The sequence below is a fragment of the Gossypium raimondii genome, chromosome 1 (assembly GCF_025698545.1).
Source record: "Gossypium raimondii isolate GPD5lz chromosome 1, ASM2569854v1, whole genome shotgun sequence".
Taxonomy (NCBI): Eukaryota; Viridiplantae; Streptophyta; class Magnoliopsida; order Malvales; family Malvaceae; genus Gossypium; species Gossypium raimondii.
The window spans coordinates 1835078-1965821 of record NC_068565.1 but is presented as its reverse complement, the minus strand read 5'-3'; the positions used below and the strand labels follow the sequence as shown (position 1 = coordinate 1965821).

General features: G+C 32.2%; 8 protein-coding genes and 1 long non-coding RNA gene across 12 annotated transcripts; 3 read left to right on the top strand and 6 right to left on the bottom strand.

Annotated features, from left to right (window-relative positions):
- The first annotated feature begins 20051 nt into the window (after positions 1-20051).
- On the top strand, positions 20052-23543 carry LOC105774873 (CRIB domain-containing protein RIC7). The gene is made up of 5 exons (XM_012597443.2): positions 20052-20335; positions 21065-21224; positions 21385-21485; positions 22208-22286; positions 22927-23543. The coding sequence occupies exons 2-5, from the start codon at positions 21179-21181 to the stop codon at positions 23283-23285; spliced, it is 585 nt and encodes a 194-aa protein (XP_012452897.1). The 5' UTR covers positions 20052-20335; positions 21065-21178; the 3' UTR covers positions 23286-23543.
- Positions 23544-25491: 1948 nt separating this feature from the next.
- Positions 25492-29955, bottom strand: LOC105774861 (hypothetical protein). Its single transcript, XM_012597434.2, has 5 exons — positions 29137-29955; positions 28169-29053; positions 27112-27567; positions 26781-26967; positions 25492-26537 (listed from the first exon to the last, which is right to left on the bottom strand). The coding sequence occupies exons 1-5, from the start codon at positions 29755-29757 to the stop codon at positions 25567-25569; spliced, it is 3120 nt and encodes a 1039-aa protein (XP_012452888.1). The 5' UTR covers positions 29758-29955; the 3' UTR covers positions 25492-25566.
- A 14727-nt stretch (positions 29956-44682) lies between these two features.
- Positions 44683-45806, bottom strand: LOC128040529 (uncharacterized). Its single transcript, XR_008195098.1, has 2 exons — positions 45266-45806; positions 44683-44991 (listed from the first exon to the last, which is right to left on the bottom strand). It is a non-coding gene; the product is annotated as an uncharacterized LOC128040529 (long non-coding RNA).
- A 26487-nt stretch (positions 45807-72293) lies between these two features.
- Positions 72294-73208, bottom strand: LOC105774840 (uncharacterized). Of its 2 annotated transcripts, none has more exons than XM_012597411.2 (3): positions 72934-73208; positions 72519-72605; positions 72294-72367 (listed from the first exon to the last, which is right to left on the bottom strand). In XM_012597411.2, the coding sequence occupies exons 1-3, from the start codon at positions 73107-73109 to the stop codon at positions 72325-72327; spliced, it is 306 nt and encodes a 101-aa protein (XP_012452865.1). In that variant the 5' UTR covers positions 73110-73208; the 3' UTR covers positions 72294-72324. The 2 variants fall into 2 exon arrangements, with proteins under 2 accessions (XP_012452865.1, XP_012452880.1); XM_012597426.2 differs by having other exon boundaries at positions 72294-72372; positions 72934-73207.
- Positions 73209-76539: 3331 nt separating this feature from the next.
- On the top strand, positions 76540-85568 carry LOC105774824 (uncharacterized). The gene is made up of 25 exons (XM_012597397.2): positions 76540-76690; positions 76805-77003; positions 80216-80436; positions 80519-80624; positions 80708-80809; positions 80961-81017; positions 81107-81185; positions 81304-81451; positions 81606-81729; positions 81889-82057; positions 82311-82339; positions 82484-82656; positions 82760-82862; positions 82967-83062; positions 83152-83204; positions 83301-83424; positions 83654-83716; positions 83843-83902; positions 83991-84152; positions 84263-84336; positions 84419-84512; positions 84680-84816; positions 84904-84984; positions 85072-85177; positions 85264-85568. Exons 2-25 carry the CDS (start codon positions 76830-76832, stop codon positions 85348-85350), a joined length of 2622 nt encoding a protein of 873 aa, XP_012452851.1. The 5' UTR covers positions 76540-76690; positions 76805-76829; the 3' UTR covers positions 85351-85568.
- Positions 85569-86495: 927 nt separating this feature from the next.
- LOC105774814 (60S ribosomal protein L14-1) lies at positions 86496-88414 on the top strand. Its single transcript, XM_012597389.2, has 5 exons — positions 86496-86625; positions 86728-86829; positions 87721-87850; positions 87940-88052; positions 88170-88414. Exons 1-5 carry the CDS (start codon positions 86623-86625, stop codon positions 88224-88226), a joined length of 405 nt encoding a protein of 134 aa, XP_012452843.1. The 5' UTR covers positions 86496-86622; the 3' UTR covers positions 88227-88414.
- A 255-nt stretch (positions 88415-88669) lies between these two features.
- Positions 88670-94872, bottom strand: LOC105774803 (PH, RCC1 and FYVE domains-containing protein 1). The gene is made up of 9 exons (XM_012597379.2): positions 94376-94872; positions 93618-93704; positions 92927-93016; positions 92692-92778; positions 92500-92598; positions 90184-92226; positions 89921-90067; positions 89490-89818; positions 88670-89226 (listed from the first exon to the last, which is right to left on the bottom strand). The coding sequence occupies exons 1-9, from the start codon at positions 94421-94423 to the stop codon at positions 89043-89045; spliced, it is 3114 nt and encodes a 1037-aa protein (XP_012452833.1). The 5' UTR covers positions 94424-94872; the 3' UTR covers positions 88670-89042.
- A 1445-nt stretch (positions 94873-96317) lies between these two features.
- On the bottom strand, positions 96318-117687 carry LOC105774793 (uncharacterized). 3 transcript variants are annotated; one of them, XM_052629349.1, is made up of 8 exons: positions 117376-117687; positions 98853-98948; positions 98631-98714; positions 98299-98459; positions 97951-98068; positions 97638-97770; positions 97185-97363; positions 96318-96857 (listed from the first exon to the last, which is right to left on the bottom strand). In XM_052629349.1, the coding sequence occupies exons 1-8, from the start codon at positions 117625-117627 to the stop codon at positions 96618-96620; spliced, it is 1263 nt and encodes a 420-aa protein (XP_052485309.1). In that variant the 5' UTR covers positions 117628-117687; the 3' UTR covers positions 96318-96617. The 3 variants fall into 3 exon arrangements, with proteins under 3 accessions (XP_052485309.1, XP_012452824.1, XP_012452809.1); XM_012597370.2 differs by lacking the exon at positions 117376-117687 and adding an exon at positions 100181-100478; XM_012597355.2 differs by lacking the exons at positions 96318-96857; positions 97185-97363; positions 97638-97770; ... (2 more) ...; positions 98631-98714; positions 98853-98948 and adding exons at positions 113560-114062; positions 114419-114597; positions 114843-114975; ... (2 more) ...; positions 115836-115919; positions 116059-116154 and having other exon boundaries at positions 117376-117684.
- Positions 117688-124231: 6544 nt separating this feature from the next.
- On the bottom strand, positions 124232-125135 carry LOC105787147 (transcriptional regulator SUPERMAN). Its single transcript, XM_012613591.2, has 2 exons — positions 124954-125135; positions 124232-124861 (listed from the first exon to the last, which is right to left on the bottom strand). Exon 2 carries the CDS (start codon positions 124854-124856, stop codon positions 124236-124238), a length of 621 nt encoding a protein of 206 aa, XP_012469045.1. The 5' UTR covers positions 124857-124861; positions 124954-125135; the 3' UTR covers positions 124232-124235.
- Between the last annotated feature and the right edge of the window lie 5609 nt (positions 125136-130744).

The window sequence follows — 130744 nt, the reverse complement described above, 5'->3', positions numbered from 1 at the left end:
TTACTCTAGTTTTTTTTATTTTGTTAAAGATTTTGAATATTGCCATTGATGAATATATATTATTTTAGTTATTAAATGATGAATTTGAGATGTTTTTTGATATTTAAAAGTATTTTATTAAGTAATTTTGATGAAATTTTTGATTAGGGACTAATTTGTTGAAATAATAAAAATACAAGAGTTTGTTGTGAAATTATTAAAAAATTGGCTGTATTGAATGCCATGAATATTTAGGTAGCATGGGTTTGCATTAAAAATGGGTAATTTGCATGATTTCGGCTCAAGGACTAAATTGAATAAAAGTAAAATTTTAGCGGCAATTTTGTAAAAATGTCAAAATGACCAAATTGTATGAAATGAATTGTTTTATTATTTAAATTAATAAATTGAATGAAATATTAATTTAGATCAAGATCGGGTGGAAAATCAAGGAAAATGGAAAATTACCAAAATGCCCATGTATCTTGGTATTTCTGCAATTTAACCTAGTAAGTTTGTTTGAACTATTTTCTGTATAATTTTGATTAAAGTGAATGTTATTTGGTGATGGATATTATATATATGTGTGTTTTATTTTTAGAATTGAATTATTATTGGAAATATATTATCGAATTTAATACTCAGTTTGGATTGAACGCGGTATTGAGTACAATCGTTCTATGCCAAATGATGAATTGACGGATAAGACCATAACTGGGTTATGGCACTATGAACGTAATACCATGGTTGGACCATGGCCGTGTTTATATGTAAGACCATAGTTGGGCTATGGCATTCTAATCATAAGACCATAACTAGGTTATGGCACTATAAACGTACGACTATGGTTGGACCATGGTAGTGTTTATATGTAAGACCATAGCTGGGCTATGGCATTCTGATGATAAGACCATAACTGGGTTATGGCACTACGAATGTAAATGATGAATTGACGGAAAATGTAAAGGATAAATTGACGACAAATTACCCAAGTAAACCGAGGTTCAGCATTTGTTGCGAAATTTCGTGTTTACTTTCTGTTTAGCTCTCATTAGCTTCTATTCAGCCTTCGGGCTTCTAAAAATGATATACTCATATCCGTAAGTCGTTCTTCGACTGGTAAAATATTAGGAGTTATTTTTGGATGATATATGTATATAAAGAAACAATAAGAGAATGATATGTGTCATGATATGTATATATATCAATATCTTAATATGTTGATACATGGAAATTATGTAAGTTGTGATGAGTAATAAACTCAAGTGTGATATGTTGATAAAATAAGTTTATCAACGTTGAATTTATATGAAATATGTTCAAGCATGCTAACAAGTGTTGTTGTTGATGCTTAGACAAGTGCCAAGTTACTGGTTAAATGGTAATATGTTTATTATATAATGCATTGAAAGAGTAAGTGCTCAAATGAAAATATACTTGTGCTCATGAAAGAGTGGTAAGTTTTTAGTTATGCAGTTTATTATAAAATGAGTTATCGTGTGATTAATTGGAAAAATGTCTATGTTTAAATGCACTAGCTTGTATCTATGGTTGAATGATATGCTTATGACTGGTGTGTTATGCATATGGAATGAGTGTGGAAAGTAAAGAAATGCAAATGAAAATAAAGAAAATTTGGAAGAGTTAAAGTTGTTCAAAATCCTACTATGCTAGGAATATTATGTATAAGTGATACTGTAGATTTATTCACTTAGTGAGTTGTTAAATATAACTTTATGAGTATTGTGGTAGCAACATTAGATTATTCTTGATAAGTATAAGTTTTATATTTGAAAAGGAAGTATTATGATTAAAGTTTATACGAGCTTACTAAGTATTCATTGCTTATGTATTTGTTTTCTTCTACTTTTCAGATTATCGAAAGCTCGATTGGGTTGGAAGCTTGTCGGAGATATATCACACTATCATTTGGTTTTATCGGTATTTTCGAATGTTTTGATTTTGGTTATAATGGCATGTATAGGTATTTTATTTAATGATGGCTTTTATGTAATGTGTTGAGCTTAGCCACTTATTTTGGCTTGTTTTGAATGTCTAATTATGGCTTATTGATATATGTAATGTTGATTTTAGATAGACATAAAATTGGGTGAGAAATATGGCTTGTAAAATGGCTTATTTTCGTTCACAGGGCAGAGACACGGGCATGTGTCACCTACTTCTAAGAAAAGTTTTGAAATTTTGGGAAAAATTCCCTGAGTACCCGATTTAGTTCCAATTCACTTCTAAGGTGAATATTGGGCCTCGAAGGTCCATCTAAGGGACAATATGAGTGTTATATAATTTATTCTTAATATGTGTAACAAAAGTTGGAAAATGTTCGTATTTAATTTGTAAAGTTCGGTAATGCTTCGTAACCCTGTTCTGATAACGGTTGAGGGTTAGGGGTGTTACAGAGGAAATTAATATCGGACAAGGAATTTGTGAAACAATATCACTTAGTTCGTCAGTATTTCATTCCAAAAATGAAAATCTAATGAAAGGATATAAAAGTTAAAAAAAAATCTATTCTAGATGCTTTGTGACTTTCTTGACTTACTTTTTACCTAAAATCTATTCTAGATTCCACTTAATAACAAATATTTGGACAAGTGCAAAACATCTTGTATATAAAGTTCCTACCACGTGGGTTGCCATACCAGTATCGTTAAAAATTAATATTTTAATTAACATTTCTTTTAAAAGAAAAATAATTTTACTCTTTTAAAAATTAAATTAATAAAAATATATAAATATTTAAAGTTAAATTTATCATTATATATACTTAAAATCTATCATTAAATATATCAAAGAAAAATAAAATCTAGAATTCCAACAGAGTTAAATATATGAAATTTGCAGATTGGGATTTTTCCCATTTACGAGAAATTTAAATGAAAATATCTACTTGCAATTTTGTTCATTAAATTCTCTTACTTTTGTCCAAATAATACATACAACGCGATTCATGTGGCATGTGTTTTTTTTCACTTTTTCTTTTTTTTGGTAGGGAACAACAATACAAAGCAAATATATAAATCAGTTTGACACATTATGACCAGCAAGCAGGTCCGGCTTGAGGGTTGTTCGGAGGTGTGGTCACTCAGGGCTCGAGGTTAAAAGGGATTTAAAATAATATTTTTCAGTTTTTAAGGGGTTAATTTTTTTTTTACTTCTAAAAGTAAAAAAAAAAACCAACTTTTAAGGGCTCAAATTTTTTTTAGCTTTTAAGGGTCCAAAATTTTTTTTTACCAACTTTTGAGAGACTTAAAATAAAATTTCTTCAACTTTTAAGGAACCTAAAACCTCATTTTATTGTTTAGCCTGTTAATAAGCAATAAATCTTACACCAAAATTTGGAATTCTTCAAATAACTGTAAACTTAAATTTTCGATTACAACATATTTAATCATATGACCGATAACCCCATTATGATTCCTCAGTATACGACGAATTCTTACTTACTTTTTTTTCATCCAACGAAATAAATTATAGTAAATAGCACGTGAACTATGATTTTCTTCCCAAAAGGAGGATATTATATTCTAGATCTTATGATTCTAAAACCCAAGATGGCATAGTGAGAAATAAATTTAATATTACTTTTTACTTGTCAAAAAACATAAAATATAGCATACATGTCAATTTGATTTTAAAATACAATTGATTGAGAAATTTTGAGGTCTAATTAATTGATTATGAAAAAACCCTCCAAATCTTTTAGGTTAGATTGAGGTCTAATTATGCTTCCAATTTCTGTAATCTTTGGATATTTAGATTTTAGTCCCTCTATTTGTTTAATTTAAAATTTAAAGTCTAATTGATATCACTGTTAATTGATTTCTGTTAAAATTAAATACGTGTTATCAATTTGACTTTAATTTCTTATTTTACCCAAAACCCATACAAAACGTTTAGTATGAATGTACCAAAACCCATTTAAAGGGTACAAAGTCCAAAGGTATAATTAAACTTTAGATCGGCAAAATAATCCAATTGATATGATACGACTCAGTTGAGTTATTCTAAAATTTGAGGTTAATTTAAAATGTAGATAACAATTTTAGGTAGGATTGAACAATAAAAATCGATTCGAGTTGAAGTGTTTAGATGGTTTTGAAAGAAAAGTTAAAAACTGCAATTATTCGAACTAAACCAAATTCTATTTTTACTTAATTCAGAATTAATTTTATTTGTTACGATGTAAAATAAATAATTTTATTTAAAATAGTGAAATAAACTTAAATTTTATGTAAAAAGTTATGTAAGAGTTAGTGATTTTTTCTATTTACTTGAAAATTTATTTTCTACGAAAAATTTATTAAAAGACTTTAAAATTTTACTAAATAATGTTCAAAGGTTATAAAATAAAAATATTTTTAAAAAATACAAAAGCGAACAAATCAATGAATAGCCCAAAAACTTAAAAGAAAAAATTGATCAAATCAAATTGAACTCACCTCTAAAATAGTGATATAAAATGCAATTTTCCTCTATAAAAAAATATATAACGAAATTATCCCTATGATTGTTTGAACCGGTTGGGGTATCGGTTCAGAAAAAGGCATTAAACCAGTTGACACTAGAGCCGTTATGCAATATTTTTAGAACAAAGCTGGTGGTCGAACTAATCTAGCCATTGGTTTATCAGTTCAACTGGTTCGGCCCACACCGATTCGTGATTTGACCGGTCTGATAGCATTCTCCAGACCGATATCCTAACAAATTCTCGATCCGACCGATTAATCCAGCTTAATTCAAATATTATTGTTAGAATATAAAAATCGATTCGTTTCAATATTTTTATTAGTTGAATCACTATTTATCCAGTTCTGAAATCATACTTGAAAAGGAAATTTCACGGGTATGCATCGGTAAGTGAGCAACAAAGAAGGGGACCAAAACGACACGTCTTTGGGGAACAACTTCATTGAAAACGAGGGACCGAGGAACTGTTGAATCTTATTGAAGTTTGAAGAGAAATTTGTCATTTAGCAATTTATTATGAAAATTAATTTTTTAAAATATTAAATATCTTCAACCACAAATGAATCAAGATTTTGTGGGTTTTCGATATCACATTGGGACCAAAATAAAATGCATTCTACAATGGTCAAATTGTGGTATTAGTCCTTATGCTATGTGAAAATTATGGGTTTAGTTTCTGTATCATTTTTAATCTACATGCATTTCGAATTCATGGCTTAAATGATAGCTGTTAAATTTTGTTATTTTCAAAATCTTATGTGACAAACATATTATCCCGCCTGCTTGCTATCTTCTCATAATATTCGTAAAAAGAAAAAGCTAAACCATTTTAGTCAATTGATTTAATGGTTATCGGATTGAAAATTCAAAAATTTAAAAAGGTATAGATTTTAAAATAGATCAAATTATAAAACAACGAGTAAATTCACAACTTACTCACAATACAAAATTAATAGCAGCATTTGGTCTAATGGATTTAACTATTTTAGATTACATCTGGACTTCGGTTCTAAAATTTCAAAAGTTAAATCTATTATTTACACATAAATCAATTACATGTGTCCGATATAACTCAAGTTGCAACTTAGCCTGCATTTCAGGGTAACTTGTTATATTTTGTTGGTATCTTTTGATCAGAACTATTGGATTCTTTTATTTTTAAAGATTTTTAGTAGCACTTTAATGAAATCAAAACGAGAAGAAAATCAAGTTTAAAAAGAATATTTTTGAAGACTTTCAATGTCATTGAGTTTCTTTATTTGAAGAGATTTATTTTTCGAAGAAGTTTAAGCTGAAAAGATCACTGATTATATGGTTATTTAAGAGAAGACTTGTTATAGTGATGAGGCTGGAACTTGGTAAATGAGTTGAATTGAAATTACGTCTTATATAAGGAGATGTAAAGTGGATTACTCTTTGAATAAGATCTCGTAAATATAGGAAGTTTTCAACTTGTGTAACCAAACTTCTATGTCCATCTCTTATTTTTTGGTTAATAAATATGGAGGTAACTAAACTTAGCAACTTATTCTTACTTGGCACCTAAACTTTTTTTTTTGGACCTAACTAATTTCTAAACTTAGAAACTGTAAACCAACTTGGTAATTTTTTTAGGTGCCTGATTAATATTGTTAAAATACGCAGCAACCCTACATTTTAATGTCAAAATATAAGGCTACCACGTGTCACCGTGATATTGGTCGTTAGTCCCACATCAATGTATTTTAAAAGTGTTAGTCAAGTACCTAAAAAAAGTACCAAGTTGATTTACGGTTTTCAAGTTTAGATACTAATTAGGTCCAAAAATATATATTTAAATACCAAATAAGTATAAATTGTCAAACACAGATACATCTATATATATTAACCCCTTATTTTTTATACTATCAATAAGTCCAATTATAATTGAATCATACATTAAAATATAAAATCAACCAATTCTCAAATTTAATTAATTCTTATCAAAACTTAATGTGAAGAATGCAATCAAGATTCAAAATCATAGAAAATTTTCAACCCAAGGTGGCCTTGTCTAGGGTAGCATTAGGGATGAAACTAGAAAAATTTTTTAGGGGTGAAATTAAATTGTAATTTTTACGATATTAAAAAATGCAATTTCACTATTTTAATAATCTATATCTTTATAATTTTTAAAGGATTAAATCAAAATTTTATATTTTTTGGGGGGCCAAGGTACAATTTTACCTTTACTAATTTAAAATCTTAAAAAATTTAAAGAGCCTAAATGGAAAAAATTCAGTTTTAGGGGGGCCAAGGCCCTTGCCAGCCCCCTAATTTCCCCTTTGGGTAGCATATAGCCTCACGGTAATAATTTCATTATAGGTTTTAATAATATCTATTTTTTTACACAATGCCTAAAACTACCGATAGCTCCTCTCCAAACCATAAATAGGAGGATAATGCACTTCAGTGTACTCGAATCCACGTCCTCTTATATTGACAATAATGTTCATACCAATGGAGCTAATACTAAATTATTTAAAGTAGGCATAAGTTTAATGTGAATGATTATTTCTGTTTTTAGTAAGAAAAGACAATACTTTGCAATGAAAAGTCACACTTGTTTATTGCAATCTCTGCAAGTATATATACCTTTCAACATCTTCAACTTCTTCTTTTTCCCTGTGAATAGGACGAGACATGCAGTTGTCATGGGTCAAAGTTCAAAGCCTGTGACCATCGCACCAAATGGAGGTCTATTGTTTAGATGGGGATCATTTGGCCCGTAAGAACTGGCTCGATTCAGTAAGCTGTTGGAGAAGCCTGTCAAATTGATGTCTGGTTGGCCCGATGATGAAGAAATGGCAACTTAGGCTATCTTGATAAGTATGGGAACTAATATTTAAAGATTGATAGGGAATCATATCTTGTAAAGATTAGATTTGATATGATTTGATGTAACATTGTAAATCCCTAAAATCAAGGGATATGCTAATCTCGTTCGTCGATGTAATTTAATCTTGACCGTAGGTTTTGGGGAGCTCAATTATAAATAGAGAATATTGAGAGAATTTACTCAAGCACCTATTGTGCGTTCTTTCTGTTGTTCTTTTGTGGATTTTTTTGGCTTAGTTTGCTTCCGCTACACAAATTGGTGCCTTGGAGGAGTTCTAAAGGAATCCTCACTTGATTAAAGTTTTACTTAGGCGAGTTTGGAACGAACAGATCACCTAAGGCTGCATAGATTGCGAGACGAAAGATTTAACCCTGTGACAAGTGGTATCCGAGCTATTGGTTGTGAAGGCACCTTTGGGATATCGAAAGAAGAGTTCGAACAAAGGTAAGCTAGAAAATCTCTGGGGGAGATGTTATCAGCAGTAGAGAAATGTGTGGAGAAATTCAAGGATCCCATGGAAGACGCAAAAGAGTCACATAATGCGCTTGAGGAAAGCATAGATAACTTGAGGGAGAAGTCCATAGACTTTGTGATCATGTGTCTCACTTCCAATATGGATAATGTGTAAGAGTTGTTAGATTCCAAAGGAAAAAGCTGACAGAGAGGAACGATGCTCTCGAAGCCATGGTGTTGGCTTTGAAGGAGGAAACAATGGCCACAACAATGGATTTGAGCATAAGAATAGATAGAGGAGCTCGAGGGAGAGCTAGCCTTGTGTCAAGAAGCCGTGGGGGAAAGAGTGTCAAGTGCAGCATTCAGTTACGAGGATGTTCCGAAGCTGAAAGAGTTTGTGGGGACAATGTCTGCATACGATGTGGATAATTTCTTGTGGAGGATGGAAAACTACTTTCGTGCCAAATGCATCATGGATGATGTGGTTAAGGTAAACACTGCTTCAATGTTTTTTACTGATATTGCGCTTTTATGGTGGTGAGGCAGGTCTACAGATAAAAGGCAAAGTGAGTTTGAAACGTGGCAAGAGTTCCAATGTGAATTGAAGTGACAATTTTACCTAGAATTTGTCGAGGAAGAAGTTCGGGCAAAGTTATGATGGTTAACATAACAAGGCATAGTGGGGGAGTATGTTCGAGAGTTCAAGGAATTCATGCTCCAAGTTTCAGATGTGACCGAGAAAGAAGTATTGCTTGCTTTTCAGAATGGATTGAAGTCGTGGGTTAGATAGGCGGTAGCAGAATTTGTGGTTAAGCTTGGTCTAAGAAAAGACAAGCTTGGATCTTCCAAGTCCGAGGAAAGGGGCGTATGTGAAAAGGATCACAAGGAAGATATTGATAGTAATGACATCAGTGACAATGGTGGTAATGGGAAACCACAAGTTCGGAAGAAGAAACCCAACAAAAAAAAGGGATAAGTTGAAATATTTTCTTTGTGATGTCCCACACGTTAAAGAAATGTCCGAAGAAATCTGCACTTTTCAAGGAGAAACCAGTAGGTAAGGCCTTGGGATTTGGTTCGAACGTAATGGGTGTCAAAGCCAATGAGGCCAAAAGCGAGAAGAAGCTAGTGGACTGCTTCTTATATCATGGTCCACATAGGTTGCGAGAAAGTTTGAGGAAGTTTGTAATCGAAGGGGACGATAGAGCAGACAAGGAGCCCAAGAAGCTTGGTTCGAGCAAGGGAAAAGTCGAAGCCAAGAGGCAAAGAGGAGCAAAAAGAAGCGAGTAAAGTACTTTTTGTGTCTTGGTTTGCATAAGTTGTGGAACTATCCAAAGCAATCCAAGTCAGTTGTGGTCAAAGAAAAGGCAACATCGGAGCTTGTTGAGTCATCAGAGGGGCTTCTATTCGAGGAAGATGTGAGTTTGTCATCGAACTTAAGGGGAAAAGTTACAATGAAAACAGTAAAGCTGGGGCCAAAGAGGCTCAATTCGAGTAAAGCGATAGAGTTGGCCGAGTCGTCGGTGAGGCTTTCACCTATAGAAGAGGTGAGTTTGGCATCGAATTCTAAGGAAGAAGTCGCGATGCAAACTGTGAAGCTAGGATCAATGAGGCTCATTTCTGTTGACACATTGGAGAAACTACTACCTATGAGAAATGTGGGGTGTGCATCAAGTTTTGGGAAAGTTGTAATACAAGTTGGACAGTTGACCTGAGTAAATGCGACGAGTAAGGTCCATTCTGAACACTCTGAAAGTGTTTTGCATTCTAACTTGTTGGCTTGGCAAAAGCATAGGGTCCATTTCGAAGTTCTTAAGCAAGGAGGCCGAGGGACTGTGGGCAAATCGAAGCTAAGTATTGTGAATCAAGAGGATTTTGTTCGAGGCAAGTTAGAATGTGGGCAAGAAAGTGACATAACTTCTTGCCATCGAAATGTACAAACAAGTGGGATGGTTCAAGTTAAGAAGCGACGTAAGTCGAGGAAAAAGTTTTGAAGGAAAGAAAAAACTAAGGCGTCGGGATGAGACCGAGACGAATCAAGTCAGAGCCATTCTAAAGTTGCAACGGGCATGTTGCGAGAATGGATGGGGGAGAATGTCACGGGTCAAAGTTTAAATCCCGTGATCATCACACCAAATGCATCCAATAGAGGTCTATTGTTTAGATGGGGATCATTTGGCCCGCAGGAATTGGCCCGATTCGATAAGCTATTGGAGAACCCTGTCAGATTGATGCCTGGTTGGTCCGATGATGAAGAGATGACAACTTAGGCTATATTGATAAGTATGAGAACTAATCTTTAAAGATTGATAGGGAATCATATCTTGTAAAGATTAGATTTGATATGATTTGATGTAATCTTGTAAACCCCTAAAATTAAGGGATAGGCTAATCTCGTCCGTTGATGTAATTTAATCTTGACCGTCGGTTTTGGGGGAGCTCAACTATAATTAGAGAGCCTCCTCCTGATTTGTACTCTCTCCATTCATTGTTTCATTATTCTTTGTGAATAAGAGAATATTGGGAGCATTTACTCAAACACCTCTCGTGCGTTCTTTCTATTGTTTTTTGTGGCTTCTTTTGGCCTAGTTTGCTTTCGTTATATAAATTGGTGCCTTGGAGGAGTTCTAAAGGAATCCTCACTTGAGTAAAGGCTGACTTAGGCGAGTTTGGAACGAACGGATCGCGAAACAAAAGATCTAGCCCCGTGACACAGTGACATTCATACATGGTGTATGTATATTTACATTGTTATGAATAAGACAGGACATACATTCATAAGTGGTCTACATTACTCAATATGTTTACTTTTTATCTTGTAAAAATTTACTCAAATTTAAAGCATATATGAAGGTTTTCTTATTACATGATTATGAGAGAATATTTTTATTTTAATCTCGATGTTTATATTTTTTGTCAATTTAATTTTAATATTAATTTTTGCCCATTAAGTTATAGTTCGATTAGAATTGGTATTATTGTCAATACAGGAGGATGTGAATTCTAGTGCGTTAAAGTGCATTATCCTCCTATTCATGGGTTGGGAATAGGCTATAGGTAGTTCTAGGCATTGTATAAAAAAACAGATATTATCAGACCCTATAATAAGATTATTAAAAAATTTTAATATTAGATTTTTTGAGTTAAATTTAGTTATTAATTTTTCAAAAAGAGTCAAAATGTTTTTAAAAAAAAATTGAAATACAAACTAAAACGTTATTTTTTTAAATGATTTTAGAATGATAACTTGTGTCGCGTGGTAGCCCATGTGTACTTCATATTTATGTGTCATTATTTTGTTTTATATCTCACGTCGACAAATGATTTAAATTTTTTTTGTGAATAGTCAAGGGCATGACATGTTTAAAAGTTAACGTTTTAGTCAATATATCTGTTAAAAATAACGATTCGACACTTTTTAAAAGTTAATAATCAAATTAAACTTTACTAATAGGATTTTGCATTAAAGAATATTGTATTAATTTTGGCTTTACTTTTGAACTTTCTAACAATTGTGGGTGTGATAACAGCAACTAGAACAATACTTTGGTGGTTTAGTATAGGTATAATAATAAATTTTGTTTTTAATGATTATATTTTTGTCAATTTGGTCCTTAGTTTTTTTAGTTAAATTTGATCTTAATCTTTAAAAAATAGTTAAATTTAATCATCAACATTTTAGAAAAAGCAAAATTGATTTTTAATAGAAACACGGACTAAAATGTTAAAATTTTAAAATATTTATGGACGTGATATATAAGACAAATAGTATCATAACGGTATGAAGTGTATGTGGATTGTCACGCTAACTTCATTAAAAAATTAATGTTTTAGTTTGTATTTTATTAAAAAAGAAAATTGACACTTTTAAAAATTAATGGTTAAATATAACTAAAAAGAATTAAATTGACAGAAAATATGAACATCGAAAGCTAAATTTATTTTTATGTATATATAAATGTATTGACATGAAAATTTTCTTTCTGAAAATTTAATTAATTTTTATCAAAACTTAATGACAAAATAATAAGTGAACATACATGTATAAGAATGCAAGCAACATTCAAAATCATAGAAAATTTTCAACCCAAAGCCGCCTTCGGGTAGCATAGCCTCACATAAGAACTTAATATTTGGACAATGTGGTAGATTGAGTCTTAGTTCAATTGGCATTAATATTATTGTCAGTATAAAATGACGTGAGTTCGCATGCGTTGAAATGCATTATCTTCCTATTTAAAAATTAAGAAGAGACTATAAGTAATTACAGATATTATATCAAAAATTATAAAAAAATATTTTTATTAGTAAAAATAGCTAAAGAGTAGTTGAACAATGTGAACGCAACCTAGATATTGTAACAAATATAGCCAAAAGATATCTTATCAATGTGAACCCAAGGTGGGAAATAGTTGAAAGTAGGTATGAGTTTAGTGTGACACATTATTGTGAATAAGACGGGACACACATTCATAGATGCTCTACTTTTACATTATTGTTGCTCGCTACAGCTTGGAAATCGTTTTAAGTGCTTTTTTCTTTAAATGGAAATGTAAATTAAAACATTATATTTTTAAATGATTTTAAAATGAAAAATCACGTCGCGTGATAGTTTATGTATACTTTATACTGACGTAATATTATTTTGTTTTATATATCACGTCAATAAATGATTTAAAATTTTTAAAATTTCAAAATTCAAAAATTAGCATAAAGTACATGTGAATAATTAAGGGTACGTCATGTTTAAAATTAACGTTTTAACCAGTATTTTCGTTAAAAATAACAATTTAACACTTTTTAAATAACAATTCAACACGTTTTAATCAGTATTTTAATTTTACTTTTTAACTTTCTAACAATTGCGGATGTGATAACAACAACTACAACAATACTTTGGTGGTTTAGCATAAGCATAACAATAAATTTATATTTCGTCATTTTGATCCTTATTTTTTAATATAACATTAGAATAAGTGACCCAAATCCTTATTTAAATAAAATACTGTGGTAAAATAAAATAAAAGTAAAATCCTATAGAATTATACTTCTTTTATTTTATTTTAGAATAATGTTTTTTAAACCTTATTAAACTCCATCTATTTGATATTATTTGAATAAGGAGTTTCACTCCTATTAGAATAAGGTTTACAAGCCTATAAATAGGCATAGTCTACTCCTATTGTAATTAATTTTGAATTCGACATAGTGAATTTTCTTCTCCTCTGCCCGTGGTTTTTCCCCGAAAGGGTTTTCACGTAAAATCTGTGTGTTCTTTATTTTTCCTATTTCTATTTTTCTTTGCGATATATTGTCATTACCGGTATTATATTTTTCACAAATTGGTATCAGAGCATCCGGGTTGTTCATCTCAATCACGTAATGACGTCTTTGAAGTATGAAATTCTGTTGTTGGATCGCAACACCAGATTCGCATTGTGGCAGATAAAGATGCAAGCAGTTCTTGCACAGATGGACTTAGAGGAAGCCCTACTAGGGGTAGATAAGATGCCTTCAACATTGACGAAGGAAGAGAAGAAGCGCAAGGATCGAAAGGCGTTAACACAGTTACATCTACATTTGTCTAACGAAATTTTGCAGGATGTGATGAAGGAAAAGACTGCCGCTAGATTATGGAAGAGGTTAGAACAGATTTGTATGTCGAAAACTCTAACTAGCAAGCTACATATGAAGCAGCGTCTTTATGCTCATCGTTTCGAGGAAGGGGCATCTGTGCACGAACACTTAACAGTGTTCAAAGAAATTCTCTCAAACTTGGAGGCCATGGAGGTTCAGTATGATAAGGAAGATCTATGGTTGATTCTACTTTGTTCATTGCCCCCGTCTTATTCAACCTTTAGAGATACGATTCTATATAGCCGTGAGTTTCTCACAGTTGATTAGGTTTATGATTCTTTAACCTCGTATGATAAGATGAAGCATCTTGTGGTTAAAACTGACTCTCAAGGAGATGGTCTTATTGTTCACGGGAGACAAGATCGGAATGATGATGACGATCGTGGAAGGACACAGGAACGAAATCCTCGCAGTAAATCTAAGGGTAGATCGAAGTCTTCAAACAGAGGTAAAACTTGTAACTTTTGCAAAAAGAAAGGGCACATTAAATCTGAGTGCTATAAGCTACAGAACAAGATCAAAAGGGAGGCTGCGAATCAAAATGGAAAACAACTAGAAAATTCTGGTAAAGCTGATGTTGTAGAAGATTACAGCGATGGTGAACTTCTAGTCGCTTTTGTCAACAATTCCAAAACAAGCGAGGAATGGATCATTGATTCGGGTTACACCTTCTACATGAGTCCCAATCGGGATTGGTTTACAACTTACGAAACAGTGTCTGAAGGTATTGTGTTGGTGGGAAATAATGCTTCATGTAGAATTGCAGATGTTGGAACAATTAGAGTTAAGATGTTTGATGGAGTTGTCAGAACACTCAGTGACGTACGACATGTTCCAGAATTAAAGAGAAATTTAATTTCATTGAGTCCTCTTGATTCAAAAGGGTACAAATACACAACTGAAAGTGGAGTTTTGAAGATTTCCAAAGGTTCCCTCATTGTGATGAAAGGGCAGAGAAAGACTGCCAAGTTATATGTTTTGCAGGGTTCTAGTGTTACTGGTGATGTAGCTGTGTCATCCTCTTCCTTGTCAGATGATGATATTACTAAACTTTGGCATATGCGCCTAGGGCATATGAGTGAGAATGACATGGCAGAATTGAGCAAAAGAGGACTTCTTAATGGGCAAGGAATTTGCAAACTGAAGTTCTGTGAGCATTGCATTTTTGGGAAGCAAAAGAGAGTTCGATTCACCAGAGAAATCCATAACACGAAGGGAACGTTAGAGTATATTCATTCTGATCTGTGGGGGCCATCTAGAATACCTTTGAGAGGTGTAGCTAATTATATGCTAACTTTTATTGATGATTTTTCTAGAAAAGTGTGGGCTTTCTTCTTGAAGCAAAAAAGTGATGTGTTTTCCGCATTTAAGTCTTGGAAAACGATGATTGAAAAACAGACGGGAAAGCAAATAAAATACCTCCGCACAGACAATGGCTTAGAGTTCTGTTCTGATGAATTTAATAAACTGTGCAAGTCAGAAGGGATCGTGAGGCACTTGACAATTCGTCATACTCCACAGCAAAACGGCGTTGCAGAACGAATGAACAGAACGATCATGAAGAAGGTTCGATGTATGTTGTCAAATGCCAACTTATCAAAGTCATTTTGGGCAGAAGCAGCCTCTACTGCATGTTTTTTGATCAACCTATCTCCATCCGATGCCATTGAGAAAAAGACTCCACAAGAGGTATGGTCTGGTTATAAAGCTGGTGTAAAAGGGTATAAGTTATGGTGTCCTGAAAATAGAAAAGTTGTGATTAGCAGAGATGTTATTTTTGATGAAACTGCTATGCTAGCTAACTTATCTCTTAAAGACTCTTCCAATAAAGAAAATCAAAAGCAAGTGGAGCATCAGATTAATCTAGAATCTACAACAGAGTCAACTGCTAAAGCCAGTACAAAAATTCAAAATAGGGTTGCTTCTTCACCACAATACTCTATCGCCAAAAACAGAACTAGAAGAGAAATTAAACCTCCAAAGAAGTATGCCGAGGCTGATCTAGTTGCTTATGCTTTAAATGTGGCTGAAGATATAGATGCAAACCAAGAGCCATCTAATTATTCTGAGGCGGTTAGTTGTGAAGACTCAGAAAAGTGGATGTTTGCTATGCAAGAGGAGATGGAATCACTACACAAAAATTAAACATGGGATCTTGTGAAACTTCCTAAAGGTAAAAAGTTTGTTCGTTGTAAATGGGTGTTTAAGAAGAAAGAGAGGACTCCAATAGTTGAAGAACCCAGATATAAAGCAAGGCTTGTTGCAAAGGGTTATAGTCAAATTCCAGGAGTGGACTTCACAGATGTTTTCTCTCCAGTTGTGAAGCATAGTTCCATTCGAGCTTTGCTTGGTATTGTAGCCATGCATGATTTGGAGCTTGAGCAGTTAGATGTAAAAACTGCATTTTTGCATGGAGAACTTGAGGAGGATATTTACATGCAACAACCAGAGGGTTTTACAGTCTCAGAAAAAGAGGACTATGTTTGCTTGCTGAAAAAGTCCCTTTATAGTTTGAAACAGTCACCAAGACAGTGGTATAAGAGGTTTGATTCCTTTATGACTTCTCATAATTTTAAAAGAAGTAACTTTGATAGTTGTGTTTACTTTAAGAAAAGCAGTGATGGTTCTTTTGTGTATCTACTCATTTATGTTGATGACATGTTGATAGCAGCGAAAGATAAAGGAGAGATAAGAAAGGTCAAAGCCCAACTAAGTGAAGAATTTGAGATGAAAGGCTTAGGACCAGCAAAGAAGATACTTTGTATGGAGATTCTCAGAGATAGAAAAGCAAGTAAATTGTACCTAAGTCAGAAAGGGTACATTGAGAAAGTTCTTTGTAGATTCAATATGCAGAATGCTAAGCCTGTTAGTACTCCTTTAGCAGCCCATTTCAGACTTTCATCGGCTTAATCTCCACAATCAGATGATGAGATTGAATACATGTCACATGTTTCATACATGTCACATGTTTCATACTCTAGTGCAGTGGGATCTCTCATGTATGCCATGGTTTGTTCACGTCCAGATTTATCATATGCAGTTAGTGCAGTTAGCAGATACATGGCGAATCCCAATAAAGAACATTGGAAAGCAGTTCAGTGGGTTTTAAGATACTTACGAGGTACTACTGATGTTTGCTTACAGTTTGGAAAAACTAAAGATGGAGTCATTGGGTATGTTGATGCTGATTTTGCTGGAGACCTCGATAGAAGAAGATCTCTCACAAGTTATGTCTTTACAATCGAAGGTTGTGCAATTAGTTGGAAAGCCACTTTGCAAACTATAGTCGCTTTGTCTACCACTGAAGCTGAGTACATGGCGATTACTGAGGCTTGTAAAGAAGCTATTTGGTTGAAGGGACTCTTTAGTGAACTCAATGAAGACCTTCAAATCAATACAGTATTTTGTGATAGTCAAAGTGCCATCTTCCTTACAAAAGATCAAATGTTTCATGAGAGAACAAAACACATTGATGTTAGGTATCATTTTGTTCGTGATATTATTGCTCGTGGTGATATTGTTGTGAGCAAAATTAGTACTCATGACAATCCTGCAGATATGATGACTAAGTCACTTCCTATAACCAAGTTTGAGCATTGCTTAGACTTGGTTGGTGTTCATTGTTGAAGATAAACCCTTAAGGGGTTTTATGGAAGAGGTGGAGAAACTTGTTCGTTGAGAGTTCGTGATGAAGAACTTGTTCATTAAGAATTTGTGTCAAGGTGGAGATTGTTAGAATAAGTGACCCAAATCCTTATTTAAATAAAATACTGTGGTAAAATAAAATAAAAGTAAAATCTCTATAGAATTATACTTCTTTTATTTTATTTTAGAATAAGGTTTTTTAAACCTTATTAAACTCCATCTATTTGATATTATTTGAATAAGGAGTTTCACTCCTATTAGAATAAGGTTTACAAGCCTATAAATAGGCATAGTCTACTCCTCTTGTAATTAATTTTGAATTTGACATAGTGAATTTTCTTCTCCTCTGCCCGTGGTTTTCCCCCGAAAGGGTTTCCACGTAAAATCTGTGTGTTCTTTATTTTTCCTATTTTTATTTTTCTTTGCGATATATTGTCATTACCGACATTATATTTTTCACAATAACACATGCTAATGTCCCCCCTTTTCAAGAACTTTCAATATGTGCGGCAAGCAGTTGTCTCCTCAAACATCATTGCAGAGAAGCTAACAAAATCCATGATTCAATATAAAAAAATTCAACATGCGTTCTCCTTTTTCAGCTTAGCAAGTTCTTGCCTTATGACTCCAGACCTCTACGAAACCATATTAGAACTCGTTACGCTTTGATCGTAGTTTCGAGAAAAGAACAACATAGCTTCGAGAAAAGAACAACATAGCTTCGAGAAAACGACACTACAAATGCCCGTAAAAGTTGTCGTCGTTGTCCTTACCGGCTTTTTCAACACTATGAATGCTCTTCTCTTTTCTTTTTTTTTTGGTCTAATATGGTCTATATTTAGGGTTCGCAATTGCACCTCTCGATAATGTCATCTCCAAAATTTAAACTTACATTTACATAAACGCCTCTTAAATAATACTAATTAATAATACATCAACTTAAAAGATTGAATGATAATATATGTTAGCAAGGGCAGAACTAAGGAAAAAGGGCTTTAGTTCTCAGGGGTGTAGACAAAAATTTTATAGCGGGGGTTAAATTTTACAAAAGTTTAAAGGTCTAAAGAGGGAATTATACCAAATCAATGGGGGCCAAGTTAGAAAAATTACATAGGCAGAAAGAACAACATAAAGCTAAATTTACATAGGCAAACAATAAGTCTTGAGGTATTGGTTTGCTCAATAGGACCTATAATGCCTTAGATTTCCAATAAGCTAAATCTAGAATCCGTAGAAGCTTATAGACCCATTAGTCCTTGCAATGTCATCTACAAAATTATCGCTAAGACTTCAGTGAACAGGGTGGAACTAGTTTTAGGCAAACTCATTAATCCTTTACAAAATGCCTTTGTGAGCAATAGACATATCAGTGACAATATGTTAGTTAGTGTTGAAATCATTCAAGACATTAACAGTAAAAGTAAAGGCAAACGTGTCCTCAGCGTAGCTTATGATAGTATAAGTTGGACCTTCCTTCCTTCAATATGATCTCGAGATAATATGGTTCAACGATCATTGTATTAACCGCTGATCATGACATGAATCACCACAGTAAGCCACCGGATCCTTCTGAATAGAGAGCCAATAGAACCTTTCAATCTTACAGGAGGAGCTAGATAAGGTGATCTCTTGTCACCTTATTTGTTTATCTTATGCTAAAACATCCTTCTTGCATTCATGATGAGTGCTAATGGGAAAAAGGGAAATCCAAAGAACAAAGGTGGGACATATATAATAGCTTTGTTATACTTAATGTCAGGTCTTAGAATTAATTATGGTAAGTGTAACATTTACTTGAGCAAAAATTATTATCCAAGTTCAAAAGGCTGTTCAATAAAACCCTAAAGGTCAAAGCAACCAATAAACCTAGAAGCTGTCTCGGAATGGACCTTAGTAGCCCTACAAGAGAAAAAGGAAATGTTTCAACTTGTGGTGGACAAGATGGAAGCTAAATTTGCACATTGGAAGCTTAAGATACTAGCAACATAAGACAAATACATTATGATTAAGTCAATCCTTGCCAATGCCCCAAATTACATCTTCTCTTGTTTCAAAGCACCAAGGTCTTTTACTTAAGAGTCTTGATACAATCATTAGAAACTTTTAGTGAAAGTACAAGAATATTTTTTAAAAAACTATGCATTTTAAAGGATAGGATAATCTTTGTCAACCAAGATTAAAGTGTGAGCTCAAGTTGTGGTCTATTAATCAAGTGTTCACCTTCACTAAAAATAACATAAAAAATCTCAATATGAAAGGGTGGTCTTGGGTTCAGATATTATGAGCATATGAACCAAGCTTTACTTGCAAGGCAATGGAGGATGGTTAAAAAAGAGAGCAGGCTTTCTAGGGAGACCTCAGAATAGGGGTGAAAGCAAGTAACTCTTTAAAATTTTATGAAATTACATATTAGAATAATGGTAAACTACACTTTGTCCCCCAAAATTTATGATTTATCTCTGACCCCTTAAAACAATTTTTTGGTTTCACCCTTGCCTTAGCAAGAAAGTACTACTTTAAAGAAGGTTTCTGAGTAAAAAGAAATAAATCGAGACAAAAAAAATTGACAGTTTGAACCGGTTAAAAATTTTTTAAATTGGTATAAACAGTTCAGTGACTGATAACATTGACCTCAATCCTTAATATAGGATCTCTTACTTTTCCGTATATAATATGTAGATATATAGATTTAGATAAATAGATAGATAAAAGGCAAAGGTAGGTTATTGCCATTGATTTCCTTAATTGTATTTCCCTCATGGGAAATCATTAAAAAGCAAAAATAAAAAAAATTAGAAACCTCCCAAAAATAGGAGAAAGTTAAGTTAAACCTCCTCCTCTCATGGCTTTTTCACCTAAAAATGCGGTTTTATCATTGACCCCAACAATGGGAAAGCGTAGCTTTACTCTCTTCTTCCTCCTTTTCACTTTCATACTTTGAGAATTTCCCTTTCACCCACATTTCCCTCTCTTTTCTTGATTGTAAAAAAAAACCAAAAAAGGGAAACATCTTTGTTAATTACAATCAAGAATTGGAGGAGAGTTTTTAATTTTTTTCCTTTATTTTAAATTTTTTTCATCCCACTTGAGTTTTAGATTTTTTTCCTTCTGTTTTTTATTTTTTCGTACGAAAATTCATACCCTTGGAAAAAAATTTGGTTTTCCTTGAATGATTTATGATTATATTTTTTGTTGAAGAAAGAGATTCCAGAGTGGAAATGAATTCATTTTGATTGAGAATCGTTTCTTCATTAGCTCATGCAGCTTTCCTCGTAGGTACTTCCCTTCTATCTTTTAAGGGTTAATATAATTTTGGTATATGAACTCGGTTTTAATGTTTAATTTGATATCCGGGTTTTCTTTTTGTTTTTGTCCTAATTTGATAACTGAGTTTGGTTTTCATATTCAATTTGGTACTTAGATTAAACAGCATACTGTGACCCAATGAATGTTTGAAACAAGTGCTTTAGTAAAAAACAAACATTAAAAAATCTCAGGTGCCTAATTGAATATTGAAACCAAACTTATGTACTTAATTGAAACAAAGAGAATTCAAGCATCAAATTGAAAAAAAAAAAACTAGATAGGAATATTTTTAATTTAATTAGACGTAAATTGATTATCTGCTAAATCCAAATTAATAACACCATTAGTTGTTGTTTTTAAAAAGATTATGTGATTTCTTTCTCATGTAATCACAACGGCAACAATAATCAGTGTTATCAATTTAGATTTGTATCGTCAAATTATACTTAAATTAAAGGATTAAAATCAAAATTAGACCCTTTTTTTTGGAACAATTTCATTATAGGTTTTGGTCTTATGTGTTTTTTTTTACACAAAAATCTAGAGCTACTCATAGCCCCTCTCCAACCCGCACTCGAACTCACGTCCTCTTACATTGCTGCCAATCGAGCTAAGACTCAATCGGCAAAATTAGACCTTATTTCTTTATAGAAAACTTGTTCACTTATTTTATTTTTTTTATATTATAAAACCAAACAGATTGTGGGTTATTAGTTGCAGTCTGACTTTGACATCAACAAACCTTAGAGAAGAACATTTCATATTGACAAATTGCCAAAGGGAATTTTCCACCGTTGATCTTGACACCAAAATATGAAGGGTCTTCTAAAAGGTTTAAGATACATTTCCGATATATTTGGTAAGCAGACCCCCCAAATTTTTATTTTTCACTTTCAACTCCTTTTTCTTTTACGTAATTAAGCTTAACTCGGTTAATTCATGTATCGATGACTTGTATGCAAGTAAAAGAATTATATCGAATACCAAAAGATTTGACACTTTTTTATTTTATTCTGCAGAACAGGAAAAAGAACAAGAAATGCAAATAGGGAATCCTACAGATGTAAAACATGTTGCTCATATTGGTATGGATGGTCCTTCTGCCAATAAGCCTAGCTGGGTATGATTTCTTTTTTTCCTTTCATGTTATAGTTTCGAAATCCTTTTGTTGATGATATTTATTGTAATTGATACGTCATAATTAGACTTGTTCATGGACTGGGCTATCCCCAAGCCTGAAAGTCTATCCAAAATTTAGGAGGGTTTAGATAAAAATATTAGGCTCGAAAAATGAGTTTGGTCAAAAAAATTAGGCCCGTTTAAAATATGGGTCAGGCTTAGGCTTGAACATTCAAGGCCCGAGCCTAGCCCGACCTGTTTTAAAGTTTATAATATTTTATATTGTGTTATTTTTATATATTATGTAATTTAGAACACATTAAAAAAATAAACCTATACTAAATATATAATACTGCGCTAATGTAAACATTAAAATAATGTTAAGATTGAATATATAAAAAATTTCAATAAATAAAAATGTATAAAATTATTAAATAATAAAATAATATAATATAAATATTTAAAAAAATAAAAAATAATATGGGCGGACCTAAGATAGGTTTGAATTAGTTTTTGGAAAATATGAACGGATTTGGACAAAATTTTAAGCCCATATTTCGGACTGGGCCGAGCTTGAGCAAATATAAAGTATGTTAAAATCATACTTAGGCCTAGTTTGAACCTGACCCGTCCCGACCCATGAGCACCTCTAGTCGTAATTGTGAGTTATATATATTTAACTTATAATTTGTAAGTGATTTTAAAAAAAAAAAATTCATTTAGATGAACGAGTTTAATTCGGCTGAAGAGCTCTCATCGGATACATTAGCTAATAATCTACAAGAGACGCCTTCAGCTGCAGGTTTGTTCCTTATTTCTTGCTTCTTTAAAATAGGTCAATTTATGGTTTTAATCCTTATACTGTGTTTAACTTGGATAGTTTAGTCTCTGTACTGAATTAGACATTTTTTGTTCTCGTAGTGTCATTTTTAGTTCAAATTGCTAACTTTATTAAAAATTTCACTAATCCCTTATGTATAATTTTTTTTTGAAAAAAAATCGAAACCTAAAACCTGAAATTGAAATTATCATGTAAATAAAGTTCTATCTCAAGTCTCTTGATTTCAACGTTTTTTTTCGACAAATGATTTTTTAAATAGTATTACTTATTTGGATTAAGTTGAAGGATAAAATGATGTCAAGTTATAATAATTAATTCTCAAATAGAGTATAATACCAAGACGAAAACTATAATTTGACCTTAAAAATAATAGAAGAAATTGTTCATGTTAAGATTTGGATCTTGAATCACTTTTGTTAACTTTGTTAGATAAATTTGATGTAAAAGTCATTTCAATATGGCTCAGACATTTGTGTGAACTATTCGAAATTGGAAAAAGATTGACGATTAAATCGGTTTTTATAATTTTTAAAATTTTATGAATTATATAATTAATTATTTAATTATTGTTCAACCGGCTAATGATTTTTTTTTGGTGCAGGAGATCATGAGTCATTGCCGCCGACAAGCAATGAGAAGCCAAAGAAGACAAGGCGCAAAGCATCAATAGAAAATGGCACAGCCGTTGAGTCATCGAAAGTCAGCGAGAAAGGCTCGAGGGGCCACCGTTCATCCAACAACTCCATGGGTTCCCCCGCCCGAGAATCGTCTTCCCAAGGCAGGCGCCACTCCAATCGTAGCATCAACGGCAGTGACTCACCTTCACAAGACTTACCCGACATTCCAAAGAAATCTCGACGAAAGAAGTCGAAGGAATCATCAGGCGGATCCGACGGGTCTTCGATCTCGTCGAGAACGAAAGAAGGCTCTTTGCCAGATGTCACCGAGCTCGAATCTTAAAGAATTACGGAAGCTTTCAAAGAACCAAAAAAAAAAAGAGAGAGAGAGAGAGAGAGCAGAGGAGGATAACAACGTACGTGATAGTTCTTTGCATGGCTTACATGGCTTTCATGGCTTAAACGTCAACAGAAAACATTTTTTTTAAATAACGAAATTAAAATCTTGGGGAAATTTGTTGAAATTATTATTTTTTTTAAAAAAAGAGAGCATATACCATTGTATTGTATTGGCGATTGTTAGAGCTACTTAAAACATTCTTTTGAAACTTTAAAATAACAGTTGTCAACTATAGTAAAAACTAAGGTATTTTTTTTAGGCATTATAGATTCTGATCATATTTGTTCTTTTTGATACAATGCTTAAAACTATTCATAGCCCCTCACCAACCCATAAATAGAAGGATAATGCACTACAATGCACTCGAACTCATGTATTCTTGTATTGGTAACAATACTCATACCAGTTGAGGTAAGATTCAATCGGTTATAAAAGAGTAATTTTATGATGGAATCTTAGTAACTTTTTTTTCTCTTTTATTCTATATATTTATGGTTGATTTAATAAATTCAAAATTTATTGCTATATAGAACTTTTGCTTAATTGACATTGTTACTATTGTAATAATTAGGAAAACGTGAAGTTAAGCACTAGTGGGGATTTTGGCATTAAGGGTTTTTGGGTAACTAAAATTTTAAAAAATTTTGAAGGTTTTAATGATAATTTTTTTAAATTTGATAGGTCTAATTAGAACTTTCAAAAATTTTGGAGATTTAATGAAAATTTACAAAAAATTTTGAAGGGTTTAATTGATTTTTTTAAAAATTCAAAGATTTAATGTGAATTTTCAAAATTTTGGAGTCTAATTAAATTTTTAAAAACTTTGAGGTCAAGACTCCTAAGCACGGACGAGGATACTTAAGCTCAAATTTCTTGATTTAAGAGTTGGAGGTTACAAGTAGAAATCATTATATCAAAAATAATTTCAAATTCATTGGCACCAAATATATAGGAGGAAACTTTAGTTTTATTGTAAAAATTAGCAAAGAAAATTCTATCTTCTCTCAAAAATTTAAAAAATTCTAAAATTATTAAAATTTTCAAATGAAAATCTCATTGAAATATCTTACCCTAATTCAAATCCTAAAATAATTAGAAAGGTATGGATTTGGGTAAAAACAATTAAGCCTACTTAAAATATAACTCGTATTCAGATAATTAACCATGACTTTCATTTTTTATAATTTTTTTTTCTTATTTGTTAATATGCAATTAATTACATTCTATGATGAAATTAAAAGGGTAAACTATTAAAATAGTCATTTTTGTTTACTTCAGGTTACATTTTAGTCACTGGGTCGTTAATTGCCGTTAACGGTGTAATGGTAAGCTGAGGTGGTACATTAAATCATCATTTTAAACAAAAATTTTAGGTTAATTTATACAATTGGTCCCTATATTTTTTTTTATTTTGAGCAATTTATTTTTTTTCTTTTATGTTTTTTTTAACTTTCCTTTTTTTTTTCTTTATTTTCCATTCTCTTCTACTTCTCCATTTCTTTTAACGTAGTTTTTCTATGTTTTTCATTTGTTAAAACTAGTCCCCACACTTCTATTTTTTTTTTGAACAATTTAATTTTTTCAAGTGAGGCGAGCTTGTGGGCTAGTTTTAACAAATGGAAAACATAGAAAAACTACGTTAAAAGGAATGGAGAAAGGAGGGAAACAGAGAGAGGCAGAAGAGAATGGAAAATGAATAAAAAGGAAAGTTAAAGGAGCATAAAAGAAAAAAAGTAAATTGCTCACAATGAAAAAAATATAGGACCAATTGTAGAATTTAACCTAAAATTTTTGTTCGAAATGATGATTTAACGTGCCACATCAGCTTACCGTTACACTGTTAACGGCAATTAGCGACTTAGTGACTAAAATATTACAACACGATAATGTAAGTGACTAAAGCGTAACATTTCAAACATAAGTGAGTAAAATGCAACCCGAGGCAAACAAAAATGACTATTTTAATAGTTTACCCAATTAAAAATACCTAATGATTTTAATTAAAAAAAAAAACTAATGCTAGAAAACTAAAAATGAAACAAAAAAAATGTACATTTTCTCTCTCTAGCCCAACTAACAAGATCTTGATAATAACATTTTAAGTTAAACCATTGATTTCCTTTTAATTTTTTAGTATATTTTACATCTATGAAAAAATCAATGCTAGAAAAACTCATCTTCTTCATGTATATGCGATATCTATACAAATTTCATTTTCCCCCAATCAATTTCTTTTTGCCAATTGAAATGATTTCTTTAAAAAATTATTGGCTGCTCTATCATTCCTATGGCACAACACCCTTAGGATCGTGTTCGGGTCCGCTCTATTCCACCTACCCGTCGTCGGTGGCATTGGTAGCTTTTGGCCTCCACTGATGGAGCCAATGCCGCTGGCTTCGCATGTCACGATGCTGAAATCTTCAGTTAATTGTTCGGTGGTTTGTCCCATCAATGATATCACACCTTCAACTACTTCGGCCTCCCTTTGGACTATGTCTTCGGATAGCAACCCTTCTCCGCAAGTGCAAAAAACCCTTTTCAAGCTATCGAAATCGTCTTCTATCATCTCATGGTCAGACCGTTGGAATGTCCGAGACGGTCCCCCCGCGAGCAACACCATGAGAAACGCTTCGAACGATGCTTTCATCACTTCTTTCATTGCCAATGCTTGAGCGTGGTCCGTGAGTATAGCGGTAAGGAGTGCTAGGTTTTGCTTTAGGATCCGGATCGCAGGCCGTAGCCTTGAATTGGCTACATCACCCACGTACAGGGTCTCGTAAAATACGGGGCATGAATCGAGGAAAATGAGGCGGTAAGCGGCAACTTCCGACACGTGATCACACGCTGCTTGAATGGATGCGTTGACGTGTTCGAAGTAGGAAGACGAAGTGCAACCAACACCGAGGTGCATACTGAAACGGTTCCGTGTCGAGACCCTTGGCGAGAGGCTAAGAGTTTTGTCGAGTGAGTGTAGGTGGGAGGCTAGGTAGTGCAAGCTGTTGATACGAATGTAAAGGCGTTGCGTCCCACGACTCGTCGACGGGCGAGGATGTTGACCTTCCGTCTTCATGAATTGGGTTATCTCTGCCACTCTAGTGGTACAAGGATTTGCCTTTCTCCAAAGCTTGAAAAACTTCGAATCTCCGTTGCATCTTGTTAGAGGAGGAAGTGAAGGGAGATAACTCTGCTTTGACCCTGAAATTGCATTTAATGTAATGGTGAAATTGCATTTAATTCCTAAAAGTTTATAATTCAATCCTAGCCCTTAAATGGTGAAATATTTGTTTAATCCCTCCAAAAATTATAAATTCATAACTTAATAATTGAATTTTGCCCACTCCCACCTTAAGAAAAAGTTTTCGACTTCATTTATTCTCAGATAGATAACCCTACACTCAGACAGGTCTATAAAACACAATGCAAAGGTTATATACTCACCACATGAGGCTACAAACGTAGTGTATTCTTGGATGAGTTGCTCTAAGCCTTCAGCTAGATCAAGAACTGAATCATCTGTAATCCCAATGGGGATTTCAAAGAAACCATTCACCATTTCCTTGGCTATGCTCATTAGCTCCACAACTGATTGTGCGTACGGCTCGGATTTCGACTTCGGGTTCCATGTCTGCAACACATTAAAAACCCTAATCACTATAATGGTATATTTCATATTTGATGCGCTGATAGTAAATAATGCTATGCACTGTCAATAAATTAGATGATGTGCCATCATCTTGTTCACTGATAATGCACCATGTTTGCAACATACTTCGGTTTCTTTTACTCTACAAAGCAACTCTTTGGCTTGGTTCAACCTTTCATCTAGCCATTGCCTCAAAAGCTTCATTATGATTGAATCGACTTCATAGGGCATCATTTCCCTGACAATCCCTTTGCCTCCGTCTTCGCATTCTTCGGAATCCTCGACTACCATTTGGACCAACACCTTTTCTAGCTTTGCGGCACGTTGTAGTACCTCAACAATCTCGCTATTGAGTATGCTCGTCCCGGCTAAGTATTGCTTCAACACCGCACCATAGCATTGGTGCAGCGTTACCGCCGCGACCCCGGCCGCGGTCAGGTGCCACCGTTTCAATATGGGACTGAATAACTCCCTCTCCCTGACGGCCAAATCCTCGGTTTCTTTAGCCAATTGCAACAGAGCTTCGCTAACTTCCGCCCGTTCTCCAACCTTAGCGTTTTTCAAATTTTCATTTGCTATTATCTATCAAACGTTATGCAAACAAATGATGAGTTTATATTTGACGGTAAAATATAGTATTGTTTAGATTCTAAATTAGTATCAAAACTTTAAAATATTTTAAATGAGCCTTTAAATATTAATATTGTATTAAATAAGTCCTTCCTTCAACTTAGCTGTCTATTTAGACATTAAATGTCAGATTAGGCTTGATGCGAAGCATATCTAAAGCACGTGGATCAAACTAAAAAGATGAATGTACCTACCTTGTTGATGGTTTGGATTTGACGTGTTTAAAAATGCAACATGTGTTTAAAATAATCTAAAAATAAATATATATTAAATTTATCAAGTCAATCAGTTCGGGTATAAATTTTAAGATTCGATAACCGATCAACTTAATAATTCTAATAGAATCCTTAATCCATCACCAATTTAACCCAGACAAATTTAAATATGTCAGTTAAATTGGTTTTAATAAGCTTTTACTTATCCCTAAATCTAAGTTATGCTCAGTGTTAGAACCCAAGCTAATGGCAAGATTGACGGAAGAAACTGGTTGATATTAATACTACTACTTTAAGTATTCAATTAAAATATTTTAAAATTCAAAGCTAAAACTCACCTTGGCAAACGCATTTTTCAAAGAAGATCGAATGTAATGATCAACGCAATCACTAGTTGAATCCACAAGCATTGTGTCCCCTTTCTTGCTCCCTTCCCCTTCCTTTATTGTAACATCTTCACCTAATATTTTCATTGATGATAAGGCCAAAGGTAAAAGGTTTTCCATTCCACCAACTGTTGTTTTGTTGAAATACTCATGGTAGTGAAGTAACCTCATTTCCGCCCATTTTTGCATCGACACCAACATAGACATCAATAGTTTCACGTACGCCGCCTCTCGATCAATCTTCTTAGCGTCAATCGCCACCTCCGTCAACATATTATATGCGGCACAAAGAAGATCAGGCTCCATTTGATTCGTAGCAACGTATTGTTGGAACAACACCCAAGTGAAACAAACGTTGTGGATTGACCTATTGATCCCCAATGTAGACCAAGTCTTTTTCATCAACTCTAGCAATTCGTCGACTTCATCGAGGACTAATGTCTCATCTCGAATATCAAATATGGCTTGAAGGAGGGAGATGTATATGTGGATGTTGAGAGGGAACCCATCGGCCCAATGGCATGCATCGCTAGAAGTTTCGTTAGCACTTCGCCAAGACAAAGAAACGACGCAATTGCATAACGTTCTCATCGTGTCAGAGTTCTTGCAAGTGTCTATAGGCTTGGATTTGCTGGCTCGGATTATCTCTCGTAGACGTTTCGCTAAAGAATTCGATTTTTCGAGAGGGATCGACGGATGATTGAGGAGGCCTGCTTCTAGGATTTTGAGTTGACGCCTTTGCCAAAAATGGTAGTCGCTCATGTCGTTGAACTCCGATGGTTTTAATTGACGAAGAAGCTCAAGAGGGAGGATGATAGTCTCCGATCTCCTCCCCAGCTATTGAAAATAATAGGAGAAATTACAATCACAATCAATCATTACAATCATATACATATTGCATTGATATGCAGTATACTTACTTGGCCAACAAGGGTTCTCATGAGAGTTTTCCTAAGCCTATTATCACTTTGTTCGGTAACCCTCATTTGTTGCCTCATAATCTCGGCAGACGTCAAAGGTCGCCTTGGCCGTGTCGGCACCGTTGAAAACCCTCCGGAGCTATAAAATGAAACGGAATTACTGTGTCCATGATGAGAAATGGGTGACACCGACGGCGTGGAACCTCCACCATTAACTGACGACATCGACATCCGCCTAGAAGGCGATCTTTTCAACATCCTCAACCCTAAGGCTTTTTTAACCTTACTCGTAGGAGTCATCGTCACCACCGCGCTCACTCGCCCGCCCGACCCGTGCATTGATCCTCCATCCCCATTCCCATGATGATCTTGCGAAGAGTAAAATGATAAAGCATTCCGACCTCCGAACCCCGGCGATGAACGACAAGCCGTGAAGAATATTTCGTACGCCGCTTCACGGATGTCGTCGTGATCGAGATCTTCCAGCTTGCCAAAGGGCCATACAAGGTCCGTGTTATTGTTGTCATCAGATATGGAAGTACTAGTAGAGGTAGTGCTAATGGCGGTGGAAGCACCATGTACATGACCGGAGAAATATTCCCGGTGAGATTGCCGGCCCATGGCTACAAAAAAGGGAGTTGGGGATTGAGGAAAAGAGGAATTCAATAACAAACGGGAAAAATGGTGGGAGGATCCGACAGGATAGATAACGGATGGACAAAAGATTTTTTCATTTCTTTTTTTAAAGAGAGACAAAAATAAAATAAAAAAAGACAGATTTTGTTGGTTATGATGACAGCATTTTTGTGTTAAGAAAAAAAAAAGACAGAAAGAAAACGAACAAACAAAAACAAAAAACATTTGTTGGTGGTGGTGGTAAATGGTGGTTTAAGGTTTGCCAACATTGTAGTGTCCAAAAAACATGGAAATTTAAACCCAATTAATTTAATGGATTTCATTTTGCACACGTTTGGTTCCATCAAAATTAAATTAAACATATATTCTCATGGCATTTAAGACTCTTCCAAAAACCCTAGTAAAAAAAGCATGCTTTAGTCTTTATATTGACCGGTTATTAAAGGTGTCTTTGAATGGCCAGTGTGCTTCCCTCCGATAAGGTTAAGAACAATGGTGACGATGAGATTAGTTATTGTAGTTGTGAGGTAAAAGATTCCACTGCATCATACCAATCATCCGTCCAAAGGCATACTAAGTCTTATTAAGAGAGTTTGGGTTCGGTTCAGATTTCGCAACTCAAACATTGGTTGAGTCTCTTTTAGAAGTTTTAGTTGAATTATTACTTAATATAGATTGATCCCTCAACTCAATAAGAGAGGACAAGGCCTTTGCCTACATGCTAGATACACTATTGTATGTAGAGGTATACGTTTGAATGAAAAATTTTCGAATTAGACAAATTGGGTGAGTTTTACTTTATTGTCTTAACTTAATTTAAAAAAAATTTAAATTAAATTGAGAGAAATAAAATTCGAGTTGAAATGAATAAATTTATTTTATTTAGATTAAAATTAAATAGGTCAAATTAAAATTAAATAAGAGTAAACTTGTGGAAATGATGAAATGTCGGCTTAACAGGCCCTTTCTCTAAAGTAATACGTTGCTCATGTAAATGTGGAGGCAAGTACATGGTACGGTTGGTGATTGCTTCAAATCGAGAGCGATAATCACTCACTGTGGAAACCTGTTGAAGTTTAGCCAATAACTTCTCTACTTCTTTAAGATCACCAGATCGGAAACGCTTGACAAGAACATCGATAAAGGCAGTCCAACCTGGCAACTATTTGTTACAGTGTATCCAACCTTACCAATCAGCTGCAACATCGTCCAAATAGAAAGAAGAAACCGTCAAATGATCTTCCTCTTTGATTTTGTAAAATCAAAGTAACAAGGGAGAAGGGACTAAATTGAAAATATTTGAAAAGTTGAGAGAGACTCTTTTGTAATTTCCCTTTTTGATTTTTATATTATATATAGAGAGAGAGAGAGATGTAGATGTAGATACTCAAAAACTAATGGGTTAAAAGCCCAAAATTGATCCAATAGTAAAATAAAGAAAATGATCCAACTCAAAATAAAGGCCCATTATACACCTACTTTAAAATTCAAAAGATTCAAATCAAATTTCTCAAAATTACAAACAAGTCCAAAATTAAATTTTAATGCAAGTCCAGTAAAAAAAACTTAAATTTAAAAGTTTGAAAAACTTTATTAAGTTATTTCAAACGTAAATAATTCAATAAATCGGTGATTTTGCGGACTATTAAATTGAAAATTAAAATTAGATTAAATAAGACTTAATATTTGAGTCCGAACAAAATTCGATGTCTACAAAGAAAATTTAGAAAATAGATTATCTGAGCTATAAATGATAATAAAAATGAAAATAAAGCGCATAAAAGTATACTAATATTATATATTTTATAATTAAAATTAAATTAAAGTATATTTTATTAAATAATAATTCAAACCCAATCAATCTAAATTCAATATCTCAAACTAGATTTTTGAACACGTCTAACATATTAAAAGGAAAATAAAAAAAGAAAACATTATTTGCAGGGATCACCCCAAGGGATGGGTAAGGATCTTGTATCCCAAAGGGACAAAATATCATTTTAGTCCTTTAAATTTTTAAGTTAACGTAATAGTAACATTTTATTTTAGGCTTTCTAAGATGATAAAATATCATTTTAGTCCATTTAAATATTTTAAAAGATAAGTATATACAATGATAAAATTATACTTTGATCCCTTAAAATTCATAATTTAATTTCGACTCCTTAAAATAAATTTTTAGCTTCGACCTACCTTATTCGGGAAAATTAGAGAAAATATGGATACAAATATAGAGAGATTATTGATATAGATTTGTTAAATTTGTTCTTTAATATTTAAGATAAGAAAAATATTAAACTTATTTGAGTTAACTGCACCAAACATTTCTAAACTCTAAATTAAAATTTAAATTGGTTTTCAAACTTCAAAATATTTTAATTGAGTTCTTAGTGTCAATATCGTATCAATCAACTTCTTCTGTCAATCTAGCCATTAGCTTTGATGTTAAATGTTAACTCGAATATGAATTGGAGTATATTTAAAACCCGTTGATCAAATCTGAAACACATTTAAATCTATCACATGGACAATTTGGATCTAACGCGTTAAAAGGAAAAACAAAAGAAAAAGAAACATCCCTCGTAAATTTTAATGAACTGTTTGATTTTTAACACGTCATCTCTAAAATTGTCCATATAGTAAGACACAAGTATTAAAATTTTGATCAATATATTTTAAATATGCTTCATGTCATCTTTGATGTTATATTTAATGTCTAAGATTATGGGTAGGCCGATAGAAAAAGCTAATTGATACAATGTTGATACTTTGAAGATTCAATTTGAATATTTTAAAATTTGAGGACTAATTTAAATTTATTATCATAAATTGGAAACACTAAGTAGAATTAACCAACATATTTCTTACTAACTCAATTTGGATATCACATAATGAGATCTAAAACCTAATCTCCTTTTTCTTTTAACAACCATAAATGCCTAAAAGTATGTCCTTTTTATACAACAAGTAATGTAATACCTAAAACCCGGCTCAAAAGTTTCGATCAGATTCTAAAGTTCACTTTAGCCTCTAAAATGACCCAAAACAAAACTTGATCAATATTTTAAAATTTCTTTTTGAAAATAATTTCTCTAACAATTTAAATATCGCTTAACATTAATTTGAAACCAAAACCAAAAAAAAAAAAAAAATCTCACTTAGTGCACACTAGACTTGTCCATGGGTTTGGTAGGGTGGGTTCGGGCGGGCCCAAAAACTTTTTGCCCGCCTCCTAGGCCTGAACCCTACCCAAAATATGGGTCTGAAATTTTGCCCAGACCCGGCCCGGGAAAAATATCATAAGCCCGAGCCCGGCCCGGCCCATTTTTTAATAAACATTAAAAATTATTTTAAAATTAAAAAAATAAAAATATTTTAAAAGTATTTTAAAATTAAAAAATAAAAATAAAAAATATATATTTATTATATTCGGGCCGGGCCCGGGACAAAAAAGTGGTGCCCGAGGCCCGACCCGTTTTTAAACGGGCCTCTTTTTTTTGCCCAAGCCCATATTTCGGGCCTATATTTTTACCCGAACCCTCCCATATTTCGGGCGAGCCGTCGGGCCGGGCCGGGCCGCCCGACCCATGGACAGGTCTAGTGCACACAAGACCTAAGGGTAAGCTAAAGTTTTACCACTAAACTAGTAAACTCATTCTTTTCCTTAAACGCAAAAACTAACTTAACAGCCCAACCGAAGCACTGACCCAACCAACATGCCTTAATTCTTCTAGCCCCAATTTCGAGGTGTTACTAGTAATTAAATTGAAATGGACAAATTTGCAAGTATACATTTAGTTTTGGTCATAAATAGAAAAATCCCCAATATTCTTCAATACTTGCTTGTTTCAAAATGAACCTTTTTGTGGCAAAATTTATCAAAATTTAAAAAATAGCTCAAAATAAATAAAACTGATAGAAAAGAATAATATTCCCTTATTTTACTCTATTTTGAATGCCAAATTTGAGATAAAATGAGAGGAAAGGAATTTGACTAAATTTTATTTTTATCCTTTTGATACTTTGCTTAATTCAAATATTTTTTATTCATTTTAATTATTTCTAGACATAAATTCTATTGATTTTGACACTTTATTGATAATTTTCGATGTAAGTACGATATTATTCGATAAATTTAAAAACAAGTCAAGATGTGGACTACTATGAAAATTTTACATGAGAACTGAAGTGAAACAACATTAGGATTATTTTAATAATTACTTTTATTATTTTTATTTCTTTAAGAGTTTAATTAGGGACTAGTTTTATATATTTTAATTTTAGAGATTTATTCAATTTTTATTGCGTTCAATTTATTTTTATATTTAATTTTATTTAAATTTCAATTAATCATTTTATATTTAGGTTTAATTACCCTCCTTTATTTTCACATATGGACGTAAATTTTGTCATAGATATTTAATTTTCTTTATTTAAACTCGAATCTGGACATTCACAATCTTAATATCATAACTAGATTTTATCATACCCACGATATGAGTGAACGAAAATGTTTATATTAATTCAACATATGATAAGAGATTTCTAAAACACGAATTTATCGATACAGCGTTCAATTCACAAGTAATATTTTTAATTATTTTATTTAAAATTATATAAATATAAAAAGATAAAAATACCCTTATATAGTATTAACATAGATACTTCCAGTTCCAGAGCTTCCCTTACTTTTTTCCTTCTTCTTCTCTTTAGTGTTGGATTTCAACTTTGAATGTTATAAAAGGAAATGAAAAGGAGAATTGTGAATTAGTTTTTCCCCTCATAATTGATGTATAAATATACTTTTAGGTGTATCAAAACAAATGGGGAGATGATGTGACCAAAATATAAAGAAAATTTTATTAGTTCAAATTTTTCTCTTTATATATTATTCTTTTTGAAAAGATTATGTGTAATAAATGTAATTTCATTATTTTAATAGTCTATATTTTATAAATTTTAAAGAGTTAAATTAAAATTTTATCATTTTTGAAGGGCCAAAATATAATTTTACTGTTACTAATTTAAAATTTTATAAATTATAAAAGATCTAAATTGAAAATTTACCATTTTAAGGGTCATACCCGCCTCCACTTTTTAGGTGGATCAAGCCAAATGGAGTAGCTGATGTGACAAAAAGCTTAAAAAATATATATTAGTTCAAATTTTGTCTCTTTTTATATATTATTCTTTTCCTAAAAGATGATGAATAATAAATGTAATTTGGTCATTTTAATAGTCTATATTTTTATAATTTTAAAAGAGTTAAATCAAAATTTAATCATTTTTGAGAGGTCAAAATATAATTTTACCGTTACTAATTTAAAATTTTATAAATTATAAAATATCTAAATCTAAATTTTACCATTTTAAAGGTTGGGAAGATGATGTGACAAAAAATAAAAATAAAAGTGTTAGTTCAAAATTTGTTTCTTTGTATATTATTCTTTGTGGAAAAGATGATGTGTAATAAATGGGATATATTTTCAAAAGCACAATTGGAAGAAAAATAGTAAAATATAATAATGAGACAAAAAGTAATTATTTTGAAAGTGGATTTTGTCAAAGCATAAAACCTTTTTAGGGATGCTATAGAAAAATTACAATAACATAACTTAATTTTTAAAATATAATAAATCAATTTTATAAACTATTTTTTATTACAGACATAACAGAAAGTTGACCTGTCATTTCACTGTGTAAACGGCCTCAATTTAAAGCTCTAACTAGGTTGGGCACGTCAATTTCTGACTCTTAAAATCAACTTATTTCCTTAAATAATATAAATAATATAATTTTTTTAAAAAGCGACATTTTCACTAATTTTACCTCTCTTCCATACTATATTTGTCGATGACACGTATGTATAAATATATATAAAAAGAAAATTATATATTTAAATATGAAAAATTAAAAAATTCTTATTACACCTAACATTCCAACAAATATAAGAATCTATAGAATCCATATCATTCGGCCTTATCTTAAATTAACTTTTTTCTTTTTTGTCTCTTTTAATGAACATATTTAATTAAAATACACATAATCCAAAATCTATTTTGGGTAATGTACCACTCATTTTCTTTCATTAACAATTATTTATTGTTATATCTAGAAAAAGAACATAATTTTTAAATTTGGGTTTAGTTTTAAATTTCATTTTTTATTTAAGTTGTACTTAAAATTAGCATATGAGCATTATTGTCAATGTAGGAGAATGTGAGTTCGAGTGCGCTGAAACGCATTCTATTTTTACTTATGGGTTAGGGAGGGGCTATTGGTAGTTCTAGGCATTGTGTTAAAAATAGCAGATATGACCATAACCTATAATGAGATTATTCAAAAAAGAGAGCTTATAATTAAGTTTAGATTTTGAATTTTTTAGCATGAGTAAATTACTACCGACACATACTATATAGGTAACACTTTTGCAATTTAAACTTAAGTAATTCCTAAAGGAAGTAAATACCCGATTACTCGACCAATGGACCACAACTTAGGGTTCGGCTTAAAATTTGATTTTATGTTATATAAAATTTAAATTTTGATTAATATACTATTAATATCGTTATTTAAGGATTAGGATGGGAAAGTGTTATATGTATAATTATATCAAATAAAAATTTCTAAATCACCTTTTATATTAAAGGATTAATTACACCAAGCGCCAACAACGAGTCATCTTTTAAATTAGTCCTTGAACTTCAAAATATTTAATTGAGTCCTCAAAATATTAAAATCGTATCAATCTAGTCCTTCTGCCAATCTAGCCAATAAAGATAGGTATTAAATGTCAGCTAAGATCTAACACGGAGTATATTTAAAACACGCATATAAATTTTAAGCACATTTGTAGCTATCAATTAAAATATTTAATTTTGAAAAGATTAATAATTAAAACAAATAAATGAATAATTAAGTGACTAAAATAGAACAAACTAAATAGTTGGATGACTATTCTTATAATTTACTCTTAAATTAATAACATCCCTTGAATAATATTATACAAGTAGGTCCATCGGGTGGGTGTACATTGAATGTTGAATGTTGATTGTTAAGGTTCGTTTTCTAAGTTACAAGACTTTTGGAATTTATTTTCTTGGTCAACAATTTTCGGATAATATTCAAATTGTTAAGTCAATTTTTAATGTGAATAGTCTAGCATAAGACTATAATTAGTGGCGGACAGTAGTGGCCATGGTCCCCTAAAATGGTAAAATTTTAATTTAGTCCCTTTATAATTTATAAAAATTTTAAATTAGTAATGATAAAATTGCACTTTACCCTCCTAAAAATTGATAAAATTTTGATTTAACCTTTTAAAAATAATAAAGGTATAGACTATTAAAATGATGAAATTGTGTTTTTACTATCGTAAAAATATATAATTAGGCTTCGCCACTGACTATAACTCTCTCTATCTGCATATATATATATAAGAGGCGAATCTAGGGGGGCTGGCAAGGGCCTCGGCCCCCTAAAATAGAAAATTGCTATTTAGGCCCTTTAAAATTTTAAATTAGTGAAGGTAAAATTACACTTTGGCCCCCCTAAAATTATAAAAATTTGATTTAATCCTTTAAAAATTATAAAGATATAGACTATTAAAATTAAAATTTCATTCGCCCCTAAATTTTTTTTTTAGCTTAGCCTATATATATATATATATATATATATATATATATATCAATTTTTACTTTTAAAATAAAATGAAATATCTTTATTCTATTCAACTTGAACCAAACTTTAAAAATAAAAATAAAATTATTTGAATTCATATTCAATACAACTCGAGATATTATGCTTGCATGTGTTTACAATTTAATCCATGTGTTTTAAATATGGTCTATGTCATATTCGAACGGACATTTAACGTCTAAATTGATGGCTAGACTAACAAAAGGACTTGATTGATCTAATACTGATATAGCTCATAGTTTAAGGAAAAAAAATTAGCAATTTGGCTGGCAAATTGCTTGCTTGGTTTTGTTTGTTTGTTTTGGCTTAACTATAAATCGACCCCCCAAATTATATTATTTTTTCATTTAGGTATTTAAAGTTTGTTTGGTCAAAAGTGATACATAAACTATCAATTTTTTATTTTACCCAAAACCCATACAAAACGTTTAGTATGAATGTACCACGTGTCTCATTTTTATTAGATAAATGAGACGACATTAGTAGTTTAGTATTACTTTTGACCTGAAAAAACTTTAGGTACCTAAATGAAAAAAATGATATAGTTTGAAGGCGAATTTTATATTTAAATCTTTTTTTTCTCTAATTCACCACTTCACATCCGTTGGCTCTTCAATATTTAATGCTTGACGAGAGATTCTTTTCTTTCTGGGTTTCAATTAATACAATAATATATGGGTAAATTTTACAATTAGTCATTGAATTATGAGCAAATTTTTATTTTGGGTACTTAACTAAAAAATTACAATTTGATTACTAAAGTTTTGAAAAAAAATTTATTACCCAACTGTTAAGTGACACTTTTAGTTTGTATAATAATAAATTTATTCCTCCATTTTATACTTTTTTGTCAATTTGACGTTGGTTATATATAAAATGATAAAAACTGATTTTTAAAAAAATTATAAAATTTTAAATTTTAAATATTAAAATAAAAATAAAAGTAGATAAAAATTTCAAAATAAATAAAGTGAGAGGAAATGAGGGGAAATTATTTTTGAAAAGTGGATGTGGGGTGAGGCGGAGTGGATTTTTTCTTTTAGACGGTGAGTATGGAATGTTTATGGTAATTGCTTTCTCGCCCCGCTGTGCTATATAAAATTATCATTTTCTCTTTCTATTTGTTCTCCTAATATGATCCTATTTTATCTTATGTTAACCGCTACATAATCCTTAATGAAAAGTCAATTACTATTAAATAGTTATCACAAAGACAAACAACTCGTGGACACATTTACTTTCCATCTATCATGTAATGCCGATGAGAGGATATCATTTATCCATTAATTAGGCTACGAATTCCACTGTTGTGAATGATGCCACATACTGTAGAAGTCGTTTATCCAACACACTAGCTTTTAGTTTCTTATCTATTTGAACTCAAGCTTTTACTTATATCAAAGTATACCAGTCATGCATACCAATTATGCATACATAATCCATCATCCACTTAAGATTAATCTATGTCACACCATGAACATCACAAGTGAATAAATCTATAAATGGATCTAAGATCTATTCTACTTAGGTCTTGTCTGATATACTGTCAGTCTAGTCAATCCAATCATATCTACGTCTCTATCTTCTGGGAGTCATATTCTTCGATGCTTAAGACAAAAGCATCTTCCCAATTGGACTTGATAGACAACATATTAGTCTTTAAATCGGTTTGCTTATTTCCGATTAAACTAAGGACATGTTTAGGTTCTTCTACTAATACAAGTTGTATTTTCGTATTACGATCCAACCATGTAATATTGCTTAGTATTAGTTAAATGTTAGATAACCAATGAGTCAATATTTGCTTCTATTTTGCTTTGCATGCAAAAATAATGAGATCAATATAAAAAAGGCTTTTAATGTACTTAATGAATATTTTTATTAAATTAATTTGTTTGAAAAATACAAGTATACAAAACGAATATACTACACTTAGATCATTAGAGCCAATAGAAGTTAGATATGAGAAATTGATTGATTTTTTTTCGGTGTGAAATATTGAGGCATAGTCGAAAGTTATATGAAAATGAAGTGGATCTAGTGAGGAAGAAGGGTGAAAAGAAAAGGTATGATGTTAATATGACGGAAAATTTTATTAGTAGAAATAGGAGGGGAAACATTTAGTTGTTTACAATATCATTTTCTGTTACATGACTATCAAGTGAGGGGAAGTAAATAGTGAGGGAAAATATTGATACAAACTTTTAAGAATTGATAATACCATTAAATTTTTCTGTCAAATTTAGGTCTATTACAATATCAATTTTTGTTATATGGCTATTAAATGAGTATTTTTTTTAAACCTCAAAATATTATATTAGAGAATTTAATAGAATAATTTTAACAGTGTTAATAGTTGGATTAGAATTTTTAAATTGAAACGTAAAGAAACTAAATTCTTGAAAATAAAATTACAAAGAGTACAATAGCTTGAAACATATTGCAACCCTTTAATTTTTAGGGTAAACTATACCTAATGTCACAAAACTATTAGTAAGTTTATGCTTTGGTCCTCAACTTCAAAAAGTTACAAAATGGTCATTGACTATTCGAAAGTCACTACTGTATGGCCTTATGTTCACAATGCCTGCACCGATCGAAAGCTCTCCTTCCTCTTCTCTTTAATAATTCAGCCTTTTTCATGTAACAACTTTGAATGTCCTGAATCTGAGAACCAAAATCCAAACAGCTTTCTTTTTCAATCTCCTACATTGACAGTAAAATCAACTTGGATATAAGTATGTTTTTCTACTCATTGACGGGTATCGATCCACCATACTGATCATCAGATCGTCTCTTGGAGATCGATAATCAAACTTTTTAAAAGAAAAAAGTTTAATAGCCTAGCGGTTTAAATAAAAACTTTCGTATAATTGAATAATCATTTTATAATTTTCGAAGATGGTAGTTGGCATAATAAAAATACTTGTCAGAGTAACACCTACCTACATTTATATAATATTGAATGCTGGCATTAATTAATCACCACAATCAACTTGTTTTCTTTAGTTTTTGATTTCATTTATTATTTGATATTATTGCCATAATTTTGCAATTTGCACCAAAGTTTGTTTCACTTAACGTCCCAAAATTAAATTTAAATAACTCTGGCCGAATCGCCAAGGAATCGTGGACCTGTCCATGGGCCGGGCGGCCCGGCCTGACGGCTCGTCCGAAATATAGGAGGGTTCGGGTAAAAATATAGGCCCGAAATATGAGCTTGGGCAAAAAAATGAGGCCCGTTTAAAAAATGGGTCGGGCTCGGGCTCAACTTTTTTGGCCCGGGTCTGGCCCGGCCCGAATATAATAAATATATATTTTTTTATTTTTATTTTTTAATTTTAAAATACTTTAAAAATATTTTTATTTTTATTTTTATTTTTAATTTTTTTTTTTGTGTTTATTAAAAACCGGACCGGACCGGGCCGGGCCGGGCTTATTATTTTTTCCCGGGTCGGGCCTGGGCAAAATTTCAGGCCCATATTTTGGGCCGGGCCAAATTTTTTCCGGCCCGGCCCATGGACAGGTCTAATGAAATCGTGGACCTATTTCTTTTTTGGAATATTTATATGATTTAAATAATTTATATATGAATATCATTGAGCTGTTTGTGGGTCATCATTTGTTTTACTTGTATTTACTTTTTATTAGATATATTGATACTTATGGGTTAAAAAAAAAAAACTCAAATCTAGGTTGAATTCGATTATATAACGAATACGAACAAAAACCAACAAAATTGGACAAAAATATTTACGTGGAAATTTTTTTTCGAAGAGGATAAAAAATCATTAGTAAAGAAAACTTAATTAAAAACGATAAAATCCGAAAGGGGGTTACAAGATGGAAAAATAAACAAACTTGAACCTAAAATTACAAAGTTCTCTCGAAATTCCCATAAACTCTCTCTTAATTTTGTTGTTATTATTCTAACTATCTAGGATTGCTAAAAGGCTTATTTATAGGCTGAAATTCGTGTGAAAATATCACTAAAACATCCCTAGAATAATCAGAGTTAGATTGAGAAAAGATAACAGAGTTTAATTGGGAGAAGAAATCTGATTTATGTGCGGAACACGTCGCCACGTCGCAACGTCCCCATTCACGTCATCACGACGTCGTTCGTCGTTGCAACGTCGAGAAACTTCTCTTCGTGACATCACTATCTGTTCGACCAAAAATACGAGACACACCCCAAAAATTCTATTTAAGGTTTTCTCTTCAAGAATTTCACTTGAGTTTTCTTTTAAAAGAAGTTTTAACAATCTTTTAGATTATGGGAATCGTATTCAAGTTTTTTCTTGCCAATAACACTTTCTTAGAGGGAAAATTAGAGCCGTTTGGAGAGTTCGTTGATTCATCTTGTTTTTAAAGCTCCTTAAAACTTCTACCCGCCATCTTCATCTTCTTCCATCTTTCTTCTTTCTTTTCTTTAATTTTTCATTCGATTCTTGTTGTTTTTATTCTAATATTTGTTTAATTTATTTCCAGACCTTAATCAGCAAAGAAAAGACGTTCTCCCATCATTATACATCAAGAAACATTCAAAAACAGGACTTCTTTTCATAATTTTTCACTAATTTTACCTCTCTTCCAGATATGTCTGTCGATGACACGAATGTATAAATATATAAAAGAAAATCATATATTTAAATATGAAAATTAAAAAATTCCTATTACACCTAACATTCCAACAAATATAAGAATCTATAGAATCCATATCATTCGGCCTTATCTTAAATTAACTTTTTTTCTTTTTTGTCTCTTTTTAATGAACATATTTAATTAAAATACACAGAATCCAAAATCTATTTTGGGTAATATACCAGTCATTTTCTTTCATTAACAATTATTTATTGCTATATCTAGAAAAAGAACATAATTTTTAAATTTGGGTTTAGTTTTAAATTTCATTTTTTTTATTTCAATTGTACTTAAAATTAGCGCATGAGCATTATTGCCAATGCAGGAGAATGTGAATTCGAGTACGCTGGAGCGCATTCTCCTTTTACTTATGGGTTAGGGAGGGGCTATGAGTAATTCTAGGCATTGTGTTAAAAATAACAGATATGACCATAACATATAATGAGATTATTCAAAAAAAGGGTTTATAATTAAGCTTAGATTTTGAGTTTTTTAGCATGAGTAAATTACTACCGACACATACTATATAGGTAACACTTTTGCAATTTAAACTTAAGTAATTCCTAAAGAAAGTAAATACCCGATTACTCGACCAATGGACCACAACTTAGGGTTCGGCTTAAAATTTGATTTTATGTTATATAAAATTTTAATTTTGATTAATATACTATTAATATCGTTATTTAAGGATTAGGATGGGGAAGTGTTATATGTATAATTATATCAAATAAAAATTTCTAAATCACCTTTTATATTAAAGGATTAATTACACCAAGCGCCAACAACGAGTCATCTTTTAAATTAGTCCCTGAACTTCAAAATATTTTAATTGAGTCCTCAAAATATTAGAATCGTATCAATCTAGTCCTTCTGCCAATCTAGCCAATAAAGATAGGTATTAAATGTCAGCTAAGATCTAACACAGAGTATATTTAAAACACGCATATAAATTTTAAGCACATTTGTAGCTATCAATTAAAATATTTAATTTTGAAAAGATTAATAATTAAAACAAATAAATTAATAATTAAGTGACTAAATAGAACAAACTAAATAGTTGGATGACTATTCTTATAATTTACTCTTAAATTAATAACATCCCTTGAATAATATTATACAAGTAGGTCCATCGGGTGGGTGTACATTGAATGTTGAATGTTGATTGTTAAGGTTCATTTTCTAAGTTATAAGACATTTGGACTTGGTCAACAATTTTCTGATAATATTCAATTTGTTAAGTCAATTTTTAATAATTAGTGGCGGAGCGTAGTGGCCGTGGTCCCTTAAAAATGGTGAAATTTTAATTTAGTCCCTTTATAATTTATCAAAATTTTAAATTAGTAATGATAAAATTGCACTTTACCCTCCTAAAATTGATAAAATTTGATTTAACCTTTTAAAAATAATAAAGGTATAGACTATTAAAATGATGAAATTATATTTTTACTATCGTAAAAATATATAATTTAATTCCGGCCCTCCCAAAAAAAAATTAGGCTTCGCCACTGACTATAACTCTCTATATATGCATATATATATATATATATATATATATATATATATATATATATATATACATATATATATATAAGAGGCGAATCTAAGGGGGCTGGCAAGGGCCTCGGCACCCCTAAAATGGAAAATTACTATTTAGGCCCTTTAAAATTTTAAATTAGTAAAGTTAAAATTACACTTTGGCCCCCCTAAAATTATAAAAATTTGATTTAATCCTTTAAAAATTATAAAGATTAAAAATTATAAAGATATAGACTATTAAAAATTAAAATTTCATTCACCCCTAAAAATTATAAATATGGTTTATGTCATATTCGAACGGACATTTAACGTCTAAATTGATGGCTAGACTAACAAAAGGACTTGATTGATCTAATATTGATATAGCTCATAGTTTAAGGAAAAAAAATTTAGCAATTTGGTTGGCAAATTGCTTGCTTGGTTTTGTTTGTTTGTTTTGGCTTAACTATAAATCGACCCCCCAAATTATATTATTTTTTTCATTTAGGTATTTAAAGGTTGTTTGGTCAAAAGTGATACATAAACTATCAATTTCTTATTTTACCCAAAACCCACACAAAGCGTTTAGTATGAATGTATCATGTGTCACATTTTTATTAGATAAATGAGACGACATTAGTAGTTTAGTATTACTTTTGACCTGAAAAATCTTTAGGTACCTAAATGAAAAAAATGATATAGTTTGAAGGCGAATTTTATATTTAAATCTTTTTTTCTCTAATTCACCACTTGACATCCGTTGGCTCTTTCTGGGTTTCAATTAATACAACAATATATGGGTAAATTTTACAATTAGTCATTGAATTATGAGTAAATTTTTATTTTGGTACTTTACTAAAAAAATTACAATTTGATTACTAAAGTTTTGAAAAAAAATTTGTCACCCAACGATTAAGTGACACTTTTAGTTTGTATAATAATAAATTTATTCCTCCGTTTTTATACTTTTTTTCAATTTGACCTTGGTTATATATAAAATGATAAAAATTGATTTTAAAAAAATTAGAAAATTTTAAATTTTAAATATTAAAATAAAAAAAATAAAAGTAGATAAAAATTTCAAAATAAATAAAGTGAGAGGAAATGAGGGATTTACAGCCCAATTTCAGCCCGGGCCCATACCAGCAGAATAAACCAAAAATTATAGTCTAACTGGCCCAAAAAATCAAGCCCGATAAGCCCAAAGAGCTTAAAATTTTCAGAAACCCTAGGGTTTCCCTTCCCTTCTTGCGCCGCAGACTTCCCCATGAGCGCCCTCGGCGTGCACGACGCCCGATGACGACTCCTTCACCGAGGTTGCACCAAAATGGCAATGGTTTCTGCCCATTGACTCCTCATGACCTGCAAAATAGACGAAAACAGCAACCAATAGACAGAAACAGAGATAGCAGAAACAAACAGTAGCAAAAAAGATGTATTTGGCTATATAAGCCCAAAAACCAAACAAATGTAGCGTTTTTTTTCAGAAATAAAAAGAAAAAGAAATAAAAGAACAGAGATCGAATTCTGAGAAAGTTTTAAGGTCCGAATCTTTCATTTTTTTTTCAATATTTTGTTTTTATTTTTATTTTATATACGCATCTATAAATCGAAAAAAAAGAGGGGAAAGCCTTACCTGCGCCGTGCCAGAGGAGAAGCCGAACGGTTTCCCTTCTGTTCTAGGGTTCGTGGCCACTTTTCCAAGGATTCAACCTTGAATCCGGGTTCTAGGGGTGACGAGCTTTAAACAGGGCTAAGAAAGGGCCGATTTTGCACCTCCGGCCGCCGCTTGCGGCAGAGCTATGGTGTAGGTGCGCCGGAGCCCTCCATCGGAGACCTAGGCCGATCTAGGGGGAAGGCTGAGAGAGAATCACTCTCTAGTCGTTTTTTTTGAAATAAAAGGAGAAATGAGGATTCTTTAAAAAATTTTAGTTTTTATACTATTACAAAACGCCGCCGTTTCGTTCAGGGGTTTTTAGCGCTAAAACGGCGTCGTTCTGCGTGACCCGTGCACGACCCGACCCGTTTACCAGGAGGATTCGCGTGTTTTGTGACTAGGGTATAATTGCTACCCTAGTCCTTCCGCTTTTCTCTGTGTTTTCAAGTGAATATTCTTTACTTTAGCAATTTTACCCCGTTTTTTCTTTTCGTTTTCAATTCGGTCCCTTTTTGAACAATGTCGTTTTAGGGTAGAGGGAAAATTTCCATTTTGGTCCCTTTATGCTGCGTGCGTGTTTAGAGAGATCCCTTTTTATTTTGCGGATTCGTCCTAAAGTTCTGTTTTCAGTTCAAAATTAGTCTTTTATATTTTGCTATTTAATTAACTAATTTTAATAATGACGTCATTATTTTTCCTATTGTTATTTTTAATATTATTATTATGTTTAGCTATTCATATATACCCTTTCAATTTTAAATTTAATTATATATATATATGCATATCTTTGATTTATACACACATACATATATATCTTTTATATTTTATAGTTTTTTAAACACGTACATACACACATTTTATAATATATATGTATATATATATACATATATACATACATATTTTATAACTTATTTATATATAAGTATTTATACGCATGCTTATATTTTTATATATTTTATAATTTATACACATATCTATATACCTACATACATATGTTACTTTCATAAATATATATTCTTTATATTTTAAAATATACCCTTCTTTACATATATAGTTTTTATATTTTATAATTCGTATATACATACATATTTTTCGTATATTTTACAATGCATATATAGACATATATATATTCACATATATTTTTATACTTCATAATTTTAATACACACGTATATGTATACACATACTTTATATTTTTAAAAATTTGGTTCATTTCCTTTGTTTATTTATGTTTTATTATTATTTTGAAAGAATGTTTTATTTTATCTGCTTATATACTTGTTATTTTGTACAATATTGATTTGTCCTTTTATTTATTTCTGTTGCAATTGCTCGTATTATTTTTGTACCAACGTATTCAATATTGTTTTATACGCGTATTAACACCGAGTTTCATTTCTACCATTTCGAGTTAGACTCAATGCACAAATTACGATTTTGAATAAGCAAAATTTCGTATTTAGATTTGAGAAGGTCGTACCCTAACTTACTGGGTTTCGATTTTCACAATAAATCTAAATACACGAATCTTTTCAAATTCGAGTTTTAAACGATCTCGAGAATTAAAAAGATCGTGTCCTAACTTACTGGGCATGATCTCTTTTTTAAATTCGAGATAGCTAAATATCTTTTAAATAATTAAATTTTTGGCATCCATTCACGTATCGGGAATTCAAGACATTGTGTTCTAACTTACTGGATATAATTCTCTTTCTCGATTAACGTGAAATATGTCATTTTCCCGAAAATTTTCAATTTCAATAAAGGATCATATTCTAAATCTCTTAAAAGTTTTCAATCTTCGACACTAAGACATTAATTAATCAACTAGGTACCAATTTTGGGCGTTACGAGGGTGCTAATCCTTCCTCGTACGTAACCGACTCCCGAACCCGTTTTCTGAATTCCGTGGACCAAAATCGTTGTCTTAATAAAATCAAATTGTTTATTAAAAACTACCACTTTTCAAGGTGGCCCGATCACACCTTATTAAAAAGGATTGGTGGCGACTCTCATATTCGTTTTAATTTTTAAAATCTAAGTCGACCCCGTTTTTATAAAAAAAATGGTGTCAACAAGGGAAAATTAATTTTGAAAAGTGGATGTGGGGTGAGGCAGAGTGGATTTTTTCTTTTAGACGGTGGGTATGGAATGTTTATGGTAATTGCTTTCTCGCCCCGCTGTGCTATATAAAATTATCATTTTCTCTTTCTATTTGTTCTCCTAATATGATCCTATTTTATCTCATGTTAACTGTTACATAATCCTTAATGAAAAGTCAATTACTATTAAATAGTTATCACAAAGACAAACAACTCGTGGACACATTTACTTTCCATCTATCATGTAATGCCGATGAGAGGATATCATTTATCCATTAATTGGGCTATGAATTCCACTGTTGTGAATGATGCCACATATTGCAGAAGTCGTGTATCCAACACACTAGCTTTTAGTTTCTTATCTATTTGCACTTAGGCTTTTACTTAAATCAAAGTATACCAGTCATGCATACCAATCATGCATACATAATCCAACATCCACTTAAGATTAATGTATGTCACACCATGAACGTCACAAGTGAATAAATCTATAAATGGATCTAAGATCTATTCTACTTAGGTCTTGTCTAATATACTGTCAGTCTAGTGAGTCATACCTATGTCTCTATCTTCTGGGAGTCATATGCTTTGATGCTTAAGACAAAAGCATCTTCCCAATTAGACTTGATAGACAACATATTAGTCTTTAAATCGGTTTGCTCATTTCCAATTAAACTAATGACATGTTTAGGTTCTTCTACTAATACAAGTTGTCTTTTCGTATTACGATCCAGCCATATAATATTGCTTAGTATTAGTTAAATGGTAGATAACCAACGAGTCAATATTTGCTTCCATTTTGCTTTGCATACAAAAATAATGAGAACAATATAAAAAAGGCTTTAATGTACTTAATGAATATTTTTATTAAATCAATTTGTTTGAAAAATACAAGTATACAAAACAAATATACTACACTTAGATCATTAGAGCCAACAGAAGTCAGATATGAGAAATTGATTGATTTTGTTTTGGGTGTGGAAGATTGAGGCATAGTCGAAAGTTATATGAAAATGAAGTGGATCTAGTGAGGAAGAAGGGTGAAAAGAAAAGGTATGATTTTAATATGAAGGAAAATTTTATTAGTAGAAATAGGAGGGGAAACATTTAGTTGTTTACAATATCATTTTTTGTTACATGACTATCAAGTGAGGGGAAGCAAATAGTGAGGGAAAATATTGATGCAAACTTTTAAGAATTGATAATACCATTAAATTTTTCTGTCAAATTTAGGTCCATTACAATATCATTTTTTGTTATACGGCTATCAAGTGAGTATTTTTTAAACCTCAAAATATTATATTAGCGAATTTAATAGAATAATTTTAACAGTGTTAACAGTTGGATTAAAAATTTTAAATTTGAAACGTAAAGAAGCTACATTCTTGAAAATAAAAGTACAAAGAGTACAATAGCTTGAATCATATTGCTGCCTTTTAATTTTTAGGGTAAACTATACCCAATGTCAGCAAACTATTAGTAAGTTTATGCTTTGGTCCTCAACTTCAAAAAGTTAACAAAATGGTCACTGACTATTAGAAAGTCACTACTGTATGGCCTTATGTTCACAATGCCTGCACCGATCGAAAGCTCTCATTCCTCTTCTCTTTAATAATTCAGCCTTTTTCATGTAACAATTTTGAATGTCCTGAATCTGAGAACCAAAATCCAAATAGTTTTCTTTTTCAATCTCTTACATTGACCGTTAAATCAACTTATGTTTTTCTACTCATTAACGGGTATCGACCCACCATACTGATCATCAGATCCTCTCTTGGAGATCGGTAATCAAAGTTTTTAAAAGAAAAAAGCTTAATAGCTTATAATTTTCAAAGATGGTGGTGGCATAATAAAAATACTTAGTCCGAGTAACAACTAACTACATTTAATATCGAATGCTGGCATGAATTAATCACCACAATCAACTTGTTTTCTTTAGTTTCTTTAGTTCAATTTGTATGTATTATTTGATATTATTGCCACGTGGCTCCCTCATAATTAAATTTAAATCATTCTGGCCGAATCGCCATGGAATCATGGACCTATCTCCTTTTTGGAATCGTGAACTCTGAACAATTAAGCCAGTAGCTCATCCTTTTCATAATTTGAGTTCTTTTGTTACAAAGCAATTTTTATTTTACTTAATTCTTCATTCTAACAAATTGTTTCACTTCTTTTGTTTTAAATCTGATTGGAGACCTTTGTTTGGTTAAAGAACGATTTTCTCTCCCAAGAAACCCTATTTTACTCATTCTTGGACCCCAATTTCTTCCTTTGATCTTTGGTTTTCTTTTTCATTAAATTTTGTTTGATTACTTCAATTCGACAGCTTTTTTTTTAATAAAAAACAACCCAAATCACTCCAAATACTAAGTTCTCTATTGTTCTTGGTTGGCCAAATCTTCTTTGATATTCTTTTTCGATTTCATTCAGTTTTAATCATTATTCTTTCAAATTTATTCCGATCAATTGTTTTCTCCTAATTAGCAGTCTATTTACACTACACCAAAATAGGGATATAGCGGCGCTTTTAGCGGCATTTGGACAAAAAATGCCACTAATAATCGAGCATTAGCGGCATTTTACGAAAAACGCCGCAAAATATCGAGCATTAGCGGCGCTACATAAAAAAACGCCGCTAAAACCAAGCATTAGCAGCGTTTTACAAAAAGCGACGCAATAGAGTCACACAGAACGACGCCGTTTTTATATATTTGGGAACATTAGTGGCGGTTTTTCCCAAGCGCCGCTAAAACTCCGTTCTTCAGTGGCGTTTTATAAAAAGCGCCGCAATGGAGTAACACAGAACGACGACGTTTTCATATATTTGGGAACATTAGTGGCGGTTTTGCCCAAGCGCCGCTAATACTCCATTCTTCAGCGGCGTTTTACAAAAAGCGTCGCAAATAGAGTAACACAGAACAACGCCGTTTTCATATATTTGGGAACACTAGTGGCGGTTTTTGCCCAAACGCCGCTAATAATCCGTTCTTCAGCGGCGTTTGGCGTTAAGCGTCAGTAAAGTACCAGTATTTTAACCGCGTTTTTGCGTCTGCGCCGCTAATGGTCTTATCTTTAGCGGCGTTTTTCATAAACCGCCGCTGATGCTCCGCTCTAAAGCGGCGTTTATGGAGAATTGCCGCTAATGTTCCGGTCTATAGCGGCGTTCCTGGAGAAGCGCCGGTAACTCTTGGGTTTATAGCAGCGTTTGTGTAAAAACGCCGCTAATTAGAAATATTAGTTCATTCTTTTATATATTCTCAATTAATGTTTGAATTATATTATTATATTATAAGTTATATATTATGAAACATATATATATATATATATATATATATATATTAATATTGTGTTAGTTACGTATGTACATTTGTTTGTTAGCTTAAAATAGAGCATATATTGGGATCTAAATTAAAGTTGTTATACAATATTATATTAATTTGAATAATTTCAGTAAGTTATAAATTATAATGTTGGTTATATTTAAATTATACATACTGCATAAAATTGAAATAATTTTATAAATTCATATTAATGTATCAATTTAAAATAATGTCATAACAATTATCAAAAAAAATCTACTAAAAATCATTAAACCTATAAATAAAGACATAAATAAAATAAATTAAAAAATTAGCGGCGCTTATACAGAAAACGCCGCTGTAGAACAAGATTTGTGGCGTTTATTGCAAAAACGCCGCAAAATATGTAACCGAAACGACTTCGTTTTTATACTGTTTTACTGGTATTAGACAAAAAATGCCGCAAATGAAAGTTATGTATTTTAGGGTTTTGGGATTAATATTTAAGTTTTGTTGTATACGGTTTGGGGTTTTAGGGTTCGATACATAATGTTTATTAATTTAGGATTACAATTTTATGTTTAGGGTTTTGGGTTTAGGTTTACGGCTTGAGGAATAGGGTTTAGGGTTTGAGTTTACATGTTAGTTTTAATGCGAGGTTTACGGCTTATAAGATATATTAATGATCAAATTTATTGTTTTACGGCTTGATGTTTATGGTTTATGGTTTACCCTTATTGATTTGAATGTTACAATGCTTGGTTTTTGTGTTCGGATTTGCATGAAGAATATGAGGTAGCTAGGGTTTAGCCCTTTAATTTTAATGTTTACGGGTTATAGGGATTAATAGCTTCGGGTTTTAGGGTACAAAAGCAAAAAATTAAAATTAAAATTAGATGAACTTTTTACTTCTTATTATGTCACTAGTATATAGGATTATAAGAGATAGGGTTATATATATATATAATATGCCACGATATGCATATATATATGTTATATATTATACATATACTGCATAAAATTGAAATAATTTTATAAATTCATATTGATGTATCAATTTAAAATAATTTCATAACAATTATCAAAATAAAAATCTACTAAAAATCATTAGACTTATAAATAAAGACAAATAAAATAAATTGAAAAATTAGCGGCGTTTATCTGAAAAACGCTATAGAACAAGATTTGTAACCAAACGACTTCGTTTTTACATCATTTATTAGTATTAGCGGCGTTTTGTAAAAACGCATAAAATGAAAGTTATGTATTTTAGGGTTTTGGGATTAATATTTAAGTTTTGTTGCATACGGTTTGGGGTTTTAGGGTTTGATACATAATGTTTATTAATTTAGGATTATAATTTTATGTTTAGGGTTTTGGGTTTAGGTTTACGGCTTGAGGAATGGGGTTTAGGGTTTGAGTTTACATGTTAGTTTTAATGCGAGGTTTACGACTTATAAGATTTATTAATGATAAAATTCTTGTTTCTGACTTGATGTTTATGGTTTATGGTTCACACGTATTGATTTGAATGTTACAATGCTTGGTTTTGCCTTGGATTTGCATGAATTTTACTGAGTTAGCTAGGGTTTAGCCTTTAATTTTAATGTTTACGGGTTATAGGGATTAATAGCTTCGGGTTTTAGGGTACAAAACCAAAAAAAAAAAAATTAAAATTCTTTCTGCTTTTTACTTCTTATTATATATGTCACTAGTATATAAGATTATAAGTGACAGGGTTATATATATAATATATGCCACGATATATATCTATGCATATATATATGTTATATATTATATATATATAGTACTGCATAAAATTGAAATAATTTTATAAATGCATATTACTGTATCAATTTAAAATAATGTCATAACAATTATCAAAAAAAATCTATTAAAAATCATTAAACTTATAAATAAAGACAAATAAAATAAATTGAAAACATAGCGGCGCTTATACAGAAAACGCCGCTATAGAACAAGATTTGTGGTGTTTATTGCAAAAACGCCGCAAAATGTGTAACTGAAACGACTTCGTTTTTATACTGTTTATTGGTATTAGGGGCGTTTTTTGTAAAAACGCCGCAAATGAAAGTTTTGTAGAATGTTGTATTGGGATTAATATTTATAAATTTTAATGTTGTTAATGTTTAAATTAATCATACTGTATTAAATTAATTTTTTTTTATAAATTTTGTCAATTAAAAAAAGTATTAAGTAAGAAACTTATTAAAAATAATAATTATTGTTAAAAAGAAAAAAATATATATTATAACAACTGAATTATTAGTGGCGTTTTTATGAAAAACGCCATAAATATATTTAATTGAAACAATGTCGTTTAGTGAGAGATCGATTTGGGTATACCCCTCTCCAGTACAATTTCATTTTCCCTATTCTAAAATCCCTAAGTTCTAAAATCCCTAACTCATAAACGGTTTTGCTTTCTCCCATTTCTGAAAATCAATTCTGTATCTCTTTCAAATTTACTTGTTTTTCTGTTTCAATTTCTTGCAAAACTGATAAAAATCGGGTTCGTACATTCCATAGACACAGACAGTTGACGGAGAACGTCGAGGAGGATCGTCGGAATTGGTGGTCGGGGGAATAATTGTTCAAGGTTCGCTTTCCCATTCAGTTTCCGTATACATTGGGTTTTCCCCAATTTGTTAATTTTATTTTTCCTTCCACATTATTGTCTTTGAAACCGACATTAAAAAAATATACTGCTTTAATTATAGGGTTTTCGGTCTTCCTCTTCAATTTTTGTTCATCGTTTTGAAGGTAATGTAATGCTTCGAATGTTTATTTATTTTCTGAATGGTTTCATTGGTATTATTCTGATTTTATAGGGTTTGTGTTTAGGGTTTCATTCAATTCCATTTCGTTGCTTCCTTTTACATTTTCGCATCGTTTAGCGGTGAGGATTTAGGTACAATTTCTTTCGATTCATTCGTGCTATCTGATTAAGTTGAAAAGCATTGACGTGTGTCCTGTGCTAATATATTTTTACCATCATATTGCTAAGAAACTTAATTATTTTGGTTGTGTTGTGTGATTAACTGCTGCATCATGGCATGGACTCAACTTAGAAAGGGACGCTTCTGAATTAAATAATAGACCTGCTAGCTAACATTTACTTGCTCTTGTATGTTGCTTTGCCACATGTTTCATTCGATACTTTTATCTGGTAAATATTAGATTAAACGAAACCACCACATATCATCTAATTCGTACATTGATTTATTTTAACTATCAATGTAGTTAGTGATGAAAACCGTTAATTGGAAAGTTTAATTGAGTGCAAATTTAATATAAGGGTTAATCAATTTTTGCATTTTCTTAATGGTTTTCTTTACATATAAGCCTTTTATTTTTAAGAATTTAATTTCTCTATTTTAAAATTTAAAATTTAACTCCAATTGTTAACACCACTAAAATTTTTGTTAAATTTGTTTAAGTAACATTTAAATTTTTTTTAAATATCGATATGATAATCATGTAACAAGGCAATGAAGCATTGCAATGAACGTAAATTTAATAGATAATTTTATTTGTATTAACAATTTTAAAATTTTATTTGTATTAACAATTTTAAAATTTTTATTGTATTAACAATTTTAAAAATTACATTATTTTAATAAAAAACAATTTTAGTCACGTAGATTAAATATTTTGGTAACATTTTATAATCAATAAAATCCCAACCAAATTAACCATAAAAATATTTAGCAAAAATTTATTATGTATTTTGTCATATTCAGTATGTTCTAATTAGTTTATTACTTTTAATCAAAATAATAAGAAGAATCTTATTTAGTCGCTAACCTCTACCGATGCTAGAAAAGATTCCGTGAAGAAAGATAAATGTAATGGACATTATTTCTAGCATTTTGCTATAATGTAAGGTAGGGTTTGAAAATTAAAATTTCGAAAAAGATTACGGTGAATAAAGATAAATGCAATGGACATTATTATTGATACATTAATATGAATTGTTATGACACCAAATATATTTTAAACAATAAATTTTAAACATTAAAGTTTAATTTTAAACACCAAATAAATTTAAAGATTATTTGAGTAAATTGCAATTATATTTTAATTTAATTCATCAACAATTTCAAACATTAAATTTAAGCTTAAAATATGTTATTATTTTATCTATTTAATTAGGTAATATGTTATAAAGGTTAAAAGTATTAACTTATATGTCTCTATCTTTGCATATCGTATCAAATTAATTTCTAATATTTAGTTTATATCTAATTTTTTTGTTTTTTATTTAAATTGAGGTCTAATTAGATACAAATATAAAAATAATGATTTTCTTAAATATTGTTAAGAAAAACAAAAAAAAACCCATGTTCTCCATAATAACTACGAAGGAAAATAAATATATTGTATTTTTTGTTGAGTGTTGTTTAGTCTAGTTGTGTAGAGCATGCCTAATATTAACATATACCATTTTAAGGTCTCATTAACAGGTTATATAACTTACATAATACGACATAATACATAAATATATATCATATCTTAACTTACATAGTGAAATAATACTTATAAGTGAAAAACTTACCCTTGTAATATCTGCTGGAAAATCGACTTCCAAGAATTAAGAAATGGACCGGTCTTGGATGAATTTATCAAGGGTAAGCAACGAATATCGAAATGGAGTACAGACTTTTCTGAATTTTGCATTTCAATATTCAAGCCAAGAGAACATGATTCTTTGCCCCTGTAACAAGTGTGTCAACATAAACTGGCATTATCGTGAAGTTGTATACGAGCATTTAATTGTTGATGGGTTTGTTCGGGGTTATAAAAAATGGTTTTTCCATGGAGAATGTCCTCCTAGTACTTCCTCGTCAACAATGGATGTTTCTTATCCTGGTAGATCTTACCATCAGTCCGTTGGAGGGGATGACATGGAAGGTATGTTGCGGGATGCATTTAATATGCACAGTCATTGTTTGCATTCGTTCCCAGCCGACTTTGTGCCATCTGCTGATTGTAATGTTGGTCCAAGTACTTTTACTGAACCGGGAACAAGTGTACCTCCTGAAGAGCCGAATAGAGAAGCGGCGAAGTTCTAAACGTTACTTAATGACATGAACGAAGAACTATATGAGGGGTCAAAATTCTCCAAAATGGCTTTCTGCGTTCGTCTTTTCCAGTTAAAATGTTTGGGAGGGTGGACCGGAAACTCTTTGACAATGCTGCTAGAGTTTTTGAGAGAAATGTTTTCGTTTGCAAAAATCCCTCAGTCATGCAAAGATATGAAGAAAATGATAAAAGACTTAGGTCTTGGGTACAAAAAAATCCATAGTTACCGGAATGACTGCATGTTGTATTGGGGCGATCGAAGAAACCAACAGTGCTGTCATGTATGCGGCGAATCCCGTTGGATAAATAGAAACACAGAAGATGGGAACGACGACGAAAATGATGCACAACCAAGAACGAATCCGGTCAAGATTTTACGGTATTTTCCGCTGATACCAAGGCTTCAAAGGCTTTTCATGTCGTCGAAGACAGCGGAGTCAATGACGTGGCACCATGATGGACGAACCGATGATGGATTATTAAGGCATCCGTGATTTTTAGCTTGGAAATCATTCGACGATGAAATTTCCAACCTTTGCAAGCGATCCTAGGAGTGTGAGGCTTGGCCTAGCATCTGATGGATTTAATCCTTACAAGATCATAAGCACTGCGTACAGTACTTGGCCAGTAGTGCTTGTTCCTTACAATCTGCCTCCGTGGATTTGCATGAAGCAATCTTCCCTGATCTTATCTATGATTATCCCTGGAGAGAAAGGGCCCGGAAATGATATTGACGTTTATTTACAGCCACTTATTGAAGAGTTAAAACAATTATGGGCTGGTGTCGAGACATACGATGTGCTGAGAAAGGAGAACTTTAAATTATGTGCAACTTTGATGTGGACCATTAATGACTTCCCCGCTTATGCCAATTTATCCGGTTGGAGTACAAAGGGTCGTTATGCGTGTCCTTGTTGTGCTGCACAAACATGTTCACAATGGTTATACAATGGGAAAAAGTTCTCTTACATGGGGCATCGACGGTGGTTACCGGAAAATCATAGATTTAGATTCTAGAGTTCAGTATTTGACGGTACCGAAGAGTTCAGAGAAGCTCCTTCGCAGACAAGTGGATCTGATATCTTGTTCATGTTGAAAGATATAAATTTCAGTTATGGAAAGATGAACCACTCGGCAAACACGCAAATAAATAGAAGATCAAATGATGAAGCTGATGATGACTCCGATGAAGAGGATGATCCCAATGAGGCGGACTTGTGGAAAAAAAGAAGTATATTTTTTGAGTTGCCTTATTGGGAGCATCAGCTTTTACGACACAATCTTGATGTTATGCACATTGAGAAAAATGTCTGCGCGAACATTGTGGGTACAATTTTGAATGTAGATGGAAAATCAAAAGACAATCTTCAGAGTCGACTTGATTTAGTTCAAATGGGAATTCGACCTGATCTTCATCCGAATCCACTTCCTAATGGGAAATATCGGTTGCCGCCTTCAATTTTTTTTATGTTGAGGACAGAGAAAGAATTGTTCTATACGGTGTTGAAGGATATAAAGGTTCCAGATGCGTATGCATCAAATATATCTCGATGTGTTAGTGTTAAAGATCGAAGACTGTATTCGCTAAAATCACATGACTGTCACATCTTGATGCAAGATTTACTGCCAGTTGCTCTACGATGTTGTATGTCGAAGAAGGTGACGTCTTGTATAATTGAACTATCCAATATAATGAAAGCCATTTGTGGCAAAGTTTTGGATGTTCAAGAACTTTAGAAGGTACAGGATAGAGCCGCATTGACTTTATGCAACATGGAGAAAATCTTCCCACCTTCCTTCTTCACTATTATGGTTCACTTGATAATCCATCTCCCGGGAGAAGCAATTCTTGGCGGACCCGTTTTCTACCGATAGATGTATCCCATAGAAAGGTGTTAATTTATTTTAAAAACTCTCCTTCCCTAAACCCTATATGCCTTTAAGTACAACTTTTCATAATGTTGCATATCGTGTTTAGGTTCCTATCCAAATTAAAGTCTTACTGCCGCAACAAGCGTTATCCAGAAGGATCGATTGCTGAAGCCTACTTAGCAGAGGAATGTATGACCTTCTGTTCGCGATATTTGGATGATGTCGAAACAAGGTTGAGCAGACCAAATAGAAATGCTGGACTCACGGATCATAACTTGGCCGATACTTATTTGTTCCAAAGTTTTGGAGAACCAATCGGCAAAGTGGAAATTGCAGAATTAGATGATTTTTCGTGGGTACAAGCACATCGGTATGTTCTGTTTCACCAAGAATCAATGGAACCTTTACGCAAGTAAGTTCTATAAATTTGCCAAATATTGATCACCTTTAAATTGTTTATCTTCTAACAAGCGGAACATATTTTTTACATAGTGAGTACAAACAAATACTGAGATCTCGTTCGCGCTCCCGAAGAACACAACTTCGAGATATCAATAAGTTGTTCACAGAATCTTTCCACGAATGGTTAACCCAAACGGTATGCAATTGTACTAGTATTCATCGACATATAATTATAATCTTTTCTCATAAAATTTTTATCAACTTAGTTTACTTTTCGTACAATAGGTTTGGAGTGGGAAGAACGTGACCGACGAAGTTAAATGGCTTTCCCAATGTCCAAATCGGGTGGTTAAAAGATATAGTGCGTTCCTCATAAACGGATTCAGATTTCATACAAAACATCGCGAGAGATTGAGAAGAATGCAAAATTGTGGAATAGTTGTTAATTCCTCAATTACTAGTTATGCTAGTGCTAGGGACAACAATCCTGTCGAGGGAAATGTAGAATATTTCGGACTTCTTACTCATATAATTGAGTTGAATTACTACGGAAAATGGAAAGTTGTCTTATTTCGAGGTGATTGGGCCGATGTTAATACTGGTCGTGGAATTAAGCAAGATCAATTTGGTTTCACAATGGTGAACTTCACTCGATTGATTCATACAGGACAACAATTGATTGATGAGCCGTACGTATTTTCTTCTCAAGTCAAACAAGTTTTTTACTCAAAAGATCCAATTGATGAGGGTTGGTACGTTGTACTCCGTAACATCCCTAGGGACTTATTTGACATGGGCAGTGGAAGTAGAGATGGCATTGACGACAGAACACAAACTTTGCCATTTTCAGAACAAAACTTAAACGAAAACAACCCTAGTACTAGTAAACACAGTCAATGGGTCCGCCAGGATACGGACGAAGATATTTATGGATTATAATATAGTAAGCTTTTACGATTATTTAATTATATGGACGAACATATTATTATTGTAATTGTATATTAATTTTTTAACTAATTTATTTGTATTCCAGATAAAATGCCTAGAAGACCCGTGCGAGCGCACCGCATTGTTCAAGGTACTCCAGACTCGGTGGATACAAACAGCACTGAACAACAGACTGGTATTGGATCTTCAAATGTTTCGGTTACACACCTAAGGAACCTATAGAAGCTCAAAGTAATTTAACATTTAATTTACATGTGTGTTCACTTATTATTTATTTTATTTTATTAATTTCTTATATTACAATACTTTTATTTTCCAGCTGAAACTGGTGGGACGCGGAGAGTTCGCGGACGTACGCTACTGAGGGATTTATACGATCTAGATCCAGTCGAGTGTGTCCAAGTATCCAGTAATAGCTTTGGTCAACCTGTTGGATCAGAAGCTCGCCTTTTAGCAGGATACATAGGCATTCTAGCACGGAATGCAAATATGTTGCCAATTAACTTCGAGTCATGGCATAAAGTGCCCGAGAGTAACAAGAACCAAGCTTTCGATAACATTAAGGTAACAAAATGTGTATATCATTTATAATACTTGAGTTTAAGTTTCGTTTACATTTACTTTCTGAAGTTGTGTTTTTTGTAGGGGAGATTTGCTCTAGAGGTCTTCGATGCTTATGTAAAGAAGGCATTGGGAAAAAGATGGAGAGACCATAAGAGCACTTTAAAGAAAGACTATTTTAAGACAAAAACAACACTCGACGAGAGATTACAAAATGTCCCGCCGAGAATGCTGAGGTACCAGTGGGAAGAAGTCGTTAGATTTTGGACTTCGAAGAAAGGAAAGATATGTGTTACTCCAAAAATCTTGTAATTATTTTGGTTTATAGTATTTACTAATTAACGTACTAATAATTTCATAACGTAGGATCGTGAACGAGTTGGAACAAGTAGTAGGCAGAAACAAAAATTCACGCACACAGCTGGGTCGAGAAGTTTTACGTGTGTAGCTCGGTAGAGGTATTTTGAATTTTTAATCTTGGCGAGATATTTATTACTTTCTATCAAATAATATTTTACTATTGTATTGTAGGAAGTGTTGTTGGGTCAAAAAGTTGGACGCCTTCAACTTTTTGACATTACACATAGGAAGAAAGATGGAAACCCTATGACTCCTGAAGCTGCAGAAATTATGGTACGTTTGCTTAATACAATTTGACTTGTTTTAATTATTTATACTGTTTATTTTCTAATGGTTTTTATTACATTTCTTGTAATGCAAATATTGTTAAGTTATGTTGCATTTGTTTTGTTAATATATGTTGCGTTCTTAATTATGTGATTTATTTTTTAGGAAAAACTGAAGGATAAAAAGCGAGTCTGGCGATTGCTTCGGTGATAGTTCTGTTCATATTGACGACATTGATAACCGGATTATCACTGAAGTTTTGGGTCCTGAAAGGTATGGTCGGGTTCGATTTCAAGGATCTTTTGTTAACCCATCCCAATATTTTGGATCCAGCTCGCAACAATACATGCATTCGGGGAGTCAGGCTCAAGCTGAAGTTCAGAGGTTAAGAGACCAGATAGCTCAGATGCAAGCGGCAACGAGTGAGCAAATTACACAACTTAAAGCGGAGGCAACATCGAGAGAAGCTGAGGTTCAAAAAAGATATGAACAACTCCAGATACAACTTAAAGTAGATGCAGCAACGAGAGAAGCAGAGGCAGCAGCGAGAGAAGTTGAGGTTCAACGAAAGTATGAGCAAGCTAGCAGACGACTTAAAGAAGATCTTGCAATAGAGAGAGCAGCGGATGCAATGAGGGAAGCAGAACAACATAAAAAGTTCGATGAACTCCAGCAGCAGCTTCAGAATATGATGAAGATGTTTCAGCAGTCGCAACCGCCGTCGTCTTAGACTATCATTTAAATATACTTCAATTTTGACTTTGGTATTATCATTTTAACTTTTACAATTTCTGTCAGAATAATAGGAATTTTATTTATTGACATTTATTTTAAATATTATATAGATTTGGTTAGATTTGGTTGGTTAGATTTGGTTTCTTCTGATTTGTTTTTACAGGAGGGGGGCTGAAAAAAAAAACTTTTCAAATATGCCAAAATTAGCGGCGTTTTTTGGATAAGCGCCGCTAAAGACCATGGTCTATAGTGGCGTTTTTTGGCTAAGCGCCGCTAAAGACCATGGTCTATAGTAGCGTTTTTCGGCTAAGCGCCGCTAAAGACCATGGTCTATAGTGGCGTTTTTTGTCTAAGCGCCGCTAAAGACTATGGTCTATAGTGGCGTTTTTTGGCTAAGCGCTGCTAAAGACCATGGTCTATAGTGCCGTTTTTTGGCTAAGCACCGCTAAAGACCATGGTCTATAGTGGCGTTTTTTGGCTAAGCGCCGTTAAAGACCATGGTCTATAGTGGCGTTTTTTGTCTAAGCGCCGCTAAAGACCATGGTCTATAGTGGAGTTTTTTGGCTAAGCGCCGCGAAAGACCATGGTCTATAGTGGCGTTTTTAGGCTAAGCGCCGCTAAAGGTCTTGATCTTTAGCGGCGTTTATTATAAAAAGCGCCGCTAAAGTTACCGACGCTGTCATTAGCGGCGTTCTTTGCGACGCTGTCATTAGCGGCGTTCTTTGCGGCGCTTCGTAAAGCGCCGCTAAAAGTATTTGCGGCGCTAAAAAACGTCGCTATAGACCTAAAAAAGCGCCGCTAAAACCCTGTTTTGGTGTAGTGTTAGCCAAATTTCATCAAGAACAAGTGTCACATCCCAAGACTCGGGTTAGAAGAATTTGGATTAGTGGACCAAGAGTTGTCACACAATGACTCTTAGTTAAGAGTTTGTAAAATTATGAAAAGGATGAGTTACTGGGTTAATGGTTAAGAGTTAGTGCAATTGTCCTTTAAGACTTGAGTTTGATTCCCTTTTCTTGCAAAGCATTAAATTTTAGTATTTTTGCTTCCCTTGTGCCGTCCATAGTTGTTCCCTTGTGAACAAATTTCAGGCTGACTCAAATACTGATTTATCTTTGGATTAATTTGAAAATTTTGCAATTATTTTTAGTTTATCTGTTAACTTATCAGCTTTTTAAAATTAATCTGTGCATATTTTATTTTCTTATTTTTGTTCTTTCATTTGTTCCCTTTTCTTTCTCTCCCTTTTGTGTCATCCCTCTCTTCTCCTCCTATGCTTTTCTTTCTTTTTTTTCCCACTGCTCTTTCTTGATTTCCCCTTTTTGCTGCCAATTTTTATCACCCTTGCTACCATTTTTAAACACCATAATCGCTCCATTTTCTTTCCATTTACCCCTCCTCTTGCCCCACAAAATAACCACCATTGTTGCCCTTGTTTGTGGTGTTGTCACCCCATTAAAAACCATTAGTGGCTGCTGTTTTTTTCACCTTTTTCGGCCACTCTTACTTTTATCTTTCGTCACTTTTACCTTATTGAAACAACCCCTCATCACTTTTTTCACATTTGTGCATTCGATTTCATTCGAATCGGAAACCCAAATCTAGCGATCGAAGTGCGCAAGTGTTGTTTTTTTCTAGCATCGTTTTAGTTTGATTAATTCTTCTAATTTGGTCGAATGCTTCCACAGGCCATAGGTGGTTAATCCTTACTGAGTTGAGTACTAATTTTATGTTAGGAACCGATTTAAATGCTCCGGATCAGTATTGACTTTCGAGGTTGCTTTAATTTCTGTTCGAAGTCGAAGTAAAAGTAAGTAGTGGGTTTAAAAATTGGATCTAATGCTTCGGTTTAATTCCCATGTTTGGCCAAACCTGTAGGGGGAATTAGAGACCAATTTTAACTCGTGTTTTGGATATCTTATGTACAGATTAATTCGACCTAGTCTAGACTTAAGATCTAGGAGTTGTGGATTAAGCGATAGTATACCAGTTTAACATTAATCATGTGTTGGTTCTAAACCTTGTGTGTGATTGTATAATGATCTATAATTGTATTTGGTTGCTGAAAATTTGTGCATGGCCAAGTGGTCAATGAAATTGGTAGATTGACCGATTGAGTTAAGTAAATTAATCGAGTGATGTGCTTATTAAATATGTTTCTTGAATTGAATTTTTGCATGACTTGAAATTTAGTTATTGTGATATTGAGTATGCTTACTTTGTAAGCATGCCATTAATTGAAATTGAATTGACCAAAGCATGAAAGTATGTCATTGTTATTGATATATGGAAAGTATGATAAGCATGAATTGCTTCATTGAAAAGCATGCCATATTGCATTGCATGGGGTTGGTTTTGTGGATGATGGAGGAGTTTTGGGGAGTATTGGCGGTATAATCTCATTCATTGATTAGTCAGTATACTGCATCGGAGTATTGAGAAGATTGACAACTTGTCTGCAACCATTGATGGTTTACCTACAAACCATTAGCAGCTTGTCTGCAAATTGATATTGGCAATTCATTTGCAACCTTAATTAGCAATTTAACTGCAAGATTGATATTGGTGGTTCAACCACACTGGGCTTCGACTCCAATTGTTTGGTGTTTGGATGATGAGTTCTAGGGAACTTATGGTGTGCAGCGGATGGTATGTGTAGGACTTGCATTGTTGCATAAAGTGTGCCATGAATATGACTTTGAGAAATTGATTGAATTGATGCCATAATTTTTTTGTAAAATTGCTACCTGATTATTGATTGTCTTACTGGTTGAAATTGTGAATATTCTTTAGTTGCCTTGTTTAGACTCACACTGAGTTCTTGTAATAGCCTAATTTTCAGTGGTGTCGGAAACAGTAATTCGAGATCACTAAATCCGACCAATAAGTCTTAAAATTTAGTAAAATAATAACTATGGGTCAAGTGTGAATTTAGAATAATTTTTGAATTAGTGAATTTTGTGATTTATTGAATTTTGTGATTTATTGAATTTTGTGATTTAAAAAGAATTTAATAGGTAAATTGGGGCTAAAATGAGGTATCGAGACCTCGAGTTCATAAACCGAGCCATAAATATTTTTATAAATATTTATGGAGTGTCATTGAGTTAGTATAAAAGTTTCATTAGAAAATTTTAACGTTTGGATAGTCAATTAATTAAAAGGACTAAATTGAAAATAGTGCAAAATTTGTTAAATTATGATTAAATAGCTTAAGTGATAAATAAGGAGGGACTTAAGGTATAAATATGTCAATAAGGGATAGTTTAGATGGCATAAGAAAATAAAAATTTGGAAAAGTGATGTAATAAGGGCAAAATTGGAAATTTTGTAAAAGTTAACAAATAAAATCTTAATTAAAAGAGTTTCTAGGCAATTCTTCACATTTCTCAGCAAAAACACCATTGAAGAGTTACTCCAAGCTGGTTTTTCATATATTTGAACCATGCAAGTTTAATTCTTGATTATTTCTTGTAATTTTGTGATTTTGATACTTTTACAATTAGGTCCAACTAATTATTTCATTAGTTATTGATTTCATGGATGATTTTGAAAGTTACCATTGATGAGTGCTGGATTTTTATGATGAATGAACATGGAATTAAAGCTTTAATTTTATTATATGATGATTTTATTAAGTAATTTTGATAGAAATTGATTTTACGGATCTAATTGTGAAAAATTTTAGAATTAGGGTTTGGTGTTGTGGTTTTGAATATAAAAGGCAATATAGTAGTCTAAAATGGTTGGAAAAGGTGTTAATTGAGAAAAATTAGGTCAATTGAAGGGTTAATTGAGTATGGACCAAATTGTAAAAATTGTAAATTTGGGGGGTAAAAGTGAAATTTCAAAAATTGAAAGACATAAATTGTGAAGTAGACTAGTATTGAATTAGATGCTAATGAATGGATAAATTTATATTGTAGATCGGGAATCCAAAGATAAACGCGGAAAAGCGAAAGTATTGAACTAGTTTCTGAACTTTTACAACTCCTGCAAATTGGCCCGGTAAGTTCATATGGCTGAACTTTTATGATTAATTGTTAATGTGGGAATGATATACTGTATCAATTCGTGTATTGTTGTTGAAATATGATTATGGTAAAAATGAGAATAAAATGAGATTGTTAGTTCAAATTAAGGGATACGCAGGATTGAGTACATACGTTCGGTAACCAGTGATGAATTGACAAATAAGTCCATGGTGAATCCATGGCAAATTGTGAAAAATAGGTATGGTGTTTCAGTGAAGAAAACCATACTGAGTTGTGAAAAGTAGGTATTGTGTTTTAATGAAGAAAACCATACTGAGTTGTGAAAAGTAGGTATGGTGTTTCAGTGAAGAAAACCATACTGAGTTGTGAAAAGTAGGTATGGTGTTTCAATGAAGAAAACAATACTGAGTTGTGAAAAGTAGGTATGTTATTTCAATGAAGAAAACCATACTGAGTTATAGCAATGTGAAATATTCAAGCAAATCGTGGCATCGGGCAAACGATGTACTCAAATCCGTAAGGCGATCCTTAATTTGATAGGTATTTGTAAGTGCAATTGAAGCTAAATGTTGGAATATAAGTTGACACCTGATATTGAGCTCGATTGGATAGATTCACTATTTGAGATTGTGGTTGGCAGGAAATGTTGAATTTTTATTTGTTTATCAATATTGTTAGTGAAATTGTGGTAAGATTTTATTATGAGCCTATGAACTTACTAAGCTTTCTGTAAGCTTACTAGTGTGTGTTTATTGTTTCTTGTAGATTGATATATATATGTTCGGAGGATCGGATCTACATCAACGATCACACTATCCAGATTTACTCCGGTAGATTTTGTTAAACAACTTTTTGATTTATATGGCATGTATAGGGACTTGGTCAATTTGTGTGTATCCTTATGATATGGCTAAGGAGTAGCAAGTAAATATTCGATAATGATTAGTTAATGAAATCACTATATAGGAACGTGTTTTGGTGTTGTGTGTGCTTAAATGATAGTTAATACAAAGAAATGATAAAAGAGTAAAAATTTGCAATGAAACAGTTTTTGGACAGCAGCAGTGATGTGAATTTGAAAAATTGCCAAGGATAGTAGAAATGGAATTAAAGGGTGAATGAGATATAGAATTAAATATTATTGAGTCTATTTTCATATGAAATAAACGATGTAGACAAAGAAATTTTCTATTATGAGATATTTGAATTTTAGTGAGATAGGGTCAGAATGGCTTCTGAAGTCCCCTATTCTGACTTTAGAAATCCATTAAAAATTGTACAGAAGGAATTATGAATTATAATTTATATGCCTAGATTAATTAGTGGGTCTATTTTCAGTAGAAACAAGTGGAAGTACCATATAAAGTCTGTAAAATAAAAAAATTGATTTTTAGTGAATAGAGGTTAGAACCGTTAGATAGTGAAAGAGGGGAGGCTTTAGTGAATAAACTGTACTAATTGGCTAAACCAAAAATTCTGAAAATTTTATGGTAAAAGGATATATGAGTCTAGTTTTAGGGAAAATTTACAAATCTAAATTTAAAGTTTTTTTAGCTCGAGTTATAATTAAATTAGTGACTATTGCGCAGGTGGACAGTTTTATTGTGAATGATGAAATAAATTATTTTTGATTAGTTCAAGTATTCAGAAAATTTTTAATGTTCCCAGTTTGAACCTGAACCATTTCCATTGCATATTTTAGGGTCTCAAGAGTTCTTTTAGGGTCATGTTGATTGAATGTGAGCGAATTAATTTTAAAAGCCACTTTTTATACTCCGAACTAGTAAGTTAAGTCAGGTAATGCCTCGTGCTCGACTCCGGCCATAGTCTCGGGTAAGCGGTGTTACAGTTCTTGAAGCTTACCCCCTTAGTTTAAAATTTTCAGGTAATCCATGAGCTTAGGACTTGATTTGGGCCTTTGGAATTCTCGTATCAGACACTGGACTTATTTAAAATTTAAAATTTAAAATTAATTTTTGGTTGGAATTGTAATTGTTTTTTATTTTTATTGGGACCGTGGCTTGGGTTAATATTTTGGGTTTAATTGCTTGCATTTTTTTTATTGCATTGAATTAACCTAATAACCGGTAATTGCAAGATATTGGGCCTAAGTAAAAATTATGATTTTTCGCTGCGTAGTAAAGAAATAGATTTTGAAAATATAAACTGTTTTGCAATTTGATTGCGTTTTTTCACCCAAAATGTCAATACTAAGTAAATGAACTATAATTACAAAGATGATTTTAAAATTTGATGTTTTAACAAAGATGATGAGTTTTGTAAACCTTGACAAAAATGATGATTTTCAAAGAACGGTTTTATTTGGCCATTTCGATGGTCCATGTAGCCTTCAAAATTTGACCGTAACATCTAGGTCGGGTTTAGGAAGTTAAAACAAGTGTCTCTATAATCGAATTAGACTCTCTCTTAAGAGTCCTAGTTTAATTCAGTTCCCTTGTTCATAATTTCTTCTTATTTTGTTTTATTTGTTACTTTCTTTAATTAGATGTAACTCGACTTGTTTGCGTTTCAGGTTGATGTGATCCGGCCCGGGAGAGTTGAGTCGATTCACGTGTTTGCTTCGATCGCTGACGAGGAGAATGTCTGGGCGTTGAAATCGCAAGTTTGGTTATGATATGCGGAAGCTAACAAAGTGGTTTTGGGAATGAACGGAGGGTTTAGAAATATGTAGGTTCGGTTTAATGATAAAGAAATAAAGGATTATAAGTCATATAGGTGGTGGATGTGGAAAAACAATCTTAAGAACAAGAAAGAACCAACACTATATCAAAGTGCTGACCCAAGACTTATACGTCACTTAAGGTGGATCTTGACCCGCTAACTAGGAAGTTAGGAACCAAAGGTATATTTTGGAGAACGCCACACTCGGTGATGAGTGATAAGTTCAAAGAAACAAGTCGGGAAGATGCCACTAGCAACGTTAGATAAGTCGAACAAGACTAGTACGAAATAAGAGAAGAGGTAAACTCACTCGTGAGCAAAATGTTCATAAAATTTTATCAAAGTTCCAAAAGTCAAAAGTTCCTTCAAAAGGCTGATTACACACATATTTATAATGCTAAAAAAAAAGGATAGATGAATGGTCACAAGTATTCATCTTAAAAGCTGAAATAAAGCTCAAGTCTCTTGGAATTCTTGAACCAAATAACTCCACCATTTAATTCACCTCAATTCAGTTGCATAATTGACCTTGAATGCTTAAAAAGTGACTCTTGAAATGTCATTTGGTTAGTTGAATAGTCACCAGCACCTTAATGGTGTTTTGAATGCTTGGATTAATTCTTTTGAAGTTGTAACACCCATTACCCGTATTCGACACCGGAATAGGGTACGAGGCATTACCAGAACACATACACTTGTAAACATATTTAACCGAGTTATAAAATTTCATCTAAATTAAAACTTTCAAAATTATTAACATGCTGTTATAACTCTTCACAATATATCCTCAAAATATTATATTCATAATAAATAGGGCCTACGAGACCCGACACATACTCATGCTCACAATTCGAATCATATCACTAGCAATTTCCATTTAATTCACGTACAATTCAATATCATTAATTTCAGTACTAATACGTATTTGCCATTTAACTCAACGTATATCGATTATATCATTCATTAAAACATTTATGAAATTCTCAATTTTGCAATGAAAATATCACTCTAGCTTAAATAACAACATCATTCCCTTTTTCGTCATTTTTCCCTTCAAGTATGAACTTACTAATTCATCACTGTTCCACACCCGTTCCTATGCATATTACACAAAAACATAAACATATCATTCAACCATATTTGCAAACTAGTGCATTTAAACATAATTCTTTTTGGAACTAACTACATGATACCATTTCAATAGAGATTACATAATTTAAACCTTACCACCCTTTCATGATCACAAGCATATTTCCTTCTAGGCACTTATCATTACAATTCATAACTTATGAGTTTAACGTGGCATAATTCAGCTACAACTTGGCCAAAGCCTAAGCATGTACACCAAACATGTTAGCCAAATAAACATATAGCATAAGTATCATAAGCATAGATGAGCACAACATTTATTCATGTATCAAACTTACCAACATGTGTTAATTCATAAATCATTCATGACATTACTTCATGCCAAATCATATACCAAATATACCATACATACATACTATGAAACTTTATTTTCCCACATGAGCTTTAACCATGACCAATAATTCTAATTTAACGTTTTTCGATTATAATCGGGCATATGACCAATTATTCATGAATTATTCATTTTTTTTCCAATTTTCCTCCTCCTCCTCTCCATTCCACATCCTTAATGTATATAACACACTTAAACAACATTATCCATACTTTCACCTTTTTTTCCTAAATGTAAATTCAAGCTGTCTTTCTAAGTTAGAATCACTATTTTATTTATATCTCGAGCTAAAGAGCTCCAAATTAAGATCCGTTAATTTTACCTGAAACTAGACTCACATATCTTATTATCATAAAATTTTCAAAATTTTTGGCTTATCCCATAAGTACAGTTTATTCTTTAAATTTTCCCTCATTTCACTACCTGACAGTTCTGATCCCTCTTCACTAAAAATTAATTATCTCATTGTACAGAATTTAGATAATATTATCGTTTGTTTCTTTTGAAAATAGACTTACTCAGGATTCTAAAAATATAAACTTTAGCCCATAATTATTTTTTTACAATTTTTAAAAATTTTGCAAAGTCAGAGCAGGGGATTTCGAAATCATTCTAGCCCTGTCTCACTAAAATTTAAATATATCATAATATAAAACTCTTTTGCTTTCTCTGTCTCTTTTATGTGAAAATACTCATTAAAATTTAATTTAATATATTATTCAGCCTCTAATTCAATTTCCACTATTTTTGGTGATTTTTCAAAGTTAGTTTCCTGCTGCTGTCCAAAACTGTTTTAGTGTAAAATGTTGATAACCAAATTTATAACACCCTCCTTTCCTTTCTCTACAATATTTCTCACCACTTCCTCTTATTTCCCTTCACTAACATATCAAGAACATAGAACCTTATATAAATAAACTCTACATTAACATCAATTTCATACTTTTTCAATAATATCAAACTCAAAAATATATTGAAATCTTGATGTTCTTACCTTGTCCTATAGATTTCAACCTTTAACTTGATTTTCTCTCTCCTCCAACTTCTTTTTCTTGAATCTAACTTGATATTCTAGCTCCCCATGGTCTCTTTGTTATTTTTCTCTCTTGGTAACTATGAAAATTCTTTTGATTTCTAAGTGAAAATGGTGAATTTTTGGTAAAAGGACTAAATTGTAAAGAAAAGAAAATTTCCGTTCTTTCTTTTCTCTCCTCACGTTGGAGGCATGAAAGATGATAATAATTCCTCATCTTTCTCTCCTTATATATTAAATACAATAATAATAAAATATCTCATTAAAATATTAATAAACTAATATTTATTTAATTAATTAATCTAACATATCACCAACATCATCATTGCCTTCTAGATTTCTCTCTCTTCTAATTGACCATTTTTCCCTTCATAATCTTTTAAAATTCCATCATTGAGTCATCACTTAATTTGGTAAAATTATGATTTAGTCCATCAAAATTCTTGACTTATTCAATTTGGTCCTGATTCATCCATTTTCCTTAGTTTCTAGATCCTTCCACCCTTAAAATATTTGAACTATTGATCCTTCAACATTTTCATATTACACTTTAACCCCTCAAATTTTAAGTATTTACTCTTGGACAACAAAACTTTTCTCACTTTTGCGATTTAATCCTTTCTTGAATTATTATGTCATAATATACTTCCCAATGTTGCAATAACTCAAAATTTCCCTTTTTGTCACTTTATTTCCTTATTTTACTATACCAAGGATAATATCTTACTATAAAAATTTTTAAGATATTATATTTGTGGTCCCGAAACCACTGCTATGACTAGGCCTGAATTCGGGCTGTTACAGAAGCAACAAAAATGGTAGGTAGTTGAAAAGCTTGCTGCCAAATTTAAAGAAGCAATAATCCACTCTTTAAACTCTTTTAAAAGATGTGTTAAACCTCCTTTATAAGAGCCCCTCAACTTTGTAACCGAAAATGACTTGAACAACCACTTTATTTAATTTGTAAGAGCCTTGAATTGTAACGGTTATAACTTGAAAAAACTCCTGCAATAAACACATTAAAATGAGCTTATTAAACACATGTAAACACTTATTAAACATAACACACATTAATACTTAAGTAAATGAACTAAACGATATGCATCAATTATTCCAGCAACTAGTTAATTAGAGAAGCATAATTAAATGAACTTAACTCATGCATCAATAAATAATCCTAGGAACTAGATTAATTAAGAAGCATCTATTAAATGAAGTTCAATAATAACTCAATTATTAAAACTAAGATGAGTTGTATTAATGACCAACAACTCATTTATTAATCTAAGATGAGTTATTAACTAAGATGAACTCAATTAATTAAGATGAGTAATTTATTCAAGCAACTTAATTAAAAATAAAGTCCAACAACTCAATTTATTAACAAACTGAAATTAAACGTCTCATTTTGCACTTGGGCCCCTCGAGTTTAGGCCAATCCCGATGTCGTCGAGATGTATCGAAACATGATGCGACTGGGTTCGCATTAGAGGTGATCATGGGTTGGGCGGCCCGGCCTAGCCTGACGGCCCGCCCGAAATATAGGAGAGTTCAGGTAAAAATATAGACCCGAAATATGGGTTTGGGCAAAATACGAGCATTTAGAAAATGGCCAGGCTTCGGGTAAAACTTTTTTGGCTCGGGTCCGGCCTGGCCCAAATATATAATAAATATTTTTTTTTAAAATACATTTCCCATTTCCCATTAGACATTTAGTATTTATATAATAAATATTTATTTTTTATTTTTTATTTTTTATTTTAAAGTATTTTTAAAATAAATTTTTTATTTTTTTATTTTTAAAATACATTTCCGAATATAATAAATTGGTTGCAAAAATGACGATGAGGATGATGTTTCTTCGGTTGCTTTTTAGGATACTTCCTTTCTAATTGTTGAAAATTTAATTTAGCTTACAATTTATATTTTGTTATAAAATTAAATATGTTGATTGGTTAATGTATGGATATTCTGGTTGGTTGATTATATTTTGCAGGTTTTTATACAATTTTGGTGTTTACTAAAAAAAATGGGTCTGGCCGGTCGTGCTCGGGCTTAGGAATTTTTTCCCGGGCCGGGCCGGGCCTGGACAAAATTTTAGGCCCATATTTCAGATTGGGCCCGGTCCTAGGACGAATCATCACCTCTAGTTCGCATCACAGGTTTAATCAAACTCCAAGTTTCCTTTATTCATCTAGAGCCCTAGGCCAAATCTGCGACTTGTCAAACTTGTAATCCTGTTCTGCACGCATCCATATCGACAAACGTCATTATTATTGTAGAAGCCCAAATTTGCTGGCCCAGTAAAAAATAAAAACCTACACCTAAAGCCCAACAAAATTTAAAAATTACAGCAGGAAACCCCAGCTACTGTTGCTACTGCCGTACCTAAGTCCACCCCTAGCCACCAGCCTCCTCACGCATGCCTCTGCCACCACCATATGCGCCGCTCCCGCTCCTTCACGCGTCTGACACCTGCAAGACCAAGGCAACACGCAACAACAAAGAAAAAAACAATGTAAAAAAACAAGACAGAGACTAAAGCGTTTGTAATCGGGTTATAAAAACCGCAAGCACTGCTCATATTGCTTCTTCTTCGATTTTCCTTGTAAAAACCCACATCAGAAATCTAAAAAAGCTGAATAGAAATTTTAAAAGGTTGAATCCTTGCTATTTCTTCTTGGTTTTCTCTTATTTATTTGATCTTATTTTGTTTTATTTATTTATTTATTTATTTATTTATTTATACAAATCTATTCTAAAGTAATTAAAAAAATCAAAAAAAGAGAAAAGAAAAGAATACCTGAATCGGCCCTTGGACTGGCCGGCGATGGTCCTTTGCCGTCGTCGGATTCGGGCTCGAGAGGGGCCAAAGGTCTTGTTTTCTCCTCGACTCCCCTTCCAAAAGTTCAGGCCCTCTGAATATGCTTCAACTGCGCAGATCGGGAACTCCGTCGCGCGACGCCGGCCACCGGCCATGGCGGCGATTTGGAGCGGTCGAGAAAAGGGATTGAGGGGTTTGGGATCTTCAGTTCGTCTGAAAGAAAAGAGAAAGAAATGGGGGCTGATTTCTTTTTTAGGGTTTTATTTATTTATTTTTTATTTATAAGATTCCATACGGCGCCGTTTGAAAGGGAGACCTGCGCACTTTTGCCCTAATGGGTAATTTGCGCCTTCGGTCCCTCCATTTCGCGTTGAAATGCAATCTGACCTTTTTATTTATTTATTTAAATTTGGGCTGCGAGTTCTGTGCCTGTTTCAATTGGGTCCTTTGACCATGTGTGCCCTTTGCACTGAAACGCCGCGCACAAGGGGGCTTGGGATGTTTTCTCCTTCGCTCCCTCATACTTTCAGCGTGTGGCGAATTGGTCCCTCTTTCCTTTGTTTCTTTTAAATTTAACCCCTTTTTTCCTTTATTTTTTGGTTATCTTATTAATTAAATTGATAAATGTGATATTATTTTTTTTATTTACATACTGTTATTATCCCTATTTTTATTTTTATTTTACTTCAAATTTTACTATATATATATATACATATTTAATATTTATATACACATACGCTTACATTTATATATTATAACTTACATACATATATGTATTTGCCTGCATACTTTAAATTTTTATATATGTACATACTTATATATCCTCTTTTATTTTCATAAATATATATACACGCATATTTATACATATTCTTTATATTTTAAAATTTATTTCTTTTTATGTATTTTCTATATTTTATAATTCATAAGCATACATTTTAATATATATATATATATATATATATATAAATATACGTTTTATTTTTTTTTAAAATACATATATATATATGCCTACCTTTAGGTTTTATTTTATTTATTCATTCACTATTTTAAATATTAATTTTGTTTATTTTAATCCTTGCCATTATTATTGCAATTTCATTCTATTAATTATTTATTTGTCATCTTCAAATGTTTTAAAATCTAAATCTATTAGAATTGTATTTGTTTTGTTATTATATTAATATTATTGTTATATTGTTTCTTACATTATTATTCATGCATTTCAATTTATTTGTATCTATGTTATGTGTATACTTTATGATGCATATTATGTTATGGATTTTAAGTCTATGTTGCATATTCATTATAGGTCGTGTACGGCATTCTTTCCGTTCTGAATAATTTCTTTTCAAATATAATCAAAATCGCACGCATTTGTTTTTTAAAATTCCACTAAATCATACTCAAAATTCGAAAGGGTAAAATTTCGAAAATAAAGCCAATATTCCGTATTTAGAAGATTCGAGAAATCGTGCCCTAACTTACTGAACTTCGATTTTTCTCGCGTTGATCCTAAATAATCGAATATCCTTTTAAAATTAAAATAAATGAGGTTTAAATAAAAAGGCAAGCTTACTCTCGAAAATACGATGTGTTGTGTCCTAACTTACTGGATGTGACATCTTGTTACTTCGAGATAAGAATGCATTTTTCCATTTTGATTTATTCGAGTAATTTTAAAATAACATACATAAAGAAGGATCGTATTTTTTAATTCTTTAAAGTTATCAATTTTCGACACCAAGACATTAAGTAATCAACTAGGTACCAATTTTGGGCGTATCGAGGGTGCTAATCCTTCCTCGTGCGTAATCGACTCCCGAACCTGTTTTTCTGAATTTCGTAGATCAAAAGCGTTGTTTTAATAAAAATTAAATCGTTTATTAAAAACAATCACTTTTCGAGGTGACCCGATCACACCTCATCAAAAAAGATTGGTGGCGACTCACATTTTCGTTTTTTTTTCAAAATTCAAGTTGACCCCGTTTTTATCAAAAAAATGGTGTCAACAATTATTTTTTATATTGATAAATAACCTTATAACGAATGCCTATAAATTTATCAAAAGCCAACAAACAAATTGACATAATTTATTTAGACTAAACCACATATCCACGTAACTTGAATTGCATATGTAGCTTATGCTTAATAATTTTAATATTTTTTGTTTGGCTAAGAGGGGGAAAGTAAAAATGAATTGCTTTGATATTTTTTTTCAATTATAACCTTACTTAAAAGAGATATAATTAGAGGTGCTCATGGGCCGGGCCGGGTCGGGTTCGGGCCGAGCCCATAAAAAATTTCGGCCCGGCCCGAAATATGGGCCTGAAATTTTGCCCAGGCCCGGCCCGGGAAAAATCATAAGCCCGGGCCCGGCCCGGCCCATTTTTTATTAAATCCCAAAAAATTATTTTAAAAATATTTTAAAATTAAAAAAAGTATTTTAAAAATATTTTAGAATTAAAAAATGTATTTTAAAAGTATTTTAAAACCAAAAAATAAATATATTTATTATATCGGGCCGGGCCTGGGCCAAAAAAGTTGTGCCCGAGGCCCGGCCTGTTTTCTAAACGGGCCTCATTTTTTTGCCCAAGCCCATATTTCGGGCCTATATTTTTACCCAAACCCTCCTATATTTCGGGCGGGCCGCCCGGCCCATGAGCACCTCTAGATATAATAATTAAATTAGATTATAGATTATAGAAAATGAATGTTCTTCATAAAATCATAATTAAAAGTGTTAACCAAAAAAAGTATAAATTAATTTGATAAAATATTTTTAAAAATAAAAATTGTAATAATTCTAAAAATGTAGAAATTAAATTTGATAGTTTTAAATTTGATACAAAATTAAAAAGTAAAAAGAGTTCAAATATTTTAAAGAGTTGTAATAATTCATAAAAGAATATTTAAAAAATAATAAAACCATTTACAACAAAGTAATAAAATATTAAAAATAGAATAAGTTCAACATATTAGTAAGAGAAATTTCAAAGGAAAAAAATATTAAAATAAATAAGGATGAAAATGACATTTAAAAAATTATTATATTTTATTTCCTCTCATTTTCCTTATTAGAAAACAAGAAAAAGAAAATATATAGAGGGTAAAACTATGTATTTATAAAGTAAAATTCACACAAAAATACCCTTAATAAATTAAAGGAGTTTTTCAAGGTTTTTAGCATATTTGCATCCTAAACTTGTAGGCCAATTTTGGGTCGTGAAATAAGTCTGATTTAAATCTTCTAATTCCCTTTGTAATAATACATTATCGACCCAAGTTGGAGTGCTATAGCTCAATCTTTGCTCACTTTCACTTAAACCGTTCAAAATAAAATAATTAAAAACTTAAATAATATGATTTTTAAAAAAGATCATACTTTTATCGACTCATGCAATTAAATGGCAACTTACCTTGTGTTTTTAATATTTAGTGGGAAGCGACGGTGATTGATAACAACTCATGGGATTATAACAAACACTAGACTACTTACAGCAGAAAAAAACAATAGTCACTGAATCAACCATCCTCCAATAATTTGAGATAATATTTTTAATGACAATTTTTATGTGCGTGAATTATTTTTAAGTAAATGATAATATATATTTTAATAAGTCTTGCTGCTCCTCGATGGTGATTTTTAACATTTTTTTCCTATATATATGACCTTGGGGAAAGCAATAAGGAATCCATTGGCCGTTTTTCTTGGCTTTACTCTCCTAGCCATTTAAACGTAGGTTTTAAGTTCTTTGTAGTTTTTCCTCAAACATGGCAGCTGCATTTCAAATTTTCACTTTTTGACGAAAAATGATAGTTTGGGTCGGGTGTTTTTTGGACGTAAATGCAGGTAAAGCAGTGTACCGGCGGCAGTGATGGGAGTGGCGGTGATCGGAGGTGGGATAAAAGGGTTGGTTTCGGCCTACGTACTGGCCAAAGCCGGCGTGGACGCGGTGGTTTACGAGAAAGAAGAACAATTAGGCGGCTATGCAAAGACTGTTAACTTCGACGCCCTTGATTTAGACCTTGGCTTCTTGTTTCTCGATCCAGTAAGGCCTTTTTCTTTGTTTATTATTATTATTAAATAAGCATACAATAAAACCAAGTATTTCCTTTTTAATTATAATATCTAAAATTTATTTAAATATTAAAATTATACAAACTCGCCATTTTTCTCTTCATATTACATTATAAAAACAGTGTTCTTTTTTAAAACACAAATAATTTATCCAAGTTTACTTTCTATTCAATATTTGAAAGAATTTCGACAAAAATAATCTTATAACTCGCCAAGTAATTTTATTTGTACTAACCCAAAATTCCTAAGAGCATCAAACATTTTTCTTCACATTTTTTTGACAAGATATAACGTAATAATTGCTCACTTTATGTTTTAATCATGTGATCGAGAATTAATTACTTTCAAATACTACTCATGATAAAAAAATTTTAATTTTGCATGTATTTTATTTATTTATTATTGATCCGGTAATTTAATTAATTAAATTGAGAATTAATTATTTAATCAGTTTTTTTAAAATTAAAACTTTGAATTTTATGTGATGACTTGATGGTTAATAGTGTTCATCGCCTTAGGTGTGGCTTAAGTTTGAGTCACACTAATCACGTTTATTGTTTGGACTTTACTTTATTATTATAGTTCACCAAAAAAATTTTTAAACTTTACCAAATTAAAATACTACCACACTAACCAAATTTTTTCAAAACCCAAAAGCTTTTACTTATAAGTAAATAAATAGTACATGTGTTTTTAAATATTTAAAATATCTAATATTTATCTTTGTAATTAATTAAATTCAATTAATTTTTTATTACTCATTTTAAATGATTTTTTAAATAAATAGAAAATCATACATTTCAAAAAAATTAATTTCAACAAATATTTTGTCTTTGCTTGGCCGTCCACATTTTTTTTATATACTTTAGAAAAATAATGCAATTACATGCACTAATAGTGGGTTGAATTGGCAAACTACAAACACTAAGAGTCCAATTGCCATTAAATACAAATTTGATTGAGTCATTTTCTCAATGACTCATATCATCAAATCGATCAGGTTATTGATTCGTCGGTCCGATTAATCCAATTAAAAATATTAAAAATTTTGGTTCAATTGATCCAACCGATTTACAATCTAATCGGTTCAACATCACTTTTTCGATTAATTCCCTATCCGATCAATTTAATCCGGTTCAATTTAAACGACACTTATTTTGAACCTGATCAAATTAAAATAAATAAATATAATTTTAGTCAAACATTTTATAAATCCAACCCAATTCGGATCCAAGTTTATTTTTAGTTTACATTATTATATCAAATAAAAAATTACAATTATCTTGATTGTGGGGTACTAAGATGGCATTGAAGTACCTTTGGCTCTATTATCCAAGTGGTTTTTTTGGTCGGATAAAAAATTAGCTGATACATCGATTCGAAAAAAGAAGTTAAATAGTTAAAATCAGATTTTTTATTTTAATAATTTATTTAATTAAATCGGATAAATTAAATCAATCACTAATTTAATTATAAAAATACATCGATATTTATAATGAATTTTAATTAAATTTCGAGTTTAAATCAAACCGAATTACTAAACCACTTTCAACATTTTTTTTTTGTCAAACAAAACTTGAAGTCGAAATTTTATTCAAAATGTATCAAATTTCTTTATCTAGTGGCTACTGGCTAGTGCTTCTGTTATGGCGGCTGAACAGGGTTTTTGGTTAGTCCTGGAATTTCTTGACTTTCTGTATTTTGCTTCCTCCATTATGGACAATAGGGCTTCTTTTTATTTATTGTGTATGGTGATTGATCGATAGTGAAATAAAATATATATAAAATTTTATAAATAAAAATGATTATTAAATTGTATTTGTACGCTTGGTGTTATGGTGTACTTTCAGAGTTGGTAATAAGTTTGAATCATTGGGTTAGTATCGATCTTAAAAAAGAAAGTCTAATTGGTTGATTTGTAAACAGTTGAATTAAGCTTGGATATTGTTTTTTTAAATAAGAATGAATTAGTCAGACCGATTCAACCACTGATCCGACTTCTGAAAATCTTGATAAAATGATTAATTATTTTATGTTTGTTATATATAGTACACCCACGATATAAATGAAAATTGAATTATATAACAAATATATTTATATAAAGTTGATATAAAAACAAATAAAATTTTAATTGAAATGGTAAGGTAGAGATTAGGGGTGAAGGCAGAAAATTTTTTTTAGCGGATCGAAATAAAATTTTAGTTTTTACGATAGTAAAAATACAATTTCACCATTTAAATAGCCTATATCTTTATAATTTTTAAAGGATTAAATTAAATTTTTATCATTTTTAGGGAGGGCCAAAATGCAATTTTATCTTTATTAATTTAATTTCTTTTAAATTTAAAAAGCCTTAATAGAAAATTTTCATTTTAGGGGGTCGGAGCCCCTGCCAGCCCCCTTGGCTACGCCCCCGGTAGATGTTAAAAACTATAATGTTTAAAGTTCAAATCCCTACATTTTTCTATATTTTAATTATTATTCAACTAAATTTGTGACCGGTTGACAGAGTTAATATATAGTATAAATATTTATATTATTATGACTGTAACCAGTATTAATTATTAATATTTTAAAGTTATATTTATACAATTTATAGTTTGCCAGTAGGGACTTTTTTTAAAAAAATTAAAATTAATTTTAATAATGAAAAAATATATTAACCTGTCGTTTTACCAGCTCTATTAATTAATCGATGCATTTTAATTTTTATATATATATATATATGTATATATAAATGAATAGCTTCTCTTTGTATTATATAGAATATTAATTATTTGGGAGGGAGCTCACGTCCGTATGTGTACGGAAAATGTGAGCCGACTCATTATTATAATAATTATAATTATTTAAAATTTTAAATAATTAATTAAAATTTCATAAAAATTAAAGAACATTTTAAAATTTATAAAATAATTCAATATTTTTATAAATTTTCGATTTTTATTAGTTTTGAACGATTTATTCAAGGTCGGTTTACTTCTATATCTAGAGCGATCAACGGATCCGATTCAATTCAAATAACACTTGTTAAGATCATGGAAACAAATGCATGGATTCTATTGTTATGAATTCAAACACTTTTTTTTTTTTTAATGTTTTTGATGAAGCTATTTTAGATATGTTTGTAGTATACGAAACAATGCATGAAATTTATTAATTTTATGAAAAAAAACATGACAGGCAAGATATGCCACACTGTTGAATATGTTCGACTGCCTTGGTGTTGATGTAGAAACATCCGATGTTTCATTCTCTGTAAGCCATGACAAAGGCAACAATGGCTATGAATGGTGCAGCCAATATGGATTTTCCAATTACTTTGCTCAAAAGAAGAAACTGTTGAACCCTTTCAATTGGCAAAGCCTCAGAGAGATCATCAAATTCGGCAATGATGTCGAAAGGTCAGCTATTGCCTCTTCTGAGTTATCTTACATTAGTACATGTTTTTATCAAATGAAACATTTTGGACTTTGTGTGTTGCAGTTACCTTGGATCACTTGAGAACAACCCAGACATTGATCGTACTGAGACCTTGGGACAGTTTATAAACTCAAAGGGCTACTCTGAAAATTTTCAAAACACTTATCTGGTGAGTATTTTATCTCATTATTGAGGGTTTTTTTTATATTAATTATGGGAATTAATCAATGGAAAATATTGAAATTTGAGTAGGCTCCTATATGTGGTTCAATGTGGTCAAGCTCCAAGGAAGATGTTATGAGCTTTTCAGCTTTTTCCATCCTTTCATTTTGCCGTACTCATCATTTGTACCAGGTGTTTGATTATTTTCCTAAATGCATACTACTTAGTCTTTATATATATGGCTATCATATTGTAGGCTTAATTTGCATAAGACTCTTCCTATATAAAACCCAATGTGTCGGTTTCGTTTGTTGATCTTTTTGTTTTCCTTTTCCATCTTCAGCTATTTGGGCAGCCACAGTGGTTGACTATCAAAGGGCACTCACATTTTGTTAAAAGGGTGAGCATTTTTCTAGTTTCCTAAACTCTCCACTTAAGATTCTATTGATGTAAGCTAATTACAAGTATATACCAACTCAATGAAATCAGGTTAGGGAAGTGCTGGAGACTAAAGGTTGTCAATTTAAACTAGGTTGTGAAGTACAATCTGTTTTGCCTGTTGATAATGGTGAGTGTTTGCCTTGAAAACCGTCCATCGTTCAATATTTACCAGGAAAAATATGAAGTTTTTCATATCAGAGATTTTACAGACCTCTAAGGATAGTTGTGTATAAATGGATGGACAGATACCACCATGGTCTGTGGAGATGGTTTCCAAGAAACTTACAATGGATGCATAATGGCTGTCGATGCTCCCACTGCCCTAAAATTATTAGGAAACCAAGCAACATTTGAAGAAACAAGAGTACTGGGTGCTTTCCAATATGCTACCAGGTACTAAAATTTGTACTCCCTCGTTGATCTGTATGCCTTCGAACGTCTCAAAATTAATATGCATGTATAATCTAATCTATTTTGCATGTTCTTCAGTTTATTTAAAGTGAGCTACTAAAATTCATGAAATCTAATCAATTGTTTCTCTTGGCAGTGATATTTTCCTTCACCAGGACAGTACTTTAATGCCACAAAACAAATCAGCTTGGAGTGCATTGAATTTTCTCAATGGTAGCAAAAATAATGCATTCTTAACATACTGGCTCAATGCACTACAGGTATGTCAAAAAATTAAGTTTGCTAATATTGCCTAACATCTACGGAAGCATAGAAGATTCTTGTCAGATGCCATTTGTTTCATCAGAATTACTAAAATACTTGGTTGTTTATCAAGTTATAACTTGAGTAATGCTGACAGGTTCTTATTCTTTTTTCAGAATATTGGGAAAACAAGTGAGCCATTTTTTGTGACTGTCAATCCAGACCATACCCCAAAGAATACCTTACTTAAGTGGTCAACCGGCCATGCAATTCCCTCTGTTGCTGCATCAAAAGCTTCACTTGAGCTTGGTCAGATTCAGGGAAAGAGAGGAATCTGGTTCTGTGGTGAGATTTTTCCTCATGAAATTAGTTAACATTTTGGACCAAAATTTTGGGGAAAAGTAAATTATCAAGGGATGAAACTAGCTCTTTTAGTACTCTTCTACTAGCTATAGATTAGTGAAGTATTATTGCTACTGTCATTGTGCTGAGATTTTATATTCCTTGTGTTCTAAAACCTTCATTAGCTGTCATTATAAGATAATAAAGCATCATGTCACCTGCCTTTCATCTGAGTATCTGTTTACAATTATTTCAGGCTATGACTTCAATCAGGATGAACTAAAGGTACCTACCTAGTAATTTATGCTTATTTTTAACTCTTACTTATGATTCAATTTTATTTCAGCAAGATAAATTCCTTTAGTTTAGGCTGCAATGAAAGTACAAGAATCCACAAAGCATTTTTCTAAGGTGCTCTTTTTTTCTCAGGCTGGTATGGATGCTGCACATGGTATCTTGGGAAAGCATTCTTCTGTTTTGGACAGTCCAAAGAATATGTCACCATCTTTACCAAAGAATATGTCACCCTCTTTCATGGAAACAACGGCACGCCTCTTTGTTACTAAATTCTTTCAACAATATATATCTATGGGCTGCGTAATGTGAGTTCTTAAATATTATCACTCAATGTTTTAAGCATTTTGTTAGTTCACTGCATGTTTTTCTACTTGAATTTGACACAATTGACCATGTGGCTATCATCAGTTTCTTAGAGGAAGGAGGCAGAATTTTCACTTTCAAAGGAAACATGGAAAAGTGTCCTCTTAAAACAGTTCTGAAAGTGCATAATCCTCAGTTTTACTGGAGGGTACACACCACACATTACTTAATCTTAATTCAGTTGGTTTAGTTGTTAATATTAAACTCTATTGTCACGTTTGCTTATGAGAATTATATGTGCTTTCCCCCCAGATCATGAAAGAAGCTGATATAGGCCTTGCAGACGCATATATCCATGGAGATTTTTCTTTTCTTGATGAAAATGATGGCCTTCTTAATCTTTTCCGGGTAAGAAAAGGTTATCAAGATCTGTGCCTATACATACAATAAATTAGGTTAGTTATGATTTATCATAATCTTCATTGATAACTTTGCAGATTCTTGTTGCCAATAAAGAGAACTCAGCTGCCTCAGGGTCGAATAAAAGAAGGTTCATTATAAGCTTGAAGAAGAATATAGATTGCAATACTGGTAGAATCCATAAATAAAATCGGTTTATTAAGCATGGACATTTATTTGGTTGCAGGACTTGGTGGTCACCTGCTCTGTTAACAGCTAGTATATCATCTGCAAAGTATTTTGTGAAGCATCTCTTGAGACAGAATACTATTACACAAGCTCGTAGGAACATTTCTCGTCATTATGATCTGGTAAGTGATCATGACTCCAATTTCAACGTATTAGAACGCCATATTGATTATTCAACCTCCAACATGTTATTTTTATTACACAGTTGCAAACTCTATCCGGATAACTCTTTGTTAAGGAACTAGTTGTCTTTGTAATTTGGTGTTACCTAGTACTACCGACGTAAAAGACTATTTGCTATTGGATTTATCAAATCAAAGCTAACTAATTCCCTGCTAATTGTGTTTGCAGAGTAATGAACTTTTCTCTCTATACTTGGGCAAAATGATGCAATACTCTTCTGGAGTCTTTAGGGTCAGTTTCCCAACTTCTATGATTTTTCTTCTTTTAAAGTGTATGAACAAAGGACTTGTTTTCCATGTCATGTTGGGATTTTATCCTTTTCGAGATTTGTGACACTAATATTAAGTTGCTTTACAGACAGGAGAAGAACATTTGGACGTTGCACAGCGAAGAAAAATCAGTTCTCTAATTGAGAAAGTGAGAATCCATGATGGTCTAATCCGTATTCTTCATTTTCCTTTGCTATGATCATTTATTTGATTGAGTTGTTTTCTGATACATACAGACAAGGATAGAGAAATGGCATGAAGTTCTCGACATTGGGTGCGGTTGGGGAAGCTTAGCTATTGAAACTGTGAAAAGAACAGGATGCAAATATACTGGCATCACTCTATCAGAACAGCAACTGGAATATGCTCAAGAAAAAGTGAAGGAAGCTGGACTCGAGGTATCCATGTCTGAAAATAACTTCTGTCTGCAAACTTCTTGTTCTTTTAGACTTAGTGAAAAAATAATCTGCACCTTCTTTTCCCATATTTAACAAGTTCTTATCATCAGGATAACATCAAAATACTTCTCTGTGACTATCGCCAGTTACCTAAGGAACACCAATTTGACAGAATCATATCTGTGTAAGTTATAAATTCCCTCAGTTAACTATAATTAGTAATTACATGTCATATAGTTTTAACATTGTGCAATTATATTCTTTAGAGAGATGGTAGAACATGTTGGTGAAGAATATATTGAGGAATTTTACAGATGCTGTGATCAATTACTGAAAGAAGATGGACTTTTCGTTCTACAGGTAATGTTAAAATGGTGAAAATAGTACTGTTGCCTTTGTATTAGCTTTTATAGTAACTTCAAAACTCCAATTATCTGTTCTTCATTGCTTATTTTTCTACAATATTAGGCCAAAACAATTCATTAATGTCCAAGAGTGGTCTTTTGTTTTGTATTTTTTTTTTTCAGTTCATATCTATCCCAGAGGAGCTTTCCAAAGAAATCCAGCAAACAGCTGGTTTTCTTAAGGAATATATATTCCCTGGTGGAACCCTGCTTTCTTTGGATAGGAATTTATCAGCCATGGCTGCTGCAACAAGATTCAGGTAACATCCATTGTTGTTTAGACAAATCAATCATGCTTTGTCCTTTGTTCTACAACACAAATTGATCAAAGATTATTGTGAGTGCAGTGTGGAGCATGTGGAAAACATAGGAATGAGTTATTACCACACACTGAGATGGTGGAGAAAACTTTTCCTGGAAAACACAAGGTATTTACACATTGTGCCGATTTCGATTCGCACAGAAATCATCTTTGGGGTTCAATGAAAACTAACATATTCTTGTTTCCTCCTCAGCAAAGTTCTGGCTTTGGGGTTCGACGAGAAGTTCATGCGGACATGGGAATACTATTTTGATTACTGTGCTGCTGGTTTTAAGACAGGAACCCTTACAGATTACCAGGTAAAACTCCATACATATCTGTTAATGCAATGTGAATCTAAGATGTTAAAGCTAAGATATTAATCCCTTGGTGTATGTGATTGCAGGTTGTATTTTCGCGAGCTGGTAATTTCGGTACACTTGGAGATCCATACAAAGGTTTCCGTTCTGCATATTCCTTCATGGATGATTGAACAAAGTGTTTGAATATATGATCACCATACAATGATTCAACCAGCTGGATCAAACTGGTACCAGTGTTTACCTAGTCCCCTGCTTTTGTTTACTTATGGTTTTCGTTTCGTTGCGAAAAAGAAATAAGCAAATAATGTATGTTAATAATGAAATGTTTGTATCTGGTATATCTATGCTGGTTGGATATTATGTATGGAGATCTGTTTCTTTTTAAGAATTGTTGCCTGGTTCATAACTTATACATGACATGAATGCATGCATGCATGTATATGTCTCGAGATTTTGAGTGCTAACATAATACCGCACTCTGTTCAAAATGTCTGGATACCATTACATGACATGAATATGACTGAACAATTGATGTCCAGACCTAAATTTTTAAAAAATGACATGAACATGATGACACTAAGAAGTTACAAAATACACCATTCCTTTGGATTCTAGCTCAATGGCAACGCCATTGCTTTGCATTCGCCTTGTCATTTTGTTTTGGTCAAATTTTGATATCAGTCCTTATACTTGAGTGAATTTTGAGATTTAGTCAATGTAATTAAAAAAGTATTTTTACATTTTCGATATAAAAATCCTAGTTCAATAGTTGACATTCAAGAGTGAATTCAGGAATTATGTATCAAGAGGGTCGAGATAAATTTATAAAATTTTAGAGGGGCCAAAGCTAAAAAAAATATTGAAAAGTCTTAAATTGAATTATTAATTTTTTGAAATGGCCACAAAAGATAATTTTCCATTTAATCAAAAGCCTAAAATGACGTAAATTGAAGTATTACTTTTGAGAGGGCCCGAATTGAAAATTTTCCATTAATCAATCGCCTTTATTATGATCCAAAACAAAAGAAATTTATTATTAACTGAGTAATGGTAAGCAAATTTTGATGAAATATTAATGAGGTTAACGATTAAAATTAATTTTAATTTGTTTAAGTATAAAATCTAAATCTATAATTTTAAAAAATTAAAAAATTTAAAGTTTCATGTCATCATATCTTAATAGAATTCAAGTTCAGAAAGATATCGAGAAAATTTACCAAATTTCAGAATTAGTGTGAAAAATTCAAGGACCAAATTAAAACATATTACCAAGTTTAAGGACTAAATATCGATTTATCCCAAAAAAACCTAGTTGACCAACGTTTAAGAATCCTCTATTAAATCACCCTATACTATATATAAACCCTAACTCCTCTATTTTAATTCCCTCTCCGCCACTCTCTTCCATCTCCAACACTATCACACACAAACAAACACCAAAAATGGTGAGTTTTTTTTTTTCTCCAATATCTACTAAAGTTACTAGTTTTTTCCATGTTTCTTAGTCTTTTACCTGCATTTTTAATTTTTTTCTTTGATTCTTGCAGCCGTTCAAGAGATACGTCGAGATCGGGAGAGTGGCTCTCGTTAACTACGGCAAAGACTACGGCAAGTTGGTCGTCATCGTTGATGTCGTCGACCAGAACAGGGTATGTTTCTTTTTTTTCCCCAGATTTTATACAGAATATGGCATTTTGCTTTTTTATCTTTTTGTAGTCAATATATAATGGGTGTTTTAAGGGGGAATTTCAATGTTTGCATCATGAGTTTTAGGGTTTCTAAGGGATTTTGTTCCTTAGATTGATTTTAATTTGGGTTTTTTGTTTCTCTAGAGTTTGGATAAAAATGGATTCTCAATGTTTATATTTTTATTTCATGGGCGAATTGATGCAGAAATGAATCTGCCTTGTGCCATGTGCTATTTTCAAGGTTTTTAGAACCGGACTGGTGGTTGAATCAGTCAAGCGACCCTTCTGTCTGGCTTGATTGAATAAATCATTAAAAAATTCATAAAAACATTAAAAATCTGGTTCAACCTCTTCGTACCAGTTCCTGGGTCAATTGGTTCAATGCCCCACTCCAGACCGCTACCTTGGTCAGTTCGATCCGGTTCAAACAACCTTAGGTATTTTAAGACCTGTGCTAACCCTAAGTTCTTGGACTTGGGAGAGAATGTTGGATATAAGTATGTTTTAAGATTGCATGATAATTTTTGCCGTATATTTGGAGGGTCAGGACTGTGTTACCCATCTCGGATTTGAGGTGTTTGTGTCTGACAAGGATACCTCGAGAAGAAAACTGAAACATTCGGAGAAAAACATCAGTCTAACTTTATATGGATCAGGTGTGAATGTTTGTTACTGCATTCGTTGACCCGGTTAATAATGGTACATATATGCATGCCATTGTACATGATTAGCAATGTTAGCTTAGAGAAAGGAAAAATGTGGAGCTTTATCAGCCAACGAGTCTAGTTGAAGTCCTATAGGTGTTATTTGGAGATGTGCGTGTAAGAAGTGACTGTATTTTTAATGTGGCAGGCACTTGTTGATGCCCCGGATATGGTAAGAGGCCAAATGAACTTCAAGAGGCTTACATTGACAGATATCACAATTGACATTCCCCGTGTTCCCAAGAAGAAGACATTGATCGAAGCTATGGAGAAGGCCGGTAAGGACGACGACAGCTTTCACCAGCATTTGTAATGTTGTTTCTTGAAGATATGTTTTCTTTCTTATCACTCTTATGTTAACTTGCAGATGTTAAGAACAAATGGGAAAGTAGCTCGTGGGGTAGAAAGTTGATTGTCCAGAAGAGAAGAGCATCTCTCAACGACTTTGATAGGTTCAAGCTTATGTTGGCTAAGATCAAGGTCAGTTTCCGATACACCCCCTATTGTGTCTACCCGTTTTATACCAGAGTTCTTTTCTTGAAAGCACTTCCTCAAAACTTCAATCGAAGCTTGACGAGCTGTAATACGGTTTTGCAGAGGTCCGGAGTCATCAAGCAAGAACTTGCTAAGCTGAAAAAGGAGAATGCATCTTGAATTTGATATTGAATCATGGATTTTTGTTAGTTTTTGTCATCAAACATTCTGCAGGTTGTTCTTTTTTGTAATTTTTTCTTTTATTTACAAATGATTAAAAAGATTAAGATTAGTTGAGAGATCTTTGTTTGCTATATTACATATTTTATAGTGAGTTTAATAGCAGGATATTGCTTTGCTTGCTGCAATTTTTCTTATCAAAATTCTGGTATTTTCTTTATATTCCCTTTATAGCATAATGAAAAATAAGACACGTAAGCTGTTTAAGTTTATAAGCTTCAAAATAAAAAGTTTTGATCTATTGTTTAGACAAACTCGAGCTGCTCAAGCTAGATATCGAGTTAATTATCTTACCTTAGTTTATGTGTGTATATATATGTATATAAGTTTTGCTGATAATAAATATTAACCATTCATTCATTCTATTTTCCTATACATATGTATTTGTGTATATAAAAGCATGCATTTATAAAGTAATAAAACAGTGTCCAATACAACCAAGCATTTGGTTTAAATGATTGATACATGATCAAAACAAAAAGAATAAGAAACAAAGAATGAGTAACAAACAGTTAAATGTACCTTCTTTTCTTCCCTTAATGGAAATGGTGTCTCTGGAGAGAGCGAGGAGTTGTTTCTTTGCCTGTAAAGTGATGGAAATTCCTTGTATCCTAATTTATCCATTAGCTAAATCTTTTTTTTCTAAAACCGAATACATCCGCTAATTGTTGATCCGTAATATTGCTGCAATCGCGAATCAAGATAGCCACTTGATATTTTTTCTATTCTACATTACCAAGTTTTATGAAACTAAGTTTAAGGAGGAGGTGCTGCTTCTGTGGTTTCATCAACAACTGGTGGTGGTGGTGGTGGTGGTTGAGTAAGGGATGATGCCGTTGAAGAAGCCGATTTAGTTGCATGTGGACTGTACCTTTTAAGCACCCTATCTTTATTTTTGCTCCACCATTCTTCAGCTTGTGTCTCATCAAACCTTCGTTTGCTGTGAAAAGAAAAAGAATGTTGAAGTCGATATAAGGCAGTGAGATTAAGACCTCATCATGCAAATCAATAGGTGTCCATGGTACAATTCTCATGTGTATGTTCGTGTCTGTGCGATGCATGTATATGCAAAATTGAGTGTGAGACAAAGATGTGGAGCTATTTCAGAACTTGTTCTACATATCCAACCATGTTTACCTGCAGTAAGATTGTAAGCAAAAAAAAAAAAAATCTATAACTTGCCCTGAACCTGTCTAAAAGTACCTGAATCTAACTCGTCTGAAGATCTTCCCTCCATTTCGATGATTAACATAAGTGATGTACACTCCAGGTTCGAATTGCTCGGTAATTTCCTTTTCTACACCACCTCTAACCGCTGAAGCCTCGGATGATCTTGATTCGTTTTCTGAGCTATAGTTAGATGGGACAGCTGTGGTGTCCACACTATACTCCATCCTCTGATCATTTGAAGACTCCATTGATGCTTCATTTGTTCCATGAGTTTTTAAGAATGCTTCAGCTTGTGTATTTATAGCTTTAAGGGTTTCACTTTCAGAAACTTCAGAAGGCAACCTCTCTATTATTTCCTTCAACTGTATAACAATATCAAATTGTACTATCAGTAGGTATCGTTGTAGATGGTGCCGGTTTATGTCAAAAGGCAAACTGAAATGTTGAGTTAAAACTTAATGTACCTGATCTGTGATGGATTTCACAACTTCCTTGGCCTCTTTAAACTTGGATGATTCCTTTGCAGCATATGAAGCATGTTCTTGAGCATTTTTCCGTAGTTTCAGAATCTCCGTGTCTTGCGTACCACATTTCTGCTTCAAACTTTTTAACTGTAATCACTCAAAAAGTAGAGAAAAAGAAATTACTTTTGATAGCAAGCTGCATGGATAACACAAGCAGTGTGTAATGATCATAACAGAACAGCAAATAGGTATATCACTGGTACTTGATTTTGCAGTTTTGACACTTCTTGGTTCAGAAGTTCATTTGACTTCCTCAGGCTTTCGATAACGTTCTTTGAAAATGTATTTGTACTGGAGCGTGGAGGACTTGGTCGCCTTGAGTACGGTGAGCTAGATCTTGAGTTAATAGGGGACTGAGCTGGTGGCGTTGCTGGAGGAGTAGCCGGTCTAAAAGCATTTTGAAAAGCAACAAATGTACTTGGAAGTCCGACTTCTCTTAGCTGTAAAGTCGATGGGACTTGGGAACCTCGCATTTGAGAAGCAGCATCGAATCGAGTCCCGGGTTTACCTGTCATTATCTCAAGGTATTTGACCAGTTCTGTGTTGGGAGAGAGCAAAAGCCTGGAAGACCTTATCTCTCCTCTATCTAATCTTTCCCTGCCATCAATTGAGGGACGTGGACCAGCAGATTTTCTATTCAAATTTGAAGCATTACCAACTTCAGCAGATTTCAGTTTTATGTAGCAAGCATCGCAAACACGATGAGGTTTTCCAGGAGTTGGAGCCAATGCTGCTTTCAATGCTTTCTTGGAACTGCAAGCATGGCAATGCACCAGTCCGCAATTGTAACAATTGTGCCTCTTTCTAGTGAAACCAAATGCCTGCCGGCAGCCCGAGCAAACCGACTGGTCAGCACCCGAGACCCATTTATGGATGCATATACAGGAAGTGAAGTTTGAACCACATGATATATTTTTGACATGTCTATCCTTCAATGATTCAATCAGTGTTGGAGTTCTTCTATCTTCTATGTCACCATGTCCTAGTCTTCCATTGGCACCTCTTCCCCAAGTGAATACTTCACTTCTTGATGTCAGTACAGCAACGTGATATGCTCCGCAAGAAATTTCTTCCACGAATTCACCTACCAGTTTTTCTTGTACCAGGCATGGTAATTTTCCATCAGAACCTGGGTTGCCTAGTTGACCATATGCAGTACCCCCCATGGTAAAAACATGACCTGATGAAGTAAGTGCAACTGTAATAGTATGTCCGCAGGCTAGCTGGTGGAAGTTGTAGTCGATTAGTGAAGAGACGCAGGTTGGAAGTAGATAAGTTTCTTTATTTCCATGACCCAGCCGGTGTTTATCGCCATCACCCCAGGTGAACAACTTTCTCGATGAAATGTTAGCACCAGACTGGCCTGAAACCTCGACAATAGCTGCTGTATGCCATACCCCACATGCAACTTTAATAGTCTTTAGGCCATTCAACAGTTGAACTTCTTTTGGATATGCAGCACTTTCCCTATCTCCATGGCCCAAAACACCAAATGTTCCATCGCCGAATGTAAATAGCTTGCCATTAGAAGTTGCCAGAGCTGAATGCCAAGTGCCGCATGCGATGGATAAGACTTGCAGTCCTTCTAATGCCCCAGAAACTCTCTTTGGGATCCAATGGCTAACATCGGTGCCATGGCCAAGGAGTCTAGCATTATGAGTACCATCACCCCAAGTGAATAAATCACCAGCTGTAGATACAACACATGTATGATATTCTCCGGATGCAACAAATTCCACATTAGTTACTGCCAAGAACTCAACTAATCGAGGGCGGCTAAAGTCTTTTTCAATTCCATGGCCAAGTCTTCCACCTGATTCCTCACCCCAGGTGAAAACTTCACCCTGCTTTGTTACGAGAGCAATATGTCTTACACCGCAAGCTATCTGATGAACATCAAGGACTACATTTGATTCCAAGGGCTTAGGAGTTAGCACATCGATTTTTGGTGAAACTGCGCTTACAGTCCCATCTGATCCATCAGCCCAAACGTCTCCCCATACATAAACATCACCTAATGATTCTATGTCATCTGGACCCCCAGATCCAACACTTGAACAGCTAGGAGTGCTTGAAACACTAATTCGGAAACCATCTGCACCACTAGATCTCACCTGCATACTTGCACGTTCTGACCCCGCATCTGAGCCCCCAAGATCTATAGACGCACTACTGCTGGCAATACTAGGGCTGAAATCTAGAGCTACACCAAATGGGCGACCATTTTGAAAGAAACCGTCTTGTAGCTGTCACAAATGATATTGAAGTCAGTCAATAAAGATACAAGTCTAGTGAACAAGCAACAAATATAGGCATACATTCACTAAACTCTTGTAACTATAATGGACGCTCGTCCTGTATACATCATCCAAAAGACCGTATCAGATGCAATTTTTAGTTATTCTTTCCTAGAAATATGTCAGACAGATTGCTCCACTGTAAATCAGGGCAAAGCTCTCTCCTAATCGATGAAGTTACAGTTCTGTTATATGCATATGTATGTGGAAAGCAGAACTCACATCACTTAAATCACTTTTGGCTCGTCTATTTCGATTTTGTCCAATCAATGCCTTAAGACATGCTAACCACACTTCAGCCTCAGCTTTGTCCTTGCAGATCTATTGAGGTAGACAACAGCAATCACTGTATTCAAATTTACCATTCAACTGAATATAAAATAAATAGCAGATTACCTGATAACTGGTACTAACCAAATCAAGAGATCTGTCACCGTTATTATATAGAAGTGAAAATGACAAGTACTCCTTTTCCGGGCGCAAAAATCTTCTAAAAACAGCCTGTAGAATTTGGCAAACTGTGGTTTTAACCCTTTTTTTTCTTTTCTTTGCATTGAAATCTTAGTGATATGACATAGAAAAATAAGGCTATTTAAACTGCAACATTCACCATTAACTGGGAAAAATGAAAAGCTGAAATTAAACTTACAGTTCTCTGTCCAGGAAGGATACGAGTGACAGAGCTTAATTTCAGATTCTTCTCTTCTCCACGTGATAACCATATTAATGTCGTTTCATCCTGTTAATACAGCTAAAACTGAAATCATATATGCACTTAAGATTACTGAGAGAACTGTATATGCTTTTCTAATGATAGCTGCTTTCTAAGAGAACTCACACACACCCACATGCACATGCATATATGTATTTGTATGACTTAGAGCTACATAAATGCCCATCTTGCTTATCTATGTTACTCGAACTTATTCAAACAAATTATGTGAAGAACTTATCTATAGTTGTTCATCAAACTTAAAATGTCAGCCATCCACTAGGATAAGTTATGACCTTGATTCACACATCATCACAAGTCCAAAACGCTAAACCCAGATGATTGTACTACAACAAAAATCCATATTATAGAACTACAAACACCTTGTCAGTACGTTACTCCGACTCTTCATTTTTACTCATGTCCTATGCATATCTGAACATGAATATGGGAATATAACCTTCTAAAAATCCTCCAAATTTGTAGAAAAACATAGAACATATTAGTGCCAGAACGAACTAGTGTCTAACACTTACATCCAAGTTCGAGTAACATAGAACGATAATGCATTTATTCCACAGCCAAAAGTACATTGATATATAATGAGATTGAAGAGAAAGTAACTCACCGGGGAAAGTCTAAATGCTCGAAACTTAGGTTTTCCTTTACGGCTATATTTGAGTAGTTGAGTGCCCTTTTTCAAAGTAATAATTGCCTTCAAAACAAAGGGTAAGAAATTAAAAATAAACAACACATACAAGTAGATCAAAATCTTTTGGATTATTATAGAATCCTCTTACTTTCATCTAAATATAAACAAACACACACATGAGAAAGGATTTAATTATATCAATGTAAAATTAATTTAGCTGTAGATAGTTTGATCATTTTTTCTACGCTAATCAAATTATTATATTTTATAGTCTATTCATGTAAATTCAAATTGCAAGTAAATGAAGAATGTTTAAACTATTTTCAACTTTTAAACCTCTAAAAATATTATTGATTGGTATTATAGAGATGTTTAATCAATTATAAACTATATATACTATGAGCATGGCACATAAATTTCATATCAATCCATTATATATAGTATTTATTGAGAATATTATTCTTAGATAATGTTAAAATTAGTCATTTAACATATGAAATAAAACATTCAAATTATACAAATATAAATCATACAAAAAATTCAAAAAAAATCTAAATTAATTTTATACTAATTCCTCTCCACTATCATCAAATAAGGGAATTAGTATACAAGCAGACAATATATTTATTTTCTTTCTAAATTTTTCATAATCGGAGAATTCATAAAAGATTTTATTCAAATATCACTTGAATATGAATGCCAAATATGAATACTTAAACAAAAAAGAAAATTACTTGCTCAATGTCGCGTTCAGAATTGCCATAACGAACAAGATCTGCCATTCCATTTAAAAGGAAACCGGGAAAGACGAAGGCACTCAATCATCAGGTAGTGAAATGGCGGCTCCCTTGACCTTGTCTTCATAGATGCATGTGGCCGTTCATCAAACAATCAAAATCCCCAAGTTTACTATACCTTCATCCAAAAAAAACCCACCACTAGTCTTAGATGATCATCAAATGATAATAAGAACCCAAATTTCCAAACTCAAAATACATGATCCCAATGGCTTATTTATTTGAATTAGGATTTGGTTGTTGATTGATTGATGATTTGGTGTGGAAATGGATTGGAGAGAATGAGAAAAAAAAAAAACAGAGTGAGGGAGAAGTGGCGAAATGAGAGGAGAGTAAGTGGTGAAAGGGAGAGAAAGGAGACATTTTCGCTCTTCTTTTCTTGCTCCCAAGTTTTCTTCTTCTAACTAACTTAACCTCCTCCAAATTTTCTTTCTCTTTCCTTTTATTTTCCACTTGGCCAAACATAAAATTCTACTTTTATATAAATACGAGTTAATCTATCAAACATCCTTAAATTATGATCTTAATTTCAATTTAGACCCTAAATTTTAAAATATTTTATATACATTTTCAAACTATCAATCTAATATCAATTAGGAACGAAGCTAGAAAATTATCTTTGGTGGGCCAAATATGAACCATAAATTTTTGGGAGAGTCACAATACAATTTTACTATTATATTAACTTCTAATTTCATAAATTTTTAAATGACTAAAATGCATATTTAACATTTTTGTGAGGAGGGGGCAAGGCCGCTATCTATCCCCTTATCCTCTTGTCTACACCCTTGATATATCATGAGGAAGGGACTAAAATTATTAATTTAACTGATATGTTAGACGTCACATCTCATGTGGTATAATTTAAAATGGATATTGTAAAAGTGAGTTTTAAAAATCTTGTTTTTGAGGTTTTTTTGAAACTTTTATAGAAACTTTATCACTCACTCACTCTCTTTCTTTTTTAAACTTTATTTTTAGTTTTTACTTGTAATAGTTATGTGACAACGTTTTGCCTTTCTTTACAATTTTCATTTTAAATTATGCCATGTAAGATTTAACGTGTCATTTAATGGTTAAATTAACGATTTTAATAATGAAAGAACTTGATTGATATAACATCGACAGTTTAAGGATGTAATTAGAATGTTTTGAAATTTAGGTATAAATTTATAATGAGGGTCTTGTCGGAGAATGAGTTTAGTGTATCACCATCAATAACAACACGATTAGATAAAACAAAAATAGTGAAAGAGTTATAAATAAATATTAATAATTTAATTTAAACATAATTAAATATTAATTATAATTATTTTTCTTAAATTTCGAGTTTACAATTTATAGATAAAGATTTATGATTTTATATTGAGTTTCAAGTGTATGTTTAAATAAAGTTATCGGTATTTATTTATAAATATTCCATTATTTTTATTTCACCAATAATTAGATCTTATGTTGTTAGTTGACCGTGCATAAAACTCATGCACAGTGAAAAATAAAATTTGTAACAAATACATTTATAAAAATTTGATATAAATAACAAAGGAGACTTTAGTTAAAATGATAAAATAAAGATATTAAAAATTGTAATATTTAACTTCAAATTTTATCATGTATTTTTCATCCATTTTGGGCTAAAATGACAAACACGGTAATTTGAAGAGCTAAAAGAGGCAGAAAAAAGTTGAAGGCTAAAATGACCTTTTTTACAAAGTTGAAGGGCTAAATAAGTCATTCTGCTTTTTCTATTTTTATATAAAAGATGTAAAAAGAAAATTATTTTACTTTCTAAAGCTATGGTATTCTAGTCATTGTCCAACAAAATTAATACTCAAATAACTCATAACACCGTGCTGCTGATTGTTTGGCCAAAATGAGCTTAGTGAGAAAGACAAGTCTTTAATGGCGCCCCGAATGAAATTTTAGAGCTTATTCAACAAGATAAGGCTAATGATGTTTTTGTCCAATTTACATTGATGTAATTTTGTTTTCTTGTTTATCACTAAAAATAATAATAATAATGAAACCGAATATCAAACTGAACTGAATAATCGGTTTGAACCGATTTCGGTTTTCTCTGACTTTTTTGGTCAAGCTTAATGTTGATATTGAGCAAAGATACGAGCATGGATACTTCATGAAAAATGAAAAAATCTGAAGAAAATGAATATCTTCGATCTCAGAGATTGGCAGGATCTTTGTATCTTTTGAAAATGGCTTCAATATCTTCCATTACCTCTGGTGGCAAAGGCCGTTGAGTTGTTAGAAATGCATCAATGTCTTCCTTCAGCTGCTCAACCGAGGTTGCGCCGATGATCAAACTCGTCATAAACGGACGATCTCGTACAAACCCGAGCGCGAGTTGAACGGGACTTAATCCGTGCTTTTTCGCCATCTCAATATATTGCACTGTTGCTTCCTGAAAATCCCCACCAATACGTCAATCATTAGTAAAAATACCATGTAGGCACTGGTATTAGGGGTAGAATTGCATTTTACTCACTCTACTCAAAAAATGGACAAATTAGTCTTTATGTTAAAATTTTCATCCATATCTACTGTTAAAAATTAGTCTAAGTACGTCAGCACGAGTTACACGTGGCAGCCACATGTTACTATATGGTTATTTCAGAAGCAATGCCAGTTTTTTAACTGTACAAATTGATGAAGTTTTTAATGTAGAGGGAGTAATTTGCCTATTCTTTTTAGTAGAGGGAGCATTTCAACCATCAACATACATATATACCTTGGCAATTGACTTGTTATATCTTTCCATGTAGCCAGGGAAAAGGTTGAACCTCCCTTTCTTTGCCGCTTCGGAATTGATATCCAAGTATTTTCCGCTTAGCGCTCCACCGGCGAGCGGAGAGTAAGAAAGTAACCCAATATTGCAGTTCTTTGGGTGACAAACTTCGACCAGGTCGACTGCAAAAGGAGAATGTTACTGATTTCTTAAACATGTTTATGTTCAGACAATACCCGGAAGGAGCACAAGAAAACGAATTTAGATTAAGCATAGCCAGAACTGATTCAATCCTGAGAGAAGACCAAGGCTCTGCTAAGCAGAGGTCCAATCCCGGGGCATTTCGTTTGTTGGTCATTGCATATGAATCGAAACTTCAGGAACAACTAAATCGATGCAACGGCGAGATATTGAGATGCTAGTATAACATTTATATAGATTTTGGATGAGGTTTACCCTCGAAACGCCGGACCAGAAGACTGTAGCTGTTTTGGATACTAACGATCTTCGATAGTCCTTCAACTCGAGCTGCATGAACAAACTCCATTACTCCATACGATGTCTCGTTAGAAACTCCGATATAGCGTACCTGAAATCGAAGAGCATTCATATACAAATCTTAGTATTTGTGACATCTTCAAACAACTGATTAAATATCACAAGCAGATTTTCCGACAGTTGTATGTATATCTGACACTCATATATCAATAGAGTAACATAAGATTTTCCAACAGCAATCCGATTTAATTTGATCTCTGTTTTTTATTACCTTCCCTTCATCGATGACTTCTTGTAAAGCCTTAAGTTGTTCCACAAACGGTATACTCGGTCGCCATTTTGAAGAATCATAGAAATACTCACCGAACAACGGCACATAACGATCTGGCCTGGTTGAAACCGTAAGTTCAAGAAAATATGATTACATCAATGAAGCACATACACAGACATACTACTCAGGTACATACGATAACTTTTAAGAGATAAGGATACGAAAATGACAAGACACGGTAATAAAAGGTACTCTTTTACATAGTAAAACACCAGTACAAGCAAGTTGATGCCATGTCTGTAAATGCCTACCGTCACATGGATGCACCTAAAAGAACTGTAACCTTACCAATGAATTTGCAGTAAATCAATGTAATCGGTGTTGAGTCGTTTAAGGCTTTTCTCTACGCTTTCTCTAATGTTCACAGCATCAACCCGTAAAACTTTTGCATTGTCACGTAGGTGAGCCGATCGTTCTGAATAGCCGCATACTTTTGTTGCCAAAATAACCTGCGGAAAATATGCACGTAGAAACCAGTACTCAAATCAATTCCTCAACGAATACTCAAGTAGTACAAACATAAGCTCATCAAGATATTCACGAGAGATGAGCCAATACAACAGTGTCTCGAAAATTTCGAGTCAGGAACACAAATATGTCATCTGGTATGAAATAAGTACCTTATCGCGAGGTTGAGACTTCAGCCAGCTAGCAATGTAGAGATCGGTTCTTCCACTCGTCTCTTTCTTCATGGGAAATGGGTACTGGGAAATCGAAAGCATGAGCAAGAGAGAGCTTTAGTGGCACTTAAAAAATTGAGTGAAGATATCGAACAAAACTCAAACTCCAGACTAGAAAAAAAATACAGCCCGTATACAGTATATGCACACCAAAGAACTTACGTGTTCAGCAGTATCGAGAGCATTGATTCCATGTTCAAAAGCATAGCTGAGCATTTCATGACCTTCTTTCTCTGTATTTTGTTCTCCAAATGTCATCTGAAGCAATCAAACATAAGGCTGTAAAACCGAAAGTTCGATAAACAGTTCATAAACAATTCGGTCTTTGTTCCTTTATGTTCGTTTATCAAGCTAAATAAAATAAATATTAACAAGATTTTGAAACTCGTTTAACGAACTAAATACTAATAAAGCATGTTCAGATTAGAAGAAGCTCGTTTATATTTGTTTAACGAATTATACAAAACTTATTTAAAGCTTGTTTAATATTAGTTTAAAGTTCATGAAGAAAAAAAAACCAACACAATTCAAAAATGGCTAAATTATGTTATTAGTCCCTATACTATGCCTAAATTATGACTTTAGTCTCCGTTGAAATTTCAACTACACCCAAATGGTAACAATTAAATCCAGTTGATTAAATTCGCTATTATCTTGTACTATGAATAAAGTATTAGATTTAATCCATATTCTCCAATTGGATCATTCTTAGTCCTCATAATTTTCAATTTTAAAATTTCAATTTTTCGCAAACAAATGCAATTAAATCCATTAACTGTCTTTTTGTGAATAATATGTGAAAATAAAACTACCACAACATTACATATATGATAATATATTTGACGGGTCAAATTTTGGGAATAGCAAAAACTCAAGGTAAAAGTACTATAAAAGAAGCTAGATTGTATTTTGCCTCCTTTGTTAAGAAATAGGTAAACTAAACTCTATACATTAAATTCAAGAACAAATATGTTCTTTCTGCTAAAAATTTGATCTATTTGTATGGTTAAAAACCGGTGTGGATGATGGAATAACCAAACCGTGACATGTGGCGTATCATGTGTACTCCATGTTGATGCACAAAGATTAATTTTTAACAGAAGAATTTGATAAAATTTTAAATAGAATAACTAGTTTTCCTTTGATCTAATGTACTTTTACCCAAAAAGTAAATGAATTTAATAATTAGCCTGCATTTTTATAATTCAAAAAGTAAAAAAATTAAAAATAATCAGACTAATAGCAGCATTTAACCATTCAAAAATTCTTAATCATCATGAACCAAACACTAATAATCCTAAAAAGTTAAACAAACAAACATGAAGTGATGCATTCTTTCAAGCTAAATTCATTTAAATCTCATTCTCTTCAAATCATTTACTTCCCCAAAACAAAAGACCAACAATTCAAACCCAACAAAAAAATATAAAAGAGAAATCCCTTTCAACAAAACAGAAAAATACCCATTATCAAGAAATCAAAGCTCTTACAGTTCCCAATGTGATTTCACTGATTTGTAGATCAGAGTCGCCGAGCTTCCTATACTGCAAATCGCTTTGTTGAGCGACTTTAGCAGTGATGGTTGACTTGAAACAGCTCCTCTTGACCCAAATCTGCGTTCTTTTAGCATTGCATAAACGTAGTGGCGTGTGGCGTGGGACTTTAAAGCTGGGAATTTTGGTGGTGTTGCAGCAAAGAAATGGAGGAACGGAAGCAGAGACTGTGGAAGAGGAGACCGCCATTTCGCTTTGAATTAAGTGGCACCTTATAATTGTATCGTTTTCCACCTTATCCAGATTAAAAAAAAAAAACATTTATTGATAGTTATATTACAGGGCCGCGGCCCGGTTTGAAAACTTACTTTTTTTTTTATCCGAGTTTGAATTTGGTCCAGCCCGATTTAACGATACGCGTGGATTAGGCTATTTTATCAAAAAAAGTCTTTTTTTTTCAAAATTTACCGAAATTGGCTGATTTTTTAATTATTTACCGGAATGAGCCATTTTACGTGAAATCGCTGCCACGTAAGCGCGATGTCAAGGTACGTGACAGATCATCGCTGACGTGGACGCGATGACACGAGCGCATGAACAGTGCAAATTTGACCGTTGCCCCCCCAACGGTCACAATTTTTTTTACTATAAAACCCCCTACCCCTTATTTTTTCACAAACAAATCCTATCTCAATTTCCTTCAAAAATTCTCTCAAATTCCTTTAAAAATTCTCTCAATTTCCTTCCAAAATTCTCTTAAACTCTCAAATTCCTTCCAAAATCCTCTCAATTTCCTTCAAAAAATCTCTCAAATCCATATTAAATTTCTTTTTCCATTCAATTTCATTTTTTTAAGAAAATTTTAAATATTTTTATTTTTTTAAAATAATTTTAATATTTTTAATATTTTCAACAATGGCCGGATCATTGATTCGTCTTGATAGGAATCACATATCGGTGGAGCAAATGAAAATGGTAAGTATTAAATTTAAATTTTAAATTTTATTTATGATATTTTTATTTATGTATTTTTAGATAATTATTAATTTATTTTTTGTTATAAAAGTCTAAAGATCGGGTATTGGAATGCAATATTCGGAATATGCATGGTCCTCCATCACCGTTAGTAGAGAACTACCTGCGGGAAGCGGGATTTTGGCACGTGGCGACGGGCACATCGAGAGGTGGAGACCCGAGACGCACACATTTCATCTTCCATGTGGAGAGTGCACTATCACTCTAGAAGATGTCCATCTGCATTTGGGATTGCCGGGTGGACGGGCACCCATTCACGGGTCTGCCCAATCTAGCAATTGGGAGGCGGTGTGCTACGAGCTTTTGGTACTGTTAGGATAAAATGGATGGAGGTAAGGTGGAGATGGGCTGGTTACGTGCCACCTTCCCCGATCTGAATGCAAATTCAACCGAAATTGAAAGAATCCGATATGCTCAATCATACATTCTTCAAATAATTGGAGGCTATCTGATGGCCGACACGTCACGGAGCCGTGTACATCTAAGGTGGCTGCTAAAACTCATTGATTTTAGAGCAGCCGATGAATTTAGTTGGGGTCTGCTTTTGGCAACATTATATCGGAGATGTGCGGGCGACCAAACCGAGGAGAGCAAAAATCGGAGGTTGCTGTCACTCTGCAATCATGGGCACGGTTTAGCTTTCCATTTCTACGTCCTCGAGTGAACCACCCATATACATTCCCACTCGTAACGAGGTAAATTTTATATTACATTTTGAAATTGTTATGTAGATTTTGTAAGAATAAAAGTATGCTAAAATTTATTTAATTAGGTGGAACCATCCGCAAGTTATCGTGGATTACCGTCGAACTTGAAGATATACGGCTTCTATTGAAGCAACGATTGGAAGCGTAGTAAGTATTATTGCAAATAGATATTTCCATACATTCGCTAGTGGATTGATATTTAGTATTTAGTATTTAGTATTATGTATATATGTAATATTTCTATCATGTTCATGCAGTTTCAATGGACACCATACGAGGATTCAGCAGTCCGGGCAGTAATCCCGGAAGAGTTTTTACAAAATCCAAACGCTTGGCACGTGAAAGTGGTGTTGATCAACTATGCAACCGTGGAGCCCCACCAGACAGACAGAGTCCTACGACAGTTTGGATGTAGACAACCGATCCCTGCAGACCCTGAGGTGTTTGACGAGCACCACAAAATCGACCTTCAGCTATTAGGTACGGATTGGACTAGATACTGGTCAGAGTACACAGAAATGTGGGAAAATCGGTATGAATATCTACCTACTCGGGAACAAATCATCGTTCCCGAGTTAGCGTGCGTTCCAGAATACATGTCATGGTTTAGGATCCATGGGAAGCCGTATCTACTTACACCAGAAGAGAGGCAGCGGCAAATATGTGTCGGAAGGGAAAGGCGCGGGCCTCTAAATCCAAGGGGACAAGACTACAAGGGCAGCCCCTCAACGAGGCCCAGACATTCACCTAGTTCATCATCAGTGGCCATGCAATCACTGTCCCCAACGAGAGCACCGACGCAGTCACCTGACGCAGCAATTCAACAGATAATACCCACGCATTCGCCTTTCCCTATGATGCCAAGTATGTTTCCTAACCCTTATATGTACCCTAACCCGTACATGTATCCTTTTCCGAATCTTATGGCAAGTTGGAGCCAAATGCCCGAATCAGCTCCATTTCCTGTAATGCCGAGCGGACCACCAATAACTAGGCCAGCGGCGCAGGGGGGTCGCAATGGGGGCCGTCGGGGAGCTCTCCTTTTTACCAATCGCCAGCAACGCATGGCTTTCAAACTCCGTCGCCATTCATGATGTAAACACCTCCACATACACTATTCTTTGAAGGTGGATCATTGTCCCAAGTCCGACAACCAGATGCCGAACCGGAAGAATAACAATCACCACCGGAGGAAGAACAACCGCCGCCGGAAGCTAGAGGAAGGAGGAATTCAGCGTGTAACCGTCGACGGCCGCCATGTGGAACCGAATCCCCCGGTCATAGACATTGATTACCGTATTAAAATTTATCATTTGATGTAATGAAATAGAAGTTTATAACAATGTAATACACATAGAAATTTTTCCAAGTTATTTTGATATTATTTGATTAAAAACCCTAACCTAATTTAATTAAAACCGTAACCATAATTTAATTAAAAACCCTAAACTAATTTAATTTAATTAAAAACCCTAACCTAATTTATTTAAAACTCTAAACCCTAACCTAATTTAATTAAAAACCCTAACCTAATTTAATTAAAAACCCTAACCATAATTTATTTAAAACCCTAAATCCTAACCTAATTTATTTTAAAAACCCTAACCTAATTTAATTTAATTAAAACCCTAACCTAATTTAATTAAAACCCTAACCCTAATTTAATTTAATTAAAACCCTAACCCTAATTTAATTTAATTAAAAACCCTAACCTAATTTAATTAAAAACCCTAACCATAATTTATTTAAAACCCTAAACCTTAACCTAATTTAATTAAAAACCTAACCTAATTTAATTTAATTAAAACCCTAACCTAATTTAATTTAATTAAAAACCCTAACCTAATTTAGTTAAAACCCTAACCTAAATTAGTTAAAAACCTAACCTAATTTGATAATCTTACTACCCATTAACACACTTTTTCGGCTTAATAATTTTACATAAATTGATAATTTGACTAACCATTAACAAAAGTTTTTGGGCATAATAATTTTACAGCTTTTACATAATGTTGGATTTTGTAAAATGTTTTGACTGGTACTAACATTTAAGAAATTGTAGTAATTTGATAATTTTACTAACAATTAATACAATTATCAGTTAATAATTGAATAAAATGTAATTGCATCTAAAATTACATTCAACTATTGCGATTAGGGCATGATCGACTTGTATGGCCTGGGTTCCTACACCATCCGCACAACTTCTGTTGACTGGCTGTTCCTCGGATATCCATATTGTTCCGTATTCTAGTGGAGAAGGTCGACCATTCGGCTTGCGATGCAATTCTCTATCTGGTAACAGCTTAAAAGGAGCAAGAGATACGGGCGGCCACTTACGTTCATCTGAGACCGGTGGGAAAATGTGTCTCCATACGTGGTACATGTTTTCTAATTTGTACACTTCGTCCACATAACTCGGCGGATCCAGACGGAGTTTCTGACAGGCTGCAATAACATGAGTGCATGGATAACGAAGTGCGTCGAACTTCCCACAGTCACAAGACCTGTTTCGCAAGTGTACACGATATTGCCCGCCAACAACACCTTGGTGCGGTCTGTCAAACTCCGTCACGCGAAACCATAAATTGTCTCGATCGTGACACACTGCGTGCATGGTGTTTGCCCTCGTGTTCGCCTTGTTAATTTCTTGAACTACCTTATTGCACCATACATGCCCACCCTGCATCTAGCCTGCATAAGTTGCCGGTCGCTTTGGAAATAGCGCCGCCAAACGGAAATATGTCTCTCGCACAACCGCTGTTATCGGTAGATGGCGCGTTCCTTTAAGAACAGAATTTATGCATTCTGCCAGGTTTGACGTCATATGGCCATATCGTAGGCCTCCGTCGTATGCTTGTGCCCACTGTTCGAAACGTATGTTGCAAAGGTAGTCCCCCATTCTCCTTTTTGGGATCGTAAGATTGCCAACATCTAGTGAAAACGATCTTTATTCATTTCATACCCTACCAATATAAGAACATAGCGAATATTTTATACCACTTCTACCAATAAAACTAATTCAAAATGACAAACAAAATAATACAGTTATATAGTAAATACCCATGTTGGTCACTTGTCGTCATTCAGTCTTAGATGGATATTGCCTGTAGTAGTTCGAAGCAACGTGTCTCAGGTAATATCTATGGTGTGTACACTGCCACAAGCTTCCCTCTCGATCAAATGCAGCTAGTATACCGGTGCCCCGGTCTGAAATAACACAGATATCAGGTTGGGGGCACACATGCCTCCTTAACCTAGAGAGAAAGAAATCTCAGTCATCAGATGACTCTCCCGATGTTATTGCAAATGCAATTGGAAGAATTCTCCCACCGCCGTCCTGTGCCACTGCAACCAATAGCCGATGAGTGTACCTATCGAACATGAAGGTACCGTCAATTTGTACCAACGGCTTGCAGTATGGAAATGCGTCTTGGCATTGCTTAAAGGTCCAAAATAGGCGTTTGAACAATTGGCATCCACGTAGCAATCGGCTGTTGTAGTATGCATGTTCCGTTTCAAGGTCTGTGATGGCACCTGGGACGTATCTCTCTAGCACCTGACACCATTGTCATATTTCATTATATGAGGCGTCCCACCCACTATGCATCTTCTCCAATGCCTTTTGCTTAGCTATCCAAGCCTTACGGTAAGAGAGCGTGTACCCCATTTGGCTACGGATATTGGCAATTATCACCGGCACTGAAGTCCTAGGATCTGCTTTTATCGTGGGCAGTATCAAGCTAGCCAACATAGCTAAATCCATTTTCAGATGATCTTCTGAAACACCTACAGAGGGAGGGAGTACATTAAATAATACAACATTGGAAAATAAAAATATTATTTAGACACATTCAATACTGTACCTGCAGCACATGTATGTGGACATTTGTACTTTTTGATCTCCCACAACCTTGTCCTCTTCCTTAACGAGGCGACGATTTTCCATGAACATGTGCCGTCTTGCACCGCATACTTCGCCTCAAACTTATCAGATTTTGATTTAACGACGTGGTAATTAACGCCGTTTTTGATGCTATGCTGTTTCAAAACACCAATAAAACTATCCTTATTGGTAAACTGATTACCAACTTCAAGTTCACCGAGATCTACCCCCGAACTTGTACGATCGCGCAACCGGTGTGGTAGATCTGGAAACTCTAACGCATCATCTGCTGACAGATCGACATCATGCATGTGGGCTGGAGGTGAGTATGCTCTAAATCGTGGATTTTCTTCATCATCTGCACTCCTATCACCATCTTCACCTTCTGTTGGAATAAGCTCCGGTTCAGAAAATAATCCCACCTCTGCACCATCCGACCCGGGCTCTCGAGGTGGATCCACATCGGACTTATCTTCTAACCCACAATCATCTGCAGCGTATGAAGTCCCCTCACCGGTTGATGTCGTAGGTAATACGTCATCCCTTCTTCTGGGCATTTGATAACGTCCCCAATTGGATGTAGATTGTCATCCACTAGAACTTGATACAGTTCCCCAGCTCGTATTTCCAGCGTCAAACGTCGAGCCACCGACGTACATGTCCCATCCACCGACAGAGTGTCTTGGTGGGGATGTGTATTTGACACCGTTACCGAACATGGGTTGTTTCGTATTTTGTAACCCACTAACCGAGTGTCGGCCAGGGGTCGTGTATACATCTCGAACACTGGACGGAAGTACATCAGTTGGCGACGTAAATTGTACATATAACTCAATATAAATTGCTCCGCTAGCAAGATGAGTCTGCACCATTGCCTCCAAGCTACGAGCACCTTTTATGTCGAACGAGTCATATGTCACCGATCAACAGAAGAACAAAATCGATACGTGATTGACAGAACTTTCATTGGCGTCGTTCCGAAGATTTTACGCCTAATTCTTTTACGAAATTCTGTTAAATCTATGTTTTGGCTAAATGACAGTCGCACTGTATTCTCCGATAAAAAAACAACACCATTCTCGGTGTGGCAAACCTCACCATCGTAGTAAATAACAGCACTAATACGTTCACTAATTTTGAAACTCTAACTTTCTTAGCCTCTCTAAAATGTTTCTGCTATGACTCATGCATTTTAAGAACATTTTCTACCTAATTTATAGCCTCAGCCCAAACTTGCTACTGTAGCAAAATCGAGTCCACGAGGGCACGATTTGACACTATTTGCTCAGAAACGTCAAAAAATAATTATTTCCTACATGACCAACTATAGCGAAATCGCATCCACGAGGGCGCGATTTCACAATTTCTTCTCATATAGCATCCTGGTATCAACGATTTTATACTATTTGCTCAGAAAACGTCAAAAAAATTATTTCTTACATGACCAACTGTACCGAAATGGCGTCCACGAGGGCACGATTTAACAATTTCTTATCTGATAGCATCCTGGTAGAAGCGATTTTATACTATTTGACCAGAAACGTCAACTCGAAATAATTTTTTTTCCGGGACCCCTAAACCCTAAAAAGCCTGCATCCTAAACCCTAAAACCCAAAAAACCCAAACGTAAAATCAAAGTCAAAATCGCATCCCCGGAAACGCGCTACGTGACAGATCATCAGCGTCCGCGTCGGTAGCGACCTGCCGACGTGGAAGGAAATCGCGTCCTTGATGGCGCGATTTCCTTCCACGCCGCCAGTCGCTACCGACGTGACGCGATGATCTCATCACGCACTCGACATCGCACTTACATGGCAGCGATTTCACGGAAAATGGCCCATTCCGGTAAATAATTAAAAAATCGGCCCATTTCGGTAAATTTTGAAAAAAAATGTCTTTTTTTGGTAAAATAGCCCGTGGATTATACTAGTAATTTTACATAAATAATACAAAAATAATTAAGTACAAAAAATATAGGAAACAGATTAATTACGAAAATAAGCATTTACTACAAGATTATTTAAATCGCCACAATACGCTTGACATATTGGCGACACTAAATTAAAATGTGATAAATTAAAGTATTCAGGTACATGATATATAGATTTCCTATTTAAATTGGCCACTAGAAAAAATCTAAATATTTAAGGGCTCAGTACCACACCAAACCATAAATAGGTTAATTGCTTCATAAATCCTCCTTATTTATTTATTTTTATCTCCTTCAATACAAAAATAGAGACCTCTTACCAATTAGTCTAAGAAATATTTTGTAAAAAAATCGATTCAACTAGAATGAATTTTATTTATTTTTGAAAAATAATTTTTTGTTCAAATTATGTACGACATAATAGTTAATCAGATTTATAGTAGTTTTCTTTTGCTTGCATTATATCTAGAAGCTATAATTTAACTAATAATTATAATTTATACATAATAAGATTTTCTAAAGCTTTTATAATTATAATTTTATACCGTATTCGTAAATCAAATTGATAGTAAGGATAATTATAAAAGCTTTAGAAAATTATTATTATGCATAAATTATAATTATTAGTTAACTTTATACTTTCCAAATATAATGTGAGTGAAAGAAAACTACTATGAGTACTCGTTAATCGCTATGTCGGACATAATTTGAATGAAAAATTATTTTTCAAAAATAAATAAAATTTATTTCGATTGAATAAGCTTTTTTACAAAAATACTTTTTGGTAGAAAATATTTTTTTAGACTAATTGGTAAGGACTAATTGATAAGAGGCCTTTCTATTTTTTGTGTTGAAGAGGAATAAAAAGAAAATAATAAACAATGAAGGTTTACAAAGCAATTAACCCTATTTAAGGTTTGGTGCTGCCACACCTCATTCAATCTAAATGGAAAATTTACATATCAGGTCCCTAAATATTTTAGTTTAGACGGCACTGGCGGAACATTATAGCAAATGCCTATTTTCGTAATTAATTTGTTTCCCATACCATTTTCGTAATTAATTGTTAATTATATATTATTTATGTAAAAAAAGTCAGTGATCCAATTATTTTTTTTTGTCACTTAACTATGAAATGTTATAAAATAATCATTCATTTATTTAATTTTATCTTTTGGGTAACCAAATAGCTAATAATGAAAGTGTTTAAATTGACATAATAACAACTTTAACCCTCAACAGTGTAAATTATGTCAAATTGGTCTTAATTTAAAAAAAATCTAACATTTAACGCTTACATATTTATAATTTAGTTTTTTTACAATTTTACTTTTTCTAATATTAAAATTAATTTTAAAAGTGTGAGAAAAATAAAAATAATTGTATTGAATCTTAAGACGAACTCATTAAATTATTTTTATTCAAAATTATTTAATTAATATTATCAGAAGGTTTTCATGGAAAGAAATTAGTTAAAATGAAAGAAACATTAAAGAAATCATCTCAGAGTTAATATAAATAATATTAATTTGAAATTAAAATTGAAATGTTTAAAATCTATTTACATCAAATTTTTTAAAATAAAATCTTTATCCAAGTGCGGCCTACGTCGAGTCAGACAGGCTACCTAACCCTTAGATAGATATCATTTAGTTTGTAAAGTTTTTTTTTTTTAACAAAATTTGCACTTCACAAAATATTTTTTTTTATCTTCTAATATATAATAAGATATTATTTTATTTCAAATAATTAATTAAAAAATTATCATCAACTTCAAAATGTTTCACATTTATGATTTTATATATCTTATACAAATATAAATTAAAGATATTCAAATGTCGGATCGGATTAGGTTTGGGGCTTGGCTTATATATAGTATCTATATTGAACATAGTCGCTAAAATTTGGTCGGACTTAAAATACGAGTTACAAATTTTATTCAAACTAACTAATTTTTTATAAATGACTAACTTAATCCTGTTTAGATTCGTCCATATTTTTTAAAATAGTATTTTATTTAAAAAATTTTATTATTTAATATTTATCGTTTTGATATTTTTATTTTTATTAAAGAAAATTTTAAAAAATTTGGTCACTCAACCATTAAATTACTAATGGTTCAATTTTTCTTTTTAGTCACCAACCATTAAATTACTAATGGAAAGATAAGTTGGCAGCTTTTAAAATTGCCATAATAGAAACTTTAACCCTCAACATTTATGCATTATGTCAACTTAGTCTTAATTCAAAAATTTAACCTCGATATTTATACATTGTATAATTTAGTCATCTTTTTTTTTTGCATTTTACTTTTATTTGTGACATTGAGGGTTAATTTTAAAAGAATAAAAAAGATGAAAATTATTATCTTGGTTTTTGGGTATTCCCATTTTAATATATTTCCAATCAAATTTAGTTGATAGCTTTTTAGGTGAAAGGGTCACCCAAAAATGTAAAATTGAAAAGAAAAAAAGAGAGAAAATTACTCAATGTGTAAACGATGAAAGTTATTTTTTAAATCAAGACTAAATTGATATAATGTATATATGCCGAGGGTTAAAATTGTTATTATGTCAATTTTAAAAGTTGATACGTCATTTTTCCACCAACAATTTAACAGTTGGTGGCCAAAAAAGAAAAGAAAAATCGAATAATTAGGTGATCATTTTATAACTTTTCACAGTTGAGTGACCAAAAAAAAAAACTTATCAATAGTTGAGTGACTACAATGTAGTTTACCCAATTTCTAAACATAAACAACTCATACTTATTTTTAATATTTATATTATAATCATATATTTTTAAACAAATTATGAAGTGAAAAAAGAGCTAGGTCACCGACAACCTCTTGAACTTATATTGTGAGGCATAATAGTTTCAGCTCTAATCATAATGTATAATATGGTGATTATTCACATCATCCTTTAACCATGTGATTAAAGATTCGATCAGTACTCATGAAAATAAAACACGTATCGTAACTATTCCCAACTATAAAAAAAATGAACTGGATTCAAACATTGATTATTAAAAGTAAACCGAACACTTTTTTATTCAAATTTATTTTTTTCGATGTTAACAACATTTTTCAAACTTTCTCAAATATTAAATCAATAATTCAATCCGATATTTATTTCAAACTTTTTCAATATTGATAATTCGATCTTTGACCGGGTCTATATTACATATAGATATAATAAAGAGATAGATATGTAAAAGAGTTTGGGGGGGGGGTTGTAAGTAAATGAGTGTAGTGTCCTATCCTTAAATGCCATGATAGGAAAGAGTTTGGGTGTATCAGTTCTCTGTAATGCTTTAAACTCACCTAAGCCTTTCATTTCCTTTTAAGGAAAACCCATCATACCATGAGTGTAGTGTCCTATCCTTAAATGCCATGATAGGAAAGAGTTTGGGTGTATCAGTTCTCTGTAATGCTTTAAACTCACCTAAGCCTTTCATTTCCTTTTAAGGAAAACCCATCATACCATTCCACACCCTGACATTGTCGGGAACATGCAAATCCTTCTGATTTTTGGAAAAATTTTCATCCCTACAACTTTTACACAAACCCTAAATTCTTTTTTAAAAATAATCCATTGTATTTGCATCGTATTTATAATCAGTAGCAAATCTTAAAGTTAAATTTTCGAAGAGAGGAGTCTAATTAAAATTTTAAAAAAAACTTGAAGGGTCTTCTCCTCGATCATGATCTGCCTTGTTCATTAGTTTATAAACATATCCAAAGTTATCAAATAAAACCCATATTCTTAAAACCCGTATTTTAAAATTTAAAAACAATATTATTAAAAGGGGTAGTTACGAACCTTAATCGGATTATCAGATACGTGAGTGATGATGGGGATTGCTTGAATTTTGTCTTCAATCCTTAAATTCACTCACTTTTTTGTTTTGACATATTATTATAATCATGCAACTTCTCCTTTCATTAACTCATTTCATCACTTTTGTACTCACAATCACAAGGGGTGCCAAAAACTTGCAACTTCTGTGTAAGGAAAATCTATTTTCGGTTTTATTCTAAGATATTTTTTTGTGAATGAGGGAAATCATTATTATATTTCAAACCCTTAAATTTATTATGAATTTAATCCACTAACAATTTTGCATGCATGGAGCTCTAATTTATCATTCAATTAATATAAGTAGTATATATATATATACACTATTGTAACAAATTTAAGAATATATAATAGTAGCAAATTGAGTCTTAGCTCGATTGGTACAGGCATTGTTGCCAATGTAGGAGGACGTGAGTTTGAATGTATTGAAACGCATTATCCTCTTATGTATGGGTGTAAAAAAAACAGATACATATATCATGACGTTTTGGGTTCAAACCCCATTATGTGTAAGTATTTTTCTAGATTTCATATGAAAAGACAAAATTACCCTTTATATAATATTTATTGTTTATTAAAATAAATTTTTTTTTGGTAAATTCATTATTGAGTTGGTGACCTGACTACGGGTGACACCAACTCAAGAAAACATTTATATATATATATATATATATATATATATATATATATATATGCAAATATTAGGTTCATGTTTTACTTTGGTATAAATCCAAATATATACTTTAATTCTCAATTTATTCATTCATTTTAATAATTTGATTCTAGTTTATAGTTATTCAAACATATTATTTGTGATTATATTTGTAATTATAATTATAATTGAGATGGATAGTACTAAGTTATTTACTTGCTTCAAACAAATTCAACTGAACAGCATCACTCTGTAGTGCTACGAGCTATAAAGGACCACTTACAACTAGATTGGATGATCCAGACTAAACACGTGTTTAGGGAGGGAAATAAGGTAGCGGATGGATTGGCACGAATGGCATCCTTAAGACCATTAGCCAAGCTAATATACATACAACCGTCAGATGAAGTTCTTCAATTGCTGCATGATGATTACTCTGAAATAGCTTGAACTCATATAGTCGATCTAGGCGAGTTAAGAGATTTTCCTACATCTTGTAGCAAAAAAAAAAAAAAAATCCTTTTAATATGTTATTTGTGATTCCCTTTGAAATTATAGACAGCATCATATTGTAACCGTATGGATAAAAAAATATTTTTTTATGTGCTCTTTTAGAAACAATGTCTAGAATTACCCATAGCCCCTCCCAACTCATAAATAGGAGAATAATGCACTTCAACACACTCGAATCCACATCCTCCTCCATACCAGTCGAGCTAAGACTTAATCGGCAATTATAAGATATATATATATTAAATATTAATTTAAAATATTAAAAACTAGTATTCGAGAGCATCTTGAATATTTCTCAAACAAAATTATGAAAATAAAACAAAAAAAGGAAATGGCATCATGGGTCGTGATCAGTAGTATATATACACTCATGTGGTGTTGGAACTTGGTTCCAATAATAATATTTTTATTCATTGACCGTGCATAAAACTGAAAAATAAAATTTGTAACAAATACATTTATAAAATTTTGATATAAATAACAAATGAGACTTTAGTTAAAATGATAAAATAAAAATATTAAAAGTTATAATATTTAACTTCAAATTTTATCATGTATTTTTCATCCATTTTGGGTTAAAATGACAAACACGGTAATTTGAAGAGCTAAAAGAGGCCGAAAAAAGTTGAAGGGCTAAAATGACCCTTTTTGCAAAATTGAAGGGCTAAATAAATCGTTCTGCCTTTCTATTTTTATATAATAGATGTAAAAAGACAAAATTATTATACTTTTTAAAGCTATGGTATTCTAGTTGATTGTACGGCCAAAATGAGCTTAGTGAAAAAGACAAATCTTTAATGGCGCCCCGAATGAAGTTTTAAAGTTTATTCAACAAAATAAGGCTAATGATGTTTTTGTCCAATTTACATTGATGTAATTTTGTTTTCTTGTTTATCACTAAAAATAATAATAATAATGAAACCGAATATCAAACTGAAACTGAATAATCGGTTTGAACCAGTTTCGGTTTTCTCTGACTTTTTTGGTCAAGCTTAATGTTGATATCGAGCAAAGATACGAGCATGGATACTTCAAGAAAAATGAATATCTTTGATCTCAGAGAATGGCAGGATCTTTGTATCTTTTGAAAATGGCTTCAATATCTTCCATTACCTCTGGTGGCAAAGGCCGTTGAGTTGTTAGAAATGCATCAATGTCTTCCTTCAGCTGCTCAACTGAGGTTGCGCCGATGATCGAACTCGTCATAAACGGACGATCTCGTACAAACCCGAGCGCGAGTTGAACGGGACTTAATCCGTGCTTTTTCGCCATCTCAATATATTGCATTGTTGCTTCCTGAAAATCCCCACCAATACGTCAATCATTAGTAAAAATACCATGTATGCACTGGTATTAGGGGTAGAATTGCATTTTACTCACTCTACTCAAAAAATGGACAAATTAATCCCTATGTTAGATTAAAGAGCAAACTAGTCTTTATGTTAAAATTTCCATCCATATCTACTGTTAAAAATTAGTCCAAGTACGTCAGCACGAGTTACACGTGGCAGCCACATGTTACTATGTGGCTATTTCGGAAGCCATGCCAGTTTTTTAACTGTACAAATTGATGAAGGTTTTAATGTAGAGGGAGTAATTTGCCTACTCTTTTTAGTAGAGGGAGCATTTCAACCATCAACATACATATATACCTTGGCAATTGACTTGTTATATCTTTCCATGTAGCCAGGGAAAAGGTTCATCCTCCCTTTCTTTGCCGCTTCGGAATTGATATCCAAGTATTTTCCGCTTAGCGCTCCACCGGCGAGTGGAGAGTAAGAAAGTAACCCGATATTGCAATTCTTTGGGTGACAAACTTCGACCAGGTCGACTGCAAAAGGAGAATTTTACTGATTTCTCAAACATGTTTATGTTCAGACAATACCCGGAAGGAGAACAAGAAAACGAATTTAGATTAAGCATAGCCAGAACTGATTCAATCCTGAGAGAAGACCAAGGCTCTGCTAAGCAGAGGTTCAATTCCTGAATCGAAACTTCAGGAACAACTAAATCGATGCAACAGCGAGATATTGAGATGCTAGTATAACATTTATATAGATTTTGGATGAGTTTTACCCTCGAAACGCCGGACCAGAAGACTGTAGCTGTTTTGGATACTAACGATCTTCGATAGTCCTTCAACTCGAGCTGCATGAACAAACTCCATTACTCCATACGAAGTCTCGTTAGAAACTCCGATATAGCGTACCTGAAATCGAAGAGCATTCATATACAAATCTTAGTATTTGTGACATCTTCAAACAACTGATTAAATATCACAAGCAGATTTTCCGACAGTTGTATGTATATCTGACACTCATATATGAATAGAGTAACATAAGATTTTCCAACAGCAATCCGATTTAATTTGATCTCTGTTTTTTATTACCTTTCCTTCATCGATGACTTCTTGTAAAGCCTTAAGTTGTTCCACAAACGGTATACTCGGTCGCCATTTTGAAGAATCATAGAAATACTCACCGAACAACGGCACATAACGATCTGGCCTGGTTGAAACCGTAAGTTCAAGAAAATATGATTACATCAATGAAGCACATACACAGACATACTACTCAGGTACATACGATAACTTTTAAGAGATAAGGATACGAATATGACAAGACACGGTAATAAAAAGTACTTTTTTACATAGTAAAACACCAGTACAAGCAAGTTGATGCCATGTCTGTAAATGCCTACCGTCACATGGATGCACCTAAAAGAACTGTGACCTTACCAATGAATTTGCAGTAAATCAATGTAATCGGTGTTGAGTCGTTTAAGGCTTTTCTCTACGCTTTCTCTAATGTTCACAGCATCAACCCGTAAAACTTTTGCATTGTCACGTAGATGAGCCGATCGTTCTGAATAGCCGCATACTTTTGTTGCCAAAATAACCTGCGGAAAATATGCACGTAGAAACCAGTACTCAAATCAATTCCTCAACAAATACTCAAGTAGTACAAACATAAGCTCATCGAGATGTTCACGAGAAATGAGCCAACACAACAGTATCTCGAAAATTTCGAGTCAGGAACACAAATATGTCATCTGGTATGAAAAAAGTACCTTATCGCGAGGTTGAGACTTCAGCCAGCTAGCAATGTAGAGATCGGTTCTTCCACTCGTCTCTTTCTTCATGGGAATTGGGTACTGGGAAATCGAAAGCATGAGCAAGAGAGAGCTTTAGTGGCACTTAAAAACTTGAGTGAAGATATCGAACAAAACTCAAACTCCAGACTAGAAAAAAAAATACAGCCCGTATACAGTATATGCACACCAAAGAACTTACGGCTTCAGCAGTATCGAGAGCATTGATTCCATGTTCAAAAGCATAGCTGAGCATTTCATGAGCTTCTTTCTCTGTATTTTGTTCTCCAAATGTCATCTGAAGCAATCAAACATAAGGCTGTAAAACCGAATGTTCGATAAACAGTTCATAAACAATTCGGTCTTTGTTCCTTTATGTTCGTTTATCAAGCTAAATAAAATAAATATTAATAAGATCTTGAAACTCGTTTAACGAACTAAATACTAATAAAGCATGTTCAGATTAGAAGAAGCTCGTTTATATTCTTTTAACAAATTATACAAAACTTATTTAAAGCTTGTTTAATGTTAGTTTAAAGTTCATGAAGAAAAAAAACCAACACAATTCAAAAATGGCTAAATTATGTTATTAGTCCCTATACTATGCCTAAATTATGTCTTTAGTCTCCGTTGAAATTTCAACTACACCCAAATGGTAACAGTTAAATCCAGCTATTATCTTGTGCTATGAATAAAGTATTCGATTTAATCCATATTTTCTAATTGGATCATTCTTAGTCCTCATAATTTTCGAATTTTAAATTTTCAGTTTTATGCAAACAAATGCAATTAAATCCATTAAGTGTCTTTTTGTGAATAATATGTGAAAATAAAACTAACACAACATTACATATATGATAATATATTTGACGGGTCAAAGTTTGGGAATAGCAAAAACTCAAGGTATAAGTACTATAAAAGAAGCTAGATTATATTTTGTCCCCTTTGCTAAAAAATAGGTAAACTAATCTCTATACATTAAATTCAAGAGCAAATATGTTCTTTCTGCTAAAAATTTGATCTATTTGTACGGTTAAAAATCGGTGTGGATGATGGAATAACCAAACCGTGACATATGACGTACCATGTGTACTCCATGTTGATGCACAAAGATTAATTTTTAACAGAAGAATTTGATAAAATTTTAAATAAAAGAACTAGTTTTTCTTTGATCTAATGTACTTTTACCCAAAAAGTAAATGAATTTAATAATTAGCCTGCATTTTTATAATTCAAAAAGTAAAAAAAATTAAAAATAATCAGACTAATAGCAGCATTTAACCATTCAAAAATTCTTAATCATCATGAACCAAACACTAATAATCCTAAAAAGTTAAACAAACAAACATGAAGTGATGCATTCATTCAAGCTAAATTCATTTAAATCTCATTCTCTTCAAAATCATTTACTTCCCCAAAACAAAAGACCAACAATTCAAACCCAACAAAAAAATATAAAAGAGAAATCCCTTTCAACAAAACAGAAAAATACCCATTATCAAGAAATCAAAGCTCTTACAGTTCCCAATGTGATTTCACTGATTTGAAGATCAGAGTCGCCGAGCTTCCTATACTGCAAATCGCTTTGTTGAGCGACTTTAGCTGTGATGGTTGACTTGAAACAGCTCCTCTTGACCCAAATCTGCGTTCTTTTAGCATTGTATAAACGTAGTGGCGTGTGGTGTGGGACTTTAAAGCTGGGAATTTTGGTGGTGTTACTGCAAAGAAATGCAGGGACTGAAGCAGAGACTGTGGAAGAGGAGACCGCCATTTCGCTTGGAATTAAGTGACACCTTGTAATTGTATCCTTTTCCACCTTATCCAAATGAAAAAAAAAAAAAAAAACATTTATTGACAGTTATATTACAGGGCCACGGCCCGGTTTGAAAACTTAATTTTTTTTATCCGAGTTCGAATTTGGTCCAGCCCGATTTAACGATACGCGTGGATTATACCAGTACTCATTCAAGGTTATTTTACATAAATAATATAAAAATAATAATTAATTACAAAAATGATATGGGAAACAGATTAATTACAAAAATAGACATTTACTACAGTGTTTCATCGGTGTCGCTTGACATATTGGCGACACCAAATTAAAATGTGATAAATTAAAGTATTCAGGTACATGATATGTAGATTTTCTATTTAAATTGGCTGCTAGAAAAAATCTAAAGATTTAAAGGCGTGGATCAGTACCACACCAAACCATAAATAGGGTTAATTCTTCATAAATCCTCCTTATTTATTTATTTCTTATTCCCTTCAATACAAAAATAGAGGCCTCTTACCAATTAGTCCAAAAGTATTTTTGTAAAAATCAATTCAACTAGAAATAAATTTTATTTATTTTTCAAAAATAAATTTTTTGTTCAAATTATATACGACATAACGTTAACAAGATTTATAGTAGTTTTCTTTTGCTTGCATTATATCTGAAGCTATAATTTAACTAATAATTATAATTTATACATAATAAAATTTTTCTAAAGCTTTTATAATTATAAATTTATATCCTGCTCAGAAATCAAATTGATAATAACGATAATTATAAAAGCTTTAGAAAAATCTTATTATGCATAAATTATAATTATTAGTTAAATTTATACTTTCCAAATATAATGTGAGTGAAAGAAAACTACTATGAATACTATTAACTGCTATGTCGTATATAATTTGAATGTAAAAATTATTTTTGAAAAATAAATAAAATTTAGTTCCAGTTGGAATAAGTTTTTTTACGAAAATGCTTTTTGGTAGAAAATATTTTTTTGGACTAATTGGTAAGAAGCTTATCTATTTTTGGTGTTGAAGAGGAATAAAAATAAAATAATAAACAATGAAGGTTTACAAAGCAATGAATCCTATTTAAGGTTTGGAGCCGCCACACAGCATTCAATCTAAATGGGAAATTTACATATCATGTCCCTGAATATTTTAGTTTAGACAGCACTGGCGGAACATTATAGCAAATGCCTATTTTGGTAATTAATTATTAATTATATATTATTTATGTAAAAAAAAGTCAGTCATCCAATTATTATTTTTTTGTCACTTAACTATGAAATGTTACAAAATGATCATTCATTTATTTAATTTTATCTTTTGGGTAACCAAATAGCTAATAATGAAAGCTTTTAAATTGACATAATAACAACTTTAACCCTCAACAGTGTAAATTATGTCAATTTAGTCTTAATTTTAAAAAATCTAACCTTTCACATTTACATATGTATAATTTATTTATTTTTTACAATTTTAATTTTTTTCTGATATTAAAATTAATTTTAAAAGTGTGAGAAAAATAAAAATAATTGTATTGAATCTTAAGACGAACTCATTAAATTATTTTTATTCAAAATTATTTAATTATTATTATCAGAAGATTTTCATGGAAAAGAAATTAGTTAAAATGAAAGAAACATTAAAGAAATCATCTCAGAGTTAATATAAATAATATTAATTTGAAATTAAATTTGAAATGTTTAAAATCTATTTACATCAAATTTTTTAAAATAAAATCCTTATCCAAGTCCGGCCTAAGTCGAGTCAGACGGGCTACCTAACCCTTAGATAGATATCATTTAATTTGTAAAGTTTTTTTTTTTTTTTTACAAAATTTGCACTTCACAAAATATTTTTTTTTAATCTTCTAATATATAATAAGATATTATTTTATTTCAAATTATTAATTAAAAAATTATCATCAACTTCAAAAATGTTTCACATTTATGATTTTATATATCTTATACAAATATAAATTAAAGGTATTCAAATGTCGATCGGATTAGGTTTGGGGCTTGGCTTATAGTATCTATATTAAACATAGTCGCTAAAATTTGGTTGGACTTAAAATATGAGTTACAAATTTTGTTCAAACTAACTAATTTTTATAAATGACTAACTTAATCCTATTTAGATTCGTCCATATTTTTTAAAAATAGTATTTTATTTAAAAATATTTATTATTTAATATTTAGCTTTTTGATATTTTTATTTTTTTTTTAAATTTGGTCACTCAACCATTCGGAATTTTCTTTTTTGGTCACCAGCCATTAAATTACTAATGGTTCGAATTTTTCTTTTTTGGTCACCAATCATTAAATTACTAATGGAAAGATAAGTTGGCAGCTTTTAAAATTGGCATAATAGAAACTTTAACCCTCAACATTTATGCATTATGTCAATTTAGTCTTAATTCAAAAAAATTAACCCTCGATATTTACACATTGTATAATTTAGTCATCTTTTCTTCTTCTTCTTTTTTGCATTTTACTTTTATTTGCGGCATTGAGGGTTAACTTTAAAATAATAAAAAAGATGAAAATTATTATTTTCATTTTTTGGGTATTACCATTTTTAGTATATTTCCAATCAAATTTAGCTGATAGCTTTTTTTTAGCTTTTTAGGTGAAAGGGTCACCCAAAAAGTGTAAAATTGGAAAGAAAAAAAAGAGAGAGAGAAATCTATACAATGTGTAAACGATGAAAGTTAATTTTTTTAGAATCAAGACTAAATTGATATAATGTATATATGCTGAGGGTTAAAATTGTTATTATGTCAATTTTAAAAGTTGATACGTCATTTTTCCACCAACCATTTAATAGTTGGTGGCCAAAAAAGAAAAAAAATCGAATAATTAGGTGATCATTTTACAACTTTTCATAGTTGGGTGACCAAAACTTACCAATAGTTGAGTAACTACAATGTAGTTTACCCAATTTCAAAACATAAACAACTCATACTTATTTTTAATATTTATATTATAATAATAATATATTTTTAAACAAATTATGAAACGAAAAAAGAGTTAGGTCACCAACAACCTCTTGACCTTACTGGCGAGAACATTATATTGTGAGGCATAATAGTTTCAGCTCTAACCATAATGCATAATGTAGTGATTACTCACATCATCCTTTAACTATGTGATTGAAGATTCAATCACTACTCATGAAAATAAAACACGTATCGTGACTATTCTCAACTATATAAAAAAAGATGAACTGAATTCAAACATTGATTATTAAAAGTAAACCAAACACTTTTTTATTCAAATTTATTTTTTTCGATTTTAACAATTTTTTCAAACTTTCTCAAATATTTAATCAATAATTCAATCTGGTATTTATTTCAAATTAACTTTTGAATATTGATAATTCGATCTTTGACCAGGTCTATATTACATATAGTAGATATGTAAAAGAGTTGGGGGGGGGGGGGGTTGTAAGTAAATGAGTGTAGTGTCCTGTCCTTAAATGCCATGATAGGAAAGAGTTTGGGTGTATCAGTTCTCTGTAATGCTTTAAACTCACCTAAGCCTTTCATTTCCTTTTAAGGAAAACCCATCATACCATTCCACACCCTGACATTGTCGGGAACATGCAAATCCTTCTGATTTTTGGAAAAATTTACATCCCTACAATTTTTTCACAAACCCTAAATTCTTTTTTAAAAATAATCCATTGTATTTGGATCGTATTTATAATCAGTAGCAAATCTTAAAGTTAAATTTTCGAAGAGAGGAGTCTAATTAAAATTTAAAAAAAAACTTGAAGGGTCTTCTCCTCGATCATGATCTGCCTTGTTCATTAGTTTATAAATATAAATATGTGTATCCAAAGTTATCAAATAAAACCCATATTCTTAAAACCCCGTATTTTAAAATTTAAAAACAATATTATTAAAAGGGGTAGTTACGAACCTTAATCGGATTATCAGATACGTGAGTGATGATGGGATTGCTTGAATTTTGTCTTCAATCCTTAAATTCACTCACTTTTTTGTTTTGACATATTATTATAATCATGCAACTTCTCCTTTCATTAACTCATTTCATCACTTTTGTACTCACTATCACAAGGGGTGCCAAAAACTTGCAACTTCTGTGTAAGGAAAATCTATCTTCGGTTTTATTCTAAGATATTTTTTTGTGAATGAGGGAAATCATTATTATATTTCAAACCCTTAAATTCCACTAACAATTTTGCATGCATGGAGCTCTAATTTATCATTCAATTAATATAAGTAGTATATATATAAACACTATTGTAACAAATTTAAGAATATATAATAATAGCAGATCGAGTCTTAACTCGATTGGTACAGGCATTGTTGCCAATGTAGGAGGACGTGAGTTTGAATGTATTGAAACGCATTATCCTCTTATTTATGGGTGTAAAAAAAAAACAGATACATATATCATGACGTTTTGGGTTCAAACCCCATTATGTGTAAGTATTTTCTAGATTTCATATGAAAAGACAAAATTACCCTTTATATAATATTTATTGCTTATTAAAATAAAAGTTTTTGGTAAATTCATTATTGAGTTGGTGACTTGACTACGGGTGACACCAACTTAATAAAACATTTATATATATATATATATATATATATATATATATATATATATATATGCAAATATTAGGTTCATGTTTCACTTTTGGTTTATAGTCTTTAAATTTGTGGGTTCTATCCATATTTATTTTGGTATAAATCCAAATATATACTTTTATTCTCAATTTATTCATGCATTTTAATAATTTGATTCGGTTTATAGTTATTCAAACATATTATTTGTGATTATATTTGTAATTATAATTATAATTGAGATGGATAGTACTAAGTTATTTACTTGCTTCAAACAAATTCAACTGAACAGCATCACTTTGTAGTGCTACGAGCTATAAAGGACCACTTACAACTAGATTGGATGATCTAGACTAAACACGTGTTTAGGGAGGGAAACAAGGTAGCGGATGGATTAGCACGAATGGCATCCTTAAGACCATTAGCCAAGCTAATATACATACAACCGTCAGATGAAGTTCTTCAATTACTGCATGATGATTACTCTGAAATAGCTTGAACTCATATAGTCGATCTAGGCGAGTTAGGAGATTTTCCTACATCTTGTAACAAAAAAACAAAAAATCCTTTTAATATGTTATTTGTGATTCCCTTTGAAATTATAGACATCATCGTATTGTAACCGCATGGATAAAAAATATTTTTTTATGTGCTCTTTTAGAGAGAATGTCTAGAATTACCCATAGCCCCTCCCAACCCATAAATAGGAGGATACTGCGCTTCAACACACTCAAACCCACATCCTCCTACATTGATAACAACGTCCATACCAGTCGAACTAAGACTTAATCGGCAATTATAATATATATATATATATATTAAATATTAATTTAAAACATTAAAAACTAGTATTCGAGAGTATCTTGAAAATTTCTCAAATAAAATTATGAAAATAAAACAAAAAAAGGAAATGGCATCATGGGTTGTGATCAGTAGTATACACTCATGTGGTGTTGGAACTTGGTTCCAATAATAATATTTTTATTCATTAATATTAATAATATCTGCAATGGTGACTGCAAATAATGCAGAGTATAAGTGAATGTATGGAAAATGACTTGTTCAAAAAGTTGCAGCAAGTCAAATTTTCCCATTTTTTACTATCTACAATTTACTCTTTTTTATTTTTGTTCTCAATAATGTGAAAATTTGTACACCATCGATCCAAACAAATAAAAGTGTGCCATGCTTTTCCTTTTAACAACACCATCTAATTTTAGTTGCAATTATGCAATTTCAAGTTTTAGCAAAAAACCTGGTTCTTTTAACATCTTAACAAGTCATATCCAAAATTTCAATGTTTTTTCGTAACTAGAGTTTCGCTGCTAGTAGGTCGTGTTTAGCGAAACCCAGTTTTTTACCCACCATTCGTCGGTGTTTTAGCGAAAATTTGATACCTTTGCAAAGTTTCACTTGGCTAGTATTTTATGCAAGTATTACCTTTTTTTTACTTTCTCTAAGCATTTGATAGTGTTTTAGAAAGTGTATTCGTGTTTTTGGTAACCTCATACCTCAATATTCGAGTTTTACTAGCAATTTCAATATCGATTCAAATTAGATTTATTTAATCCAACCTTTATATTTTATATTTAAAATATAATATTTTGAGTAAATTAAATAAATTAAATTTTTTATCGAAAAAGAAATTAAATATTAATACAGTTTCAATATTCGAGTTTTACTACTAGTTTCAACTCTTTTATTATTAAGTACACAATTAACGTAACAAGTGAACCCATCACACCAATAATATTCATACAAAATCGAAATAACTCTTTTTCTCGGAATAAAAAAAAGAATTATGGATGCTAAAACTCGAAGTTAATCGGATTAAAATCTTAGGTCAAAAACAAGATTTATGAAGTCAAACAAAAAAGCATGCTTAGTTTATACACTACTACTACATGGTAGATTGATGCTGAAAGTATACTAATACATTCATCCATTATATATATATATATATATATATATATATATATATATATGCAGCACCATTTGATGAACTATGAGTACCCCAATCGAAGTTCCAAGTCCAAATCTTGCTTAGAATCATTAACCAAACCAATCTCCAAGTCCAAAGTTACATAATCTTTAAGTTCTTTAACCCCAAGGATCGGTCTCGAGCCGAGGCTACTATGACGGTCTCTTTCCACCCCTTTACGCGAATCAGAGGGTTTCGAGTTCAAAGGGTCGATGAAGAGCCATTTCTTGGCCGGAGACAGTGATGGAGATGGAGGAGGGAATGTAGAAAGAGTAAGAGAAGATGGAGGGGAAAAATTAGGGTTAGGGTTAGGGTTAAGGTTAAGGTTCAAAAAAGGGGGCTGACCGTGGTGATGATGATGGTGGTCTTTTGGTGGTGGTGGTGGTGATTGTCTTAGCCTAGCTCTGTCCCTTCTATGAACATTCATATGACCACCTAAAGCTTGAGCTGACCTAAATTCCCTTTTACAAAAGCTACAAGTGTAAGATCTAGGCGGCCATGAAAACCCAGATAGATAATCTTCTCCTCCACTACCAAAACCCTGATTATTACAGCAGCTCCATGGTGATGATTCCTTAACATTGGTGTTTCTTTTTCTGTAGCAGCTTGTCTGGTCTTTAATGGCTGCTGTCTTCCTCTCCATTGATTCTAGTAAACATAAACAAAAAACAGTCATAGATATCAAAGAATCAAAAGAATCCCATCCCTCATAAAATTTAAAAAAGTAAATGAACTGATACCTGTGAGAGAGAAAGGTGGTGATGATGATGATGGGTTTTTTCTTGGGAGGGAGGGAGTTGAGAAAAAAGAAAGGTGAGTTTAAAGCTTAGCAAACAAACAGGCCATCAAATTCTAAGCGAGAAAGGTGAAAATACCATTGGAGGGTATCCCATCTATATGTTAGGTCACCACTTACTATATAGGGAACCTCGTCCTCCCATGTTTTTGCCTTTTTTCCAATTTAAGAAATTAATAATCTCAATCTACTATTTTATGTTTAAAAATAAAAAGGAAAATGAAAATTGTTGAAATTTTAACTACTGTTTTTCGATTAGAGAGAGACGATGATATGAGTTTTGATGATGGACACCTTACAATGTAAAATATATAAACAGCAATGGGGGAGGGGGGGGACCTGGCCAGGTGCTATTGGTCCTCAAAATCATTCACAGGTCAGAGGAATGAGAAAAAAATTCAAGTTTTTCGAGTTTTATAACAGTTCGGGTTAAATAGTTTAGTTCATATTTGGAATGAAATAACTCGAGTTATTTGAATAGTGTATAAGTCAAAGCTCGAAAGAATAACTCTTGAGTTTTTTCTTATAGTAGTTAGAGAACTCATAAATGTTGCCACAATTGTTGGGACGAGAATTAATTTGTATATTTGTAAGCAATTTAAACATTTTAATAACTTATATTTTTATAATTTTTAAACGACTAAATAAAATTTATCATTTTAAGGGATTAAAGTGTAATTATTTCATGTACTAACTTAAAATTTTATGAATTTTAAAAGGTTAAAAGTTAAAATTCCTATTTTAAATGGGTCATGTCGTTGCCAACTTCAATCTATAGTTTTTTTCATTAAATTTTAAATTAAATTAAATTAATAAAACAATAATTTTTTAAATTTTAAATTTTATATTTTTTAAAATCTATTAATAAATTTTATACCCAAAATAAATATAGTGCTTTTTCAACTAAAATTTAATTAATTTCTTACCCGATTTTTAAATAGATATAATTTTTACATAAAATTTATTTTCACACGTATCATAAGTATGCCATAATCATATAAATTAAAATTAATTATAAATTAAATAAAATTTTGATTTAATTCAGATAATTGAATATTTTAACTAATATTTTAAAAATCGTCGATCATAACTATTCGAATCATTTTCCGATTTCTCTTTTTTTCCTCAGCCTTCATACTCTCTAATTAAGTAGATAGATATTTGCAATGTTTTAAAACTAATCCAGTCGATTCAGTTCAATTGTCAGTTTAACAATAATTAAATAAATAGTTAAAATCATAAATATATATTAAAATTTTGTAGACCAGTTCAATCGTTATTTTTTTGTCTCGATTTTCGATGTTTTACTATTTCCGAACGGTTCCGATACAATTGGTTCAATCCAATTCCAACAACACTAAAAATTTAAGATAAAAAACAAAAAGTAACCCTAAACCCAAAAAGAAAAAATTAAAAAAAAAAAACATTCCATATGTTGATTCCACCTTTTTACTATGAAGTTGAAATTTTTAGCCAAGGGAGCTACTACTGAAAAAAAAAGGTAATGTTAGATGTTATATATATAACGACCAATCCATGGGGAACATCACATCATACATACATACATGCAAAGAAAGATTAATGGGCTGCATGTCCATTCATCCATCCATTCATCATTCCAAATTACCATATGCATCTTGAAGTTTGAACAGAGGTGGTGGATTAGGCAAAAGATACTGCCACATTTAGCTGAGATTTAGTGAAAGAGTAGCAGCCAATTAGCTGATCCCTTCCCTTTGCCAAATTTAGCTTCACTTTCATTAGGTTCTACGGCCGATATTGCAGTGTTTGCCCGCCGTGTTTAACACCCATCATGCTCTCCTTAGATTTGAGGTTTGATTTAACTCTTTTCCTCTTTCTTTTGGGATCAATTAATTTATTTTTAGGGTGGATTGCACCTAGAACTGATCATGAGTTGAGCTATTCGATCAGACTCGAAGGCTCGTCTGAAAAATAAGAGGATTTAAGCAAAAATATAAGTTTAGAAAAATGAGTTTGGACAAATAATAATATCAATTTTCTAAACAGGTTGTGCCTCGGGTAAAATTTTTTGGCTCGAGCCCAGCCCAATTTTGCCTATTTTTTTTCTATTATTGTTTGCTACTGTTTTGCTGTCATTTTACTATGATATTGCTATTATTTTGTTGTTATTGTTTGGATATTATATAACTCTTATTTTATCGTTAATTTTGCTACTATTTTAGAGGCATTTACTTGCTAAGTTGCAACTATCTTATGTTATTTAAGTATAAAGAATTTTTTAATGTATTTTCAATTTGTTAGGAAACATTTATTTTAATATCTTTAGTGTATTTGATGTATTGTATTTTTTAAAATTTATTTTTATATAAAAAATTAATACGAGTGGACAAGGTCAGGCTCGAGTTTAGCATTTTTAATTTGGACCGAGCTTGAGCAAAATTTTAGGCCAATTTTTCAGGTCGGGTCTAGAAAACAGGTTTGAAATTTTGCATCGGTCCAATCTAGCCCAGCCCATGAGCAGGTCTAATTGCACCCCACATCCTTTTCGTTTCTAAACTTCGACATGTTTTAAATTGATTCATTTAAAGTGGACTGAATTTTAAATACATTTATACTTACTATACGAGTAACTTAGATATGACGTGTTAAAGAAAAAAATAGGGAATGTCAATAAATTTAAGAAGGGTATCTTTTTTAACTTGTCAGATCGAACTGTTCATGTAATTATGTATTTGAAATATGTTACAAGTCAGATTTGAGCTAGCAATATTTAACACTCAATTTGGCGGCTAGAATAATACAATGACTCAATTAATACAATACTGATATTTCAAAAAAGGGGAGGGGTCCACTTACACCGATGTAAAAATTAAAGTGATTTTACATTCTTTCGTAACTTTTTATACAATTAATATTTTAACAATTTAACCGTTGAATTTATCAAGATATTTTTACTTATTATGGATGTAAATTTTTTAATCGATCTAAACTATTGTTTATATTAATATATTTAACGGTTGATTTTTTTTACATTAAATTAATATTTAGAAAATTTTAATTTATGTCAAACTTAACATGCATTATCTACATGAACGGAGAATGAGATGTGGTGACTGGATTGTTGAAATATTAATCGTATAAGAAGTTAGGAAATAGTGTAAAATCACTTTAGTTTTACACTGATGTAAGTTGATCTCTTCCCTTTTAAAAATTCAATTAGAATGTACAAATCTAAAATTTGGGCAAGCAGGGTGCAAATTGCAATTAATCCATTTTTATTTATTCCATTCAAATCTTAATTAATTTGTTTACAGTGATTAGATGAATAAGATTGGTGATGGAAATCAAACACAGGCTTTGTCATGTGGTTGCATTGCTTGTCTCATCAAACTATGAATCATTCTTTTGGGTTTTCTTCTTCTCAAGTTAAAGCCGTGCATGGAAAGTATCAATAAAAAAAAGTAGAGTCTCAAATGTCTTTGGTATTATGTCCGGGTCAGGTCGAGGTTGGATTTTAAAAAAAAATTAAGTTTAAGTTAGAGCTCGATCTATTTAAATTCACTTCAAAAAAGTTATTTTATTGTTTAAAAAATAAAAAAATATATTTTTATTTAAATTTAAGGTTACTATTTAGAAATTTCAGATTTAGTCTATGTACTTTTATTTAAAAATTTAGTATTTTTACTTTTAAATTTCAAAATTCAGGTTTAATTGTTAAAACTATTAATTTCTTTTGTTGTTGAATTTGTTGATGTGATATTTTAAAATAAAAAAATACTCATTTGATAGCAATAATTAAAGAAAAAACTGACATTATAATTAATTTGAATTTAATAAAATAATTTCAATAGTGTTAAGAGTTAGACCTGAATTTTGAAATCCGAAAAATAGAGAGACTAATTTTAAATTTACCAAAATATAGGGATTTATGACATGTTTTAACCTAAACTTAATTATAAGATATATAAATTTTAATATAAGATTAGTTTTATATTTTTATTATTTATAAATAGTATGACGAGTCCGACCAAACCGAACCAACTGAGCCGAGTAAGTTGCCTAGTATATAAACACTTCTAGCGTAGCCAAATGGGAGAATTTTCTTCTGGGCCCTCCCAGAAATTAAAACATTAAGTTTAAGGGTTTTTTAGTCTTTCATTGAATGAAAAAATTTGCAGTTTTGACCCTTAAGAAAAACTAATAAGTTAATTTAAGTTTTTTTAACACGGTTTTTTAGTTTTAACCCCTTCAAAATTTTGTACTTTTATCTCAGCCCTTAAATGAAATTCCGAGCTTCACCCCTTATTTGAAGCCAATGTTGTTGTTTGTGATTTCTATCAATATTTAATCTAAAATGATAACAAATTTTATATATGTTTATAAATCATAACTAATTTACAATCATAATAAATACGATACGATTAGTAATAATTTACAATCACGATAAACAAGGGCGTAGTTAGGGGGCTAGACAGAGCCCCTCCCCTTCCTAAAATGAAAAAACTTTCATTTAGACCCTTTAAAATTTTAAATTAATAAAGGTAAAATTACATTTTATCCCTCTTAAAAATGATAAAATTTTAATTTAATTTTTTAAAATTTATAAAAATATAGAATATTAAAATTATAAAACTATATTTTTATAATCGTAAAAATTATCAATAAATTCGATACTAAAGGTGAGTAGAGTTAAAAAAGCTGACAGATGTGAAATGGTTTAAGTGATGAAAACTGAAAGGGTGTGTTTTGCATAGTGAAATACGGTAAGAGATGCTATTCGCTGTTAAAGGCGCTTAAATGGGAAGTATGATGGGAGATTCCAATTTCCAATGGCATAATTGTCATGTTCTTAATTATGTGGGTCTTTTTAACTTGAAAACTACAAGTTACTATCAAACAATCATCTTACAACATCATTGCTATTTTTATATATGTGTGTTCAATTTACATTTTGGTCTTTTAATTTTAGAAATTTACAAAATGGTCATTGAACTATTAGAAAGTTTTCATTTAAGTCACTGAACTTTAAAATTGTTGTTCTATGATCTTCTCTATTTGCACCACCTGAACAAGTCGAAAGTTCTTTCTCCCCTTCTCTTCCACAATTCAATTTTCTTTTTCATGAAACAACTTTAAACATCATGAACCTGCGAACCAAAATGTAAACAGATTTCCTCTCTGATCTCCGACACTGATCGTCAGATCGACTTGGATCTAAGGTATGTTCTTTTACTTGTTGATGGGTATTGATCCACCGTACTTATCGTCAAATAGTCGCTTAGAGCTCGCTAATCGAACTTTTAAAATTAAAACTCAAAAGCCAATGACTTAGATAAAAACTTTTAAATAGTTATGTGACTTAAATGAGAACTTTCAACTAGTTTAGTGACCGTTTTGTAACGTTTTAAAGTTGATTGATCAAAACGTAAATTTACTAATAGTTTAGTGACCTTGGATGTAGTTTACCTTATATTTTAATTTCGTGTGTTTCTAATTTTGAGGTTTTTAAAAGTTAATTTTTTTATTAGTTCTTATATTTTGCGTAAATTATGGATTTAGTCATTGTATTTTAATTTATTAAAATTTTAGTTTTTACTCAATTATAGTAGTTAAATTCATTTAATTAAATCCTACTATTAGTCAAAGACGAAACTAAGGGGCAAGTAGGGACTTAGCCCCCTACCCCCCAATGGAAAAATTATAAGACAGTCCCTCCCTAAATGATGAAACTATAAGTTAATATATGGTAAAAT

Bases quoted from the DNA above. Each gene is read 5' to 3' on its own strand.
- LOC105774873 (XM_012597443.2), top strand. From the start codon at position 21,179: ATGAAGGGTCTTCTAAAAGGTTTAAGATACATTTCCGATATATTTG. The intron at 21,225-21,384 runs GTAAGCAGACCC...TTTATTCTGCAG, and splicing joins ATACATTTCCGATATATTTG to AACAGGAAAAAGAACAAGAA. The intron at 21,486-22,207 runs GTATGATTTCTT...AAATTCATTTAG, and splicing joins CTGCCAATAAGCCTAGCTGG to ATGAACGAGTTTAATTCGGC.
- LOC105774861 (XM_012597434.2), bottom strand. From the start codon at position 29,757: ATGGGCCGGCAATCTCACCGGGAATATTTCTCCGGTCATGTACATGGT. The intron at 27,568-28,168 runs GTGAGTTTTAGC...AACGTTTGATAG, and splicing joins TGAAAAATGCGTTTGCCAAG to ATAATAGCAAATGAAAATTT. The intron at 26,538-26,780 runs GTGAGTATATAA...ATGCAATTTCAG, and splicing joins TACGTTTGTAGCCTCATGTG to GGTCAAAGCAGAGTTATCTC.
- LOC105774840 (XM_012597411.2), bottom strand. From the start codon at position 73,109: ATGGCCGGTGGCCGGCGTCGCGCGACGGAGTTCCCGATCTGCGCAGTT. The intron at 72,606-72,933 runs GTATTCTTTTCT...TTGGTCTTGCAG, and splicing joins CAGTCCAAGGGCCGATTCAG to GTGTCAGACGCGTGAAGGAG. The intron at 72,368-72,518 runs GTACGGCAGTAG...CGTGCAGAACAG, and splicing joins GTGGCTAGGGGTGGACTTAG to GATTACAAGTTTGACAAGTC.
- LOC105774824 (XM_012597397.2), top strand. From the start codon at position 76,830: ATGGGAGTGGCGGTGATCGGAGGTGGGATAAAAGGGTTGGTTTCGGCC. The intron at 81,186-81,303 runs GTGAGTGTTTGC...ATGGATGGACAG, and splicing joins TGTTTTGCCTGTTGATAATG to ATACCACCATGGTCTGTGGA. The intron at 84,985-85,071 runs GTATTTACACAT...TTTCCTCCTCAG, and splicing joins CTTTTCCTGGAAAACACAAG to CAAAGTTCTGGCTTTGGGGT.
- LOC105774814 (XM_012597389.2), top strand. The intron at 86,830-87,720 runs GTATGTTTCTTT...TTAATGTGGCAG, and splicing joins ATGTCGTCGACCAGAACAGG to GCACTTGTTGATGCCCCGGA. The intron at 88,053-88,169 runs GTCAGTTTCCGA...ACGGTTTTGCAG, and splicing joins TTATGTTGGCTAAGATCAAG to AGGTCCGGAGTCATCAAGCA.
- LOC105774803 (XM_012597379.2), bottom strand. From the start codon at position 94,423: ATGGCAGATCTTGTTCGTTATGGCAATTCTGAACGCGACATTGAGCAA. The intron at 92,779-92,926 runs GTAAGTTTAATT...CAAATTCTACAG, and splicing joins TCCTTCCTGGACAGAGAACT to GCTGTTTTTAGAAGATTTTT. The intron at 90,068-90,183 runs GTACCAGTGATA...GAGTGATTACAG, and splicing joins TGTCAAAACTGCAAAATCAA to TTAAAAAGTTTGAAGCAGAA.
- LOC105774793 (XM_052629349.1), bottom strand. From the start codon at position 117,627: ATGGCGGTCTCCTCTTCCACAGTCTCTGCTTCAGTCCCTGCATTTCTT. The intron at 97,771-97,950 runs GTAATAAAAAAC...CTTCGATTTCAG, and splicing joins AAGTCATCGATGAAGGGAAG to GTACGCTATATCGGAGTTTC. The intron at 96,858-97,184 runs GTATATATGTAT...GGGGATTTTCAG, and splicing joins ATAACAAGTCAATTGCCAAG to GAAGCAACAGTGCAATATAT.
- LOC105787147 (XM_012613591.2), bottom strand. From the start codon at position 124,856: ATGGAGAGGAAGACAGCAGCCATTAAAGACCAGACAAGCTGCTACAGA.